The 144,179-nt window shown below is 39.0% G+C and overlaps 1 protein-coding gene across 2 annotated transcripts; it reads right to left on the bottom strand.

Moving 5' to 3' along the window:
* Window positions 1-60,511: 60,511 nt before the first annotated feature.
* On the bottom strand, window positions 60,512-129,614 carry GPBP1 (GC-rich promoter binding protein 1). Of its 2 annotated transcripts, XM_027605147.2 has the most exons (13): window positions 129,300-129,495; window positions 127,083-128,046; window positions 99,451-99,570; window positions 87,074-87,197; window positions 86,724-86,947; window positions 84,202-84,268; window positions 83,101-83,160; window positions 75,310-75,494; window positions 74,579-74,719; window positions 73,109-73,276; window positions 72,480-72,667; window positions 65,687-65,789; window positions 60,512-61,471 (listed from the first exon to the last, which is right to left on the bottom strand). In XM_027605147.2, exons 3-13 carry the CDS (start codon window positions 99,511-99,513, stop codon window positions 61,313-61,315), a joined length of 1,482 nt encoding a protein of 493 aa, XP_027460948.1. In that variant the 5' UTR covers window positions 99,514-99,570; window positions 127,083-128,046; window positions 129,300-129,495; the 3' UTR covers window positions 60,512-61,312. The 2 variants fall into 2 exon arrangements, with proteins under 2 accessions (XP_027460948.1, XP_027460949.1); XM_027605148.1 differs by lacking the exon at window positions 83,101-83,160 and having other exon boundaries at window positions 129,300-129,614.
* Window positions 129,615-144,179: the final 14,565 nt, after the last annotated feature.

Here is a 144,179-nt window from a genome sequence, read left to right as displayed (position 1 = left end):
GACCCATCCATATGCTGTCTACAAGAAACTAATTTCAAACCTAAAGATACATCCAGACCTAAAGTGAAGTGATGGAAATCCATCTTCCATGCCAACAGACCTCAAAAGAAAGTTGGGGTAGCAATTCTTATATCAGACAAATCAGATTTTAAGCTAAAGACTGTAGTTAGAGGACGCCTGGGTGGCTCAGTTGGTTAAGCGACTGCCTTCGGCTCAGGTCATGATCCTGGAGTCCCGGGATCAAGTCCCACGTCGGGCTCCCTGCTCAGCAGGGAGTCTGCTTCTCCCTCTGACCCGCCCCCCCTCATGCTCTCTCTCTCTCTCTCTCAAAAAAATAAATAAATAAAATTTTTTTTAAAAAAGACTGTAGTTAGAGACAAAGAAGGACACTATATCATTCTTAAAGGGTCTATCCAACAAGAAGATCCAAAAATTGTAAATATCTATGCCCCCAACATGGAAGCAGCCAACTACATAAGCCAATTGTTATCCAAAATAAAGAGTCATATTGATAATAATATGTTAATTGTAGGAGACCTCAATACTCCACTCTCAGCAATAGACAGATCATCTAAGCAGAAAATCAACAAAGAAACAAGAGCTTTGAATGACACACTGGATCAGATGGACCTCATAGATATATATACAGAACATTCCACCCTAAAAGAACAGAATACTCATTCTTCTCGAGCACACATGGAACTTTCTCCAGAATAGACCACATAGTGGGTCACAAATCAGGTCTCAACTGATACCAAAAGATTGAGACTATTCCCTGCAGGTTCTCAGACCATAATGCTTTAAAACTGGAACTCAATCACAAGAAAAAATCTGGAAGAAATTCAAACACTTGGAAGCTAAAGACCACTCTGCTCAAGAATGTTTGGGTCAACCAGGAAATCAAAGAAGAACTTAAACAATTCATGAAAACCAAAGAGAAAGAAAACACATCAGTCCAAAACCTATGGGATACAGCAAAGTTGGTCCTAAGGGGGAAATACATAGCCATCCAAGCCTCACTCAAAAAAATAGAAAAATCCCAAATTAACCAACTAACTCTACACCTTAAAGAACTAGAGGGAAAAAAACAAACGATGCCTAGGCCATGCATTAGAAGAGAAATAATTAAGATTAGAGCAGAGATCAATGAATTAGAAACCAGAAACACGGTAGATCTGATCAACAAAACTAGAAGCTTGTTCTTTGAAAGAATTAATAAAATCGATAAACCACTGGCCAGACTTACCCAAAAGAAAAGACAAAAGACACAAATTAACAAAATTATCAATGAAAGGGGAAAGATCACGACTAACACCAAGGAAATAGAAACAATTACTAGAAATTATTATCAACAACAATATGCCAATAAATTAAGCAACCTGGAAGAAATGGATGCCTTCCTGGAAACCTATAAACTCCCAAGACTGAAACAGGAAGAAATTGACAACCTGAACAGGCCAATAATCAGTAATGAGATTGAAGCAGTGAGCAAAAAACAAAGAGTCCAGGGCCTGATGGGTTCCCTGGGGAATTCTACCGAACATTCAAAGAAGAAATAATACCTAGTCTCCTGAAGCTGTTTCAAAAAATAGAAACAGAGGAAAGCTTCCAGACTCGTTCTATGAGGCCAGCATTACCTTAATCCCCAAACCAGGCAAAGACACCATCAAAGAGAATTTCAGTCCGATATCCCTGATGAATATGGATTCCAAAATTCTCAACAAAACCCTAGCTAATAGGATCCAACAATACATTAAAAGGATCATCCACCACGACCAAGTTGGATTTATCCCGGGATGCAAGGGTGGTTCAAATCAATCAATGTGCTAGAACACATTAATAAGAGGAGGGAGAAGAACCATATGGTCCTCTCAATTGATGCAGAAAAAGCATTTGACAAAATACAGCCTCCTTTCCTGATTAAAACTCTTCAGAGTATAGGGATAGAGGGAACATTCCTCAATTTCATAAAATCCATCTATGAAAAACCCACAGCAAATATCATCCTCAATGGGAAAAGCTGAGAGCCTTTCCCTTAAGATCAGGAACACGACAAGGATGCCCACTCTCACCACTATTGTTCAACATAGTACTAGAAGTCCTAGCGACAGCAATCAGACAACAAAAAGAAATAAAACATATTCAAATTGGCAGAGAAGAACTCAAATTCTCTCTCTTCAGAGATGACATGATACTTTATGTGGAAAACCCAAAAGACTCCACCCCCAAATTACTAGAACTCATACAGCAATTCAGTAATGTGGCAGGATATAAAATCAATGCACAGAAATTAGTTGCTTTCTTATATACTAACAATGCAACCTAGAAAGAGAAATGATTCCATTTATAGCACCAAAAACCATAAGATACCGTGGAATAAACCTAACCAAAGAGGTAAAGGATCTATACTCCAGGAACTACAGAACACTCATGAAAGAAATTGAAGAGGACAGAAAAAGAGGGGAAAACATTTCATGATCATGGATCAGAAGAATAAATATTGTTAAAATATCTATGCTGCCCAGAGCAATCTATACCTTCAACACCATCCTGATCAAAATTCCAGTGACATTGTTCAAAGTGCTGGAACAAACAACCCTAAAATTTGTATGGAATCAGAAAAGACCCTGAATTGACAAGGAAATGTTGAAAAAGAAAAAAAGCTGGAGGCATCATGTTGCCTGATTACAAGCTATATTACAAAGCAGTGATCACCAAGACAGCATGGCACTGGCACAAAAACAGACATATAGACCAATGGAACAGAATAGAGAGCCCAGATGTGGACCTCAACTCTATGGCCAAATAATCTTTGACAAAGCAGGAAAAAATATGCAATGGAAAAAAGGCAGTCTCTTCAATAAATGGTGCTGGGAAATTTGGGCAACTATATACAGAAGAATTAAACTCAACCATTCTCTAACACCATACACAAAAATAAACTCAAAATGGATGAAAGACCTCAATGTGGGACAGGAATCCATCAAAATCCTAGAGGAGAACACAGGCAGTAACCTCTTTGACATCGGCCACAGCAACTTCTTTCAAGATACATCTCCAAAGGCTAGTGAAACAAAAGCAAAAATGAACTTTTGGGACTTCATCAAGATTAAAAGCTTCTCCACAGCAAAGGACACAGTCAACAAAACAAAGAGGCAACCCACAGAATGGGAGAAGATATTTGCAAATGACACTACAGATAAAGGGCTGCTATCCAAGATCTATAAAGAACTTCTCAAACTTAATACCCAAGAAACAAATAATCAAGTCAAAAAATGGACAAAAGACATGAACAGACACTTCTCCAAAGAAGACATACAAATGGCTAACAGACACATGAAAAATGTTCATCATCATTAGCCATCAGGGAAATTCAAATCAAAACCACATTGAGATACCACCTTACACCAGTTAGAATGGCAAAAATTGACAAGGCAAGAAACAACAAATGTTGGAGAGGTTGTGGAGGAAGGGGAACCCTCTTATACTGTTGGTGGGAATGCAAGTTGGTACAGCCACTTTGGAAAAGAGTGTGGAGGTGCCTCAAAAAATTAAAAATAGAGCTACCCTATGACCCAGCAAATGCACTCCTGGGTATTTACCCCAAAGACACAGATGTAGTGAAAAGAAGTGCCATATGCACCCCAATGTTCATAGCAGCAATGTCTGCAATAGCCAAACTGTGGAAAGAGCCGAGATGCCCTTCAACAGATGAATGGATAAAAAAGATGTAGTCCATGTATACAATGAAATATTATTCAGCCATCAGAAAGGATGAAAACCCAACTTTTACATCAACATGGATGGGACTGGGGGGGCGGAGCAAGATGGCGGAGGAGTAGGAAACCTGGATTTCGTCTGGTCTCAGGAATTCAGCTGAATAGGGATCAAACCATTCTGAACACCTACGAACTCAACAGGAGATCGAAGAAGAGAGTAGCAACAACTCTCTGAACAGAGAAGCGACCACTTACTGGAAGGTAGGACGTGTGTAGAAGTGAATCCGAGGTGATATTCGGGAGGATAGACGGCGGGGAAGGGGGCCTCCGTCGGCCTTCTGGCAAGTGATGGAGCCGCGGAGCACAAAATCGGAACTTTTAGAAGTCGGTTCCACAGAGGGACGTCGCTCCAGTGGCTAAGCGGGGGGTGGAACCCTCGAGGGACAGTGTGGTCTCAGGACCCTCAGGATCACAGAAAGACCAGGGGTGCTGAGTGCTGCAGAGCTCCCAGGTATCAGAGCGGGGAAGCCGGCTGCAGAGACAGAGCCGAGGCGCAGGCTCTCAGCTCAGGGTTGCCATAAACTGTGATCCGCGGCCCAGTCGGGCCACTGCTCCTCCAGCAGGGACCCAACAAGTGACAAATCCAGGGAGACTCCCCTTCCTCCCCCAGAAGGAGAGGTGCAGGAGCGCACTGCAGGGATCTGCTGGGTTTGGAGACTCCACACGGGGTCGGGTGCCAGAGATAGAAATGCTTGGTCACAGGCTGGGTGAGCACGGAGTGCGGCCGAGACTGGGGAGATGGGAGTGACTGCTTTTCTCTGGGGGCACACTGAGGAGCAGGGCCCCAAGTTCTCAGCTCCTCTGGGCAGAGATTGGGAGGCCTCCATTTTCACCCTGATCCTCCAAAGCTGTACCGAGAGCTTGCAGGGAACAAAAGCTCCTGAGAGCAAACCCGAGCAGCTTGCTTAGCCCTGACCGACAAGGGAGGGGCAATTCAGCCTCGGCAAAGACATTTGGGAACCACGGGAACAGTCCCCTCCCCCAGAAGATCAGCACGAACAGCCAGCCAAGACCAAGTTTACCGATCAAGGAGAACGGCAGAACTCCAGCGCTAGGGGAATACTGCACATAGAATTCATGGCTTTTTTACCATGATTCATTAGTTTTTCAAAGTTAATTTTTTTAACTGCTTTTTTTGAATTTTTCTTTTTCCCTTTTTCAACCAACATCTTATCAATCCCTTTTTAAAAAAAAAACATTTTTTATTTTTCATTTTTAGAGTCATATTTTATCCCTTCATAGTAGTTACCCTTATTTTTGGCATATATATATATATAAGTTGTTCTCTCTTTAAAATTTTGAGATACAGTTTCTTCTAACAGATCAAAATATACCCTAAATCACTAGTGTATGGCTTTGTTCTAGTCTCCTGCATGATCACATTCTCTCCCTTTTTTTTTCTTTTCTTTTCTTTTTTCTTTTTTTTTAATCTTCTTCTTTCTTTTTTCAAACAACTTATCTTATCAATTCCTTTTATAAAATCTTTTATAATTTTCATCTTTACAGTCATCTTCCATCCCTTCATTGTAACATGGATGGGACTGGAGGAGATTATGCTAAGTGAAATAAGTCAAGCAGAAACAGTCAATTATCATATGGTTTCACTTATTTGTGGAACATAACGAATAGCATGTAGCAAGATGGCAGAGGAGTAGGAGACCTAAATTTCATCTGGTCCCAGGAATTCAGCTAGATAGGGATCAAACCATTCTGAACACCTAGGAGCTCACCAGGAGATCGAAGAAAAGAATATCAGCAACTCTCTGAACAGAAAAGTGACCACTTTCTGGAAGGTAGGATGTGCGGAGAAGTGAATCCAAGGCGATATTTGGGAAAATAGACGGCAGGGGAGGGGGCCTCCATCAGCTGCTTCTGGCAAGTGATAGAGCAGTGGAGCACAAAATTGGAACTTTTAGAAGTCGGCTCCGAAGAGGGACGTCGCTCCAGTGGCTAAGCTGGGTGTGGAACGCTCACGGGACAGTGTGGTCTCAGGACCCTCGGGGTCACAGAAAGACCAGGGGTGCCTGAGTGTGGCAGAGCAACCAGGTATCGGAGCAGGGAAGCGGGCTGCAGAGACAGAGCCGAGGCGCGGGCTCTCAGCTCAGGGTTGCCATAAACCATGATCAGTGGCACAGTCAGGCCACTGCTCCTCCAGCAGGGACCCAAAAAGTGGCAGATCCGGGGAGACTCTCCTTCCTCCCCCAGGAAGGGCAGTGCAGGAGCCCACTGTAGGGATCTGCTGGGTTTGGAGACTCCACACGGGGTCATGTGCCAGAGATAGAAATGCTCGGTCACAGGCCAGGTGAACACAGAGTGCAGCCAGATACCGGGGAGATGGGAGTGATTGACTGCTTTTCTCTGGGGGAGCACTGAGGAGCAGGACCCTGAGTTCTCGACTCCTCCAGGGTGGAAATTCGGAGGCCGCCATTTTCACTCTCGTCCTCCAAAGCTGTACAGAAAGCTTTCAAGGAACAAAAGCTCCTGAGAGCAAACCCGAGCAGATGACATAGCCCGGACCCGGCAAGGGTGGGGCAATTCCGCCTCCGGCAAAGACATTTGGGAAACATGGCAACAGGCCCCTCCCCCAGATCAGCAAGAACAGTCAGCCAAGACCAAGTTTACCAATCAATGAGAATGGCAGAACTCCAGCGGTAGGGGAATACTGCACATAGAATTCATGGCTTTTTTCACTCTGATTCTTTAGTCTTTCAGAGTTAATTTTTTTAATTTTCTTTTTTTTCTTTTTCTTTTTTTTTTTGAATTTTCCTTGTTCCCTTTTTCAACCAACGTCTTATCAATCCCTTTTTTTAAATATTTTTTATTTTTCATTTTTAGAGTCATATTCTATCCCTTCATAGTAGTTAACCTTATTTTTGGTGTGTGTGTGTGTGTGTGTGTGTGTGTGTGTGTGTGTGTGTGTGTGTGTATAAATATATATATACACATATGTTGTTCTCTCTTTAAAATTTTGGGATACAGTTTCTTCTAACAGACCAAAATATACCCTAAATCTCTAGTGTATGGCTTTGTTCTAGTCTCCCTGATCACATCTTCTCCATTTTATTTTTTAATTTCTCTTCTTTCTTTTTCCAACCAACTTCTTATCTTATCAATTCCTTTTACAAAATCTTTTATAATTTTCATCTTTACAGTCACATTCCATGCCTTCATCATATTAACCCTTATTTTTGTAAATATGTAAGTTTTTCTTTCTTTAAAATTTTGGGAGGCACTTTCTTCTAACAGACCAAAATACACCCAAAATCTAGGGTGTGGCACCGAACTATGCACCAGCCTGATCATATTTGATCATATTCTGTTGTTTTGTTTTGTTTTTATTTGTTTTTATCTTTTTCTTTTTCTTTTTTTTTTTTCTTTTTCTTTTTTCTTTCTTTCCCTTTCTTTTCCCTGTTTCAGGTCTTTTCTGATTTGTTTAGTGTATATTTTCTGGGGACATTGTTACCCTGTTAGCATTTTGTTCTCTCATTCATTTATTCTCCTCTGGACAAAATGACAAGATGGAAAAAATCACCTCAAAAAAAAGAACAAGAGGCAGTACCGACTGCCAGGGACCTAATCAATATGGACATTAGTAACATGTTGGACCTAGGGTTCAAAATGCCGATTATAAAGATACTAGCTGGGCTTGAAAAAAGCATGGAAGTTATTAGAGAAACCTTTTCTAGAAAAATAAAAGAATTAAAATCTAACCAAGTCAAAATCAAAAAGGCTATTAATGAGGTGTAATAAAAAATGGACGCTCTGCTAGGATAAATGAGGCAGAAGAGAGACTTAGTGATATAGAAGACCAAATGATGTAAAATAAAGAAGCTGATAAAAAGAGAGATAAACAAGTACTCGATCACGAGGGCAGAATTTGAGAGATAAGTGATACATGAGACGAAACAACATTAGAATAATTGGGATCCCAGAAGAAGAAGAAAGAGAGAGAGGGGCAGAAGGTATATTGGAGCAAATTATACCACAGAACTTCCCTAATTTGGGGAAGGAAACAGGCATCAAAATCCAGGAGGCACAGAGAACCCCCCACAAAATCAGTAAAAATAGGTCAACACCCCAACATCTAATAGTAAAACATACAAGTCTCAGAGACAAAGAGAAAATCCTGATCGCAGCTCGGGAAAAGAAATTTGTAACCTACAGTGGTAGAAACATGAGACTGGGAACAGACCTATCCACAGAGACCTGGCAGGCCAGAAAGGACTGCCATGATATATTCAGAACACTAAACGAGAAAAATATGCAGCCAAGAATACTATATCCAGTTAGGCTGTCATTGAAAATTGAAGGAGAGATAAAAAGCTTTCAGGACAAACAAAAACTAAAGGAATTTGCATACACGAAACCAGCCCTATGAGAAATATTGAAAGGGGTCCTCTAAGCAATGAGAGAGCCTAAAAGTAACATAGACCAGAAAGGAATACAGACAATATACAGTAACAGTCACCTTACAGGCAATACAATGACACTAAATTCATATCTTTCCATAGTTACCTTGAATGTAAATGCGCTAAATGCCCCAATCAAAAGACACAGGCTATCAGATTGAATAAAAAAACAAGACCCATCGATATGCTGTCTGCAAGAGACTCATTTTAGACCCAAAAACACCCCCAGATTGAAAGTGAGGGGGTGGAAAACCATTTACCATGCTAATGGACACCAAAAGAAAGCTGGGGTGGCAATCCTCATATCAGTCAAATTGGATTTTAAATCAAAGACTATAATAAGAGATGAGGAAGGACACTATATCCTACTTAAAGGGTCTATCCAACAAGAAGATTTAACATTGTAAATATCTATGCCCCTAACATGGGAGCAGCCAATTATATAAGCCAATTAATAACAAAAGCAAAGAAACACATCGACAACAATACAATAGTAGTGGGGGACTTTAACACCCCCCTCACTGAAATGGACAGATCATCTAAGCAAACAATCAACAAGGAAATAAAGACTTTAAATGACACACTGGACCAAATGGACTTCACAGATATATTCAGAACATTCCATCCCAAAGCAACAGAATACACATTCTTCTCTAGTGCCCATGGAACATTCTCCAGAATAGATCATACCCTAGGTCACAAGTCAGGTCTCAACCGGTACCAAAAGATAGGGATCATTCCCTGCATATTTTCAGACCACAATGCTTTGAAACTAGAACTCAGTCACAAGAGGAGAGTCAGAAAGAACTCAAAAACATGGAGGCTAAAGAGCATCCTACTAAAGAATGAATGGGTCAACCAGGAAATTAATGAAGAATTTAAAAAATTCATGGAAACAAATGAAAATGAAAACACAACTGTTCAAAGTCTTTGGGATACAGCAAAGGCAGTCCTGAGAGGAAAGTATATAGCAACACAAGCCTTTCTCAAGAAACAAGAGAGGTCTCAAATACACAACCTAACCCTACACCTAATGGAGCTGGAGAAAGAACAGCAACTAAAGCCTAAACCCAGCAGGAGAAGAGAAATAATAAAGATCAGAGCAGAAATCAATGAAACGGAAACCAAAAGAACAGTAGAACAGATCAACGAAACTAGGAGCTGTTTCTTTGAAAGAATTAACAAGATTGATAAACCCCTGGCCAGACTGATCAAAAAGAAAAGAGAAATGACCCAAATCAACAAAATCATGAATGAAAGAGGAGAGATCACAACCAACACCAAAGAAATACAAACAATTATAAGAACATATTATGAGCAACTATATGCTAGCAAATAGGATAACATGGAAGAAATGGATGCATTCCTAGAGATGTATCAACTACCAAAACTGAACCAGGAAGAAATAGAAAACTTGAGCAGACCTATAACCACTAAGGAAATTGAAGCAGTCATCAAAAATCTCCCAACAAAAAAAAGCCCAGGGCCAGATGGCTTCCCAGGGGAAGTCTACCAACATTTAAAGAAGAATTAGTACCTATTCTTCTGAAACTGTTCCAAAAAATAGAAATAGAATGAAAACCCCAAACTCATTTTATGAGGCCACCATTACCTTGATCCCAAAACCAGGCAAAGACCGCATCAAAAAGGAGAATTACAGACCAATATCCTTGATGAACATGGATGCAAAAATTCTCACCAAAATCCTAGCCAATAGGATCCCAGAGTACATTCAAAGGATTATTCACCACGAACAAGTGGGATTTATCCCTGGGTTGCAAGGTTGGTTCAACATCTGCAAATCAATCAATGTGTTACAATACATCAATAAAAGAAAGAACAAGAATCATATGATCCTCTCAATAGATGCAGAAAAAGCATTTGACAAAGTACAGCATCCTTTCTTGATCAAAACTCTTCAGAGTATAGGGATGGAGGGTACATACCTCAATATCATAAAAGTCATCTATGAAAAACCCACAGCGACTATCATTCTCAGTGGGGAAAAACTGAGAGCTTTCACCCTAAGGTCAAGAACATGGCAGGAATGTCCACTATCACCACTGCTATTCAACATAGTACTAGAAGTCCTAGCCACAGCAATCAGACAACAAAAAGAAATAAAAGCCATCCAAATTGGCAAACAAGTCAAACCCTCTTTTGCAGATGATATGATACTTTATGTGGAAAACCCAAAAGACTCCACCCCAAACTGCTAGAATTCATACAGGAATTCAGTAAATTGGCAGGATATAAAATCAATGCACAGAAATCAGTGGCATTCCTATACACCAACAAAACAGAAGAAAGAGAAATTAAGGAGTCAGTCCCATTTACAATTGCACCCAAAACCATAAGATACCTAGAAATAAATCTAACCAAAGAGGCAAAGAATCTGTACTCAGAAAACTATAAAGTACTCATGAAAGAAATTGAGGAAGACATAAAGAAATGGAAAAACGTTCCATGGTCCTGGATTGGAAGAACAAATATTGTGAAGATGTCAATGCTACCTAGAGCAATCTACACATTCAATGCAATCCCCATCAAAATACCATCCACTTTTTTCAAAGAAATGGAACAAATAATCCTAAAATTTGCATGGAACAAGAAAAGACCTCGAATAGCCAGAGGAATGCTGAAAAAGAAGTGGCATCACAATTCCAGACTTCAAGCTCTATTACAAAGCTAAGACAGTATGGTACTGGCAGAAAAACAGACACACAGATCAATGGAACAGAATAGAGAGCCCAGAAATGGACCCTCAACTCTATGGTCAATTAATCTTCGACAAAGCAGGAACGAATGTCCAATGGAAAAATGACAGTCTCTTCAACAAATGGTGTTGGGAAAATTGGATAGCCACATGCAGAAGAATGAAACTGGACCATTTCTTTACACCACACACAAAAATAGACTCCAAATGGTTGAAAGACCTAAATGTGAGACAGGAGTCCATCAAAATCCTAAAGGAGAACACAGGTAGCAACCTCTTCGACCTCAACTGCAGCAACCTCTTCCTAGAAACATCACCAAAGACAAGAGAAGCAAGGGCAAAAATGAACTTTTGGGACTTCATCAAGATAAAAAGCTTTTGCACAGCAAAAGAAACAGTCCACAAAACCAAAAGACAACCAACAGAATGGGAGAAGATATTTGCAAATGACATATCAGATAAAGGGCTAGTATCCAAAATCTATAAAGAACTTCTTAAACTCAACACCCAAATAACAAGTGATCCAATCAAGAAATGGGCAGAAGACATGAGCAGACATTTTTCCAAAGAAGATATCCAAATGGCCAACAGACACATGAAAAAGTGCTCAACATCGCTTGGCATCAGGGAAATCCAAATCAAAACCTCAATGAGATACCACCTCACACCCGTCAGAATGGCTAAAATTAACAAGTCAGGAAACGACAGATGTTGGCGGGGATGCAGAGAAAGGGGAACCCTCCTACACTGTTGGTGGGAATGCAAGCTGGTGCAGCCCCTCTGGAGAACAGTATGGAGGTTCCTCAAACAGTTGAAAATAGAGCTACCATACGACCCAGCAATTGCACTGCTGGGTATTTACCTCAAAGATACAAATGTAGAGATCTGAAGGGGTATGTGCACTCCGATGTTTATAGCAGCAATGTCCACAATAGTCAAACTATGGAAAGTACCAAGATGTCCATTGACAGAGGAATGGATAAAGAAGATGTGGTATATATATATATATATATATACACAAATATATATACATATATATATACACAATGGAATATTATGCAGCCATCAAAAGGAATGAAATCTTGCCATTTGCAAGAACGTGGATGGAACTGGAGGGTATTATGCTGAGTGAAATAAGTCAGTCAGAGAAAGACATGTATCATATGACCTCACTGATATGAAGAATTCTTACTCAGGAAACAAACTGAGGGTTGCTGGAGTGGTGGGGGGTGGGAGGGATGGAGTGGCTGGGTGATAGACATTGGGGAGGTATGTGCTATGGTGAGCTCTGTGAATTGTGTAAGACTGTTGAATCACAGATCTGTACCTCTGAAACAAATAATGCAATATATGTTAAAAAAAAAAAAGAAGATAGTAGGAAGGGGAAAATGAAGGGGGATATCAGAGGGGGAGACGAACCATGAGAAACTATGGACTCTGAGAAACAAACTGAGGGTTCTAGAGGGGAGGGGGGAGGGGGGATGGGTTAGCCTGGTGATGGGTATTAAAGAGGGCACGTACTGCATGGAGCACTAGGTGTTATATGCAAACAATGAATCATGGAACACTACATCAAAAACTAATGATGTACTGTATGGTGACTAAAAAACAAAATCAAATCAAATCAAATTAAAAAAAAAAAAAAGAAAAGAAAGAAATACCCTCAAGAGGAAAGTGCTTTAACAACAGCTACTGGCCCAGAAGACTTTTGTCTCTATAACCGGAGCTGGGGAAACGTACAGATCAACCATCCTAGTGACTGTCACCATAGACAGCAGAGCTACCATGAAACCCTCAGTACACTTTAGAAAACTCCAACATACACAACAACACCTGAATGTATTTAGTCAATGAGTATTACATTAGCAGGTTCTACGGGTCCTAGCACTGAGCCAGGTGGAGAGAGACCAAGGAGGAGTTACAGCCTGCATCACTAAAATTTATAATCTAGTTAAAGAATAGAGTAAACTGGGGATTCTCAAAGTGCCGTTCCAAAACCAGCAGCACCAGATGGAAACCTGTGAGAAGACAAATTCCCATGCTCCAGCCCTACTGAATCAGAAACTCTGGGAGGGCAGGTGGCGGCAGCAACCTGTATGGTAATAAGCTCTCTGATAATTCTCATGCATGTTAAAGTTTGAAAGCCATGCAAGAAGTTAAAAATAATCCTACAAGTGCACAGTCCCTAGTAGAAGCCAGGGTCGGGGTCGGTACTTGCCTTATGTGCACTCTAGCTCAGGTCTCAAGAGGCAGTTCTCTGGCCTTCCCTCAGCCACCGGGCCCTTCCCTCACATTTCACAGGCTCAGGATTTTGCCACCTTAAGAGTACTACTTAAGCTTAAGAGTACTACTCAGAGTGTTTGGTATTTGTGCAAGTTTTATTTTTGCCACCTGCTACATCCTCAAGCCAGCCCTGGGTATATGACACAGGATGGCAGGACCAGAGGTCCCCAGGCAAGGTTCTTCCTTTATTGTTGTGGAGGGTGCCCATGACCACACACCTGACTTCTGACAGCACAGGAGCAGAGAACAAGCAGCTGGAAGTTCTCTCCTTGGTGACAGACACTAGCCAGCCTTTACAAAACTGTTCCCAACTTCTATTTCCATTAATGACAGACTGGACCATTCAAACCAACTCTTCTGCTAAGGACAACTTTTAAAAAGCTAGATGAATTATACAAGAATATTTTCATAAAAGAATCAAATAGCTAACAAGAGAGTGAAGAATTACATGGCCAGAGTCTAGTTAAAAAATGGAAATTCAGAGAAATGGGCCCCACCTCTGGCCCTGCCTTTGTCCTGAAGAGATAAAGAGCAAAGCAGTTACTCTCAACAGCTCATGAGGATAGAAGAGCGAAAGACAGAGTCCAGACCCTGCCACAAGGGAGCTCCAGTGAGCCACTCAGTGCTGGGGTTGGTATTCGGAGAGCGGCACTCTAGAATAAGGGCAAACTGCAATTAAACTTGCTCTGGGGGCTGGGGGTGCCTGGGTGGCTCACTCCGTTGAGCATCCAACCCTTGATTTCAGCTCAGGTCATGATCTCAGGGTCATGAGATCAAGTCCCGTGTCAGGGTCTGCACTCAGCAGGGAGTCCGCTTGAGATTCTCTCCCTCTCCCTCTGTCCTTCCCCCCACTTGAACACGTGCATGCTCTCTCTCTCTAAAATAAATAAATAAACATTAAAGAAAAAAAAACAACTTGCGCTCAGTTGCAGCCAGATTGAAAGTTGTTTGAGTGGCCCAAAAGTCTCAAACCCTGCAATTACCATAATCCTGGACTGCACTTGCAGTTACCACCTAGCAGAAGCAAAAGAAAATCCTCTCTGGGGAAAGATATCATTCTAGGACTCAAATTATTTCTGTAAGTAATGTTTTCAAATATAAAGTCTAACACACAATCAAATATAACCAGGCATCAAGGAGACAGGGCAATATGAACAATAACAGCACAATAACAATAGGAATGAACACACAGGTAGTCCAAATAATAAATTACCAGATAAAAACTATAAAACTACTATGATCAACGTGACCAAAGAGAAAAAAACAAAACCGAACAATTTTGGCAGGAAATTGGAGAAGAGAAAATGTAACATTGCAGATTTGAAAAGGACATCAGCTGAAATTCAAAACTTAAAAATACAGTAACTGAAACTTAAACTAATGTACTAGTTTACCAGCAGATTAGAGAAAGCTGAATAAGGAATTAATGAGCTGGAAGTTATGTCAGAAGAAACCATGAAACAGATTAAAGGAATGGAATATAGAAAAGAGTGGAGAAAAGATATAAAAGCCACAGCGAGAAGATCAAACTTGTTTAGTTGGAGACACAGAAGAAGAGAGAGAATGGCCCAGAAACAGATATGATGCGGGTGACTGCTATTCTTCAGACAGAGAGGTCCCTATCATGGGCTCCTGGAAGTGATCTTCTAGTCTACCACTTAGGGACAGACAGGGTGCCTTTGTGGGGGCAGAGTGTTTATAGAGGGACCATCACATTTATCCATTTCAAATAAATGCTTTTCAACAAATACAATTGAAATGCTTTCCAATTCTGAGCCAATCAGTGGCTCAGATGGTTAAGCATCTGCCTTTGGCTCGGGCCATGATCCCAGGGTTCTGGGATTGAGCCCCATGTCTGGCTCCTGGCTCAGCGGGGAGCCTGCTTCTCCCTCTGCCTCTCCCCCTGCTCGTGCTCTCTCTCTCTCTCTCTCTCTCTCTCTCTCTCTCTCTCTCTCCCCCTGTGTGTGTCTCGAATGAATAAATAAAATATTTTTAAAAAATTAAAAAAAAAAGAAATGCTTTTCAACCAATACAATCGAAACACTTCAAATATTTAAATCATTCCCTCACGCATGCTTACTTCAAAGAACAAATTCAGTTTTGTTGGTGGTGAGTTACATCGTCCAAAAAGAAACACTCTAGTTTGGGAGAAAGGTTCTGAGGTGTTGATGAGAATGGAGGTTGGCAGCTGAGGGGGTATATCCGAGGTAGTTAGGCAGGCGTGCCTGAGGGGAAAGAAGCCAACAACACAGCCCATCTACTGTGCCCTGAGCGAGACACCCGGGACTCACTGCTGGACCCGGTCAGGGAGGGCCCTGCAGCAGAATCTGAAAGAACTGCTTTCAGGAAGGGAACAGCAGGTGCTCTGGTGCACCTGGGATGGCGGATAGCTCAGAACTGTCAGCGTGCAAGCTCAAGCTGAGCAGGGAACATAACTTGGCATTTGCTCAGTCAGGTCTTCAGGGCATAGAGAGCAGCTGGTAACTTGGGAACAGCAAACAAAGAGCCCCAGACACAGCCGTCCAGGGGCAGCAGGGTGGTGACTGATGTGAATAAGTGCCCTCCTGCATCTGCCTCCGTCATGCAACCCTGAGAACTGCATTAGCGCCATTCCCTTTGTTCCTTTAGAACTCGAGAGCTGATGAGGCTACAGTACGCAGGTAAAGTACTTTGGAATCACCACCAAAAAAAAAAAAAAGGAGATCCGAGTGAATTATCTCAGTGTTGTTTATTCACTGTGGTTTCCTACTCTGTAGGTGTACAGGGAGCCAAACATCGGTTGTTCGTCTGACCGATTTTCCCCCGAGGATTGAGTGGGATCTTTCAACACAGAAATACCACACAGCCTTTGTTTTGTGCTCAAATCAAAACACTTGCTGTGAAAAAGCAACTCCTAAACAAAACAGAATCCAGTGGAGAAACAGGACTCGCAATGTAAACAAATTTCTCACCCCAGTTTTTCATTGTATCTTAGAGAAAATACAATGTAAACACGAGGCCAAGTTCTGATGAAATATAGTAAAATGGCCATTTTCAGAGTGTTAACGCTAAAGATGTCAGCTTTCGGCTGATGACTCGATAAGAATGATTCAGTTGTTTACAACATCTTACTATACTAATATGTTCCTCTTGGAGAACATGTCACAACCTAAAATGTCACCAGGAATAAGATGATCTACATAAATTAAAAGGAATGGTGTCCTTGGTCTGAGAGAAAATTTAGGATCTCTAAAGGAAAAGGTGCATGTACTGAATGCATCCTTTTTGTTTCTTAGTTTTGACAAAAGAGTTTATTTTAGATCTAAATATACCCCTGACGTACTGTGAGCTTAAAATTTTCTGTATATTTTAACTAGAAAGAGAAACTAACCAGAAATAAAGAAGATAAACACATTGACCCAGTAGATTCTCATTTTCTAAGCAAAACTACAGGTAAACTGTAAAAAGGCAGAAAAAGCAAAAAGCATGCAATGTTTGCAGTTCCAACTCGCCTAAATAAGTACTGGTGAGAGAAGGAAAGTCTTGCCATCTACTGAGATGAGCAGGGGCATGGTGGCTTAAAGTCCTGCCCTTATTTCCGGCTTGGCTACCATACCAGGGACATAAACAACCTTCGACAGAAAGAGCTGACCGTCAATTGGGACTGATGGCCTTTGGCTCGCACTTTAATAAGAGCGAAGTTTTGTTCTAAGAGGTCAATGTGTACTAATGCATTTCATCTTCCCGATGATTCTATGAAGTAGGCACTGTCACTGGCCTATTCCATCTGCAGGGGAGGGGACTGAGGCATGGAGATTGCACCCTGCCACAGCCACGCAGTGGTGGGCCCAGGACTGGAGAGTGCCGGCTTTCAAAGTCCTCCAGAGCGGTGCTTCCCAAGGTACCCGCCATACAGCTGTCCCCGGGAGGGGAGGGGGGCGAACTGCTGCAGAACCCATTCAGGTAGCAAGAGAAAGTAAGTCTTCTGAAATGTGTAGAGAAATTTGACAGAGTAATGTCATATCCGTTAAAATTGTGAGGGACTAGGAATTTTTTTAAAAGCTGGTCCTCCCCCCACTCCAGAGGGTATGAGGAATACTGATCTGTAGCTCAGAAGGCACCCCAAGTCCAGTGCTGATGAGAAGGAGCCCAACTCCCCATCTGTCTTCCTCTGGGAATCATCACTGTTAGTGACACAGCAGGTGTCCTGGGAAGGAGCCACCTGCCCGCTGAGAGTGACCACAGAGAAGACAGGGCCAGGGGAGCTGGGAGTGCATGGGTACCGAGCTGGCCATCTCCGGAGTTCTCTTTGGTGAGCCCAGACCTTTCCCCCTGCAGCGTGTAAAATTAGCAAGAAACTGTGCTGCCTTCAGGACCTTGCAGAGACTTCATTAGAAATGTAGCATTACGAGTGATCCTGAATAAAGTCATCTAATGCCTCCCCTTTCTCTTGGGGAAAGAACTATAAGGGGACAGGGTACCATGTTCCCTAGGAACAATAACGCTGTGGCACCTCCACACCCGTTTCTTTGGTCCATCTGATCCCAAAACCCCTCTCCCAGTAAACTGTGTACTCCTTCCCCCTTGTAAAACAGGACACAAATGCACCAACCCCTCTCCTCACTCTAGAAATAAAGAAGAAGCATGGGAAAGGACCCTCAATATCTGAAGCAAGACAGGCTTAACTTGAAGCCCAAGATGGGGGTGGGAAAGGCCCATGTCCCTCAAGGGAGGGATGAAGAAGACAGGGCAGGACATGCTGGTCAGCTCTTCACAGGTCACTCCGCTCCGATTTCTTTGGGGCGCCTGAGTGGCTCAGTTGTTAAGCGTCTGCCTTCGGCTTAGGTCATGATCCCAGGGTCCTGGGATCGAGCCCCGCATCAGGCTCCCTGCTCAGCGGGAAGCCTGCTTCTCCCTCCCCCACTCCCCCTGCTTGTGTTCCCGCTCTCGCTGTGTCTCTCTCTGTCAAATAAATAAAATCTTAAAAAAAAAAAAAAGAAAAGAAAAGAAAGCTCCGATTTCTTGGAAAGCCTATCCCAAACAAACTAAAATGGAGCTTTTGTATCTCCGAAGCCACAGTTGACCACAAAACCTAACATTTACAAAGAAACTAAATGATACAGTGGAGGAGGCTTCAGCTGAACTACTCTGGACCACAGGGCACATCTTTCTGGTGGAGGAGATGGATGCTGTGTGAAGGGAGTTTTGGGGAGGAGTTGTCTGAGGCCGAGTACGTGAAGAAGTGGGTTGTTGTGGTTCACGGAAAGCAAAAGAGAGAAAACCCAGGGAGGTCGCTCACCATGTACAAACTAAAAACTCACTGAGTCTACTGCTGTCTTTAAGAGATGTGGGTTGAGAGGAAAATTCCCACCACTCCTGCTTGATAGAAGAGGCGATGGCAATATTATCATTAAGGCTTAGGGCTTTTATGGTTTACAAAGTATGTTCGCACATGTGATTTCATTTAATCCTGGTCCTTATCCCAGGTATTAAACAGTAGTTTTTATAATCCCCTTTGGAAAGTAATAATTAATAAAGATGAAGCAATTCAAGATATTTTGCCCAGATCACACCACCATGCATCAGCTACTTAATACCGTGCCACTCATTTCTTGGTTCATATGTCCTAGGGGGTTTCATTTTATCAGCTACTATCAGGTCACGGAGATTTAGACAACAAATAATGATATTAATGTTACCTAACCAAGTGCCCATTACTATACTTACTGGAACAGTGCGTGTGCGTGTGTGTGTGTGGCATATAATCTTCCTGGCAATTTTTTAGTGGATCTGAATTCCAGATAGACTCATGAAGACCTTTACATCAGCATATTTGTGCTGAAGTTTTGGTGAATAAATGAATGAGTGAATGAATGACAGTCAGTTAGAAGGAATACTTGCAACGTTCTAGCCAATGTTTCTCCCCTGGGGAGCTAACCAGAACCACTTGGAGTAGATTGAATTCCCGCTCTCCCTGTCCCCGCCAGCCACACACATGCCAGGGGCCTACCTCTGGAGACTGTGATTCTGTGGGAGAGGATGTGGCCTGAGGATCTACATGCTTCAAACCAGACCCAGAAGTGCACACTCCTGATGAAGAAACACCTTCTAGGCTAACTCCTTCCTTTACAAATGAGGAAATCGAGGTTATGTGACCTGTTCAAGGTCACACAGCTCATGGAACAGAACATCATAACCCAACACTCCTGGCTCTGGTGGAGCCTCCACTAGGAGTACTTATCAGAAAACATCATATGGTACCCAGGCCCCTATGAGTGCTAACAGAAAACCTCCACCCTTTCACCAAAAATAACCAAATTAAGGCCACTTAAACAATCAAAATGCAGCACATCTTTTTTTCTCCTGCTTGGATGGACTATGGAGAGTTCTAGTTAAGAAGATAACCTGGGTAACAACTCCCAGAGTTAGCAGAGGAAACAGACTTAGATGATACAGAATAAAATACCTAGCCATATACCATTTAGCTTTTGGCTCTACAGAATGTCCCTCAGCATGGTGCAAGCTGTCAGGGTCATCCCTGAGCATGGGCACACCTGACCTGATCTCCCCGAGTCCTGTGTGAGGGCCTAAGTTGACTCTGTACTGAGAGGCCTCCACTTCCTCATTCCTCACGAGGCAGGCAATGAACGACTCCAACAGCTTCTCTCTGGGAGAAGTGGTGTGTCCTTGGAGGGTCAGTGTGAGGAGCCTCTGGGAAAGGAACTAGGCGGGTTCCCTGGGAGGGCCCCAGTGTGTGGAAACACTACAGGTGTCAACTATCATGTGGGACCGTGCTTGTGGAAAGCATATGGGGTTAGTGGGATAATGCGGAGGGAAACATTGAAAAGATTGAAACTATCATTCAGGGAAGAGTGGTTCTGACATCAGGGCCACCTTTTTTAGAAGATATTTAACAAACACATCACATTTCTAAGAAAACAATCTTTTTTGCAGACCCTCCTCCGAACGGTGGTTTGCTGCCCCCTCGTGTTCATTTTCTTTTATTAAAAATGTTGAACAAATCCTTATAATAATCCTTATTAACTTTTCATTTTCCTTTCCTTCCCAGTCTTTCCAAAGAAAATTATCCCTTGAATGTCACTGAAATATCCAAATTAAATCAAAACTAAGTTAAATTAAAGAAAAGGGTATTCTTACCACATACATGACAGTTGCTTAGAACAGAAACCTGATTTCTGCTTCTCCTCCCGTTGTCACTCACCAACCAGTGCCGTCAACAGGTTAGGAAGGACTCCAAAGGACCACATGCCAAAGCTAGAGCCACAAAAGTCACCACCATGTTCCTTCCACATCGTCTCTTTAAGGAGAGGTTAATTCTCTGCCTGAGAAAAGCCATGAGCTACCCCAGCACTTCCCAAATCAGGCCAAGCGTCTGCGGAGCAGTGTTTAGACTCTTGGGCCTCATCCCCCGGACTTCTGAGTAAGTAGAGATGGGACGTTGGGTTTTTTGAAAGCTCCCCCAACTAATTCCACTATGCTTTCAGATTTGAGAACCACTGAACTGCTACATGAGCGAGGACCGACGTGTATAAAGACCTAAAGGACAGGGTTTTAAAAAAAAAAAAAAAAAAAAAAAAAAAAAGGTTTTCTTCGCTAACAGAGAAGGTGTGTGCAAGGACACACACGGGAGTTTAGGAGTTTGTCTGGGGCCAAGAAGGGGCCCCACCAGGGTGATACTGGGATCTGGGAACGGGCACCCGAGGTGAAAGGAGCCCCATTACTCGTCCACCCCATTCCCTCTGTGTTCTTCTGCTCCACGGTCAGGCAGGCTGCACGTCCCGCTCCTTCTTCCTTGCTAAGCTCTCCAAAATGCACCCTTCCCTGTCTACAGTTCCCACTTTAATTCTGGTAACAAGGAAGGGGCAAGGGCAAAAGAGAAGGGGGCCTTTTCTAAAACATTCCCCTTATAAAACCATTTACTTAAAGATATCCTGCTGGTTCTGTGTTTCGTGTTTCCTGGGATGCTTTCCACAGATTCACACCGGGCCCCTCACACCAGGCCCCTCTTTCAGGAATCCTCTAAAAAGTAAAGGGACAGAAACACTTGGTTTACTGTGACCAACTTAGCACCCGTGTTATCTCCTCAATCTTTTCGGAACTTCACTAAACTAATAGGAAATGCATATGAGACCTGTAAGACCACAGGAACAAATTTACAGGGGTAGATACAACAGCAGATGGCCTGTTGGAAGGAAGAAAGTAAAGAGATATAGGAAAAGTTCCAAGAATTGAAAAGGCCTCCTCAATGCCTAGAAGAATAAATGAAGGAAGACCTACACAAACTAGTATCTTCACAAAATGCCATGAACCTAGAAATAAACAAAGATAAAAGCAGATCACATACAAAGAATCAGGAATCGGAATGACTTCAGACTTCTCAACCAGAGACACTGAAAAGCAATGGAGAAATTCTGCAAGGAAAAGATCACTAACCTGGAAATACATATTGGGCCAAAGTATAGATCAAGAAGTAAGATATATTCAGACTTGCAAGGAATTCAAAATATTTTTTTAAAGATTTTATTTATTGGGGCGGAGCAAGATGGCGGAGGAGTAGGAGACCTAGATTTCGTCTGGTCTCAGGAATTCAGCTGAATAGGGATCAAACCATTCTGAACACCTACGAACTCAACAGGAGATCGAACAGGAGAGTAGCAACAACTCTCTGAACAGAGAAGCGACCACTTACTGGAAGGTAGGGCTTGCGGAGAAGTGAATCCGAGGCGATATTCGGGAGGATAGACGGCGGGGGAGGGGCCTCCGCCGGCCGCTTCTGGCAAGTGATAGAACCGCGGAGCACAAAATCGGACCTTTTAGAAGTTGGCTCGGCGGAGGGAAGTCGCTGCAGTGGCTAAGCGGGGGGTGGAATCCTCCCGGGACAGTGTGGTCTCAGGACCCTTGGGGTCACAGAGAGACCGGGGTGCCTGAGTGCGCCAGAGCTCCCAGGTATCAGAGCAGGGAAGCCGGCTGCAGATACGGAGCAGAGTCGCGGGCTCTTAGCTCGGGGTTGCCATAAACTGTGATCTGCGGCCCAGTCGGGGCACGGCTCCCCCAGCAGGGACCCAACAAGCAGCAGATCCGGGGAGACTCCCCTTCCTTCCCGGGGAGGGGCGGTGCGGGAACGCACTGCAGGGATCTGCTGGGTTTGGAGACTCCGCGCAGGGTCGGGTGCCAGAGATAGCAGCGCTCGATCACAGGCCGGGTGAGCACGGAGTGCGGCCGGAGACCGGGGACACGGAAGTGACTGCTTTTCTCTGGGGGCACACTGAGGAGAGGGGCCCCGAGTTCTCAGCTCCTCCAAGTGGAGATTGGGAGGCCACCATTTCTGCCCTGGGCCTCCAAAGCTGTGCCGAGAGCTTGCAGGGAACAAAAGCTCCTGAGAGCAAACCGGAGCAGCTTCCTTAGCCCGGACCGACAAGGGCGGGGCAATTCCGCCTCCGGCAAAGACATTTGGAAACCACAGCAACAGGCCCCTCCCCCAGAAGATCAGCACAAACAGCCAGCAAGCCAAGACCAAGTTGATCGATCAAGGAGAATAGGAGAACTCCAGCGCTAAGGGAATACTGCACATAGATTCATGGCTTTTTTTTTTTTTTTTTTTAACCATGATTCATTATTTCATCAAAGTTAATTTTTGTTGACTGTTTTTTTTATTTTTCTTTTTCCCTTTTTCAACCAACATCTTATAAATCCCTTTTTAAAAAAAAAAAAAAACATTTTTTATTTTTCATTTTTAGAGTCATATTTTATCCCTTCATAGTAGTTACCCTTATTTTTGGCATATATATATAAGTTGTTCTCTCTTTAAAATTTTGAGGTACAGTTTCTTCTAACAGATCAAAATATACCCTAAATCACTAGTGTATGGCTTTGTTCTAGTCTCCTGCCTGATCACAATCTCTCCCTTTTTCCTTTTTTTTTTTCTTAAATCTTCTTTCTTTTTTCAAACAACTTATCTTACCAAGTCCTTTTATAAAATCTTTTATAATTTTCATCTTTACAGTCATCTTCCATCCCTTCATTGTATCAACCCTTATTTTGTACATATATGTCTTTCTTCCTTTAAAATTTTAGGAGGCACTTTTTTCTAACAGACCAAAATACGCCCAAAATCTAGTGTGTGGCACTGATCTATGCACTAGCCTGACCATATTTGATCATATTCTGCCTTTTTTGTATTGTTTTGTTTTAGTTTTTTTCTTTTTTTTTCTTTTTTTTTTTTTCTTTTTCTCTTTCTTTTTTCTTTCTTTCCCTTTCTTTTCCCCTGGTGTCAGGTCTTTTCTGATTTGTATACAGTATATTTGCTGGGGACGTTGTAAACCTGTTAGCATTTTGTTCTCTCATTCATCTATTCTCCTCTGGACAAAATGACAAGACGAAAGAAATCACCTCAGCAAAAAGAACAAGAGGTAGTACCCTCAGCCAGGGACCTACTCAATACGGATATTAGTACGATGTCGGACCTAGAGTTCAGAATCATGATTTTAAAGATACTAGCTGGGCTTGAAAAAAGCGTGGAAGTTATTAGAGAAACCCTTTCTGGAGAAATAAAAGAACTAAAATCTAACCAAATCGAAATCAAAAAGGCTATTGATGAGGTGCAATCAAAAATGGGGGCACTAAATGCTAGGATAAATGAGGCAGAAGAGAGAATCAGCGATATAGAAGACCAAAGGATGGAAAATAAAGAGGCTGAGAAAAAGAGAGAGAAACAACTACAGGATCACGAGGGCAGAATTCGAGAGATAAGTGATATGATAAGACGAAACAACATTAGAATAATTGGGATCCCAGAAGAAGAAAAGAGAGAGAGGGGGGCAGAAGGTATATTGGAGCAAATTATAGCAGAGAACTTCCCTAATGTGAGGAAGGAAACAGGCATTAAAATCCAGGAGGCACAGAGAACCCCTCTCAAAATCAATAATAATAGGTCAACACCCCGACATCTAATAGTAAAACTTACGAGTCTCAGAGACAAAGAGAAAATCCTGAAAGCAGCTCGGGAGAAGAGATATGTAACCTACAATGGTAGAAACATTAGATTGGCAACAGACCTATCCACAGAGACCTGGCAGGCCAGAAAGGACTGGCAAGATATCTTCAGAGCACTAAACGAGAAAAATATGCAGCCAAGAATACTATATCCAGCTAGGCTATCATTGAAAATAGAAGGAGAGATAAAAAGCTTCCAGAACAAACAAAAACTAAAGGAATTTGCAAACATGAAACCAGCCCTCCAAGAAATACTGAGAGGGGTCCTCTAAGCAAAGAAAGAACCTAAAAGCAGCAAAGAGCAGAAACGAACACAGACAACAGACAGTTAACAGTCACCTTACAGGTAATACAATGACACTAAATTCATACCTTTCAATAGTTACCCTGAATGTAAATGGGCTAAATGCCCCAATCAAAAGACACAGGCTATCAGATTGGATTAAAAAACAAGACCCATCAATATGCTGTCTGCAAGAGACTCATTTTAGACCCAAAGACACCCCCAGATTGAAAGTGAGGGGGTGGAAAACCATTTACCATGCTAATGGACACCAAAAGAAAGCTGGGGTGGCAATCCTTATATCAGACAAACTAGATTTTAAAACAAAGACTGTAATAAGAGATGAGGAAGGACACTATATCCTACTTAAAGGGTCTATCCAACAAGAAGATCTAACAATTGTAAATATCTATGCCCCGAACATGGGAGCAGCCAATTATATAAGGCAATTAATAACAAAAGCAAAGAAACACATTGATAACAATACAATAATAGTGGGGGACTTTAACACCCCCCTGACTGAAATGGACAGATCATCTAAGCAAAAGATCAACAAGGAAATAAAGACTTTAAATGACACACTGGACCAAATGGACTTCACAGACATATTCAGAACATTCCATCCCAAAACAAAGGAATACACATTCTTCTCTAGTGCCCATGGAACATTCTCCAGAATAGATCACATCCTAGGTCACAAATCAGGTCTCAATCGGTACCAAAAGATTGGGATCATTCCCTGCATATTTTCAGACCACAATGCTTTGAAACTAGAACTCAACCACAAGAGGAAAGTCGGAAAGAACTCAAATACATGGAGGCTAAAGAGCATCCTACTAAAGAATGAATGGGTCAACCAAGAAATCAAAGAAGAATTAAAAAAATTCCTGGAAACCAATGAAAATGAAAACACAACTGTTCAAAATCTTTGGGATACAGCAAAGGCAGTCCTGAGAGGAAAGTATATAGCAATACAAGCCTTTCTCAAGAAACAAGAGAGGTCTCAAATACACAACCTAACCCTACACCTAAAGGAGCTGGAGAAAGAACAGCAAATAAAGCCTAAACCCAGCAGGAGAAGAGAAATCATAAAGATCAGAGCAGAAATCAATGAACTAGAAACCAAAAGAACAGTAGAACAGATCAATGAAACTAGGAGCTGGTTCTTTGAAAGAATTAACAAGATTGATAAACCCCTGGCCAGACTTATCAAAAAGAAAAGAGAAATGACCCAAATCAACAAAATCATGAATGAAAGAGGAGAGATCACAACCAACACCAAAGAAATACAAACAATTATAAGAACATATTATGAGCAACTCTATGCCAGCAAATTAGATAACCTGGAAGAAATGGGTGCATTCCTAGAGATGTATCAACTACCAAAATTGAACCAGGAAGAAATAGAAAACCTGAACAGACCTATAACCACTAAGGAAATTGAAACAGTCATCAAAAATCTCCCAAGAAACAAAAGCCCAGGGCCAGATGGCTTCCCAGGGGAATTCTATCAGACATTTCAAGAAGAATTAATACCTATTCTCCTGAAACTGTTCCAAAAAATAGAAATGGAAGGAAAACTTCCAAACTCATTCTATGAGGCCAGCATTACCTTGATCCCAAAACCAGACAAAGACCCCATCAAAAAAGAGAATTACAGACCAATATCCTTGATGAACATGGATGCAAAAATTCTCACCAAAATACTAGCCAATAGGATCCAACAGTACATTAAAAGGATTATTCACCAGGACCAAGTGGGATTTATTCCTGGGCTGCAAGGCTGGTTCAACATCCGCAAATCAATCAATGTGATACAATACATTAACAAAAGAAAGAACAAGAATCATATGATCCTCTCAATAGATGCAGAAAAAGCATTTGACAAAGTACAGCATCCTTTCTTGATCAAAACTCTTCAGAGTATAGGGATAGAGGGTACATACCTCAATATCATAAAAGCCATCTATGAAAAACCTACAGCGAATATCATTCTCAATGGGGAAAGGCTGAGAGCTTTTCCCCTAAGGTCAGGAACGCAGCAGGGATGTCCACTATCACCACTGCTATTCAACGTAGTATTAGAAGTCCTAGCCACAGCAATCAGACAACAAAAAGAAATCAAAGGCATCCAAATCGGCAAAGAGGAAGTCAAACTCTCACTCTTTGCAGATGATATGATACTGTATGTGGAAAACCCAAAAGACTCCACCCCAAAACTGCTAGAACTCATACAGGAATTCAGTCAAGTAGCAGGCTATAAAATCAATGCACAGAAATCAGTGGCATTCCTATACACCAACAACAAGACAGAAGAGAGACAAATCAAGGAGTCGATCCCATTTACAATTGCACCCAAAACCATTAGATACCTAGGAATAAATCTAACCAAAGAGGCAAAGGATCTGTACTCAGAAAACTATAAAATACTCATGAAAGAAATTGAAGAAGACACAAAGAAATGGAAAAACGTTCCATGCTCATGGATTGGGAGAATCAACATTGTGAAGATGTCAATGCTACCTAGAGCAATCTACACATTCAATGCAATCCCCATCAAAATACCATCCACTTTTTTCAAAGAAATGGAACAAATAATCCTAAAATTTGTATGGAACCAGAAGAGACCCCGAATAGCCAGAGGAATATTGAAAAAGAAAAGCAAAGCTGGCGGCATCACAATTCCGGACTTCCAGCTCTATTACAAAGCTGTCATCATCAAGACAGTATGGTACTGGCACAAAAACAGACACATAGATCAATGGAACAGAATCGAGAGCCCAGAAATGGACCCTCAACTCTATGGTCAACTTATCTTTGACAAAGCAGGAAAGAATGTGCAATGGCAAAAAGACAGTCTCTTCAACAAATGGTGTTGGGAAAATTGGACAGCCACATGCAGAAGAATGAAACTGGACCATTTCCTTACACCACACACAAAAATAGACTCCAAATGGTTGAAAGACCTAAACGTGAGACAGGAGTCCATCAAAATCCTAAAGGAGAACACAGGTAGCAACCTTTTTGACCTTAGCTGCAGCAACTTCTTCCTAGAAATATCGCCAAAAGCACGGGAAGCCAGGGCAAAAATGAACTATTGGGATTTCATCAAGATAAAAAGCTTTTGCACAGCAAAAGAAACAGTCCACAAAACCAAAAGACAACCGACAGAATGGGAGAAAATATTTGCAAATGACATATCAGATAAAGGGCTAGTATCCAAAATCTATAAAGAACTTATCAAACTCAACACCCAAAGAACAAATAATCCAATCAAGAAATGGGCAGAAGACATGAACAGACATTTCTCCAAAGAAGACATCCAAATGGCCAACAGGCACATGAAAAAGTGCTCAACATCGCTCGGCATCAGGGAAATCCAAATCAAAACCTCAATGAGATACCACCTCACACCCGTCAGAATGGCTAAAATTAACAAGTCAGGGAACGACAGATGTTGGCGGGGATGTGGAGAAAGGGGAACCCTCCTACACTGTTGGTGGGAATGCAAGCTGGTGCAACCACTCTGGAAAACAGTATGGAGGTTCCTCAAACAGTTGAAATTAGAGCTACCGTTCGATCCAGCAATTGCACTACTGGGTATTTACCACAAAGACACAAATGTAGGGACCCGAAGGGGTACGTGTACCCCAATGTTTATAGCGGCAATGTCCACCATAGCCAAACTGTGGAAAGAGCCAAGATGCCCATCAACAGATGAATGGATAAAGAAGATGTGGTATATATACACAATGGAATATTATGCAGCCATCAAAAGGAATGAGATCTTGCCATTTGCAACGACGTGGATGGAACTGGAGGGTGTTATGCTGAGTGAAATAAGTCAATCAGAGAAAGACATGTATCACATGACCTCACTGATATGAGGAATTCTTAATCTCAGGAAACAAACTGAGTGTTACTGGAGTGGTTGGGGGTGGGAGGGATGGGGTGGCTGGGTGATAGACATTGGGGAGGGTATGTGCTACGGTGAGCGCTGTGAATTGTGCAAGACTGTTGAATCACAGTTCTGTATTTCTGAAACAAATAACGCAACATATTTTAAGAAAAAAGAAAAAGAAGAAGATAACAGGAGAGGAAGAAAAGGGGAGTATGTCAGAGGGGGAGACGAACCATGAGAGATGATGGACTCTGAAAAACAAACTGAGGATTCTAGAGGGGAGGGGGGTAGGGGGATGGGTTAGCCTGGTGATGGGTATTGAGGAGGGCACGTTCTGCATGGAGCACTGGGTGTTATGAACAAACAATGAATCATGGAACACTGCACCAAAAACTAATGATGTAATATATGGTGATTAACATAACAATAAAAAAATTAAAAAAAAAAAAGATTTTATTTATTTACTTACTTATTTGAGAGAGCGAGAATGAGAAAGAGAGAGAGAGCACATGAGAGGGGGAAGGGTCAGAGGGAGAAGCAGACTCCCCGCTGAGCAGGGAGCCCGATGTGTGACTCAATCCCGGGACTCCAGGATCATGACCTGAGCTGAAGGCAGTCGCTTAACCGACTGAGTCACCCAGGCGCCCCAGGAATTCAAAATATTAAATGTGTACCCTCTCTTGGGAAGAAGGTTCTGGAAGATGTGTTCCAGAAAATGAGGGAATAAGCCCAGAAAAGGGGAATGTGTTAAACGATAAACTGAGGCACATGAAAATTTTTGAGAGCTAGAGCCAAAAATTAATCTGATCAGTCAGCGTCAAACCAGAGGTGGTTAGAAGTGCTCACCCAACAGGAGCAAGAGAAAGACTTAGAGATGGTGTGGAAGCAAAGAAAGGAAATTATATACCCAGCTATAGCTTAAAGGCTAGTTGGCTATCCATGAGTGGTTGTCTCTAGTGTTTCCATTTTTAAGCTTGAGGCATTTCCAGGCTTAGATTTCGGTTTGCTTGCATAGGCCACCACAGCATTAGAACCTCATCAGTCTAGAGGACTTCCTGTTTAATGAATTTAACACATGGGACCCAGGCAAAAGGAGCTCCAACAGAGTTAAGGGGTAAAGGCAAGTTGGAGGACGGGAGTTCTGCACAGGCTCAGAGCACAAGCAGTTCAGCTCAGAAGAGCAAGAAGACAGAGAATGGAGAAAAGATAATGTTTGGTAATTGGGAAAATATCATTGGCATTTGACAAATCTGATGACATGCATGCAAAATCAGTACCAAAAGCATAAAAAAGCTAAACCAATGAAAAAGTAAGACAATTAAAGCCAGGCTAATTGGCCAAATATTACATAAGAAAGGAAAAATTACTCCAATATTAAGCTCAGCAATGAAGGATATGGTCTACAAAATGCCCATTGTTTTGTTCACATCGGGAGGTTGAAGATGGAAATAGGGAGTACAAGCAACAAACCATCTACTGTAATATAAAGCCAGTAGCTAATGTCTCAGATTGATGAATTCAGAAATATGACTTAATTTATTGCCTCTGAGAGACAGAGGTGAGAGGGAGACTGTTCTCTGAATTCCTGTTAGAAGCTTTTAAATTTTGAGCCATATGGATATATTGCTTCTCTGGAATTATTCTGTTAAAGACGCATCAAATGGATTTCTTCTGGAAGGATAGTCAATGAACTGCTCACGGTGGTTGCCACTAGTGAAGGGAAATTGGGATCTGGGGAAGCAAGAGGGAAATAAAAATATTTTTCACTAAGCACCCTTCTGTACTTTTTTACTTTGAGGTTGTATTATTAAAAAGATACATGATTTTTTTCCAAGGCAAAAGAAACAGGAATTGAAAATGGTTGTCCCTGGGCAGTAGAATTGGCAACAATGAAGGGGTGGAGAGAGCAGGGATATTTTGTATCATTTTCTATTTTTATATACAAAAAGATTTCTTGTGTTAATGTTTTAGTGTTACATTTTTAACAATATGCATATGTTATTCTATGTATAAATTTTTAATAACGTTAATGAAAGCTGTGGTGTTGCTTCTTGGACACCAAAGTTTAAAAACACTATATAGGCTGCTCCATTAGGCAGGCGAAGGTGATCCTGACCGGCATTCTGTAGCCAGGGAGTTTCCCAATCATGGAAAGTTCTTTGGCCCCCTCTGCTGGTAAGTGATACCCTTGTCAACGAGTATGAAAGTACTTGCATGTCTTTTCTGAGAACCTCCTATAAGCTAACGAATTCATTAGCTGAGTAGTTTCATTTCTATTAAAAATCCCATTAAATTATCCAAGTATGTTCTACATTCACTGGTGATGTCACAGAAGGAAACATTCCCATTTCACACTTTTCTGTGAATTCCAAAGAACTTTTTTCCCTCAGCCATTATTTTCACATACTCACATAAAATCTCGGGGTGCCTGGCTGCTCAGTTAGTAGAGCATATGACTCTTGATCTCAGGATCATGAGTTTGAGTCCCACGTTAGGGGTAGAATTTACTTAAAAAAATTTAAAATAAATAAAATCTTTTCTGGTGCTCAAAGATGCTTTTTTCTCATGCTAGATCTGCAAGAGAAGACCAAATCATAAATTTAAAGATTTTTTTCATCCTTGCAGCTAAGTTCCAGATGCCATATGGACAGAAACAAGTTCTCTAAAGACTCATTAGTCTTTGCTGTCTGAGGGGACTTCCTCCTCCTCCTGCCTCAGATGGGAGGAATCCCTGGAGAGAGCCCAGACATGTAAAAGTCCACCTAACCTCATCCGTATATCAAGAGAGAGTTAGCAAATACTTTTATGGATTTTCTTTATTTTTGATTACCTAAGTAATATATGCTGGCTTTAAAAATTAGGCCTTTTTTTTAATTGTCACAGCATCTTTTAAAGGAAATTCCACAAATCTATTTTGAAACTTTTTTTTAATTGCATACCCTGTGACCCAGCAATTTCACTACTTAGTGACTCTCCCAGAAAAACAGGAACATGTATACAAGGCCACAAGAGTGGGGACTGTGGCACTGTCTGTAATATCTAAAAAAGGAGAACAATCTAACTACCCATCAGCAGGGGAATAGCTAAGTAGATGGTTGATTATCTGCACTATGGTTGATTCCTTAAGCTACTCAGCATTTTAAAAGAATAAGGTAGTTTACACGTGCTAACGTGTGGGTATATATATCCAAAAATAGTGAAGGGAAAAAAGTATATTGCAGAATGATCCAAAGGGCATGGTGTCACGTGTTTTTTCAAATACTATAAATTCTCTCCATGTACATATATAACCATGTAAATACACAGAAAGTACCGGGAAGGCCACATACTAAACAGATAACAAGGGAGAGGGAAGGGGTGAGAACCAAGAGTGGAATTCAAAGGCACCAGTTTACAAACATAAGGATTCGTTAATTACTTGAGTAATTAAAAATTGATGCAAAGGTAATCTTCTCTGCATCCAATCCCACCTCCTCAGAAGTAATCAACCTTAAGAATCCTTCCATAACGTTCCCTGTGTTCATACAGAAATATACAAATAGGCAGACACATGCATCTTCTTTTTTTAATTTTCCAAAATAGGATCAGGCTACACATAATATTCTATAATTTCCTTTTTTCACTTAATAATATTTCAAAGATAAGGGGCGCCTGGGTGGCTCAGTTAGTTAAGCGTCTGACTTCAGCTCAGGTCATGATCACAGAGTCCTGGGATGGAGCCCCGCATCGGGCTCCTTGCTTCTCCCTCTGCCTGCCCCTCCCCCTGCTTGTGATCTCTCTCTCTCTCTCTCTCTGACAAATAAATAAAATCTTTAAAAAAGAAAAGTGCAATTCAAATGCCCCCCAATTGCAGTCTTAATTCTGTTTTGCTATGTGAGGTAACACAGTCACAGCTTCGTGGGATTAGGACGTGGACATCTTTGGAAGCTATTCTGCTGCTACCACAGAGGGTGTAAGCCTGGACCAGCCTGCACCAGGCTTCACCACATCCATACCCACACCCACTTCCAAAGGAGGAAGTTATAAACAAACAGGACAATAAGGGTAAACCTCAGTAGATAAGGCAGCGTGTGTATGGGAGAGAAAGGGAAGGAGGGGAGGTAGGGGAAGAGAGAGATGTCATTGTCCTGATGACAATGAGTTACTGACTACTCCGGTTCTTCCTACTGATCACATTCCTTTTCTGCTTGACAAGCTTGAGTTCAGTTTCTGTCACTTGCCACTAGCAGAATCCTGATTAATGAAACAACCATTTATTGAGAGTCTACTGTATGGCAAGGCACCGTGTGAAACACTTGCATTTTTCTATTCCTCATAACAATGCTGCAAAATATTAGTTTTTGCATTTTAAAAATGAAGAGCCTGGGTGGCTCATTTGGCTAAGCTTCCTACTCTTGGTTTTGGCTCAGGTTGTGCTCTCAGGGTCCTGGGATCAAGCCCCCACTCGGGGGATTTCCCACCACTTTCTGGAAGGTAGGACGTGAGGAGAAGTGAATCCGAGGCGATATTCAGGAAGATAGACGGCGGGGGAGGGGGCCTCCGTCAGCCGCTTCTGGCAAGTGATAGAGCCGCGGAGCACAAAATCAGAACTTTTAGAAGCCGGCTCCACATAGGGACGTCGCTCCAGTGGCTAAGCGGGGGGGTGGAACCCTCGCGGGACAGTATGGTCTCAGGACCCTGGGGGTCACAGAAAGACCGCGGGTGCCTGAGTGCGGCAGAGCTCCCAGGTATCGGAGCGGGAAGCCGACTGCAGAGATGGAGCCGAGGCGCGGGCTCTCAGCTCGGGGTTGCCATAGACCATGATCCGCAGCACAGTCAGGCCACTGATCCCCCAGCAGGGACCCAACAAGCGGCAGATCTGGGGAGACTCCCCTTCCTCCCCCGGGAGGAGCGGCGCGGGAGCGCACCGCAGGGATCTGCTAGGTTTGCAGATGCCACCCAGGGTCGTGTGCCAGAGATAGAAACACTCAGTCACAGGCCGGGTGAGCACGGAGTGCCGCCGGAGACCTGGGAGACGGGAGTGACTGACTGCTTTTCTCTGGGGGCGCACTGAGGAGCGGGGCCCCGAGTTCTTGGATCCTCCCGGGCAGAGATTGGGAGGCCACGATTTTCACTGTCGTCCTCCAACGCTGTACAGAAAGCTTGCAGGGAACAAAAACTCCTGAAAGCAAACCCGAGCAGATTATTTAGCCTGGACCCGGCAAGGGCGGGGCAATTCCGCCTCTGGCAAAGACATTTGGGAACCACGGCAACAGGCCCCTCCCCCAGAAGATCAGCAATTGCAGCCATCCAACACCAAGTTTACCGATCAATGAGAACAGGAGAACTCCAGAGCTAGGAGAATACTGCACATAGAATTCATGGCTTTTTTTTACCATGATTCTTTAGTCATTCAAAGTTAATTTTTTTAGCTGTCTTTTTTTTTAATTTTTCTTTTTCCCTTTTTCAACCAACATCTTATCAATCCCTTTTTAAAAAAAAAACATTTTTATTTTTCATTTTTAGAGTCATATTCTATCCCTTCATAGTAGTTACCCTTATTTTTGGTATATATATATAAGTTGTTATCTCTTTAAAATTTTGAGATACAGTTTCTTCTAACAGACCAAAATATACCCTAAATCTCTCCTGTATGGCTTTGTTCTAGTCTCCTGCCTGATCACATTCTCTCCCTTTTTTTTCTTTTTTTTTAACTCCTCTTCTTTCTTTTTCCAACCAACTTCTTATGAATTCCTTTTATAAAATTTTTAATAACTTTCATCTTTACAATCATATTCCATCCCTTCATCGTATTAACCCTTATTTTTGTAAATATGTAAGCTTTCTTTCTTTAGAATTTTGGGAGGCACTTTCTTCTAACAGACAGAAATACACCCAAAATCTAGTGTGTGGCACCAATCTATGCACCAGCTTGATCATATTTGATCATATTCTGTTTTTTTGTTTTGTTTTGTTTTTGTTTGTTTTTATCTTTTTTTTTTTCTTTTTTCTTTCCCTTTTTCTTCCCCCGGTTTCAGGTCTTTTCTGATTTGTTTAGAGTATATTTTCTTCGGATATTGTTACCCTGTTAGCATTCTGTTCTCTCATTCATCTATTCTCTTCTGGACAAAATGACAAGATGGAAAAAATCACCTAAAAAAAAAGAACAAGAGGCAGTACCAACTGCCAGGGACCTAATCAATACAGACATTAGTACGATGTCAGACCTAGAGTTCAGAAGGATGATTTTAAAGATACTAGCTGGGCTTGAAAAAAGCATGGAAGTTATTAGAGAAACCCTTTCTGGAGAAATAAAAGAACTAAAATCTAACCAAGTTGAAATCAAAAAGGCTATTAATGAGGTGCAATCAAAAATGGAGGCTCTAACTGCTAGGATAAATGAGGCAGAAGAGAGAATGAGTGATATAGAAGACCAAATGATATAAAATAAAGAAGCAGAGAAAAAGAGAGATAAACAACTACTGGATCACAAGGGCAGAATTTGAGAGATAAGTGATACCATGAGACGAAACAACATTAGAATAATTGGGATCCCAGAAGAAGAAGAAAGAGAGAGAGGGACAGAAGGTATATTGGAGCAAACTATAGCAGAGAAATTCCCTAATTTGGGGAAGGAAACAGGCATCAAATTCCAGGACGCACAGAGAATCCCTCTCAAAATCAGTAAAAATAGGCCAACACCCCGACATCTAATAGTAAAACTTACGAGCCTCAGAGACAAAGAGAAAATCCTGAAAGCAGCTCGGAAAAGAGATATGTAACCTACAATGGTAGAAACATTAGACTGGCAACAGACCTCTCCACAGAGACCTGGCAAGCCAGAAAGGACTGGCATGATATATTCAGAGCACTAAACGAGAAAAATATGCAGCCAAGAATACTATATCCAGCTAGGCTGTCACTGAAAATAAAAGGAGAGATAAAAAGCTTCCAGGACAAACAAAAACTAAAGGACTTTGCAAACACGAAACCAGCCCTATGAGAAATATTGAAAGGGGTCCTCTAAGCAATGAGAGAGCATAAAAGCAACATAGACCAGAAAGGAACATCTTACAGGCAATACAATGGCATTAAATTCATATTTTTCAATAGTTATCCTGAATGTAAATGGGCTAAATGCCCCAATCAAAAGACACAGGCTATCAGACTGGGTAAAAAAACAAGACCCATCAATATGTTGTCTGTAAAAGACTCATTTTAGACACTCCCAGATTGAAAGTGAGGGGGTGGAAAACCATTTACCATGCTAATGGACACCAAAAGAAAGCTGGGGTGGCAATCCTTATATCAGATAAATTAGATTTTAACCAAAGACTATAATAAGAGATGAGGAAGGACACTATATCCTACTTAAGGAGTATATCCAACAAGATCTAAAAATTGTAAATATCTATGCCCCTAACATGGGAGCAGCCAATTATATAAGCCAATTAATAACAAAAGCAAAGAAACACATCGACAACAATACAATAATAGTGGGGAACTTTAACACCCCCCCTCACTGAAACGGACAGATCATCTAAGCAAACGATCAACAAGGAAATAAAGACTTTAAATGACACACTGGACCAAATGGGCTTCACAGAAATATTCAGAACATTCCATCCCAAAGCAACAGAATACACATTCTTCTCTAGTGCCCATGGAACATTCTCCAGAATAGATCACATCCGAGGTCTCAACCGGTACCAAAAGATAGGGAACATTCCCTGCATATTTTCAGACCACAATGCTTTGAAACTAGAACTCAATCACAAGAGGAGAGTCAGAAAGAACTCAAATACATGGAGGCTAAAGAGCATCCTACTAAAGAATGAATGGGTCAACCAGGAAATTAAAGAAGAATTTAAAAAATTCATGGAAACAAATGAAAATGAAAACACAACTGTTCAAAGTCTTTGGGATACAGCAAAGGCAGTCCTAAGAGGAAAGTATATAGCAACACAAGCCTTTCTCAAGAAACAAGAGATACACAACTTAACCCTACACTTAATGGAGCTGGAGAAAGAACAGCAAATAAAGCCTAAACCCAGCAGGAGAAGAGAAATAATAAAGATCAGAGCAGAAATCAATGAAACGGAAACCAAAAGAACAGTAGAACAGATCAACGAAACTAGGAGCTGTTTCTTTGAAAGAATTAACAAGATTAATAAACCCCTGGCCAGACTGATCAAAAAGAAAAGAGAAATGACCCAAATCAACAAAATCATAAATGAAAGAGGAGAGATCACAACCAACACCAAAGAGATACAAACAATTATAAGAACATACTATAAGCAACTGTATGCCAGCAAATTAGATAACGTGGAAGAAATGGATGCATTCCTAGAGATGTATCAACTACCAAAACTGAACAAGGAAGAAATAGAAAACCTGAACAGACCTATAACTACTAAAGAAATTGAAACAGTCATCAAAAATCTCCCAACAAAAAAAAAACCCAGGGCCGGATGGCTTCCCAGGGGAAGTCTACCAACATTTAAAGAAGAATTAGTACCTATTCTTCTGAAACTGTTCCAAAAAGTAGAAATGGAAGGAAAACTTCCAAACTCGTTTTATGAGGACACCATTACCTTGATCCCAAAACCAAAGACCCCATCAAAAAAGAGAATTACAGACCAATATCCTTGATGAACATGGATGTAAAAATTGTCACCAAAATACTAGGCAATAGGATCCCAGAGTACATTCAAAGGATTATTCACCACGACCAAGTGGGATTTATCCTTGGGTTGCAAGGTTGGTTCAACATCTGCAAATCAATCAACGTGATACAATACATTAACAAAAGAAAGAACAAGAATCATATGATCCTCTCAATAGATGCAGAAAAAGCATTTGACAAAGTACAGCATCCTTTCTTGATCAAAACTCTTCAGAGTATAGGGATAGAGGATACATACCTCATTATCATAAAAGCCATCTATGAAAAACCCACAGCGAATATCATTCTCAATGGAGAAAAACTGAGAGCTTTCGCCCTAAGGTCAGGAATGCGGCAGGAATGTCCACTATCACCACTGCTATTCAACACAGTGTTAGAAGTCCTAGCCATAGCAATCAGACAACAAAAAGAAATAAAAGGCATCCAAATTGGCAAAGAAGAAGTGAAACTCTCACTCTTTGCAGATGATATGATACTTTATGTGGAAAACCCAAAAGACTCCACCCCAAATCTGCTAGAATTCATACAGGAATTCAGTAAATTGGCAGGATATAAAATCAATGCACAGAAATCAGTGGCATTCCTATACACCAACAATAAGACAGAAGAGAGAGAAATTAAGGAGTCGATTCCATTTACAATTGCACCCCAAACCATAAGATACCTAGGAATGAATCTAACCAAAGAGGCAAAGGATCTGTACTCAGAAAACTATAAAATATTCATGAAAGAAATTGAGGAAGACACAAAGAAATGGAAAAATGTTCCATGCTCATGGATTGCAAGAACAAATATTGTGAAGATGTCAATGCTACCTAGGGCAGTCTACACATTCAATGCAATCCCCATCAAAATACCATCCGCTTTTTTCAAAGAAATGGAACAAATAATCCTAAAATTTGTATGGAACCAGAGGAGACCCCGAATAGCCAGAAGAATGTTGAAAAAGAAAAGCAAAGCTGGCCACATCACAATGCCAGACTTCAAGCTCTATTACAAAGCTGTCATCATCAAGACAGTATGGTACTGGCACAAAAACAGACACAGAGATCAATGGGACTGAATAGAGAGCCCAGAAATGGACCCTCAACTCTTTGGTCAACTAATCTTCGACAAAGCAGGAAAGAATGTCCAATGGAAAAAGTCTCTTCAACAAATAGTGTTGGGAAAATTGGATAGCCACATGCAGAAGAATGAAACTGGACCATTTCTTTACACCACACACAAAAATAGACTCCAAATGGTTGAAAGACCTAAATGTGAGACAGGAGTCCATCAAAATCCTAAAGGAGAACACAGGCAGCAACCTCTTCGACCTCAGCCGCAGCAATTTCTTCCTAGAAACATTGCCAAAGGCAAGGGAAGCAAGGGCAAAAATGAACTTTTGGGACTTCATCAAGATAAAAAGCTTTTGCACAGCAAAAGAAACAGTCCACAAAACCAAAAGACAACCGATAGAATGGGAGAAGATATTTGCAAATGACATATCAGATAAAGGGCTAGTATCCAAAATCTATAAAGAACTTCTTTAACTCAACACCCAAAGAACAAATGATCCAATCAAGAAATGGGCAGAAGACATGAGCAGACATTTTTCCAAAGAGGACATCCAAATGGCCAACAGACGCATGAAAAAGTGTTCAAGATCGCTCAGCATTAGGGAAATCCAAATCAAAACCTCAATGAGATATCACCTCACACCAGTCAGAATGGCTAAAATTAACAAGTCGGGAAACGACAGATGTTGGCGGGCATGCGGAGAAAGGGGAACCCTCTTACACTGTTGGTGGGAATGCAAGCTGGTGCAGCCACTCTGGAAAACAGTATGGAGGTTCCTCAAACAGCTGAAAATAGAGCTACCATACGATCCAGTAATTGCACTACTATTTACCTCAACAATACAAATGTAGGGATCCAAAGGGGTACATGCACCCCAATGTTTATAGCAGCAATGTCCACAATAGCTAAACTGTGGAAAGAGCTAAGATGTCCATTGACAGATGAATGGATAAAGAAGAGGTGGTATACACACACACACACACACACACACACACACACACTATGGAATATTATGCAGCCATCAAAAGGAATGAGATCTTGCCATCTGCAATGACGTGAATGGAACTGGAGGGTATTATGCTGAGCGAAATAAATCAGTCAGAGAAAGACATGTATCATATGACCTCACTGATATGAGGAATTCCTAATCTCAGGAAACAAACTGAGGGTTGCTGGAGTGGTGGGGGGGTGGGAGGGATGGGGTGGCTGGGTGATAGACATTGGGGAGGGTATGTGCTATGGTGAGCGCTGTGAATTGTGCAAGACTGTTGAATCACAGATCTGTACCTCCGAAACAAATAATACAATATATGTTAAATAAAAAAAAAGAAGATAGGAGGGGAAGAAGGAAGGGGGGGAAATCGGAGGGGGAGACAAACCATGAGAGACGATGGACTCTGAAAAACAAACTGAGGGTTCTAGAGGGGAGGGGGTGGGGGGATGGGTTAGCCTGGTGATGGGTATTAAAGAGGCCATGTTCTGCATGGAGCACTGGGTGTTATACACAAACAATGAATCATGGAACACTACATCAAAAACTAATGATGTAATGTGTGGTGATTAACATAACAATAACATTTAAATAAATATATAAATAAATAAATATACAACTCACCCCTCATCAAACAACTAACTGCAACAATGTGAACCACTCAATTTTTCTTGGCCACAGGAGAGTAAAAAGTGATGGGGTATGGTAGATTTGTCAGCTGGATAGCTAGTGAGAAACTATTCAGTAATGAATATTGACATTTCAAACTGTATCAACATGAAATGGGAGGTGTGGATGGAATATATCCAAATAATTATTTGACTTATGCAAGATAATTTGGAATGCAAGAAAAGACTTATTAATACATAGAAGTAGCAACCTAAACTCAAACTGGGCTCAAGATTAAAAAATACTACTACCACTGCTAATAATAATAATACATGCAGTTATTTTTCTAAATTGCTTTGCAATATTGTACCACCTGAGGGCACCAAAGACTTAAAAATATTTTCACCATGTTGTTTGCTGAAATAAAAAGTTCCTCAAATTTTTTCAATGAACATTCATTGAGCATTGTTCATTTTTTAAGAAGAGACGTAATAAGGACCCAAATACAAATCAAATATGATCAGTAGCCTTGGTGAATGAGTGGGAGTGGCCTTAGAGCTGGCTGCAGAGGAGAATGTCATGTTTCACATTAATTACTGTCATTTGGCGTGCTGGGCCCATAATTATTGTCATTTGGTATAAGCGTATTCAGTCTATCCTTGACATTGCTTCTCTAACTAGGGCCCAGATTCCTGAGAGTCTCTGAGACTCTTTCAGGGTTTGTTCAGTTCACACTATTTTCATTATAATACCAACATGTTTTTGCTTTTGTCGCTTTCATTTTCTCATGCATCTGTAGTGTTTTCCAGACTTCATGACGTGATAATGTTATTGCTCTGCTGACTAATGAAATGTATTTGTAGATCTTGTTTTTTAAGAAATTTCTAAGGTAGTGAGGTGATTCGAACTTAGGATCTGCAGCATCCCTGAACCCATGTGCAAGCGAGAAGATTCTCTGCATCCCTAGGGACCTCTGCTCACCCCATGGTGCCTTCTGAGTGCCTCTCGGCTCCCACAGCTACCCCCCAGCTACCCCCTCCTCCTGCACCAGCTTTTCGTGCACCCGAAAGGGAATTCTCCTGTTTGCTAAGATTACATCTTGGCTGGTGATTCTGATCTGCTCCCGTACCTCCACACCAGGATCTTCCTCCCTGCCAGTGGTTGAGATGATCCTTGCTGCTATCTTTTTTGCCATCTACATGTGTGACCTGCATACCAAGATACAGCTCATCAACTGGCCTTGGAGTGATTTCTTCTGAACCCTCATAGTGGCCATCCTCATCTGATCACTTCCTCTGTTGTCCTTGCTGAGAGAGGAAGCCACTCCAAAATCGCAGGGGTACTGGGCTTCATTGCTGCGTGCCTCTTTGGCTATGATGCCCATACATCATCTTCCCCTAGAGGCAGTAAAGGTGTACAGCAGCCCCCACTGATGCCGCAGATGGCCCAGTGTAGGTGAGCTCCCTTCATTTCTCTCTGTAGCCTGCAAAAAACTCCTTCCCGCCCCTACAACACTCCCAGTCAACTCCCAGCCCCTTATTGAAGTAAAAGTGCCTTTATTGTGAGACTCTGTCTTCCGATCTGCCTCCTGCTGTGGCCATCTTTATGTATGGGTGTGCCTATGTCCCCTTCCCCACCTTCCTTCTTCAGTATCCAAAAGGAGACACCTGTTCTGCCTGGACTATGCACCCAGTTAAGCCACAAAATTACGGAGGAGGGAGCCTCAGATTTCAGATTCTAGGCCCCAGGTTGTGGTTCTGTGGAGGGATAAATAAATAGATTGTTAGAACATATATGATAATGAACAAATTAGTCCTTTGGTCAAAAAAAAAACTCTAAGGTAGCTGCTTTAGACTATGTTTGTGCATTTTCAGAGATTAACTCTGTTCTCTGTACTCTTACTGGGCTCTTTCTGGCTATCTTCAGTTATACTTGCTATGGTCTCTGCTCAGTATGCAGTAAATCACGATTTTGGAGCCCACAAGGTTTTCTTACACCTCTGTGGAAACAACACTATTAAATATACTCTGATATCTTATTTCACAATATTTTTTTAAAGATTTTATTTATTTATTTGAGAGAGAGAATGGGAGCATGAGGGGGGGAGGGTCAGAGGGAGAAGCAGACTCCCCGCTGAGCAGGGAGCCCGACGCAGGACTCAATCCAGGGACTCCAGGATCATGACCCGAGCCGAAGGCAGTCACCTAACCAACTGAGACACCCAGGCGCCCCTTATTTCACAATATTTTTAAATTCTTGAAGACTTTTCCTAGACTTTTTATATCTAAAATATCATTTTGTAACTTAATATTTCATCCTAAAATTAACTATGTATTTTTCTTATGTTTAAGGATAATTGGCTTAATATAGGGAGATTAAAAGACTGGTTTTCACAGTCCACAGCTGCACCATCTACACATAAAGATGTTGAAAGTATGATGAAAACATCCTCACCTTTGCTTTAAGGATATTTTTAACTTATTGTGCCTTATGCAGCAGAACACTTTCAAATAGTTTTATGGTGTTACTTAAATGGCAGCATCAGTTTGAGACCCAAGTTTAAAGAAAGAGTTTAAAGAAAAAGGAATGGAATACTGTACTGGGTTGAATTGTGTGCCCAAGAATTCATGACCAGGGGTGCCTGGGTGGCTCAGTTGTTAAGCATCTGCCTTCAGCTCAGGTCATGATTCCCACGGTCCTGGGATTGAGCCCCACATTGGGCTCCCTGCTCACTGGGAAACCTGCTTCTCCCTCTCCCGCTCCCCCTGCTTGTGTTCCCTTTCTCGCTGTGTCTCTCTGTCAAATAAATAAAAATCTTAAAAAAAAAAAAAAAAGAATTTATGATCATCCTGAACCTGAGGATGTCACTTTATGGAAACAGAGTCTTTGCAAACACAATCAGCTAAAATGGGTCATACCAGATTTGGTCCTAACCCAATGACTAGTATCCTCAGAAGAGAAAGCAAAGACATACAGACACACACAGGGAAAGGAGCCATGTGAAGATTGAGGCAGGAATTAGAGTTTTGTTGCCACAAACCAAGGGATGCTAAGGATTGTTAGAAACCACCCAAATATAGGAAAAATGAAGGAAGGATCCTCCCCTAGAGACTTCAGAGAGGGCATGGCCCTGCCATCCCATTGATTTCACACTCCTAGTAGGCTCCAGAACTGTGAGATAACAAAATTTCTGTTGTTTAAAGCATAGTTTGTGGTATTTTGTTAGGCAGCCCTATGAAACTCATACACATATTTTAAACATAGAAGTCATGAGCTCTTTAAAAGCCAAAATTTGTTTGTACCCGGCTTTCCCAAACCAGAAATATAGAAGCCACTGAAGCATCATACAGATCTTTCATATTGCACTGCCTGGAGAATACCACTGACTGGCTGAGAGGCTAACTTAAAGCCCTGGTACAATGGACATTGCCGAATACCTGAAAATTCAGTATAGAAGTCACAGGAGTGCCATTTTCCAATGATATAGTAATTCATCAAGTTAAAAAAAATTTTTAAGATTTTATTTATTCATTTGACAGAGGCAGGCAGAGGGAGAGGAAGAAGCAGGCTCCCTGCTGAGCCTGCTCAAGTTAAAGACTCCCCTCAAGTTAAAAATTTAATTGTAACATGAAGACTGAGTTAATAGCTCATCTTCCAAACTGTACTTGCCTGGGGCGCCTGGGTGGCTCAGTTGGTTAAGCGTCTGCCTTCGGCTCAGGTCATGATCCCATGATCCCAGGATCCTGGGATGGAGCCCTGCATCAAGCTCCCTGCTCAGTGGGGAGTCTGCTTCTCCCTCTGACCCTCCCCCTGCTCCTGCTCTCTCTCTCTCATAAATAAAATCTTTAGAAAAAAAAAAACTGTACTTGCCTTACAAATGGATGAATCTATAGATGTGCTGAACTTACTGTTTTGCTTATATTCATCTGGTAACTAGCACCAATTAATTATCAAAGAATATCTTCTTTTATGTGAATACTTGCCAACAAACACAAGTGATGCTGAAGCAAAGTACTGAATAAATTTTTGAATCACAGAGTTTATACGGCAACAATTTGTTGAACATTTGCACTGATGGTACAAAAGAAGTGGGTAAACTGCTGGTACTTCACTATGAACCAAGGTGGTGACACCAAACAGTATTAGTAATTATTCTATTTTTTAACTCCTAGGTATGTAACAGTAAGGGGGGGGGGGTATAAGATTCACTTAAGAATGTTCCACTAAGGGCGCCTGGGTGGCTCAGTTGGTTAAGCCACTGCCTTCGGCTCAGGTCATGATCCTGGAGTCCCGGGATCGAGTCCCGCATCGGGCTCCCTGCTCGGCAGGGAGTCTGCTTCTCCCTCTGACCCTCTCCCCTCTCATGTGCTCTCTCTCTCTCATTCTTTCTCTCAAATAAATAAATAAAATCTTTAAAAAAAAAAAAGAATGTTCCACTAAAGGGGTGCCTGGGTGGCTCAGTTGGTTAAGTGGCTGCCTTCGGCTCAAGTCATGATCCCAGGGTCCTGGGATCGAGCCCCACGTTGGGCTCCCTGCTCAGTGGGGAGCCTGCTTCTCCCTCTCCCTCTGCCTGCCTCTCTGCCTACTTGTGCTCTCTCTCTCTCTGTCAAATAAATAAATAAAATCTTGGGAAAAAAAAGAATGTTCTGCTAAAACAGTAAAAGTTACTGATTCTACTAGATTTCAACCCTTGAGTATATGTCTTTTTAATAGATATGCAATGTCTGTGATGCACATATCTAAGGCTAAATATACCAGGTCATGTTACTCACATTTTGCCATCAGAAAGTATAAGGCAGGGGGGCGGAGCAAGATGGCGGAGGAGTAGGAGACCTAGATTTCGTCTGGTCTCAGGAATTCAGCTGAATAGGGATCAAACTATTCTGAACACCTACGAACTCAACAGGAGATCAAAGAGGAGAGTAGCAACAACTCTCTGAACAGAGAAGCAACCACGTTCTGGAAGGTAGGACGTGCGGAGAAGTGAATCCGAGGCGATATTCGGGAGGATAGACGGCGGGGGAGGGGCCTCCGCCGGCCGCTTCTGGCAAGTGATAGAGCCGCGGAGCACAAAATCGGACCTTTTAGAAGTCGGCTCCTCTGAGGGACGTCGCTCCAGTGGCTAAGCGGGGGTGGAACCCTCGCTGGACAGTGGGGTCTCAGGACCCTCGGGGTCACAGGAAGACCGGCGGAGCCTGAGTGCGCCAGAGCTCCCAGGTATCGGAGCAGGGAAGCCAGCTGCAGAGATGGAGCTGAGGCGCGGGATCTCAGCTTGGGGTTGCCATAAACTGTGATCCGCGGCCCAGTCAGGCCACTGTTCCTCCAGCAGGGACCCAACAAGCGGCAGATCCGGGGAGACTCCCCTTCCTTCCCGGGGAGGAGCAGCACGGGAGCGCACCGCAGGGATCTGCTGGGTTTGGAGACTCCACACGGGGTCGGGTGCCACAGATACAAACGCTCGGTCACAGCCCGGGTGAGCACGGAGTGCGGCCGGAGACCAGGGACAAGGGAGTGACTGCTTTTCTCTGGGGGCGCACTGAGGAGCGGGGCCCCGAGTTCTCAGCTCCTCCGGGTGGAGAATGGGAGGCCACCATTTTTGCCCTGGTACTCCAAGCCTGTACGGAGAGCTTGCAGGGAACAAAATCTCCTGAGATCAAACCCAAGGAACTTGCTTAGCCCGGACCGACAAGGGCGGGGCAATTCAGCCTCCAGCAAAGACATTTGGAAACCACAGCAACAGTCCCCTCCCCCAGAAGATCAGCACGAACAGCCAGCAAGCCAAGACCAAGTTTACTGATCAAGGAGAACGGGAGAACTCCAGCGCTAGGGGAATACTGCACATAGAATTCATGGCTTTTTTTTTACCATGATTCATTAGTTCATCAAAGTTAATTTTTGTTAACTGTTTTTTTTTCTTTTTCTTTTTCCCTTTTACAACCAACATCTTATCAATCTCTTTTTAAAAAAAAAAAAACATTTTTTTTTTCATTTTTAGAGTCATATTTTATCCCTTCATAGTAGTTACCCTTATTTTTGGCATATATATATAAATTGTTCTCTCTTTAAAATTTTGAGATACAGTTTCTTCTAACAGATAAAAATATACCCTAAATCACTAGTGTATGGCTCTGTTCTAGTCTCCTGCCTGATCACATTCTCTCCCTTTTTTCTTTCTTTTTTTTTTTTAAATCTTCTTTCTTTTTTCAAACAACTTCTTATCTTATCAAGTCCTTTTATAAAATCTTTTATAATTTTCATCTTTACAGTCATCTTCTATCCCTTCATTGTATCAACCCTTATTTTGTACATATATGTCTTTCTTCCTTTAAAATTTTAGGAGGCACTTTTTTCTAACAGACCAAAATACGCCCAAAATCTAGTGTGTGGCACTGATCTATGCACTAGCCTGATCATATTTGATCACATTCTGCTTTTTTTGTATTGTTCTGTTTTTGTTTTTATCTTTTTATTTCTTTTTTTTTTCTTTTCTCTTTCTTGTTTCTTTCTTTCCCTCTCTTTTCCCCTGGTTTCAGGTCTTTTCGGATTGGTATACAGTATATTTGCTGGGGACGTTGTAAACCTGTTAGCATTTTGTTCTCTCATTCATCTATTCTCCTCTGGACAAAATGACAAGACGAAAAAAATCACCTCAGCAAAAAGAACAAGAGGTAGTACCGTCAGCCAGGGACCTACTCAATACGGACATTAGTACGATGTCGGACCTAGAGTTCAGAATCATGACTTTAAAGATACTAGCTGGGCTTGAAAAAAGCGTGGAAGTTATTAGAGAAACCCTTTCTGGAGAAATAAAAGAACTAAAATCTAACCAAGTCGAAATCAAAAAGGCTATTGATGAGGTGCGATCAAAAATGGGGGCACTAACTGCTAGGATAAATGAGGCAGAAGAGAGAATCAGTGATATAGAAGACCAAATGATGGAAAGTAAAGAGGCTGAGAAAAAGAGGGAGAAACAACTACAGGATCACGAGGGCAGAATTCGAGAGATAAGTGATTCGATAAGACGAAACAACATTAGAATAATTGGGATCCCAGAAGAAGAAGAAAGAGAGAGAGGGGCAGAAGGTATATTGGAGCAAATAATAGCAGAGAACTTCCCTAATGTGAGGAAGGAAACAGGCATCAAAATCCAGGAGGCACAGAGAACCCCTCTCAAAATCAATAAAAATAGGTCAACACCCCGACATCTAATAGTAAAACTTACGAGTCTCAGAGACAAAGAGAAAATCCTGAAAGCAGCTCGGGAGAAGAGATATGTAACCTACAATGGTAAAAATATTAGATTGGCAACAGACCTATCCACAGAGACCTGGCAGGCCAGAAAGGACTGGCAAGATATCTTCAGAGCACTAAACGAGAAAAATATGCAGCCAAGAATACTATATCCAGCTAGGCTGTCATTGAAAATAGAAGGAGAGATAAAAAGCTTCCAGAACAAACAAAAACTAAAGGAATTTGCAAACATGAAACCAGCCCTCCAAGAAATATTGAAAGGGGTCCTCTAAGCAAAGAGAGAGCCTAAAAGCAGAAAAGATCAGAAAGGAACACAGACAACATACAGTAACAGTCACCTTACAGGCAATACAATGGCACTAAATTCATACCTTTCAATAGTTACCCTGAATGTAAATGGGCTAAATGCCCCAATCAAAAGACACAGGCTATCAGATTGGATTAAAAAACAAGACCCATCAATATGCTGTCTGCAAGAGACTCATTTTAGACCCAAAGACACCCCCAGATTGAAAGTGAGGGGGTGGAAAACCATTTATCATGCTAATGGACACCAAAAGAAAGCTGGGGTGGCAATCCTTATATCAGACAAACTAGATTTTAAAACAAAGACTGTAATAAGAGATGAGGAAGGACACTATATCCTACTTAAAGGTTCTATCCAACAAGAAGATCTAACAATTGTAAATATCTATGCCCCAAACATGGGAGCAGCCAATTATATAAGGCAATTAATAACAAAAGCAAAGAAACACATTGACAATAATACAATAATAGTGGGGGACTTTAACACCCCCCTGACTGAAATGGACAGATCATCTAAGCAAAAGATCAACAAGGAAATAAAGACTTTAAATGACACACTGGACCAAATGGACTTCACAGACATATTCAGAACATTCCATCCCAAAGCAACGGAATACACATTCTTCTCTAGTGCCCATGGAACATTCTCCAGAATTGATCACATCCTAGGTCACAAATCAGGTCTCAACCGGTACCAAAAGATTGGGATCATTCCCTGCATATTTTCAGACCACAATGCTTTGAAACTAGAACTCAATCACAAGAGGAAAGTCGGAAAGAACTCAAATACATGGAGGCTAAAGAGCATCCTACTAAAGAATGAATGGGTCAACCAGGAAATTAAAGAAGAATTAAAAAAATTCATGGAAACAAATGAAAATGAAAACACAACTGTCCAAAATCTTTGGGATACAGCAAAGGCAGTCCTGAGAGGAAAGTATATAGCAACACAAGCCTTTCTCAAGAAACAAGAAAGGTCTCAAATTAACAATCTAACCCTACACCTAAAGGAGCTGGAGAAAGAACAGCAAATAAAGCCTAAACCCAGCAGGAGAAGAGAAATAATAAAGATCAGAGCAGAAATCAATGAAATAGAAACCAAAAGAACAGTAGAACAGATCAACGAAACTAGGAGCTGGTTCTTTGAAAGAATTAACAAGATTGATAAACCCCTGGCCAGACTGATCAAAAAGAAAAGAGAAATGACCCAAATCAACAAAATCATGAATGAAAGAGGAGAGATCACAACCAACACCAAAGAGATACAAACAATTATAAGAACATATTAAGAGCAACTCTATGCCAGCAAATTAGATAACCTGGAAGAAATGGGTGCATTCCTAGAGATGTATCAACTACCAAAACTGAACCAGGAAGAAATAGAAAACCTGAACAGACCTATAACCACGAAGGAAATTGAAGCAGTCATCAAAAATCTCCCAACAAACAAAAGCCCAGGGCAAGATGGCTTCCCAGGGGAATTCTATCAGACATTTAAAGAAGAATTAGTACCTATTCTCCTGAAACTGTTCCAAAAAATAGAAATGGAAGGAAAACTTCCAAATTCATTTTATGAGGCCACCATTACCTTGATCCCAAAACCAGACAAAGACCCCATCAAAAAGGAGAATTACAGACCAATATCCTTGATGAACATGGATGCAAAAATTCTCACCAAAATACTAGCCAATAGGATCCAACAGTACATTAAAAGGATTATTCACCACGACCAAGTGGGATTTATCCCTGGGCTGCAAGGCTGGTTCAACATCCGCAAATCAATCAACGTGATACAATACATTAACAAAAGAAAGAACAAGAATCATATGATCCTCTCAATAGATGCAGAAAAAGCATTTGACAAAGTACAGCATCAACTCTTCAGAGTATAGGGATAGAGGGTACATACCTCAATATCATAAAAGCCATCTATGAAAAACCTACAGCGAATATCATTCTCAATGGGGAAAAGCTGAGAGCTTTTCCCCTAAGGTCAGGAACGAGGCAGGGATGTCCACTCTCACCACTGCTATTCAACATAGTATTAGAAGTCCTAGCCACAGCAATCAGACAACAAAAAGAAATCAAAGGCATCCAAATCGGCAAAGAGGAAGTCAAACTCTCACTCTTTGCAGATGATATGATACTTTATGTGGAAAACCCAAAAGACTCCACCCCAAAACTGCTAGAGCTCATACAGGAATTCAGTCAAGTAGCAGGCTATAAAATCAATGCACAGAAATCAGTGGCATTCCTATACACCAACAACAAGACAGAAGAGAGACAAATCAAGGAGTCGATCCCATTCACAATTGCACCCAAAACCATTAGATACCTAGGAATAAATTTAACCAAAGAGGCAAAGGATCTGTACTCAGAAAACTATAAAATACTCAGAAAAGAAATTGAAGAAGACACAGAAATGGAAAAACGTTCCATGCTCATGGATTGGAAGAACCAACATTGTGAAGATGTCAATGCTACCTAGAGCAATCTACACATGCAATGCAATCCCCATCAAAATACCATCCACCTTTTTCAAAGAAATGGAACAAATAATCCTAAAATTTGTATGGAACCAGAAGAGACCCCGAATAGCCAGAGGAATATTGAAAAAGAAAAGCAAAGCTGGCGGCATCACAATTCCGGACTTCCAGCTCTATTACAAAGCTGTCATCATCAAGACAGTATGGTACTGGCACAAAAACAGACACATAGATCAATGGAACAGAATCGAGAGCCCAGAAATGGACCCTCAACTCTATGGTCAACTTATCTTTGACAAAGCAGGAAAGAATGTCCAGTGGAAAAAAGACAGTCTCTTCAACAAATGGTGTTGGGAAAATTGGACAGCCACATGCAGAAGAATGAAACTGGACCATTTCCTTACACCACACACAAAAATAGACTCCAAATGGTTGAAAGACCTAAACGTGAGACAGGAGTCCATCCAAATCCTAAAGGAGAACACAGGTAGCAACCTCTTCGACCTCAGCCGCAGCAACTTCTTCCTAGAAACATCACCAAAGGCACAGGAAGCCAGGGCAAAAATGAACTATTGAGATTTCATCAAGATAAAAGCTTTTGCACAGCAAAAGAAACAGTCCACAAAACCAAAAGACAACCGACAGAATGGGAGAAAATATTTGCAAATGACATATCAGATAAAGGGCTAGTATCCAAAATCTATAAAGAACTTATCAAACTCAACACCCAAAGAACAAATAATCCAATCAAGAAATGGGCAGAAGACATGAACAGACATTTTTCCAAAGAAGACATCCAAATGGCCAACAGGCACATGAAAAAGTGCTCAACATCGCTTGGCATCAGGGAAATCCAAATCAAAACCTCAATGAGATACCACCTCACACCCGTCAGAATGGCTAAAATTAACAAGTCAGGGAACGACAGATGTTGGCGGGGATGTGGAGAAAGGGGAACCCTCCTACACTGTTGGGAATGCAAGCTGGTGCAACCCCTCTGGAAAACAGTATGGAGGTTCCTCAAACAGTTGAAATTAGAGCTACCATTCGATCCAGCAATTGCACTTCTGGGTATTTACCCCAAAGATACAAATGTAGGGACCCGAAGGGGTATGTGCACCCCAATGTTTATAGCAGCAATGTCCACCATAGCCAAACTGTGGAAAGAGCCAAGATGTCCATCGACAGATGAATGGATAAAGAAGATGTGGTATATATACACAATGGAATATTATGCAGCCATCAAAAGGAATGAGATCTTGCCATTTGCAACGACGTGGATGGAACTGGAGGGTGCTATGCTGAGTGAAATAAGTCAATCAGAGAAAGACATGTATCATATGACCTCACTGATATGAGGAATTCTTAATCTCAGGAACAAACTGAGGGTTGCTGGAGTGGTCGGGGGTGGGAGGGATGGGGTGGCTGGGTGATGGACATTGGGGAAGATATGTGCTACGGTGAGCGCTGTGAATTGTGTAAGACTGTTGAATCACAGATCTGTACTTCTGAAACAAATAACACAACATATTTTAAGAGAAAAGTAAAAGAAGAAGATAGCAGGAGAGGAAGAATGAAGGGGAGTAAGTCAGAGGGGGAGACGAACCAGGAGAGATGATGGACTCTGAAAAACAAACTGAGGTTTCTGGAGGGGAGGAGGGTGGGGGGATGGGTTAGCCTGGTGATGGGTATTGAGGAGGGCACGTTCTGCATGGAGCACTGGGTGTTATGAACAAACAATGAATCATGGAACAGTACACCAAAACAAATTATGTAATATATGGTGATTAACATAACAATAAAAAATCTAATAAAAAAAAGAAAAAAAAGAAAGTATAAGGCAAATAAATTACACAAAACATCTAAGAGCAGCTTACATTATTTATGACTTTGAGATGAGTCACAACGAAAAATAATGAAAATTTTAAAAGTACAACCTAACAAATTTAAGACCACACATTCTAAGTCAAAAAGGACCATTACAGTCATCTAGGGCAAGATTTTCCCAAATGCAAGAAGTCCTTCAGAGTATCTATGAAAACTGGTCACCAAGCTCTTGTTTGAATACTGCTACTGCTCACTCCCACTTACAAACAATTTTGTAAGAACTCTAGTAAAAGATTTTTCATTCAGTGACTGGACTCTGCATCCTCCAACATCCTTGGATTGGCCCTAGTTTCTTTATTAAGGTAGCCTGATAGAGTATAAAGCACATTGACTTAGGAAGTTAGAAGACCTCATTCAAGTACCAGTGCATTCACATACTCACAGGAAGACTTTGGGCAGATTACTAACCTTCTTGAGTTTCAGCTTGTACAAATGGGAGTACTCATGCTTTCCACTTCACTCCAGCAAATGGTCTAAGGTTCTATAAAAACATGTTTAAAACTTCTTGGTAAACACATGTTTATCCATGAAATACACATTTAGAAAATTATCTTGCTAGAGTTCTTTCCACTGAGATACACAGAAAAAAAATAAAAATAACAAAAGCTAATATTGCTGAGTGGACTGTGTGCCAAACTCCCATAAAGGCTTTACATGTATTTTTTTTGAGATCGCTCCAAATACTATCCCATTTTACACTTAAGGAAATTGAAGCACATACAAGTTAGGTAATTCAACCAACATCACACAAAAACTACCCAATTAATCTCTTTTCCTAATACTTTAAATACTTGAAGACAGCTTTCTTACCTGCTCTCTACTTACCTCTTGCAAAAAAAAAAAAAAAAAATCTCTTGCTCAGAACAGCCTGGCCAGAAAGCTGGCCCAGAATCCTGGAGTCAAAGCAATTGATCAGTGGACCTTCTGAGACCCAAGAATGCCTATGCTAATCAGGTACAGCAAGACAAATACCCCTGAGCAGCCACCCAGCCAGCAATGAGAGACATTCCAGAAGAATCTAACCTCTCTTCATAATTACCTCCAAGTCAAAAAGAACAGCTTGAAAATTTGTTAGCAACTGCAATTTCAGTAGAACTCTTGTCTAACCAAATCAACAGCTAGAACTCAAGGCAAACAACAAATATTACTCTCAAATTTTTTCACTAAAGTCACATCTTAGAAAATAAATAAATGTGATTTTTATTTTTTAGCAGACAGACACATTTAAACTGGACCATCCAAAAAACTAATGTTCCCTTCAGAGCAGTGACATTGGTAGGCTCTGCACTCACAAACATACGGGACAGTGCTAGGCACTGAGAAGGCAGGCGCTCAATGTGTGAATGATTTTGGTGATGCTGCCATTGCTTAAAGCATTTTTAGAATACTTTTGGTTAAGTTCTCCAAAGTCAAGACATATGTTTAATTATCTTTGACAGTAGCTCTTCTTAGCCTTAGAGGTCACTGTTTGACAAATTGTAGAATTCCTTCGTCCTCTCAATTGTGAGATAAACCATAGAAAAGTGCATAAACCATGAAGAATTTGAATACATTTTAAATGTAAATTCAGTGTATTTTAGAAGTACCTATTCAAAGAGAAGTTTTTGAAAAATAAATGTTTTTCAGGTATTCTGAAATGTGCCTAGCTATCTATACAAAGAATCCAAGACTTAGCTTCCCTAGACTTAGTTGTATGGATACACATATATGGGTTAAATAATCATGTTTCTTGAGGCAGGGCCACACCTTTTTATTTTAGGGTTTCCTCATTCACTAACACTACATTATATTTATGGTAATTCCCCAAAATTATTCAATTATTGTTTTTTAGTAAACTTTCAGATTTACTTTGGACAAAGAAGAGAGAAAAGGCTTACTTATTAAGAGAGAAAAAGTATCTTCTAAGAAGTATCTTAGAACCTCATTTTTCTTAAGTCATTATAGAAGGTATTACTGATGGACTGCCTTGGGAAATCTCTAATGCAGGCCAGATCCTTGTTCAACTTTCCCCCAACATGCCAGGAATCATTTGCCTCTTTCATTGCTAACACACACGCCTCTACACAGACAATTCTTCACCTAAAGTCACACCTGGAATGAGGCATTAAGTTAACCCTTCCACCTGTCCCTGCAGGGGTTTTTTGGCTTTGTTTTTTGTTTTGTTGGGTTTTTTTTTTCTTTTTTTAGTAATCTCTATACCCAGTGTGGAGCTCGAACTCATGACCCCAAGATCAAGAGTTGCATGCTCCTCCAACTGAGCCAGCCAGATGCCCCCATGTCCCTGCAGTTTTAAGCAATTATGTTAATGGATTTTTAAAGCTAAACAGAAGGAACACTGAGTCTGGCGGTCCAATTTTAATGTCTTTGATAGTTCCCCACTGCTTGCAGAGTAAAATCAAAGTTTGGTCAACATGGTTGACCTGGTGATCTGGTCCCTGCAGCCTCACCTCCATCTCCTGCTCCTATACTTATACTGAACTCCGTAAGCTTTCCTGAACCTCTATGGCTGTAGCATGCCCTTGCACAGGCCAATTCCTTCGCCTAAAATTTCCTTCTGCCCTCTGTGCCTTAGTAAATTGTTATTCATTAAAACCAAGCTATGATACCCTCTGGAAAGCCTTCCCTGAACCCTCTGACCCTGCCCTATGCTAACCCTATACACTACACATACTTGAAAACTCATTTGCAATGTTTTTCCTACCAGGCTGTGATCAATTTCAGCACAGGGGTTATCTTTTTTTTTTAATTTTTTTATTGTTATGTTAATCACCATATATTACATAATTTGTTTTGGTGTACTGTTCCATGATTCATTGTTTGTTCATAACACCCAGTGCTCCATGCAGAACGTGCCCTCCTCAATACCCATCACCAGGCTAACCCATCCCCCCACCCTCCTCCCCTCCAGAAACCTCAGTTTGTTTTTCAGAGTCCATCATCTCTCCTGGTTCGTCTCCCCCTCTGACTTACTCCCCTTCATTCTTCCTCTCCTGTTATCTTCTTCTTTTTCTTTTTTCTTAACATATGTTGCGTTATTTGTTTCAGAAGTACAGATCTGCAGCACAGGGGTTATCTTTATTCTTTGTACTTTCAGCAGAGAGCCTGGCCTAGCAGGCCCTCATTTTAGTCAATTTATGATTTAACTTGAGAATTTGCAGATTCAAGAAATATTCACTATTAGTCATTGATCATATTTAAAATGTCAACTAGTGTAGGCTTCATATGTATACTTACTCTCCATCTTCAATCAGATGCCTTCTTACCCAGGTTGGCTAAAGCAGGCGATTTGAACTTCAGATCCAGTTAGCAGCTGTTTAGCCCTCATTAGTTATGGTCACATTCAGTCCTTAAACTGCAGCAACTTGTTCCTTATTCTGTGGATTTGCAGCCTATGTGGCACCTCTGGCATGGCTTAACTGCATTATCACCTTGCAGCCTCACTAGCTGAGGAAGGGGTTTCTGAGATCTAGCTCCTGGGTTCAGATTCAATACACTGATTCTACCTCTTTCCCCTATTCAGACATGCGACCTTTCCCTCACCTCCACTCCAGAATTTCAGCACTGGCCTCTTCTCTGTGCCTAGTTGTTAGCCTGATGCACGCACTACTGAGAGACTTAACTTCACCACTTGTCACTTTCGGTCACCTGAGCTATCATCTGGGTATTGTCTCACTGGCACCCGCCGGACTTCAAATGCAAGGACCAAAACTCGGACGGGAACCTGATGCCTTGGAATAGCAACTTGCAATACCAAACCTTGGACCCGCACTTATTTCAAAGCTTTTGTTCCATTTTATGTCCTATTAAGAGATGCTTTTGGTTCTCACTGAATTCATGTTCAGAGCAGAGATGACATACTCTTTCCAAATACCTCTCCATCACTTCAGAGAAAAGCTCTACTTTTGACCACAGTCTCTTTCTTTAGAATAAATGGCCCCTATTCTTGTTGGCACAAGCCAAATGAGAAAAAGTCAAAACTTCTAACTTTATAAAAATGCAAAGTAGAGAACGCTGGCAGAGTAACAAGTCAGGAAAGAAATTACTTTTAGAGGAGAAAGGGAAACCAGGGCTGCCCTTTCAAAAGCGTCCCCATGATTTACTAAGATTTTCCCATTTTCTCCCTAAAATACTATTGTATTGCACCGATAAATGTGCACTTTCCAGTGTGATTCAGGATGCAATATATATGATCCTGTGTGGACACAATACTACAACCATGTTTACCAAAAGGGGCAAAATTAATCTTTTAAAAGCTAGGCAATTTCTAAGACTGAAAGATCATCCTGGTAATGGTGTAAAGATTAAATACCACAGCTCTTTCACTTTAAAAAGTTTACAAAGAAAGAATCGGTCCATAATATTTAGAATCATCAGCAAACTACCGCCCCGAGCTGGCCAGTTTATTGCAGAAGACATAATCCATCCATTTATGTATTGTCTATAGCAGGTTTCATGCTACAGAGTGGTTGCATGAGATTATATGGTCTAAAATATTTATCTACCCTTTACAGATTTACAGATACCCTTTACTAAAATATTTAGTATCTACCCTTTACCCTTGCCAACACCCAACTCAGAAAAAACCTCCCAAAATGAAATGCCACACATCTTAATAGGTGCCATGAAACTTCTATGCCTCTATTTGGGCATGAGACATGGTCTCTATTCTCCTTACTTCTCAACACATAGGTTTTATCTATTCTGCAAAATGACTAACTCTACAACTCATTTCACCAAAATAGTAAAAATTGCTTAACAATGTCAGGACATTACATCCAGATTTAAGGGGAAAAAACTCCAAATAAATTTTTCACCTCTGGGGATTAAGGAGTGCATTGTTGTGAGGAGCACTGAGTAATGTACAGAATTGTTGAATCACTATATTGTACACCTTAAACTAATGTAACACTGTATGTTAACCATGTTCTAATTAAAATTAAAAATTTCACCTAACCAAATGAACTCCTTGTAAAGCAACATCTACTTGTTAACAGTATTCAGACTAACTGAAGGGAAATTTCACTGAGTTAATCAATTGCTAGTTTGCCCTTCTCTCAGTCGTTAAAGAAAGCCATATTAAAATGGAATTAAGGCTATGACAGCAAAGTATATTCCCTACTGAAAAAAGCACTCATATCTAAATAAAAATGCCATTACAGGATCATAAACTTCTTATGCTAAAGCTGACACGTATAAGCCTCAAATCAATGTCCTCTAGACTCACTGAGCTTGTTCTCATGATAGTGCCCATTTAAGGGTAAGAAGCCAAAGAAAGGTTATTTCCCTCTCATCACAATTCAGCAGCCCATTATCTGGTCATCTTTAGCATCCCAGAAAAATGAAAAACACATTGAAAGCAATGGAGTCAAACTCCAGCTTAGAACTGTTGAATAGCATGAAATGATGGAACTGTTGGAGGCAACTCTAAAGATTTGAAAGCACTGAAGGCCATCTTTGTAATTAGTTCACAAGGACATGATTTACCATTAAAGTGCAATGATTACATTTCAGAAAACTGGTAAACCTCTAAAGATTAAATCAAATTATCAAGCTTAGTTCATAGCTCAACATAACACCAAAAAAATGAAGCAAACAGCTTAGTCTTAATTCATGGAGAACTCAACCAGATGCTTCTCATCATATACAACCATTTGGAATAGGATCCACCTGTTTAATCTAACATGTAATTTTAAAAACAGCACTACAGGGGCACCTGGGTGGCTCAGTTGGTTAAGCGACTGCCTTCGGCTCAGGTCATGATCCTGGAGTCCCGGGATCGAGTCCCACATCGGGCTCCCTGCTCAGCAGAGTCTGCTTCTCCCTCTCACCCTCCTCCCTCTCATGCGCTCTCTCAAATAAATACTTAAAAAAAAATAAAAATAAAAACAGCACTACATGCTCCTTGAAGCTTTCTTGAGTTAACATGGTGTTAAGCAGTGAAAAAACAGCTAAAATTTATGCAGCAGCTGCTACTGTGTGCCCAAGATTTACACCAGGTGCTCTTAATGATTTTCATCCTCAAACTCTTTAGGATATGAACATCTAGCAGTGTTAAGTATCTGGATTAAGGTCACAGCTCATAAGAGGCAAAGCCAGTTCTCAAATCACTTTTTTTTTTTTTTTGGATTTTTTGAAGCTTTCCGGCGACACCAATGTGCAGACAAGTTTGGGAACCACTACTCTATGGGTTCTTACGCACACCAAGAGTTAGGACACTGTTGCACTGAACATGAAGCAGAAGTGTTCTTCCAGAAGACCTTGTGATTTAACATACTATAAACTTCAATCACTGTCCCAGATTAAGTTTCTACAAAACAAATACTACATTAAGGGTAGGTGGAGTGAACTTACAGGATTAACTGCACAATTTGTCTCAACAAGAAAAACTCAATTACAAAACCTTTTAAAGTAGGTAATTACTGAATTACACATTTCCAAACTCTTAACTACAAACTTTTCAGGTCCATGTGTCCCAAAGTGTCCATATTCTATATCTTTTGTTGGAGCATCAAACCTTTTTAAGTTCTAGCATGCAGCCCTTAGCAAGGAAATAACATTAAGTAGCAAAATAGTATAACCGAAGCTTCTCTGCAGTACTTTGGAAGGCTCTGGGGGATTTTTCTATTTCTGCCCCCCTAACCCCACCATGGCCAGGTGGCCATTATAACCTCCAGAAACATAACTGTTCAAAAGACAGTCATAATATCTAGCTCTCAATTAGTGATATCCTATTACTTAAAAGCCCTAGCAATGTATCCCTAAGTTTATCATGTAACTGAAAAATAAAAATTAAAATCCCACTTGAAAGAAAAACTTCGAAAGGGTGTGCCTTTTCCAAATCCAGGTACTTAGATTCAAATAAAAGCACTTAATAAAACATCTTTTATAAAGTTATGAGTAGGAGATTATGGAGTATCCAAGTAGAATGTGATGTCAAGTTAACGACAGTTTTTTTGAGTCAAAAACAAGTCGTTTATGACATATTCCTAAGTTTAAAGTATGTTCATATAACCATATTCTAACAGTACATAATAAACATTAGCAAAAGGAATTTAAAGTATTTGTTTATAGGAACCAGGCCCTTCAAGACACTAATTTTTAATAGTTAATATAAATCTGATTGATTCAATCTGATTTATTTTTAGGTTAACACTTCTACATTTATTTCAACTTTAATAGAAATAGATTTATGGAAATATAAATAATTCTAATCCTTAATATAAAGCAAATAAGATACAATTTTTGAAATACTATTTTAAACCCATTACCATAAGAATTTTGCTCATTAATTACATTTCATACCAAAAAGGGGGGGGGGGGAGTGCTGAGAGAAGGGAGGTAGTAATGAGGGAAGGATTACAAAAAGGAGGGGACACCAAAGAACTTCTGGGGGTGACAGGTATTGTTCACTCCCTTGATTGCAGTGATGGTTTCACAAGTCAAAGCTTATCAAATTATATTCAAGTGTGTAGTTTACATCAATTTATAGTTTAATAAAGTCGATTGTAAAAAATAATCTGCTGCCGAGAAACTGAGTATGAAGCAGCCCAAAGTACTTTTTTTTTCAGATCCTTTTGTCTTTCTTCAGACCTTCACGGCCTATTCTGAGTTCAACAATTCCACACTAGATGTGCAATTTAATTAGTTTCTGTACTTATGAGCTCCCTTTCAAACAATATGGTCCAAACTCTTTACCAGCTACCCATTATTCAGAGAGCAAGTTAAAATTACACTAAGCTTTATTTCTATTGAAATACTTTGTATGGATCCACCCACTCAGTAACCAAACTTGTTGCTATCATTTAATAAGAATAACCACACCACTGCACCTTACCATGCTTACTAAACACATTCGATATCAATGCCATGAATGCACAATAAACATTACTTAACTGCTGATGAGAATTAAGGCCAAAAAAAAAAAAAATTATCTGAATATAAAGCAGAAGATGCCAGAAAATTTTTCTTAAGAAATCTCTTCTGAAAGCTATTCAGTGGAAACAGTTAAGGTAGATTTTTAATGTAAACCACATTTCTCAGGTCCCTCCCTTCTAGCTTATGGTTAGCAAATACATTTCCCATCTGATAGATTTCATTAATCTGTTAAACAAACTGTGCAATCTAAGAGTCCCCCAAACATTCATTATGTGATACTGACAAAGCTTTGTCAAAGCATACTTGTAGATGTAATAGTACATTTAACGCTAGGTGACTGGACTGCATTGTGGTATATTATAGAGTAAGAATCTATTTTAAAAGGTAACTTTAAGACCTACTTAATACTTTGTTACCACTCTAACTCATCCTCTTAGTTTTGTGGGGATGAAACTGTGCTTTTGTTTTAATTTCCCCATCACCACCAGTCTCAGTGTGAACAAAAAAATCTGGCTTCTCTTGAAAGCTGGGGAGTTTGGGCAGGATCTTGAGGTAGAAAAGCAAAAACACTGCAGCCTTCTGAGAAAATACAATTTAAAACAAGAAAAAACTCTGATGATTAGCTTAATCTAACGGAAAACCTACATTCTTGCTCTGAGATTACACCCTTTACAAAATCAGCATATAATTTAAACATGGATGCAAATGGAATGAGGAAAGCTATAAGCAAATGCAGGTAAACAAAACCAGAAAAATCGAAATACAAACATACAGAGCCAAATTACTCTTCCAGTCAGCAATGAACAGTAATGATTCTAAAATATGCAAGTGAAAAATAAAGTGACTATTTAACAACATTCATTTAATAAACTTGTTAAGCATTTGATAATAAAAAGGATTTTTTTCATAACTTTCTTTTTGTAAAGAAAGTAATCAGTATAACTTTGTTTTAGTAAGTTAATAAAGCATATTGTGTTTAGAAACCAAAACCTCGAACAGTACTAGAGAGAACAACAATATTCTGAAAATCCAGTTTATTTTCCATGTGCGGACAGATCCAGTCAGTGTGATCAGTTTTTCTGCATGTGTAATAATTTATCAAAATAAGTTTTCCCACAAGACTCTTCCATCAACTCTGAAAGTCCTGGTCTGACAACATATCCAAATAAAGTTCTTGAAAATCACCTCTTAAAATTTGGAAGAAAGTGTGTCAAGTCTTTCCTGTAACGTTTACCGAACTACAAATGGCTAAAGAGCAATTTATGTTTTAAAAGGTGACTAGTACAACACTTGAGTTCAGGAAATTAATGTTTTAGTGCACTCTGCTCCAGTTTTAGCCAACATGCTACATTGTCCTTTTGGGGGCGGGGAGCACAAAGTGGACTTGAAGATTTCCATTGTACGAAAAAGATAGAGGACTCTGCAAGCAAAACAGTGTAAGCTGCCTTTTTTCTTAAGACCTGTTCGACATTTTAAGACAGAAGCTTTGCAAAACATTACACAATTTTTTATTATTAAATGAGAAAATCTCATTTGTTACATCGTCACATTGCTAGTCAGAGAAATGCTGCAGTGATGAAGAAAGTCAATGTTGGATCAACCAAAGTCCTCATTTCTACAACATTCATTTACAAAGAAATAATGTTCAACACAGCCCAACACAACATTCTTGGTTTTCTTCATAGTGAAGTCCCTCAAAAAAAATCATCTTCTAATGGGGTATTTTACTACATAAATTATAGTTCTTCATTTTTACAATTCACCCCAAACTGTATGAGAGATGTATCACACTAAAATTTCTAAAGCTGTTAGGAAATCCTTCACACATCGTCATCATCTGATGTGTCACTGCTACTTGTCTCTGTGTCATCATTCTCAATAGTGGGTTTGAAAGTGCTGTTTTTCCAGGGTCCAAACTTGAAGTCACAGATGAGGCCATTTTTCAAAATACCATTTTTCCTCAGACCATTCTTCTGTAACTAAAATATCAAAAATAAATATATTAAATAATCTACCCTCCAAGGGTTACTTATAAATTAAGAATACTGTAATAATTCAATGTTACCATGAATACATTAATAAAATTGTATTCTACCCTGTATCATTTCTGGAAAACTAGTTTAATACAGTTAATTGATCCAACTGTTCTAACGAAGTATTTCCGAGGACTAAATCCTTACCTTTTAGAGAACCACAATTAACATCTACCAAACCAAAAAGTAAGTAAGTAAAATTAGTGTTTATTATTAGCATAGTGGAAAGAGCACAGATTGTCAATCCAGACTGAGTAGGTGTGGACAAACCCTACCACTTGTTAAGGTACCAAATAACCCTTTTCCAAATTTTCATTTTCTTAAGTGAAAGTTGTACTAAATACCTTCAAATGTAACCAGAATAAAATCAGCAGCCATTATGCTTTAGCTGTTATTTTTATTATTCTGACCAAACTGGACTTTATTAACACACCCCACAAACTGCTTTATTCACACTTTGCAGAATAAGTAGAATACAAACTATTCCAGTAGGTAAGTATTCAAATGAGGTGCACAAAATAACAAAATCAAATACAGCCCTTTGCTTAACCAGAGAGATTCTAATACTGAAGAAAAAAAAATAGTCTTCCATTTTCGAAAATGAGAAATCAGAACTAAACGTGTTAGATGGTAATAAGTAAGAACTGGGCCCAAAGATCACAAATTGGGGGGGGGTGGGGAGGGGGGTGGTTAATCCAAATTAGAAACAATTTAAAGAAACAAAATTAAGTTACATTAATAATGGTAACACTATACTCTCTAATAACTCTGGTCTTCTAAATTTCTTTCATGAAAAATCAGTCTCTGGTAATTTACACCAAAATCTCTAAATACAACCTTCTAAGACCAAATCCACCTCTATATTATTATTTCGGCCTGTCTAGAAGTTTCACATTCTAGAGGGTGTTTTTTTTTTTTTTAATCATTAAATCTTGAGTATTAGGTTAGGATCCAAATGAAAAGAGATGCTTACATCACAGCTAATTTTGTTATAGACTTTGACAAACAAGAAATAACAGTCTAGAGTCTTAGCCCTCAATTGTCCTTTTGCCCTATTTAATTCTCTATTTTCCATAGCAGATTTCCTTTCTACCTAAATTATACAATTTAAGCTACCTCCCCTTCACTTTGAACAAATGACTTTATACCACCTTTACGGAGAACCAAAGCCCATGTATGTATCCCCTGGTGTTCTCAGCCACTGTGATTACAAATACACCTTGACCCTTTCTTAAAGGTACACCTTTACCATCCCCCAAAGTTCTATCCTTGCTTTTCAAATACTTATCATCAGTGCTGCCTCATTTTTCCACAGCCTGAAATCAGCTGGAGAACTTTGATTTTTAAAATAGGGGGAGAAAATCTTTTAAAAAAAGAAAAAACCCAAATCTTTTTTCTATTTTCTCTAAATGTCTGCACTGTTCCCACAAACATCTAACTTAGCATGTTCTTTTTAAAAGCCTCCTAAAAAACCAGCTCCTCCTTTACTCCTGTTTATAATGATACAATTATCAGCTCATAGGTTAACAAACTGGTAAATCCATACAAAGGACTACTACTCACCAAACACGGGTCCGTTTCAAAAGCATAAAAGCAGCCAAATCTAAAACTATACAGTACTTGGTTCAATTACTGAAACATTCCAGAGGCAAATTATGGTGACAGAACACAAGTCAATGTCTGCCAGGGACTGCAGCTGGGAGTAGAATTGAATACCAAGGGGGATGATGGTTATACATCTGTCATCTGTCAAAACTCATCCCACTCTGCACTTAAAGTCAACGTTTTTATGTAAAATACACAGTATTAAAAAAAAGACCAAAAAATCCCTTAAAACTGTTACCCATCATTAGCTTCACAACCATGTTACGAAAAATAACATGGTTCACTAAGAACTTCTGAATAAAAAATTTAAAGTGGAAGAAATATGATATTGGAAAAGAAGTAAAATTATCTGTTCACAGATAACATGACCTTATATGTAGAACACCCTAAAGATTCCACACAAGAACTGAGAATATAGCAAAGCTGCACAATGAAGATCAACACACACGTCAGTTATGCTTCTGTAACAATGAATAATCCGAAAAGGAAATAAGAAAATTCTATTTACCATAGTATTAAAAAGAATAAACACTTAGAAATAAATAAGGAATAAACAACCAAAAGGGGCCAAAAATTTCTACAATGCAACTATAAGTCACTGCTGAAAAAATTTAAAAAACACCAATATATGTAAAGACAGTCCATACTCCTGGATTAAAAGCCTTATTATTAGGATGTGAATATTACATCCAAAGCAATCTACAGATGAAATGCAATCCCTATCAAAATCCCAAAGGTTATTTTCTGCATAAGTAGAAAAACCCATCCTAAAATTCATATGGAATCTCAAAGGATTCCAAATAGCCAAAACAGCTTTTAAAAACAACTAAGTTGGAAGTTTCATGCTTCCTGGTCTCTAAACATTTCAGAGTTGAAGTCATCAAGACAATGTGGTACTGGCAAAAAATCAAACAGAAAAGACCAGTGGATAGAAAGCCCAGAAATAAACCCTTGCATATACAGGTGATCCCTGAACAATACAAGGGTTAGAGGCACCAACCCGCCTCCTCCACCCCATGGAGTCGAAAATCCATGCATTTCTTTTGACTTCCCCAAAACTTAATTACTAACAGTCTACTGTTGACTAGGAAGCCTTACAGATAACAGAAAGGCAATTAATATATATTTTGTATGTTATATATATTATATACAGTATTCTTACAATACAGGTAAAAAAATGAAAATGTTAAGACAATCATGAGAAAATACAGGTACAGTACTACAATCATAAGAGAAAATACAGGCACAGTACTGTAAAAAAATCTGTATCTAAGTAGACTCATGCAGTTGAGATCTGTGTTCTTCAAGGAGCAACTGCATACTCAAATGATTTTTGACAAAGTTTTGACAGATTATATCCAAAGGAATGAAGGCAGGTCCTTACAACACAAAAACTCAAATGGATCAAAGACTTAAACGTAAGAACCAAAACTATGGAACACCGAGAAGAAAACACAGGGGAAAGCTTCATGACATTCAGTTTGGCAACATTTCTGGAATATGACAGTAATAGTAGGGGGACCTAAGAAAAAAAAAATAGGTAAACACGACCTCATCAAAAATTTGAAACTTTCATGTATCAAAGAATATAATCAAAAGAGTAAAAAGGCTATCTATGGAATGTGAGAAAGTATTTGTAAATCATGTAGGAGTTAAAATCCACAATACATAAAGAAGTACAACCACCGGATTAAAAATGGGCGAAGTACTTGAATACAACGTTTCTCCAAAGAGGATACACAAATGGCCATGCTCAATATCACTAACCAATACTGAAGTGCAAATTAAAACGACAATGAGATAACCACTTGGGAACCATTAGAATAGCTACTATCGAAAAATTAATGAATTCTTGAGCACCACTGGTGAGAATGTAAAATGGTGCAGCTACTGTGGAAAAATGGTATGGTGGTTCCTCAAAAAGTTTAACACAGATAACCGTATGATCCATCAATTCTAATTCTATCAAACATTTCCTACTACTCTTTCAAAAAAGAAACTATGGAGACAAAAAACAAGATGTTTCAGAACTTGAAATATTCTTATGCAAGGAAAAGGATAAAAGGTGAAGTTATTTGGGAAGCTACTGATGTTTTTTACTTATCCCCATACTATTTAAAAAAAAAAAAAAAAAAAAAGTCAGGGCGCCTGGGTGGCTCAGTCGTTAAGCGTCTGCCTTTGGCTCAGGTCATGATCCCAGGGTCCTGGGATCGAGCCCCGCATCGGGCTCCCTGCTCAGTGGGAAGCCTGCTTCTTCCTCTTCCACTCCCCCTGCTTATGTTCCCTCTCTCGCTGTGTCTCTGTCAAATAAAATCTTTAAAAAAAAAAAAAAAAGTCTGGAACATGATAAATTATAGACATATTATTATACTAATTCCTAAGCACTGCAGACTAGTTTAAAACAAAGCCAATTCTGACATATACTGTGATGTCTAATAAATTCCTAAAGAGAAAGGTATAAAAACCTCCCTTCCCTTAAAAAATGCTTAGTGTAATATGTTGTTCTGATTAAGGAAGGCAATTTAAGGTGAACCTGTATGATCCAGGTCTTCTCACCTGTTCACTAATAACTTGGAATTCTCTCATTTCATCCTCAGTTAAGGGAGCACATGTTTCATCATTCTCACTGTCTTCTTGCCAGCCCATCTCCTTTAACAATCTGAAAAGAAGGTAGGTAATAGGAAATAGGTAAATTCAGAGCTTCACCCAAGTAGGATAATACCATTTACATCGTGTGCAAGAAAACACCATCCAGATCCATTATACAAAGTCCTCGAGACAAAAGAACTTGTTGGGGCGCCTGGGTGGCTCAGTCGTTAAGCGTCTGCCATCGGCTCAGGTCATGGTCCCAGGGTCCCCACATGTGCTCCCTGCTCGGCAGGAAGCCTGCTTCTCCCTCTCCCATTCCCCTGCTTGTGTTCCCTCCCTCACTGTGTCTCTCTCTGTCAAATAAATAAATAAAATCTTTAAAAAAAAATTGTTTACTCTAATGCTTTCAATCTTTCTGAAAATGAAAAGTTAGTTAGATAAGATTAAGAATGAACCATGCAATTGCTTTAACTTTGTTGTCAGAGGTTCTCCAGGCTGGAAATTTGCAAAAGGGTCTCTAGCTCAGAAACTGGAAAAAAAAAAATTGTTAAAAACTTAAACTAAAAGTAAAAGCAATAGTCCTCCTGGTGTTCTTTAATATCATCACAATCTATCATATTCTTAGCTACTCATTAGGTTTTTTACTTTGAAAAGGCTGAGCTATCTTACCCGCTACCTTGCATTTTATAGTGTATTTACCTGTTGATATCACCTCCTACGTGTATGCCAGTCATCAACCTCAACACATATTTCAATGTGAAAGGAGCATTGTGTTCTACAGTAACAGAAAGACCACTTTTTTAAAAGCTCTTAACTAGGATCTAAGTAAGTAAAATAAATGTGGTTATTCTGTTTTCCTTCCATCCTAGGCAAAGAGAGCTTAAAAAAAAAAAAAAAAAATCAGCAGGGAACCAATGACTTTTCTCCAGTCAAGCAAATATGAAAATCAGTCATAGCTGATACATTTGACAACTATTTCAAGGTTTGTTTCTTATACAGCCACATATATTATACTGGTCTGTCTGTATTGGTTTTTTAATAATTATCTCTCTTAAGTATTTGTTATTTTATTTATACCTACTCATCTTTCAACTTGAGCCTGCCACAAAGGTCTTGTACCTTTTCAAATAATCTCACAGAGTATCAGTGCTCAGAGAATCTGAATAAAATTTAACACAACACCCATATTTTACATATAAAGAATCAAGATGATGTAAGTAAAATAACTTGCCTACTTGATGGCAAAGAAGCAAAGAGAATTCTGTTTTCTCCTTCTGAATTAGTTTATATTGCAACAAACCCTTTAGATCAAAATGTCACAAATCGTTGTCAATTACTATTTCTCTCATTCCTTTTAATCATTTAACACTTCTTTTCCAACACACTGTCTTCACTCTTTTAACCTAGACAGCTTCTTATGGAATGGCATTTCCATTCCCAATGCCACCTAGTTCAGAGTCTAGAGACCTAGACTGATAAAACAATCTTATTTTTGCTAGATCCTTTCTTGTTTCACTATTAAAAACTGAATGTTAACTAAACAATAATGCAAATGAAACAAATTATTTCAAACTGTATAGAAGACAAGCATTTCTAAATGTCCAATCTCATACCTTTCCCTTTCCTTCCAGTAGGTGTAACAGTTAACTGTTTCTGGAATAGCTTTCAAAACAAGTACTTTGCCCCACAGTTAGTAATATCACTGTGACAGTGATCTGTATCTTTGTTTTTTTCATTAGCATTTCTCCTCATTCTCTCAAACTATTACCAAGTCACCCATACACCTTACACTTTCACAATACCCTCTAAGTGTTTCCAATTGCTTCCCACTTCCTAAAGAACTCATTAACTTTAACACCATGACCACAAATTCAAATTTCTTACATTAGAAAAAGCATAAGTTTAGAAGCAGAGGACTTCCTACTCTATCACACACAGGTATATAAGCCAAAGGCAAATTCCTTCACTTCCCTGAGCTATTTCTTCAAATGAAGAAGCTTGAATAGATCTCGAAGGCCCTGCCTCTTCAATGTCATCTCTAATTCTATTAAGGACTACATACTCCCTCAAGACACCTCACTCACTGCCCCTAAAACAAACTAGGTATGTATTCAACCCTAAATATCCCTTTCACACCCCCTTCTTGTCCTATTAATGTCTCACCTTTAAAGATTTAATTTAGCTCTGAATTACTCCTTCTGACTGGTACTCAAGCCATGAGATCTATCCCAAACTCCCTTGAATTTCTCTGGCACTCATTTGATGCTTTCAACAACTACCCCCCCGCCCCACCTGCTTAACGTTCAGGCTATCCTCACTATCATGGTAATACACTGAAACTTGACAACAAAACTAAGAATATATGTTTTTAATATTTTATATGTTTCATTATTTTTCATTTTAAATTTGTTTACACATGTGAACTAAGAACTGTCATCCTTGAGAACTGTATCACTGACACCTGATTTGTTAAATTCAACCTATGCAAGTACTTAATATGCACGTAACTTAAGAATCACAAAGTTTACAAGAAATCTGAAGCCAGGGAAAAGAAATATCACTCCATTTTCAGAGAAATAAAACCTAAAATGTAAAAGACGACATTAACTTTGTTACCTCAAAAAAAAAAAGTATTAATATGTATCTGTAGAACACCTAGAAACATACACTATACAAAGCAGAAAGAAAACTCAAGCTAAGAAATTTAAATTAAAATGGTTCCCAAGTAGTAACACATTTACTTCCTCTTTTTATTGACTTGGGATCCTTTTTAGCAAATGCAACATTTCCACAAAATAATATACAGTCTTTAAAACAGAACAAAACAAAGACATATATAATGAAATATTCATTCAGGTAGTCATCACTGATAATCTCTTTATGCAGCATGGGTTCCCCACCAACCATCCTAGAGTTTATTCCAATTCTGGATCTCCTCTTCTTGCTCTATTTGGCTTAGTTCCTAAATCCTATTCTCTCAATTTTCTCATGTTACTCGTCAGCAGAGGACCAAACTCTGTCAAGGTATGGAAAGTCAAGTCTCTCTTCCCTGCATCTTCATGAACCAAAGAAGAAACCACCAAAATGCTTTCTACACTATGTCTGCAGATGAAGAAATAATAACATTAAATCATTCATTGTAGGTACTGGGGTTATAAGAATATTTTCTAAGTAACTGTGGCTCAACCTTCTTTTGCCACAAAATATTGAAGGCAAATAAAAAAAAAGGTACTGAAGTTTTGACTCTACTATTAAGTTTCAACTTTTACTACAGCCTTAACAGTTTCTACAAGTAAATAATTATCTTTATTCTTTTATTGCCTATGCTGTATCTCCCTAAAAAAGAATTCATCTTTTACTATCATTAGAACACATGCTTTGTACACTTTCTCTGCACAAGACTTGTTCTCTTGTATCAACTGCCTGACTAGAAATATGTAAATGACTACTGGTGAGAATGGGAACTGGAAAAACATCTTTGGGTACTAACGTGGCAGAATCTGATTAATCATGTGTGCGATTTGACCAATCAACTTCATTCCCAGTAGTCTGTTTTATACACACTTACACAAATGTTTAAGGATATAAATACAAGGATATTCACATGGGCACTTTTAAGATTTTATTTATTTACTTTGAAAGAGAAAAAGAGTGAAAGCAGGGGGAGGGGCAGGGGGAGAGAAAGAATCTCGAGCAAACTCCATGCTGACCACAGAATGCGACAAGTGGCTTGATCTCACGACCCTGAGATCATGATCTGAGCCAAAATCAAGAGTCAGACACTGAACTAACTGAGGTACCCAGATGCCTCACATGAACACTACTTGTAAAAAAGAAACACAGGGAAGGAGATCCCTGATCAGTAGGTAAATAGTTTCATGAATTATATCCATACTACAGAATAGTAGCTTCAAAGGAGGTATACAATATTTCTACTAGAATGGGAAAAAATACTGAAATGTCTACTTACACCTATCTTTTCAAATAGGAGTTTCTGCACGTATGACATTGCAACCATTACTTGGCCTATGATCAGAGTCACAAGTCATAAACTGTATCATGAGGTAAAGGGAATCCTACCCTTTGGGTGGGAATAAAGTGTGGTTACTGATCCATTCATACTAAATGCATAGTAACAAAAATACAGTTTGCCCAAACAAGTAAATTTAAAGATATTACCTAGTTAAGTTAGCTTAAAATTAATTTAGTTAAATTAACTCTCATTAAATGGGCATTCACATTTATCATCCACCCAATAAATTATTTTAGGTAAAAGGAAGTCCAAGTTGGTATAGGAGGATTACAAAATTAAAACAAATGCCTATATTCTCATATACAATAGTTATAGCCACATCTAAAAAGAGCAAGACATGATCTGGTAAAGAGCAACAAAAACCATCATGGAGATAAAGAATAATGTATGAATTGGGTCAGAAAGACAAAGACTTAAAGGGGTCTTTAATATAAATTTTTAAAAGTTATTCCCCAGTGGGTATAAGCCTATGTCCCCACTGTCTTAGAATTAAATGAAGTTCTAAGAGAAATGGCATGAAACTAAACAGAAAGTCAAGTCAACCACCCAGGCTGTTAAAAAGTATCACTCCACACTGAGCATGGTCCTAAAGGATGTTTAAAAAAATTTTTTTTTAAGATTTTATTTATTTATCAGAGAGAGAGAACACAAACAGGGGGAGCGGCAGGCAGAGGGAGAAGCAGGCTCCCTCCCCCCTGAGCAAGGAGCCCTGACATGGGACTCGATCCCAGGGCCCTGGGATCATGACCCGAGGCGAAGGTGGATGCTAAATAGGACTCAACGACCCAGGCATCTCAGGAGGTAAAAATTTTTAATGGAAAAACAATTCAGTTTACACAAAGCAATTACAGGGTAATGTATGACAATATAACTGTATATTTTATTGCTTTAGTAGTTACACTGAAAAACTGCATAAATATGTATGGAATAAAGCCTATAAAAATGAAAACTATAAGGGCATCTAGGTGGCTCAGTCGGTTAAGCATCCACCTTCAGCTCAGGTCAGGATCTTAGGATCCTGGGATTAAGCCCCCACATAGGGCTCCCTGCTTAAAGGGGAGTCTGCTTCTCTCTCTCCCTCTGCCCCTCTTCCAGCTCATGCTCTCTCTCCCCCTCTCAAATAAATAAGATCTTCAATAGAAAAAAAGAAAATTAATACTAGTATATATGGTAGAGAGCGTAAGTTTTGGTGCCGTAATTTCTCCCTTCATGGTGTTTGAGTTAAATCAGCTTAAGTGTATCTCTGTACCACAATTTAAGCTTCAATAAAAGTCTGCTTAATTAAAACAACAACAACAAAATCAAAAGGAATTAAGCAGAAGTCCTTAAGTCCTTCATTTACTAATGCTGAACCCTGTGGTTTATTTTAAGATCACATGAAGGGTTATTTCTACAAAATACCTGCTCTTACCTCTACAATCCTAGAAGAAAACATAAAAGTTCACTCTAGACTTCAATACTCTTCAATTCTTAAACTTAAGAGTTCCCTATTTAAAAACTGTTTAAAGACTGTAATAATGGAAGCACAAAGCGCTCTTCAAAGTTTGCAAAAAAAAAAAAAAAATCACATATTGAGACAATTGTATATCCACATGGAAGAGGATTAATTTCGACCCCTATACCTCACACCATGAACAAAACGTGCAAAAAGGAATAAAGGGGAAAAAAACTGATAAAATGACTTCACCAAATTTAAAGTTTTTATATTTCAAAGGGCACCACTGAAAAAATGAAAAAACAACTCAGAATGGGAAAAAATATCTGCAAATTATATGATTATGGACTTATATTAAAAAAATATATACAGAACTCTTATACAATTCAGTAAGACAAATAATACAATTTAATAATGGGCAATGAATTTCAACAGGTATTTCTCCACAGAAGACATACAAATGGCTAACAAGTACTTGAAAAGATACTCAACACGGTCAACACTGATTTTTAAGTGAAATGCATTATTAAAAACCACAAAAAGATACTTTATATCCATTAGAATGGCTAAATCAAAGACAGATGGTAAAAGGTGTTGGTGAAAATATGCAGAAACTGGAAGCTTCATATATTGTTGATGAGAATGTAAAATGGTACTGTCATTTTGGAAAATAGTTTGGCAGTCTCAAACTGTTAAGCTTATATGTCCTAGCAATTCCACTCCTGATATCCACCCACCAAAAGAACGAAAAACATGTCCATACAAAAAGTTAGACATGAATGTTCCTACAGTAGCATTATCCAGAATACTCACCAAATACAAACTCAATACCCATCAAAACTGATGAACAAAATGTGAAAGAGCCATACAGTGTACTGTTAATAACAATACACAAGGTAGTGACACACTCTACAACATGAATCTTGAAAGCATTATGCTAAGTGAAAGAAGCCAGACATAAAACACCAATATATGATTCTATGTATATAAAATATCCAGCAAAGGCAAGTCTATAAAGAAAACAGATTAGTAGTTACCTAAGACATAGAGGAAAATGGAGAAATAAATGCAAATGAGCACAAGGTTTCTTTTAAGGGAGATAGAAATGTAAAATCAGAATGTGAAGACAGTTGCACAGCTCTCAATATACCAAAAATCATTAACTGAACACTTAAAATAGGGGAAATTTGTGGTAAACAGCTCAATAAAACTGTTAAATCACATTTCTATACTAATATTAAAATCCTGGATGTAAAACATGCAGAGAAAAAAATGTAAAAATAAATACTAACCTGTGTTCTGCCTCAAGTGAACTGGAAAGAACATCGGTTTGTGGGAAGGTTGAAGACCGAATGATCTGCTGAGAAATTACAGAGGCATTGCCATTCTCCTGTGGAATTTCATTTTCATCAAAGTTTCGGTTTATATCCCTTTCTTGGTGAGTACTATTGCTGTTATGCAAATTAAATGAATCCTCATCCTGATTTTTAGGGAGTTAAAAAAAAAAAAGAATGAGTTAGAGAATATAGCTGTTGAAAACTTTAAATAGATTCTGGTTAGATTTCCACATAGTAACTAAGTATTATAATCATTAAATTCAGGAGACCTTCTCAGAAGGTATAAAATTAAGCTGTGAAGGATACCCACGGCTTTCCGACTCTATGTCTTCACATTTATTCAACAAACGCCATCAAAAGGATGAAAGTAGGCAAGACGGGACAACAGAGAAGAAAACATCATTTTGCATAGAACAACAGAATGATAAAAATTTATACAAAGAGTAAACTAGCCTTGCTTTCAGGGAGATGACTTTTTTTTTTTTTTAACAGAGATGACTATTTTGATTAAAGTTTATTCAAAGGTCTTAAATGGTATCTGCCCAAATATTTCAATGATATGTTAATGTCAAACCAAGAGTTACCTTCTCTGAGCCAGCATGACTTTCATCTTCATGTTCCTCTTCTACTCTGTCCCTTTTCAATGCTTTCAAAAATTCACTCTTCTTATCAGTGCGCATACGTGTCAGTTTGGTTAGACGAGGCTGCTGATTAAGTTTGTCAACAGGTGAAGAGGAATTTGAGCGATTACACTAAGAAAAAAATTCAGAAATATTAATAAATACGTAGACAGAATCAATATAAAGTTAACTACCACAACTTCCTATTTCACCCTATTCACAATACAAAATTGATTTTAAAGTCTTATTTTCCTCTCCTTGTTTTATTTATCCCACTGAATGAGTAAAATTCTTTTTCTTATCCCATAAAACAATTAAGGTCTGACACTACTAACAACTACTGTTCTAAATTGAGAGCTTAAATATAATTTCATAAAACAGATCGTAAACCTATTTAAATATGCCTATAATACATATAGGACAGAGTTCTAAGGCTCTAATTTAAACAACTCCAATAAAATCTTTTTATAATTATTTACAAACAGATACACAGGGAGTTTATCAGGTAGGATTTCACCAAGGAAAATGTTTGTGGCAGAGCAGGAGGGAGATGGGGAGGGAAATGTACTAGAGTCCCTTTGTTTTTGGTGCTTTGACAGTGGAATACAACAGAAAACAGAATGTTAAAACTCTGTGTCACAGGATTTTTAGCCAAGGAAAACTACCATAATGCCAAACTGTTGGCAATAATGTCTACAGACCATAAGGAATCTAAGCCACTATTACCAGCTGAGAATGCTGGTCCTCTGATCCCAGTTCTAAATTTCTAAATTTACTGGTTTACTAAAAAACAGTAAATGAGGGGCTATGATGTTCCAGTACAGTACACAGGGCAATTTCAAGTGTAGCAACATAGAAACAAATGTCTTTTGACCCTGAAGTAATCAGGGAACTCCCTGGTCCAGAACCTTCAGAAACTTGGTCAAATGACAGAGAGATACTTAAGCTACCAGGCATTCAAAGTCCATAAAATGACAATATTCATCTTTCTCTTCCTCCTCTCCTCTCTGGCCCCTTGAGTGTTAACACTGATAAAATGTCTATCATCCCCAAAAGATTATATGATACAAATCCTCATTTTTAGTCAAGGTTCAATCTTACAGCATAACATAACTATCACAAATGTCAAAATTGCAATTGTCATAATTCTTTTAAAAATTTGTACTTGTGGCTGATTGTTACGTGGGCATTTCATTGTATTATTTTCTCTACATTTTAGGATACTTGGGAATTTTGTTTAAAAATATTTAAATTATTCCTACTTAAAAGTGCAAAAATGATTAGCAAAGATCAAAGTATCTCAAGCAAGTCTTCCGAAAGAACGGAAATACCTCATTTTAATATATTCATTTAATGAATCTATGCCTTCAGCCTGTTAATTAAATTATGATTAAAATATGCTGCATTCCTCAGGAATAATTCCAGATGACATACCTCTTTCACTGAAGTTGTTGATGGACTAAAATTCTTGGCAGTTGATTTAAAAGCATTGAAGTTGCCAACACCATATGTAGACTCATGAGGGAAAGAAGTCCCAACTTTATTTTCTTTAGTTTGGCTTTTCCATTGTGTAGGCTAAAGAAAAACATACAAACATTAATGTGTTTCAAAAACAGATTATACGGAGAATAACAAAGTGAACCCTATAAAATAAAAATGACTACATGCAACTCATAATGCAATTATTTTTGTATTACATCTTAATCATTCCTACATATTTCTCTTTTATCTTTTCCTACAAATAAAATCAAAGGCTGGCATTCAGATAAAAACATCTGGCTGCAATGCTATTTTTTCAAAGTTTTATCAACCTAAAGTTAGGTTTGCTTTATCAAAAAACACAAGCAGGAGCTCCAAAAACAAAACTGAACACCAAGGAAACGACACTATATATTATTAAGCATATATATCATAGATTCATCTGGCAAAACGAAATTTTAGATTCCATTTACTACTAGTGAAACAAGAAAACATATACATGGACAAACACACCATTTAAAAGGTAACTAAAATTAATGACACACAATGAGCCAACTCTTCCCACTTAAAAGTCAGTGCCCCACCAACAACGCTCTCACTTTGGTGTAAAATTTTTAACATTCTTTTCCTAAGTAACTCAAATTAGTACCAACTTAAAACTTGCATTTTAACAATTTAGAACTTACTTTTGTAGGTGGAGCAGCAGGTTTAGGGACTAAGCCTTTATAAACACTTGGACCAGTCCCGTTCTTAACTGGTTGTGATTGAAGATTTCCTACCATTGGGAATCCAGATAGCTGTAAGTCTTTTGTATTACCTTTCTTAATGACCAGCATCCTTGGAGCTCTAGATTTAGGATTCGGAGGATATTCTGCATAAATAAAGCACAAGCAAGAGTTACACACAGCTTAAATTTTAGCATAAAATTAAATCACCCAAAATACAGCATATTCCAAACCTTGATTATATTTAAAAATAATAGCTGCTTCCTGGGTAAAATAATTAAGCTAAATAAGTATGAGCTATATTCCTGCTTCAGAAATAAAAGCTACAACATAATCAAACAGAATATAGCAAGAACCGAGCAATGTCAAGTAATACAGATGATTTCAGCTCAACAGTGGCCTAGAATATTAACTATGACCAAATCAAGATTAATCTACACTCTAACATATTTTTATTTTTGAAATGCAAATTTCACCCTAGTCGTGCCTAAGACTTGGAAGATAAAAGTACATTATATTTTTGCCTTTTCCATTTTAAAAAGACATTTTCCCTAATTCCTTCTCATTCTTATCTCACTTATATAGTTATTACCAATAAACAAGAAACTACAGTCCCTCTATTTCTAAATTTCTACTAAAGTTATGACTAACAGAAAATAGAATTCTATTTTCACAATACCAAGTCATTCAAATATTTATTGGCCATCTAACTACAATGAAGGCATTATGCAAAAGTTACGGGGCAACGAATTCAATCCTTCTCAAGATAGTACTTTGAATAGCTGCTAACTCAAAGCGTTTTTCTCAAGAAAACTGCAGTTGTTAAAATATGAAAAACTGCCCACAGTTTAGTTTATGTATACCCCTAGAGTTTAGTTAGTGTAGGTGTTACACGTGAGCATGTTCACAATTACTGTGGTGAAGTGTTTCCTCCCTTACAAAAATTCTCAAAGTATCAGTTTCATAGTTGGAGAGCTTAGAGTAAAAGAAATGAACTTAAGGGGAGAAAGCTTAGAAAATCTAAATCAAAATTAGCATAATGAGTTGCCTACATGTTTGTGAGGATGCCCAACCTCAAAAAACTAAACAAACTTTCTACTAAATCATCTCAAAAACTAAACTACACAAGGATTTGGAGGGACATGAAGGTAGTCTCAAAGTTTATCGGAGACTTCAAACTCCTCAAAATATACAGCTGGTACGATGCTTCATTTATTTTAATGGTGAAGTACAAAAGAACAAGGACCTAGAGCAAACAGCAATCTTTGCACAGGTTAAACATATGGCTCACCTACTAAGGCAAACATTCCAACTTCTTGGAGGCCTTAAAAGACCTAAGAAATAAAGGCTAAGAAAGAAATCTTCAGGCACACAACACAGAAATTAAATAAGCAATATACAGCTTTTCTAAAGAACATACAAATTAAGTCAACAAAACAAAAATTAAGGATAAAGATCTCAAACACAGGTGAAAGAAGAATGCTAGAAATAGCACTAAACAATTTAAGTTTTGCAATTATTACTTCTGGTAAACAGATGATGACAGCGTGAATAAAATTGTAAAAAAAAAAGATAAATTAGCAATTCTTAAAATTCAAATTTAAGAGAAATTCTTAACAGCCTGGTATCCAAATTCTAAATGAAAGTCAGGAATCTGGAATGAACGGTGCTGGGAAATGCAAACGGTATTAAGTTTGCAAGGTCTCAGAGAAATTCAAGTATTGAAGCAGAGGACATTTCTATCAGTACACCACAATTAAAGAAATTCAAACATGACTGATAAGCACTTCCAGTTCAATATGGCCCATTAAGCACACATTTATCTTCTTTACCTTATAGTAGGTCCTTATGTTAAAATTACTATAATGAGGGAAGAAAACAAATACAACAGGAAAAGGGTCATCTGCAAGAGATGGTATCAACCCCACACTTCTAGAGAAAGAAAGAAAGAAAAAAACTTTAGCGTATCCACAAAGGAACCTAACAGCTGAGGATGGGACTAATCAACCTTACAAAATCTTGGATTATAAACAGGACTTGAAAAAAACCATACATGGCAGAGGGAAGAAGTGAAACTTTTGTTCAAAGACCAACCACTAAGAAAAGATCCCTACTAAAGGAAATCCTAAACAATGTACCACAGGCAGAAGGAAAATGATCCCACATGGAAGGCTGAAGGTTTGAGGAAAAAAAAAATATTTTGTGCATAAACAATCAAAATTAAAAGTGAAAGAGAATAGATAAGCAAAACAGGTATATTATCTTTAAGCCTCAACATAGTTCCTGACTACAAAATTCATTTTCCTAAATTTGGATTCTTAGACATCTAGAGCAAGAAATATTCTGGCTTCTTCCTCAAAAAGGCCTTCAGTGCAAAGATAGAACACTCTATAAAAAAAGAACGTGAAGGGACGCCTGACTGGCTCAGTCAGTAGAGCATGCAACTCTTGATCTCAGAGTCATGAGTTCAAGCCCCACGTTAGGTGTGAAGTGTACTTAAAAAAAAAAAAAAAAGAAGAAAGGTGAAGCATAAGAAATAAATCATAGAAGACTAAGCAGCAAAGTAAAAGATGATAAAGGTACCTAAAGGAAGATGATAGGGTTTGAGAGGGAAAAGCAGCAGACATGGTGCTAATGCATTGATCAGGCATTCATATTCAAATATTAGAGTACAGGTTAAGAACATGTACTGTGTACCAAATTTATAGAATCTTGCTCCAATCTTATGAACTCTCTCATCTATAAAGTGAAAAACAAAAGTTCCTGTCACAGAGTTACTGTGAAAAGTTTTTAAAAAAAAATACTAAAAAAAATGTCCAAAAAAGTCAAATACTATCCCCAATACGCTTCCAATTATATTTCAATATTGTATCAAATTTTAGGTTGATTTAACATTATGGAAAATGAGAAAAATTGTGACAGACTAACTTATGTCCTGTGCAACTGTCCTGAATAAAATGAGCCTGACCATTTAAAAATAAGAAAGTGGGGGTGGCCTGGGTGGCTCAGTCAGTTAAGCATCCAACTCTTGATTTCAGTTCAAGTCATGATCTCAGGCTCCCGGGACAGAGGCCCTCCTCAGGCTCTGAGCTCAGGAGTCGGCTTAGATTGTCTCCCTCTCCCCACTTGCACGCTCCCTCTCTCAAAATAAATAAAAATAAAAACGAGAACGTGTTCTTAACAGCAATCATTACATAAATGTAAAGGGTGATGGCAGCACTAATTGCCAAACTTAATTTGAGTCTTTTATATTTACATTCACTTTATATTACGGTTGACCCTTGAATAACAAGGTTTGAACTGCACCAGTCCACCTATATGCAGGTTTTTTTCCCGATAAATAAAAGTACAATTTTCTATTCCTTATGGTTTTCTTACTGTTTTCTTTTCTCTAGCTTACTTTAAGAATATATAACACATGTCATATACAAAATATGTGTTAATCGCCTGTGCTAACAGTAAGGCTTCCAAACAACAATAACTATTAGAAGTTTTTTTTGGGGGGGGTCAAAAGTTATACATGGATTTTCGACTGAAGGGACATTAAGGCCCCCAACTCCTGCATTGTCCAAAGGTCAACTGTTCTTACAAACGTGTTCATTTGTAAGAGAATCTGTTCAGATTCTCTCTCCAAATTCTCCTGACCTAAATCTTCCAAGTACTGAAGCTGTTGGATTCAAACAGTATCCAATGTCTCCTTCTCTACTTTCGCCATTTACTTTGTCAACTAGTAAACTATATGAAAAAACCCAAACTGCTTATTATTTAAAAGAGAAAATTTACGTACTGGCGAAAGACTTTAACACTTAAATAAAACTAGAAAGTAAGTGCTTCCTTCTGTAAATTACATGACCTTATTATCTCATAAGCAGGTATTCTTTTAAATGTAAGTTTAAAACATCTGGAGGCAGAGTGCCTGGGTGGCTCAGTTGGTTAACCATCTGCCTCCGGTTCAGGTCAGGATGCAGACTCCCTGCTGAGCAGAAAGTCTGCTTCTCCCTCTGTCCCTTACCCTGCTCAGGATCTCTCTCTCTCCTCCCCTCTTTCTCAAATAAAATCTGAAAAAAAAGAAAACACCTGAAGGCAAATATTGGTTTAAGATTTTCATACCATCATTTTCCACTATCCTCACAAACTGTAATCTAACAGAAACTGACTTTAAATATCCCTTTATTATCTTGTTATTTATGATCTCCCAAGATTTATGAATAGTCTTTTTCCTTAAACACAAAGTCAATGGTGGGAGGAGGATGAGCTCAATTCTTTGGAGAAAAAGTTATAATTAAAATAGTGCCATCTGTAGCACAAAGTAATTTGGTAACATGTATAGTTAAGAGCGGACATCTCAATTTTTCATCCTGTCTTCCACTACTCTTCATGTAGGTATCGTGAATATATTTTCGGATTCAGTCCCTTATTATTTTATTCTGATCTCTCACTTAGAAATTCCTTTTGCTTTTTAATAAGTCTACTAGAATATGCACTGCTTACTAGATTTGAATATAACTTAGCTAACATTCATTACACACCTATAACGTGATCAAGGATTTTATACAACAGATTGATTTTATAGTTAAATATTTTATACAATTTAATATTAACCATGCTTTTCTCATTAAAATTGTGATCATCCTCAGGACACCTGGGTGGCTCACTCAGTTAAGCATCTGCCTATGACTCAGGTCATGATCCTGGGGTCCTGGGATCCAGTCCCACATCGGGCTCCTTGCTCAGCGGGATGTCTGCTTCTCTCTCTGCCTGCTCTGCCTACCACTCCCCCTGCTTGTGCTCGCTGACAAATAAATAAATAAAACCTTAAAAAAAAAAATTTGCGATCCTCATCTCACAGAAAATTCACTCAGATTAAGTCATCTGCCCAAAGTCTAAATAACCATTACGTAAGTAAAAGACCTAATGTCTGGACCCAGGTCTATCGGTTTCCAAAGCAAATACCCTTAACCACTATACTATACTAGTGGAGAAAACGGAAATTAAAGTATTGCTAGGCCATATACTTCAAAATGTTTACCATCCCCAACTAAAAATACTACTAATAGGCCTATAACTAAATGTTCAGAATGAGAAGCCTGTTAAGTGCATACTACCAAGTGAGGTCAAAGTCCACTGTTTTCTGATGCCAAGTTACTGATTTAGGTTCCTTATTATCTTGATCTAAGAAAAGAGGCCATGTGAATGTGTGAACAAAAGCATATAGCCAAATGAAGGGTGAAATACATGTGAATTAAATTTTCACACTAACTTGAAGAGGAAATTTAGTCACATAAGACACAGTAATACACAAATATCAAACTCAATCTGTACCACAGCAATTAAGACAATTTCCTATTGTGAACACTAATTTTAATGCAGAAAATTAAAAGTTTCTGATTTATATAAATTGATGCTGTTTTAGGGGCGCCTGGGTGGCTCAGCTGGTTAAGCGACCGCCTTCGGCTCAGGTCATGATCCTGGAGTCCTGAGATCGAGTCCCACATCGGGCTCCCTGCTCAGCAGGGAGTCTGCTTCTCCCTCTGACCCTCCCCCATCTCATGTGCTCTCTCTCTCTCTCAAATAAATAAAATCTTAAAAAAAAATTTTTGATGCTGTTTTAATCTTTTTGGTCTTCAATTTTTTTAAATTTTATGTACAGGGCGCCTAGGTGGCTCAGTTGGTTAAGCGACTGCCTTAGGCTCAGGTCATGATCCTGGAGTCCTGGGATCGAGTCCCACATCGGGCTCCTTGCTCAGCAGGGAGTCTGCTTCTCCCTCTGACCCTCTTCCCTCTCATGCTCTCTCTCTCTCTCTCTCTCTCTAATAAAATTTTAAAAATAAACTTTATGTACAAATCTGTTTAGATTTATAGTAATGTGAGCCTCAAACAAATGAGATTCACTAACTTATAATTTATGCCAACAGTAGGGGTATGGTGTTTTTCTTTAACAAGATCCCCTACATTACTCACACTTCTCAAAGAATAACAACTTACATGACAAATAAATAATACTTCTAACTCCGACCCACTGAAATTCAACTTGTCAAATTATCTAATAAAATCTTATTAATTTTCCCTTTTCAACCTTGAACATATGTTGGAACACATTTTTCTTCTCGTTGTAAGTTTAACAACTATTTTCATAAAAAATATTAAAGGAAAGTGGAGCCATTTCCACATATAAACTATCAAAAGAATGCTTTTACAAAGACATTCAAGAAGGATTACTCCTTTCTCTTAATTCTGTATAGAAAGTTCATTTAAAAAAAACAACTTATTACTGGTTTTCATCATAATCTAACTCAATATAACATGTCACTCAATCTGTATGCTTTAGGCTACTATATTGGAATTCTCTAGAAAATAACCCATCTTTAAGAAATAGTCACTAATGTGCTTTTAGAAAGCTAAACAAATGAAAATTCTTCATTATCAAATATGAGCAAAAATCAGGAAAGATCAAGTTATCAAGGAATAGACACAAAAATAAAAGCTGAACTGAAGACTATGCTTAAGTTAATTACTAGTGAATGAAATTTTTCATTATTTAGTATCTTAAGTACTAAATGTTAGCTTCTGCCAGTAATATATTGCTGACATAATCATCAACACAAAAATAGCCAGTAGGACTTCTGAAAACACACAAATCAACAGTCACTAATTATGTCTCAAATAGCATACAAACACATACACATCATTTTTTCTCTTTCTCACCTCCCAAATAAATCAGTCACACAACTTTAATATTTTTAAATTGTCACAGGCACACTCAAGTACCTTTTTCTTTTAGTTTTAAATTATTAAGGACGTAGAGATAAATTTAGTAAGCATTAATCTTAGGCACTCAACAACGGTGATCCTAATTAAGATCAAAATAATAAAGAAGTCACAGATAAAAGCTACATGAAGGTGTTTCCGAAAAAGCTAATTAAGTTCTAAGTAAAATTAAACTTATGTAACTGTATTTTAAGCAGGTTAACTACTTTCCCTCAGGTATTTTTTTTTTTTTTGCTGATATATTATTGCTTAGACTCTTGCAATTTCTGATCTACAAAAGGACAGTTTCAGGGACAAACTGGTTTGTTTTTTTAATATTTATTACATTTCTGTTATTAAATTTTTACTTACCTGGAAGGAAGTAGCACTAGAAAAGTTCTACTGAAGTCTTTCCTAAAATTCTCTCATGTCTTCCTCAGGAACATTGCTATTTTAAATGTTGCAATGGGGAAACAGTATTTGGGAACCCAGGGGGGAAGTGAGAAAGGAATAGTGAAGTGTAATACAATGAAAACTTCATTGTATTCCTATGGGAAGTACTGGGAATTTAACAGTTAATCAAGCCACAATTAACCATTTTTTTTTCTAATGCAGACACACTTCTTAGTTTACCTAAGGCACAGAAAGAGTACATCTTCCTTTTAAACATCTTTTCAACTAGTGCTCAAAATCCTTAGACCAACCCTGAAACAGCAGAACCAAAATCTTTATATTAATACATTTTATTCTCAATATTTTCAAAGATGTATTTGCCTTTAAATCATTTCTAAAATTATTAAATTAAGCAAGGATCAGTACCAATAGTATCTATAGGTAGTTTTATATGACAAATGCTAACTGACATTGATTTTTAATTTACTTTCATTCTAATCAAATCCAAATTATTCCTAATTTCTTAGAGATTCTATTTAACACCTTCCAGGTGGTTCTATATTCTTAAGCAATCAGCTGTTCCCAGAAAAACTGAATAATAAGGAAACATACCTAAGAGAGGAGCTTGGGAGATTTTTTTGGTTGGGTATGTGTGTGTCTGGGCGTGTAGGCCTGGGGAGAGTGGTAGAAATACTAATTTGCAATACAGAAAAAACAATGCCATTCACATGGTTCTAACAAAAGTGTCTGACCACCCCCACCCCCACCCTCAAAAAGCCCTTAAATAAATCGGGAGATTAAAAGAAAACAAGGTAATTCCCCAGAGTATCACCCCATAAATACAAGAACAGCAGAGGAAGTGGCAAAGTTTAAAATAATGCCTTTGTCATTAGGACTAGTATGCTGTCACAAGCCACAATCCTTTTGTTTTGGTAAGTTGATAATTTTCAATAGGAAAATACAAATGAACATGTGTAGAAGTTCCAAAGTGGATTCATCAGCTTTGAATTTGGCATCAAATAATTTTTCAGATATCAAATCTTCATATTAAAATTTTTCCATTATTTTAAACTTCACTTGAATCTTTAAAAAGCTGTCTGATTTGTACTATGAGTGCAGTTTAATCTGCTGTAAGATGCTATCAAATTAAACTCAGCAGTTTTAATGAAAAGGGAGTCATTACCCAAAAAATGTCATTAAGTTTTGACAATCAAAAAGGCAAATAATTTCAAACATAGATTAGTTCCACAGACAAATTTATACAATTATTTAATACTCTCTATGTATAACCATTTTTGTAAGTAAAAAGATTAATTTTATGTCACAGGATGATTAGAAGTACTTATCTTTCCAGTTAAGTAAGTTTTCAACTGTGAAAAACTAAAAATTAATTTAAACTAAGTTTTTTGTTTCCTTAGATTATCAGGCTGCTCTTGAAATGACATTGATTCATTACATTAACTTACAACCCTTAAAAAAAAACTGAATTCATGACTATACTTAATGGTACTAATACGTGCAAATCAAGTCTTTCCAATCAAACTTTCTATCCCCAATATCCTGTTTTTAAAAGTGCTACCTTTTTATGTAGCTGAGCACTCAAAAACATATTTAAGAGTAAGTTTAATTCTAGCCTATTTATTTTTAAAAACACAAAGAAGTGAAACCTATGAACATTTTATACCCCTCAAAGATAGATTAAAAATTACTTACCCCATACACCTGCAGCTAAAGATTTATTCTGATTTGGTTCTCTCTCATACTCAGGATTTAAAGACGGCTGAAAGAAATTGGAATAAAAAGAATAAAACAAATGTTCACACTGCGCACATATTTTAAAAATAAACCTTTTAGGGGCGCCTGGGTGGCTCAGTTGGTTAAACATCTGCCTTGGGCTCTCAGGTCATGATCTGAGGATCCTGGGATCCAGCCCTATGTCAGGCTCCCTGCCCATGAGCACGCTCTGTCAAATAAATAAATAAAATCTTAAGAAAAAAAAAAAATAAGTAAACCTTTTAAAAGTAATCTCAAAACCATAACGAAGGGGCACACCCAGGCAGCTCAGTTGGTTGAGCATCCGACTAAGTTTCGGCTTAGGTCATGATCTCATGGGTCCGGGGATAGAGCCCCACGTGGGCCTTGGCACTCAGTGGGCAGTCTGCTTGAGATTCTCTCCCCCTCTACCTACCCCTACCACCCCCCACCAGGCGCATACTTGGGCACGCTCTCTCACATAAATTAAAAAAAAAAAAAAAAGCATACTGGGGTGCCTGGGTGGCTCAGTCAGTTAAGTGTCTGCCTTCAGCTCAGGTCATGATCCCAGGGTCCTGGGATCGAGTCCTTGTATCAGGCTCCCAGCACAGCGGGAAGCCTGCTTCTCCCTCTCCCACTCCCTCTGCTTGTGTTCCCTCTCTCACTCTCTGTCAAATAAAATCTTAAAAAAAAAAAGACTAATTATTCATAAACCTTACTTTCAGCTTATTCTGCTAACCATACAAATGGTTACTATCTATTCTCACTTCCCGAGGGAAAACAAAGAAATAATCTTTAAATATTATTATCCTCAGGGTGCCTGGGTGGCTCAGTTGGTTAAGCGTCTGCCTTCAGCTTGGGTCATGATCCCAGGGTCCTGAGATAGAGCCCCACATCGGGCTCCCTGCTCAGCGCTCCCAACCTTAGTTAGCCCTTCACACTAATTCTTCCCCTCTTCCTTCCAGTTTTAACAAAGATTACTCCTTACCAAGTAGGTCACAGGTTAAATGTCACTTCCCTAGAGAAACCTCTCCTGACCTCCCAAAGTAGCCACCCAGTCACTTGTCTAAATTCTCTGCAAAATACTTTTTCATGTCATGAATGCATCTAATAGAATAGAAATTAAGTGAGAGTAAGCACCTTGCTATCTTGTTCCACGTATCAACAGATAGACTCATATAGCCACTCAAGAAGATACGGAATGAAAAATGAGCATATACAGAAAAAAAAATTACCAGGGATGAATCACAAAAAATACTAAAGATGGTACACTAGATCAATTTTTTATGCAACTGAGGAGGAAAGTGTTTAGATAGCCACACAGTGAGATTTAAGAATAAGGAAAAATTAAGAAAATTCTTTCTGATTAGTTCGTACTTTTTTTTTTCCTTTTTAAAGATTTGATTTATTTATGTGACAGAGAGAGACACAGCGAGAGAAGGAACACAAGCAGGGGGAGTGGGAGAGGAAGAAGCAGCCTTCCCGCTGAGCAGGGAGCCCGATGTGGGGCTCGATCCCAGGACCCTGGGACCATGATCTGAGCTGAAGGCAGACACTCAACCGACTGAGCCACCCAGGCGCCCCAAGAGTGGAGGTTAACATTTCTAATTATATCTAACCCAGGCTAACAATTAGTTTGCTTTCCCTGACCACTAAGAAACTTTTGAATAAAGTACTTGAAAGAGAAGGAGAATTATCCTGGAATTAGCTTAAGAGTAATATATGAATAATCAAATGTTATTTAAAAGAGACAGTCTAAACAAGACATACTGGTAAAATATTCTTTCCAAAAGCTTAAAAGCTTTTTAGAGATGAAAGTTTTTAAAAGATTATATCATGGGTGCCTGGGTGGCTCAGTCGGTTAAGCGTCTGCCTTCGGCTCAAGTCACGTTGCCAGGGTCCTGGGATCAAGCCCTACTTCAGGCTCCCAGCTCAGTGGGAGCCTGCTTCTCCCTCTCCTCCCTGCTTGTGATCTCTCTTGCTATCTTGGTCACTATCTCTCTCAAATAAATAAAAGATCATAAGACACAGGAGTAAGTAGGAGGAGGGAAGGGAATTGGAAAGGGAGAATTATATAAACAAAGAGCCTCACAAAAGGAAGGATTAAAAATAACTGAACCTGGTGGAGGGGTAGGCTAAGGGGCTCAGTCAGTTGAGTATCTGACTCTTGATTTCAGCTCAGGTACTTTATCCCAGGGTCATGAGATTGAGCCCCGCGTCGGGCTCCATAGTCGGCAGGGAATCCTCTTGAGATTCTCTCCCCCCTCCCTCCCCCTGCTCCCACTCACACACGTGCACGCGCCCACTCTCTAAAATAAATAAATTATAAAAAATAAAAATTTAAAAATAAAAGAATAATTGAACCTGTCTGGTGTGATTTCTACAGAAAATGAACCGTACTGATTAAAACCTCATGAGAAAGCCTTGACATTAAAATGACACTTGCGGAAACCTCGTTTGTATTTAAACTACAAGAAACTTACAAAATCCTCAGCCTCAAACTGTTTGCGTTCTCTCTTGTCTTCTTTCCTCCCCGTTTCATTGTCAGGTATGCTGTTTTCATGTAGTCCTTGGCTTTTTCCAGAATGGAAAATATTGCTACGAGAACGGGAACTTCCACCATGGTATCCCCCTCGATGATTTATGTTTTCAGTACCATTTCTTCCATGCATCCGCCATCCATTTTTTTCTTTCCTTCCAAAATTACCTTTATTTGATAATGGTAAAGTATTATAAACTCAAAAATGGTTATGCCTAAATATTAATCACTGTCTACATTCTTAAAAGCATGAAGAAAATTATCCTTAAGCTTTTATTTCTTAGCAAATTTTACCTCCATTAGGACGTCCAATACCAGAATCAAAGCCATCTGAGGAGTTGTGTCGTCGACGATTCACATCAAAACGATTTTCTGTCCATGAAAAGTTTTCAGAATGCTTCTCAAAATTTATTGACGACTGAAACAAAATAAGCCCATAGGTAAACATACATATAAAACCTGGCTTAATTTATTTCCAAGATTCTAAATGGTTAAGAACATTCTGTAGTTACTTTCAGTGTATTTGATACTGGTAACTTATTACAGATTCCGCTGTTGGTCTATTTTGTCTAATAGAAATCATTCTGAAAGAGGTTAACGACATCTGCTTACCCAAAAACTTTAAAAGTAAAATGCCACCATAAGAAAAACAAGGCAAAACATAGTGTACTTCTCTTACATATCAAAATGTAAAACTCCGTATCATACATTACTTGATTTAAAATAGCTCAAGGTTTTCTTTAGTATCAGAAAAGTTATGGCAAATGAAGTTAAAATTCTAAGTTCTTCAGGTTTATTTCCAAACTCTTCCCCAAAACAAATGTTTTTTAAAAATTCTCGAAATAATATATAGAGGCACCTAGCTGGCTCAGTCAGTGGAGCATGCGACTCTTGATCTCAGTGTTTTGAGTTCAAGCCCCACGTTGGGTGGAGGGATTACTTATGAATAAAATCTTAAAAAAAAAAATGTACAAGAATTATTTTTAGGGGCGCCTGGGTGGCTTGGTCGGTTAAGTGTCTGCCTCCAGCTCAGGTCATGATCTCAGGGTCCTGGGATCAAGCTCCCTGCTCAGCAGGGTGTCTGCTTCTCCCTCTGCCTCTCCCCAGGCCCCCTGCTTGTGCTCACTCACTCTCTCTCAATAAATAAAATCTTTAAGATTTTATGTATTTATTTGTGAGAGAGAGAGAGAGAGTGTGTGTGTGTGTGTGTGTGTGCACGCACACACCAGCTGGGGGAAGAGCAGGCAGAGGGAAAGGGAGAAGCAGGATCTCTGATGAGCAGGGAGCCCAACCACACAGAGCTTGATCCCAGAACCCCGGGATCATGGCCTGAGCCGAAGGCAGACGCTTAACCAACTGAGCCACCCAAGTGCCCCTAAATAAAATCTTAAAAAAAAAAAAAACCCAAAAACTATTTTTAAAAATTAGGAATCTATAGGGACGCCTGGGTGGCTCAGTAAGTTAAGCGTCTGCCTTCGGCTCAGGTCATTATCCCAGGGTCCTGGGATCAAGTCCCATGTTGGGGTCCCTGCTTGGTGGGAAACCTGCTTCTCCCTCTGCCTGCCGCTCCCACTGCTTGTGCTCTCTCTGACAAATAAAATCTTTTAAAAATAATAAAAATTAGGAATCTATAAAAATCATGAATGTCACAACTGTTTATAAACGTCGCTGTTCTTTCCCAGTATTAACCCATTAATCTGATAAGATCATAATCAAAACTTCCAATCTTTTCTTAAAATGCCCTGACCACTTCTCTGGGCTGGATTTATCTTACAACCACCTCCAGGACAATGAGCAGAGTCTCTCAGTTGCAATGTAAACCCACTGCACATACCCATGTCATCCACTGGGCCCCTCCACATTGTCACTGTGGGACTTATTGGTGCTGCTCCCCGGAGCAGCCTCATCCTCATTTTGCTTATTGTGCCATGAAAGATAAAGTCCCCTTGATTTTCTCATATCTTCAGCCAGCATCCATGCAACAGTAGTAACAGGTCACCATGGTAGGCCCCCAAGCAGGGTAAAAACGCAAACCATTCACAGACCGCTAACAGTTTGGGTGGTGAGGATGTACACTAACAGAGCTTAAATTTTGTAGAAAAAATAAATACAAGGGTCTCTAGGCCACATTAGGGCCTAAGCGAAGACTCTCACGATTCTGGCAGCAACAGCTGTCATCCAAGTGACAGGTGGAAGTTAAGGGTCCCTCAATGTTTAGCGGTCAACTGGCAAAGAGTAGAATTGAAACCAGGTGTCCAAACAGTGCTTTAGGTTTGGTAACTCTACCAAGCAGAACGAGGGGATTTTTTATTATGACAATGGAGTCCCACCTGAAAGGCAAACACTGCTGTGGCTGCTGAACCAAGACAACTCCAAAGATGAAATAGAGGTCAGCAATGAGGATACAGAGTTTTGGGAAGATTAAAAAGTCATTAGAAGAAAATCTGTTAAAGCTACAGTCTACTTGGAAACAAAATAAATGCAGAACCTAGCTTCCTGGAGGGGAAGTGTTCTGTGCCCTCTATACTCCCTGATCCCTCCCTTCCCTACTAACATCAACCTCAGCAGCCTTTATGAGAATGTCAAGTATACTAGTATTTAAGGAAAGGGACAAACTTTTATAGCTCTGCTAGACACACATGCTCAAGTCACCATCTACCCACTCCCAAGAGGAGTGAGACAGTACTAAGCATAGGGATGGCTGAAAATACTGAGGAATGTGGGAAAGGACATGTCAGTGTGGTGCATGGGGGCAGGAAAGGCCCCATCCTGTGAGTCTGCTGAAGCCAGAAGGTACACAGGAGAAGAAGCAACAACAACCCTGGATTGAGGAAATCAGAAGAGAAACAGTAAGCCTACAAGCCACGCATGCAATCCCCAAAAGGGTTATCTTCTCCTCTACCGTGTACTTTCCCACATTCACAGATGAAGAAATCATGTAATCTCCCAAAAGCCTGGATTGTAACCCTGAAGTGCATGTACAAAACTTCTTAGTCTGTGCCACTGTAGTGAGAAAAGGTGCCCCAAAGACCCAATTTGACTGACTCTGAAGACTGAGGAAAATTCAGCAGTAGGAAAGAAAAATTAAAGTGATCTTGCAGGTGAGGCTTTTAGAGCAATTCAATGTACTATTGTTGTTGTGTTTGAACTTGGTACTAATTGTTACTGAAAATGCTCAAGATTTTTCCATTCAGGGAATACCACAGGATGACAGATGATTCCTGTCCCCTTCCAGGTAGTCTAGCAAAAAACACTATATGATCCCAGAAGGAAAGAAAGAAAAGAGAGATATAGTTGGAAAATTTGATGGGCAGTGGAATACTCAGAGGCTATTTCCCAGTAGCAGTGCCATGTGCCTGCCATGTACACCCCCTTTTTAAAGGGTATATGGCTCTTGCCCTACTGCTGAGCTCTTAAATGAAAGTGAACCAGAAAAGGGGGCCCATTAAGGCTCCTGATCAAATGCAAAGTATTTGAGCATGCAGCTGACCTGGCCACTGGGACATTTGTTTTGCACGAAGAAGTGGCAACTACCCTCTGGGGTAAACCTTATTCCCCTCCCTGAGACCGTAACAAGATCCTGGTTCAATAAGGCTCTCAAATCATAGTCCCCTAAATGCCTAGGTCTGGTTCACTGCTGATTCAACTCCGTTAAAAGAGGACAGTGTCCACTGGGTGGCAGCAGCCATCCGCCCCAACAACTCTGGAAGACCAAGTGGCTAAGTATTATTTGGCACAATGGGCTAAAATAAAAACTACAACATTGGACTTCAGTATTAAGGACTAGACATTTTATGTTTTTCTGCCTCTTGGACTGCTGCCAATGCCCTAGTCATCTCGTAGATCACCTGAAAAACTAGACACTAGCATATTAAAGGTAATTCTTTGGGGTTATAAACTGTGAAGCTGCTACTGCTGCTGAGACAATCCGAATCACTCAGATGCTTACCAGAAGATATGCTGGCATAAAGAACAACTAAAATCAGAATACTGCTTAAGTCTGTAGCACGCTATCTAGATCCATCATCACACCAGACATCTAACTGTCCACTACCGTAGACTGGTCACAAAATAAACCACTTTTTCTTTCTGATGCAGAAGCCCCCTCTGCATGCTAACCTGTGAGCCTGCCAAAAGTTGGTCCATTTGTCCCACTGTGAAGGAGGCCACATTACACATTACACATCAAACCTGTGATCATTTCTTGGAGTTATCAAGAGTGTTTCATCACTGTTGAAATTTTTTCAGGTTACAGTGTTACTGTTGCAATCTGACTGGCTAACTCTGGTCACTCGATTGTGACCCTTGAAATTAATCCATGTCATTTTTTGGACCATCAATATTCCAGTATTAGTGCATCTTTTGTCATGAAGGTCAACCTGCAATGGGTCAATATTTAAGTAGTATACTCAAGACATTATACACACCCTACTATCCACAGGCATCCAGTCTATCAAAAAACAGAAATGGTTTCCTCAAAATTCAACTCAGAACAATCTGCAACTCTACATTCCTCAACTCTTCACACACTTTAATGAGACACTTTGGTCAATGAATGCAGCACGCCCAAAAAGAGATCATCTCTTCCTAGCCACTTCCTAGGCAGTAATTAGGATAAAAAAAAAAAAAAAAAAGTAAGAGTTATGAAATTATACAGACCTATTTTTTTTTAAAGATTTTTAATTTATTTGAGAGAGAGAGACACAGTGAGAGAGGGAGCAGAAGCAGGGGGAATGGGAGAGGGAGAAGCAGGCTTCCCGCTGAGCAGGTAGCCTGCGGGGCTCGATCCCAGGACTCTGGGATCATGACCTGAGCCAAAGGCAGTCGCTCAACAACTGAGCCACCCAGGCGCCTCAATATACAGACCTATTTTTATCTCTTCACATGATGCTTCTTTCCCCTAAGAGAAACTGCAGGCCAAGCTACCTCTCAAGGTAATGTCTGGTCAAAAAGAAACCTAATGAATTCAAAAAATCTGGTTTGGCCACCTGGATTCTCTTTTTGGTGCGACATGGTCCTATATCTGAAAACAGTGACCATTTCCTTCAGTATACTTCTCACCAAGTACTCCGTACAGTGTCCAATGTGGACTAGGGTGAGCATAATGGGTCTCTGCAATTATGTAAAAATGTTCTTAACCCACTTACATCCAACTCTTCCAGATAAAAAATCTGGGTGCGAGTAGGAAATTTTTAAGTGACATCAGCTATCCAAATAAGACACACCAATTTCATGAGTATAGAAAGAAAAAACCCCTAGCATCTGTAGAGGGAACATCTTTGACTCCAGAAGGTGCAGGAAGGAAAAACAATTATTGCTCTATCTCCTAGAACCAGCACCACTGCCTGAATCATACAGAAGCTGGAGAAAACATTGATCACTGCTAGATGTGTCATCCTCATATACTTTGAAATCAGAAACACTCATGTGACCATAAACAGTCCCTAACTATTCTCCAGTGCTTGATGTCAAGAGCCGTTCCTGAATGTGAATGTGTGAAAACACTTAAACCAGCACAACCTGGGGGTGCTTGGGTGGCTCAGTCGGTGAAGCGTCTGCCTTCGGCTCAGGTCATGATCCCAGGGACCTGGGATCAAGCCCGCATCAGGCTCCCTGCTCAGTGGAGAGCCTGTGTCTCCCTCTCCCTCTGCCTCTGCCTGCCACTCCCCCTGCTTGTACTGTCAAATAAATAAATAAAAATCTTAAAAAAGCAGAAACAAACAACAACCCAAAAAACCCAACTGATAAAAATTCATGATTCTCCGAACACCTGACTGGTCTCAGGTTATGCCATATATGGCAAATGATGCTCCAAGTAATGGTAACAATGTCCATGATTCTTAACCAAACTAATTTAATAGTAATCCAAATCATGTTTAACAACAAATCCCTAACTAAAGTGATCTGTGCCCCTTCAGGTGGAATGTCTTTATGTGAGGGAAAATAAGCCACAGGCTAGCTTCAGTGAAGGATGAGAGTTGTTTTTTGGCCCATCTACTGTCCTTATAATTGTAGGTTAAGGACACCAAAAATCAGGTCAGTTTAAACTCTCCTGAGTGGATTTCAATGGATAACAGAGAAGCCTCAGACCACATACTGGCTGGCTGGGGGGCGGGGGGGAGATCACCTACCGGTCCTCTCTAGGATTTGCTCACAACCAGCTAGATCCTGGCCTTACCCTGCTGTTCAGAATGTTAACAGAAGCCTTAATTAAAAATGCTGTATAAAACAATTAAATGGATTTGGTTTTAGCCTTGCTTAGAATAATCAAAGTGGCTGACAGAGTGGTATAATCATATGAAAATTCAAGTTTGGCCAAGAACATGTAGGGCTGATGGGTTGATTGTTGGGACAGGAAACCCATCAGGGGCCCTGAGCACTTCCTTTCATTCTTTTTGTATGCCAAGAATGCAAGAATGCAAGGCCTTCACTGCTCTTTGTATGGCCCATTTCTCAAGTTTATGTCTGCAGTGAGCATCGTTTGAGGGATGACAGGTAGCATCCTTCTCTGGGACAAAAAGCAAGATTATAAATGCGGCAGACTCCCCCACTCAGCACCAAGGGTAGCATCCACCTGGACCCATCCATGTCAACTACAAAGGTTTTAGTGGGCATGAAGAACCAGTGCCAACATCATGCTTATTCTGCTTGTCATGCTACTAATAAGTTCTTGGCCCTTGATCCAGGAGTCTCATGTCTCCTGCCAGCACCTATGTTAGCTTGCTAGCAGGATAAAACCCAGACCCTTCACAGATTGACACATACACAATAACATAATAATAAGAAATACAAGTAATAAGGCTAAAAAGGTAGATAGGAAACTTATTATTAGTGAATGTATGATTGCCCATTATTTAAAAAACCAAAATTTAACAGAGTAAGAACTAAAGCTGCTAGATACAACACTAACACAAGATGTAACAGATCTGTAGCAAAGACTTAATAATAAAGCTTTTTATTCTTTTTTTAAGTAAACTCTATGCCCAAGGTGGGCCTGAACTCACAATCCCAAGATTTAGAGTTCCATGCTCTACCAACTGAGCCAGCCACACACCCCAATAATAAAGCTTTTTTAAAAAATATCATTTAGGGGCACCTGGTGGAGCTTAAGCCCCATGTAGGACATACAGTTTACTTAATAAATGTAACTCCACGTCCAAGAAAGAGTGAAAATGCAGTTTATGACAATGGCAAAAAAGTTAACTGTAATAATCTAACAAAGTCTGACAAGCATTTAAAGTAAAGAGAATAGTTATGCTCAGTACACCATGTAGAAGAGGAATTTGGCAATATCTAACCAAGTCCCAGCAATTTTTTCCTAAATCTACACTGAAGCCTTCTATTCAAACTGTGGTCCACAAACAAGCAGGATCAACATCACTTTGAAGACTGTTATAACTCGGGCCCTGTCGAAGACCTACTGAAATGAGAATCTGCATTTTAACAAAATCCCCAGGTTATTTCTTTTTAAGATTTTATCTATTTATTCATGAGAGACAGAGACAGAGAGAGAAAGAGAGAAAGGCAGAGGGAGAAGCAAGCTCCCCACCCTGGAGCAGGGAGCCTGATGCAGGACTCGATCCCAAGACCCTGGGATCGGGACCTGAGCTGAAGGCAGACGCTTAACCGACTGAGCTCCCCCAGGAGTCCCCCAGGTTATTTTCTTATCCATTCAAGTGTGAGGAGCAGTGGCCTAAAATTTCTTACCCATGTGTACAAGGAGATACCATAAAAACATTCAATGCAGTATTTCTCTAGAGTAGCCAAAAGTTATGTTATAAACAATCTAAACTTTAACGAACAAATAAAATGTAGTATAGATAAACAAAATAGGATACCACACAGAGTTTTAAGATACTTACACTACATTTGTGGATATCAACATGGGGGGAGAAGATCTCAAAGATACAATGAATGTAAAAGTAAGATGCAGACATACACATGAAAATCACTGATAAAAATTTTTAAACATACATAACAATACCACTTGACATTCACATATGTAGTTATAGGAACATATGCTGAGAATACCTCTGGGGAAAAATGAAGAGAAAGGACTGTGAAGAAATAGGACAGTGAACTTCAACTGCATACATAATGCTTTACTTCCAGAAGCAATAAAACCTAATATAGAAGAATGTTAAGATACGACTATCTTGATATTTAATAAGTACTCATTTAATTATTATCTATCATTCTCTTGTACGTTTCATTAAAACCTTCAATGAGGTTTTTTAAAGAATTATCAAAACATGTAAAGAATTGCTGAATCACTATATTGTACACCTAAAACTAATATAACACTGTATGTTAACTATACTGGAATAAAAATTACAAACTTAAAAAAAAATTACCAAAACAAATAAGCAAATTACAAATTATCAAAGCAAATATATCTGCAATGGCAAACAAATTCCCCAATTTAAGGGCGCCTGGGTGGCTCAGTCGTTAAGCATCTGCCTTCGGCTCCGGTCATCATTCCAGGGTCCTGGTATCGAGTCCCTCATCCGGCTCCCTGCTCAGCAGGAAGCCTGCTTCTCCCTCTCCCACTTCCCCTGCTTCTGTCCCCTCTCTCGCTGTCTCTGTCAAATAAATAAAAATCTTAAAAAAAAAAAATTCCTCAATGTGAAAAGAGCTATTACAAAATCACTAAGAAACACATTACATGAACAAGCAGTTAAGAAACCATAACACCAAAATATACTCAACCATAATTTTAAAATGCAAAATAATAAAGTACCATTTTTCATCTAATTGCAGATTAAAAAATGTGAAAACATCCAGTGTTGCCAAAACTGAGAACACTTAGACCCCTCATAAAATTCTGATGGGATTATAAATAAGTATAACCTTTTTTTTTTTTTTAAGTAGGCTCCACACCCAGCATGTAGCCCAACACAAAGCTTGAACTCAGGACCCTGAGATCACGACCTGAACTGAAATCAAGAGTAGGACACTTAACCGACTAAACCACCCAGGCACCCCAATACAACCTTTTTGAGAGCTATTAGACATTACCTACCAAAATGTACAAACCCTCTGATCCACTGATTCTACTAAGAATTTACCCTACAAATGTATTCAAGAGATGCCTAGACAATCCTGCAGCTTAGTCCATTAATTGGTAAACTAATTAAATAATATATATAGATCCACTCAAAGATTTCATAGACACTGAAAAGTTAGATCCGTAAGCAGTGATGATAGATATTGGAGATGCCATCTCTAAAGTGAAAAAATTTTTTTTTATCCAAACCAGGATAAAAATACATTCTAGTGTATGCATAAAAGCATCCTAATATTCACTTTTGAAAATCAATCTACTACCTAACAGTCAAGAAAAGAAATTTATTAACTTGATAAACATTAAAGTCAGGCAAACATGGATTCATAACTTAGCTCCAGCACTTTGGGGCACATTACTTACCTCTCTCAACCTCAGTTCCCTCCTTTGTATATGGGAGAAAGAAAACAGAGAATTTACCTCTTACGTTTTTGGTTGGTATTCACATGAACTGTTTTATACAATCATTGGTACTCCTTTGTATACGGTAGAAAGAAAACAGAGAATTTACCTCATGTTTTTTTGTTGGTATTCACATGAACTATTTTATACAATCATTGGTACGTACTCAAAAAAAAAAAAAGATACTACCATGAGCAAGAAAGAGACCCTCTCTATCCCTTTACCGTCTTTATCCCTTTACATACTTAAAACCTTTTTCTGCATTCCTTTAAAAAATAATTTAGCAATTTTTTCTTGGACGCCCGAAGTATGAGTCACTAGTTAACAAAAACTCTACATAGTAAATAAGAAGTTTCAATGAACTCCACTACCAGTCTGACTGAATTTTCTGATCTTCTCTTAGCCTGAACTTTAAATACACATTTTCAACGCAAGCCAAGTTTACGCATTATTCAAATAAATTTTGGTAAAATATTAATGACTATTTTTTAGATGCTGCAGTAAAAGAATCCATAACGCGCTAATGCTAACACTCTAGCCATAGAAGTAATTACAAAATATTGAATATGAATTTACTGTAGTGGAATGTCATCAAACAGGTCTGTATTATTTTGTACTTAAAAAGAATAAAAATTCCTGTATTTTCTATTTTGTACCACATATCTGCTCTTTCAGTATCACATCCCCGCCATCAACCACCTTCTCCCCCACCTTTTTTAAGTAGGCTCCACACAACCAACATGGGGCTTAAGTTCACCACCCCGAGACCAAGAGTTACACGCTTTTCCAAATAAGCCAGGCAGGTGCCCCAGGAATCTTCCTCCTTCTAACAATACTATGAAAGGATACCCCAACCTGATTACAGGGATTGATTTATCACCCTTCCTACGGTAAGATGGCCAGAAGCAGCATCTAAAACAAAGAGATATCTAAACTTTTCCAGTATCTACAACCATTTCAGTTCAGTATTGCTTGAATAATAAAAATATTACCCAAAATTTAACTCAGAAACTATTAAAGGATGGTAGTATCAGTAGAAATTTACATTTTCTAATAAAGAAAACAGAAAACCACAAGAGAAAACATTAGTGCACCACAGATGTATGACTATTATTTTAGTTATACCTATGTGTATACAAAACATTACGTAAAATTTACTTTTTATTGGGTCCCAATCAACAGCTCAAACGTCAATGCCCTATGCCACATATAACTCAACCACATGCAGTTTAAAATTTCACCACATGATGGGGCTAAAATTCTACACACCTCAGAAAACTACTGAAGTCCACTTCTAAAAATATCTTTTTATTTCAAGTCCTCATGCCTTTGAACAATAAATAAAGACTTCCATTACACTGAAATAGAGAACCCCACAGTAAATTAGTCTGTTCCATTTATTCAGGGTAAGATTAAAAGGGCTCTGGCAGAAATAAGAGGTTAATTATAAACGAGAACCCATGAATAGTGATTTGGGAGACATGAAAGGATAAGATGGAAGGTGTAAGAAGTCATTACTAAAAGGTCTGTATTTGTCAAAACCACACTGGGTAACGTCTAAAGAAATAATTTCAAGTACTGCTAGTTAAGAGTTCAAATAAATACCATTTTCTGTAGGTAATCTAGAATAGGTTAGAATAAGTGAGATTTAGAGGTGGCAATCCCAATTCTCAAAATCATCATTCATGAAGACCTATATCCAAATTAAGGGTCAGGTTCTGCAAACTGAAAAGCAGTAAGGATTTCACCACCTAAAGCAACAGTTAACCAACAGTCAATCTTAATCAATCTGATTTACATCTGAATGAAGACAAAAATTATTCTCAATCTTATTGTTTTGTAACTAACTTTCCAGGTGCTAATTTTTTATCAATTTTATCAATTCCCTTGAAAATGAAAACAAGTCTTATACTTATTTCAGATAAAGTAAACAATAGAAAAAAGAAGTAAAGGTGGGTGGCAGGAAACTATGTAGTCAAGCTCTTAGGCAGGCCTGAAAAAAAATAAGCCTGCTAGAGGGCTACATTAGAGAAGCTGGGTTTACAAGGAAGTGGGGAGGGGAGTAAACTACACAGACCTACACCTAAGAGGAAAGGGGACAATCAGAGAATCTCTAAGAAGTGATCTCAGCAGCTTAATCAATATAAGTCTCCATTTCCTAACAATTTCAAATCCCACTGCACAGGCTATGAAATGAAATATTTAATCATTTGACAGCATTCCAAAATGAGACCTATGTAATGAGTACAGAATAGGAAATGCATCCTGGATTCTAGTCTAGGCTCACAGTATTTGAAAAATATGAAAAACAGGCAAGTCAATTAACCTTCCAGAGAATCCATCTGTACAAAATTACGGGCCAAAATTTGGGCCAATCTATTATGATCTGACAAGTCCTTACTGGGGAAGGACTTTCCAAATTATAAAAATTGTTCCCACAAGAGTTGCTTTTAATAAACTTGTTTTTTTTTTAAGAACTGTCTGTACCCCAAAAGTTCCTAGATGAACGCCTTAGCATGGTAGAGCATGATTAATAGGCAAACAGATGATCAAGACTCTCCCTTGATTCCTTTGCACTATGGAAAAAACAAAGTCAAAGACAGCTATTAAGCCAGTTAGACTGATTCTAACCAATTCCAAGGTCTCTCTTACCAAGTCTTTTAAGTGGAAGACAACTGCAATGCCTAGCAAGTCTTACACAAACTCTTGTTCTGATTTTTAAGTAAAATGAACATTTCTTAGATTACGGAGGCCTGATATGTAACAATGTTGCAAAGTTTTCATCGCTCCTGAAATTTTAGTGATGTGCCATTCAAAGTCTTATTTGTCTGAGAAAGAAATCTTCTGGGTATAAGCAAAGACCTCAAAAGCCTCAGATTTTTCTTTTAATGTATTACCTACAGTAAGTAAAGCAAGTTATTATCTAAGGAATAGTACAGATAAAGGTAATAAGATACAATGTATCTAATGGGTTTGAGTTAAAATGTGTGGACCCCTGATTAGTACAAAAGACAACTGAAGTAAATGGTACAGTATGGTGATGGAAAACTGACTTTTTAAATAATAAAAACTAACAGATTCCCTATGAAATAGATAGTAATACAAGAAAATTTTCTCCACAAAATTAAGGCTTCACGTTCCAACTACATTTGCATACAAGAAGAAATGAGAAGCAGACACAAAGACAGAAAGAAATGCAGAGTACCTTTGTTGATGATGGTGGAGTAGGAAAATTAAGCCAGGCTGGAGCAAAGTCATGCTGCGCCATTTAGGTCCAGTCTCTCCAACTCAGTGAAACAAGGCTTCAACACCTCATGGCAAGTCCCTGTCATATAAAAATGGAAGGAAATTAGACCTGGAGCTCCTTGCCAAAATTATCTTCTTATGCTCTATCTCCTCTAAGCGACAATGATTTTACTACTCTAAGATTCCAATTATGATGAAATTCTAAAATAGGCAAAAATATAACAGAAACTAGATCACTGGAGTGGATGGGGGGAGAGGGCCTGTGGGGGAGGGGTATGACTGCAAAGGGAAGGTTATTCTTGAGGTAATGGGGGTTTTATCTTGATTGTGGTTATACAAATGTACAAATCTGTCAAAAATCAAATTGAATACTTAATACTGGCCAATTTTGCTATAAATAATCCCAGGAAACCTTTTTTTTTTTAAATTACAATGGTCTAATCACAGACATCAAGTGTCTCTAGATGTGACAAACTAGGATGCACATTATACCATCTATAATATATTTTCACCCCTAACCCAGATGGAATCTGAAATCTGACCTACTAACTTTCACGAAGTTCAACACAGAGGAACAAATTAAAGGAAATCTGAGGGAAGTAATCCAGCAAATCCAGATCACAGGATACTCGACAGGTGAAATGATCGTTTTTTTCCCCCCAACAAATACATGGCTTTCAACATGCAGATCAAACACATGTGGGCCTTACACAGATCCTTACTCAAACCAACCTTTAAAAAATGAAAATTAGGAAACAATCAAAAATTTAAACATGAACAGAACACTAAATAACATTAAGAAATTATTACTCATTTTAGATGTGACAATGATAGTGTGATGGTGGTAAATAAAAGACTGAAGTCTTTACAATTACACTGACGTATCTGGAATCTGTTTTAAAAACCAGATAATGCTAAATGGGGCTAACTGAAAATAGGTTGCACATATGTTTATAAATAATAGTACAAGGGGGTGTGTAAATACTCTTTTCTCTTATATATGTTTGAAAATTTTCACAATGAACAGGTTTGTTGTTTTTTAGTTACAATCATCACAATGAGTACCAAATATTTTAGACACTAGTGCTTTTCTGCATTCTGAATTAACTTTTTGGGAGCCTCTATCAACTGCATCAATAAAAATTTCAAGTTGCCAGCCCAATCTAAACACCAAATTCAGTTTTTCTTTTTTTTTTTTTCAAATAAGGCAGAAGCCAATTGGGCAACTGTACTCATTTCAATACAAAGCTTAAGACTATCACACAATGAAGAAATCAAACTTTCTGTGCACCACAATGTCTGAGTTTACTCATAACAAATGTTTTATATTTACAACTGCAGAATCTCGAAAGTGAAATTTTAAAAAACAAAATCAATACCACTGTTAATCTTCCCTTTTCCAAATTCTTTCAAATATTGTTTCTACGTTTCTATGAGACTACCAACTTGCTAAAATACTTTAAGAAAAATTCTCAAATATTATAAAATATTCTATTTTTACTACCCCAAACCGTAACAAAAGGTTAAGAGTAGGGACGTCTGGGTGGCTCGGTCCGTGAAGTGGCCGCCTTCAGCTCAGGTCATGATCCCAGAGTCCTGGGATTAAGTCCCGCATGGGGCTCCTTGCTCGGCGAGGAGCCTGCTTCTCCCTCTGCCTGTGCTCTCTGTCTCTCTCTGATAAATAAATAAATAAAATCTTTTTAAAGAAAAAAAAAAAAAAAAAGGTTAAGTAAGAGTGGCCAGACACAAGAAATGGATACAAATGGTAACTCACCAGGGTAATGAAAATGTTTAAATGGTATAAGCTTATATGAGCCATGAGCTGAAGGTGGAAAAACCCTGATACAATCTGAGTAACCTGAGACAATCAATGCCAGTAATACATTTATGAAACAAATGTAAGAGTGTACCTACTCAAAATAAACTACAGAAAAATTCAGGCACTCTAAGTTCTAATTCTATTACCATCGTATACTACATTTTGAAGTCTTCAGAAATCAAAATGGAAACTAAAGTGTTTCTGGATGAGTAAAGGATTTTCATTACCTATTCTTACATGAAGCCTCATACTAAGCTGCTTTGTGATGTATATAATAGGATGTTACTTTCCAGTAAGCTTTTGTTGAAAAGTCCTAAAATTACAGTTTCAACTAAATGGGAATGAAAAACTGCTTTTATAGTGTGTACAAAAAAAAAAAATTGCAGAGAATCTGAAATAAATAAAGCTTATCATTTTAAACAATCGTCAAGTGATAACTTATATACTAAAAACAATCCCTAGGAGACAAACCAATTAATATTACCTATTCATTTTTGCAATGTCTTTAGAATTTTTAATTTAAATTTAGTTTTAAAAAATAAAGTATGAATAGTTAATGGCAAAAGTTTTCACGTTCTGAAAAAAGGTAAAGAACACTATCAGCTAATATTAAGGCATTTACACAAGTGAGAAGGAATCATGATAGGGCACCCCAAAATATGCTACTTTAACATAAGAATAGTTTTGAGCTGAAGGCATTTTAATTCTTGCAACTCCTTATCTTTCTAAAAGCAGAGCCTCCAAAAAGAATTTATCAGTCCCCTCCCCTGGAGCAACTCTTCCCTACAGACACACACACAAAATCAGCACCACACCCAGACATTGCCACAAACTTATCATTTCTCCCATCAATTCTCCTAAGGGCCCATTTACCTATCTTTCCAAAAAGTTATCTGTTTTTCCATAAGTGCCCTTCCCCCGCTCTCCATGGAATTAGGTAGAGTTGGCAAATTCTAACCACCCCCGAGTTACTCGGAGGTAGGAGCACACTCTAAATTAAACTTGTTTGTTTTCTCTTGTTAATCTTTCTTTTGTCAGTCTAATTTACAAGGCCCCAAGCCAGGGAACCTAGAAGGATAGAAGAAATTTTACCCCCTTACCTGTATAAAGCCAAATTAAACTTTCAAAAGTGCCACCCTATCAATTTCTTTTAACTACACTTAGTGCCATCCAAATTAATTCTATCTTCCTTTCCCTGTGTAATATTAGGAGCTGAATTGTGCCCCTCCCACATATGTCCAAGTTGCAAGCCCCCCCACGTCTGAATAGAACCATTAACTGGAGATAAAGGCTTAATGAGATTAACTTAAATGAGGTTGTTAGGGTGGGCCCCATTCCAATCCTTTGTCCTTGTAAGGGGAGGAAATTGGGACACATTGAGACACCAAGGCTGCACAGAAAGCGACCATGTGAAGAGGCAGCAAGAGGGTGGCCATATGCAAGCCAAGGAGAGAGGTCTCAGAGGAAACCAACCATGCTGACAACTTGATCTTGGAAGCTGAGCTTCCAAAACTATGACAAAATCAATTTATTTAACCCACTCAGTTTGCAGTATTTTGTTATGGCTTCCCTAGCAAATGTTAAAAGAAATAAAAGGCCCAAAACTGACCTCTCCTAAGCCCTGCATTAACAAACCGAAAGACTTTATACCTAACCTGATTACACTTTAAGACCCTCCCAGAAAAAGGGGCACGTGGGTGGCTCATACGGTTAAGCATCTGCCTTAGGCTCAGGTCATGATCCCAGGGTCCTCCGATCCAGCCCCCTGTCCAGTCTGCTGCTTCTCCTCCTCCCTCTCTGCACCACCCCCCCGCCCCCCTACCATGCACTGTCTCTCTCTCTCAGATAAATACATAAAATATTTTTTTAAAAAATACCCTCGGGGCGCCTGGGTGGCTCAGTTAAGCGTCTGCTTTCGGCTCAGGTCATGATCCCAGGGTCCTGGGATCAAGCCTCGCATCAGGCTCCTCACTCTGCGGGAGGCCTGCTTCTCCCTCTCCCACTCCCACTTCCCCTGCTTGTGTTCCCTCTCTCACTGTGTCTATCTCTGTCAAATGAATAAATAAAATCTTTCAAAAAAATAAATAAAATAAAAATAATAATACCCTCCCAGAAATGAAATCTTAACTGGTCAGTCTGGAATTTCCTGGTCAGCAGTAGTGAGGTAATCACCTGACAGACCCCTTCCACCATTTCCTAATGAAAGATGAGGTAATCCACTTTTTCCTTGTCCCTGGCCCTTTCTGCCTTTAAAAGTCGCCATTTTGTACAGCTCCTTAGAGCTCCTTTCTATTTGACAGAAAGGATGCTGCCCCCATTCATGAAATGTTAAATAAAATCAATTTGATCTTTAAATTTACTCTGATGAATTGTTTTTTAACACAGACTAATACAAACAAGAATATCAGAAATACACTAATCAAAAATGTTTGTATGTATCAAGTGGTATTTACAGGAGACTGGGGGATGCAAATTAGCAGTCCTATTAACGGTAATTCCAGGTTATTAGGAATCTTCCACCAGATTCCATTATACTGTCCGATGGTCCCATATGGACATAAACAATATTTTTAAATGCTGATGGCATGAAAATCCTAACCTATTTACAACCAGTTAATGAACAAATACCTGAAGTCTAAAAACATCAACTGTAAGAAAATTTCTACAGGAAAAACTGATTCTGAAAAAATCCTTATGAAATATTGTACAATTTTAAGTGCATGTGCCTGACTTAAAAACCACTGAATAACTAAAAATCCAAAATAGAGTTCTTCAGATTGAAAAATGCACTCTGGCAAAAAGTACACAAATAGTAAGGTATTTCCTATTTCTTACAATGTTTTTAACTTCTGAACGCACCAAGTTTGTGCCAAATGTTTTCAATGAAAAACTCAAAACTGATTTCATCAGAATGAACACCAAACACTATCTTTATAATGGTTTACATTTCAGATACCAAAAACTTTAAAAATCACAAAGCCCGTCAAAAACATGGGGCGCCTGGGTGGCTCAGTTGGTTAAGCGACTGCCTTCCGCTCAGGTCGTGATCCTGGAGTCCTGGGATCGAGTCCCACATCGGGCTCCCTGATCAGCAGGGAGTCCTGCTTCTCCCTCTGACCCTCTTCCCTCTCGTGCTCTCTCATTCTCTCTCTCAAATAAATAAATAAAATCTTTTAAAAAAATGCAACATCAACAAATAGGTAAGGCATTTTAACTAATTAAGGCAGATTTTTATGAAAGAACAGGCTTCAGAGTCCAGTGGTCCTGGATTCAAATCAACTCAACCAGTTACTAGGCTGGATGACTTTGGCAAGGTAATATCAAACTGTTTCTTCTCTTCACTAAAATTTAGGTGACTACGACTTACCTTCAACTTGGAAACTATTAAAGTTCTAAAAAGACAACTACCCTTTCTTACCAGATTATCTACATACAACCCTTTTTAAAAGTTGGTTTTTCATTTAGCCAAACTGCTCATAATCCTTCATTAATAAGAACCAGAAAATGACTATTCAACTTTAGTTCTCTTGAAAATAAGCCTGTGAAATGCTCCTTTCATATAAGCTTAGTTTAATATATTAATAAACTTCATTTAAAAAGTGGGTCTTCCTCTTCCTGATTCAGGACTAAAGCCATTTATATGAGGAAACACAAGAGGGTTCCAGACTGTGAAAAGTCAGAGTAGGGATGAAAGAGTATCAACACCTGGGAGTGGCCCAGCACAGGATGTCAGTGTCAAAGCAGGGTGAGGAAGGGTCCATGCAGGGACAGCCAGGGATGAGGCACTGAACCCAAAAGAGTGGAGAAGGCATGGGGGGGGGGGGCGGTTAGTGAGAAGCTTCAAGATGCTAGGCCGGCAGAGGTGGGTGTCCACATGTGGGTGGTGGCAGTGGCTACAACAGATGATCAATTATACACAGGCAAAATGAGTAAGTACTGAGAATAAGGAAAGTTAAGTTTCATACTGTCAAAGAACGCAGTAGTAACGCAGAAAGGGTGAAAACTAGAGTGAATTTTGCAGTGTTATATTCTATCAGTACGATTAATGATTAATTCACAATCATATATTAATAACATTAAAATACTTACGTTCACATATACCAAAGTAACATTTGTTTATGTATATGTACCTCTCCCAACTCTGCACTGAGAGGGTGTGAGCACAGACTCTATAATAAATGAGCATACTTAACAGAGTTTTTTTTTTTTTTTTAAGAGTGTGCACACACACAAGCAGGGGGAGCGGCAGGCAGAGGGGGAGAGAGAAGCAGGCTCCCCGCTGAGCAGGGAGCCCGACAAGGGGCTCCACCCCAGGACCCCGGGATCATGACCTGAACCAAAGGCAGACGCTTAACTGACTGAGCCAACCAGGCGCCCTTAGGATCTTGGCTTCTAAAAACAGATTTCCACTAAACAAAAGCAGGGCTTTGAGAAATAGCTGATTCCCAGGGCTGGAGAAAGATGACAAAAATAAGCCTAGAATATTTTATCTTAGCACAAAGGAAATATCCAAATAATGATTATGAAATATCAAAAGGACATAGAAACCAGCTTGAATGGGTTCCCACTGGCCAAATCAGGACAATATGAGCATTAGAAACGAGAAAACACATGTTTAGGCCATTAACACAAAATGGTGAAAGAGGGAACTCCAAGAGCCTACCCACCCCTTCACAAAATCTCAAAGCAAAACTCAAAACAAAACTCAAAGCGGGCGCCTGGGTGGCTCAGATGGTTAAGCATCTGCCTTCGGCTCAGGTCATGATCCCAGGGTCCTGGGATCGAGTCCCGCATCGGGCCTCCTGCTCCTTGGGAGCCTGCTTCTCTCTCTCTCTCTCTCCCTCTCTCTCTCATGAATAAATAAAGAAAATCTTTAAAAAAAAAAAAAAAAAACAAAACTCAAAGCAAAATCTGTCAGAATCAGCTCTGTCAGAACTCTGAAACAAAGGCTTACAGCAATCAAGCACACTAAATCTAGAAAACAGAAACAGAAAACAGAAATGGTAGGAAAGCTTTGTAGCATTTTTACTTGCCCTTGACCCCCATCTCTCCGGGGCACAGTGGAGGTCCCAAAAAGGCAGTGTGGGACCCAGGTCTCTAGTTCTGGAGCCCTGTAGAACTTTTTCTCACAGCATTATGTTTGTCTAAACCTGTCTGGGGCTACCTAAGAAATGACAAGAGGTATTTATTTGCCTTTGTTTTACGTAACATGGAAAGAAAAGCTATTATTTAGCATTTCCTTCCAAATAGTAAGGTGCATGAACCTCCTCTTCCTTGGGACAAAGGTTTATAACTGAGTAAACAACAGCACACCTAAGGCATGGAAAGAAAGGGTGAGAGACAATTTTCTTTGGGAAATTATGACATTACAAAGAACTCCCTTGTAACAGGAGGCTTAGAAAACCACACAAATACCCAGGGCGAGACACATGCTTAAAAAAAAAAAAAACCTGAGAAGACCCTCTACTTTCACCTCAGATTATTCTTTAGAGTCAAAACAGGAAATGAAGACTAAGATAGTTATAAACACTGTGGCTAATCATTGAAGAAATGCCCTGACACAGACCTAATGGGCAAAAATTGGGGGAGTTACTTTTTAACTTTCCTTTATTTCTATTCCTTCTTGGCTCCAGACATGCATCTGCAAACTAGCTGAACACGGCAAAGGTAAAAGTGGCTCTTGTTTGAAGAGCTCTCAGAGCAGCACTATCCACGGACAACAGAAAAAAAACTGCTACTGTATTGCACTGAAATTACTTTAGTAATGAACCTTTAGTAATTCTTATTAAAAGGCTGCAACCTGTCTCAACAGTGCTGTGAGCACTAAGAGCTGGTTCCTTGTTTGACCCATGTGTGAAAAGATCTGTCATCTTTGGACAAGATAACATACTGATCCTAATGATAAACTTTTGTATTTTCTTTATCATGGATTTTTGCACTAATTTTTTAAATTTTACTAAAACATCTGAAAAACCAAAAACAAGAAACACTAAGCTAAGGGACCACAAGCTAAGGGACAGTGACTTCAGAGACTACCCAAAACAAAGAACACAGACTTTATAAAAATAGTCTCAAAAAGTCACTAAACAAACACCCAACTACAAACCCACAGTAAATAACCCTGAGGACTGGGGGGGGGAAACACATTCGGTTCCCATAGTCTCCAAATTACAATATTAAAAATGCTCTATTTTCTACAAAAAATTACAAAGCATTCAAAGAAATATGAAAGTATGGCCTACTAACGGGGGGGAGGGGGGAATGAAAATTACAAAACAGTCTCTCTGATGAAACACAGACATCAACTGTCCTAAATACAAAAAGCTAAAGGAAACAGAGAGCAAGGTCTCAAAAAAACAGAATATCCGTAAAGAGGTTAAGATTTACAGAAAGGAACCAAACATATTCTTGGACCAAAAAGTACAATAACTGAAATGAAAATTTCACTAGACAACTGCAAAGGAAGACCTGAGCCAACAGAAGGAAGAACCAGATTAAGTGTAAGATAGGTCAATTAAAATTATCAGTCTGGAACAGGAAGGAAAAAAAAGAAAACCACAGAGAGTCAAACCTCAATTTTGACCTCCAACTTTCTAGTTAGATTCTTCTTTTAAGCTTATTTTTTGGCTCAGTCGAAAGACCCTGAGGGCAAAGCATACCCAGAAGGGAAGAGAAGCTACCCTCTCAAGCAATAAGGATTATCGTCAGCCAGCAAGACACCTCTGTCAGTGAATGACTCCCAGACAGTGATCGATTTGACCTTCACTGCCTACCTGCATGAACCCAACTCATCTTTGCCACACATTTTCCTTATATAAACCTGGAAGTATTTTCAGCATTTTGGAGACAATCTTTGAGATACTAGTCCACTGTCTTCCTGGTGTTGGCCTCACTGAAATAAATTCCTTTCTTGTTTCACCACTACTCTTATCTCTGCCTTTGGATTCTGTCAGCAGCGAGTGGGCGAACCTAGTCTGTTTGGGACCCCCCGAGACAGGTGCTCTTGCACCTCTGCTCCCCAGCTACAAAAAGACCTGTGGGACACCATCAAGAATACCAACATACACATAGTGGAAGTATATAACATACACATACTACCTATTAAAATTCCAACATTCTTTTTTGCACAGAGAAGTCATTCTCAAAATCATTTGCAACTGCAAGGGATCTCCAACATCCAAAATAAAATTGAGAAGAATAGAGTTACAAGATTCACATTTCTGTGTTTCAAAACTTATTACAAGGCTACAAAAATAAAACCGCAATGGCCTAAGGACAGATACATAAACCAATGGGATGGAACTGAGAGTCCAGAAATAAAAGTCATACATGTATGGCGGCCAGTTAATTTTTTACCAAAGCACTAAGACCATTTAATGGGGGACAGAATGGTCTTTTCAACAAATGGTGCCAAGAAAGATGGATATTCGATGGACTCCAATTCACACAATATACAAAAATAAACTCAAAATGGATGAAAGACCTAACTATAAAAACTAAAACTACAAAGCTATCCGAAGAAAACATGGAGGTAAAGCTTCATGATCTTGGATTTGGCGATAGATTTTTATATAGACAAACAACAATAGAAAAAAAGGCATTCATAAAAATATGAAACTTCCGTGGCAAAGGGTATTATCTAGAAAGTGAAAAGACAGATAAATGAATGAATGAAAAGAATGTGATAAAGTATTTGCAAATCATATCCTGATAAGGGTCTAGAGCACTGTGAACTGTGTAAGACTGATGAATCACAGACCTGTACCTCTGAAACAAATAATACATTATAGTTTTAAAAAAAGACAGTAGGAAGGGAAAAATGAAGTGGGGGAAATCGGAGGGGGAGATGAACCATGAGAGACTATGGACTCTGAGAAACAAACTGAGGGTTCTAGAGGGGAGGGGGGTGGGGGATGGGTTAGCCTGGTGATGGGTATTAAAGAGGGCACGTACTGAATGGAGAACTGGGTGTTATACGCAAACAATGAATCATGGAACACTACATCAAAAACTAATGATGTTGGGCGCCTGGTTGGCTCAGTCGGTTAAGCGTCTGCCTTCAGCTCAAGTCATGATCCCAGCGTCCTGGGATCTAGTCCCACATCAGGCTCCCTGCTCAGCGGGGAGCCTGCTTCTCCCCCTGCCCATTCCCCTGCTTGTGCTTTCTCTCTCAAATAAAATCTTTAAAAAAAAAAACTAATGATGTAATGTATGGTGATTAACATAATAAAATTAAAAAAAAAAAGAATACATAAAGAACTCTTTCAACTCAACAACAAAGACAAAACATCCCAATTTTAAAATGGGCAAAGGACTTGAAAGACATCCCCCCATTAAAGAAAAAAAATAGTATCAAGTATTGATGAAAATATGGGAGTAACTGGTACCCTTGTATATTGTTACTGGGAAGGTAAATTGGTGCAAACACTGCAGAAAAGTTCAGTAACTCCTTAAAAAGTTAAATATATACCATATGACCCAGCAATACTATAAATATATATATTTATATATATATATGGATATGGATATACCCAGAAGTAAAAATGGGTATTCAAGTATTTGCACACCAGTGTTCAATACCAGATCTATTCACAGCAGCCAAGAGGAGGAAGTATCCCAAATGTCCATCAATACATCAATGAATAAAACAAAAATGTGGTGTATGTACACATATATTCATTATAAAGGAATGGTAAAGAATTAACCTCAAAAACATGCTAAGTGAAAGAAGGCAGACCAAAGGTCACATATTGCACAATTCCAGTTATATGAAATATCCATGAGTAAATCCAAAGAGATGAAAAGCAGACTGGTGGTTGCCAAGGATTGCAGGGAGGGAGGAATGAGGAATACTGCTAAATGGATACAGATTTTTCTTTTTGGGTGACAAAAATATTCTGGAATTTAATAAAGGTGGTTTTACACCAGTGTGAATGTACTAAATACCACTGAATTGTAGGCTTTAAAATGGTTAACTTCATGTAATGTGACTTTGATTTCAATAAGAGTGCTGTACTACAACCCCTTGAATAAAACACCATCAATCCAGATATAAATGCATACACTGAAAAATTAAAAAAGGTTATTTACACAATTTTAAGTACCTCTTACCCCCCCAAAATAAAAACAAAACCACTTATTACAATTTTGCAGTGAAATAGCCAGGTAAATAGCCTGGGAAATCTTTAATGAACAGATCAAAGTGAACATCATCAGTTATAGAACAAACTGAAATCGTGTGCCAAAACAGAATGCAATGACCGAAGATAGAACTGCTTTACTTCTGTAATATTCTAGTCAAAAATGCATAACCCAAAGAAGCACTGTCTGAACGTGAGAAATGCCAACTAGAGAGACATTATACCACAATAACTGGCCCATGATCTTCACGCATCAGGATATAAAAGGAAAATCATTTTTAAAAAATGGTAAGTCTGTGACACATGCTAATCCTAAATCTTCTGTGAGTCACATTTTAACTTTTAAAAACTATACTATGACATTTTGTTCCACTGAATTTTGTTTTCATTGCTGTAATACCATAATGAAACTCTATTAATATTTAGGAGACACCTATTAACAACTAGGTGATTTACAGACTTTCCTAATAAAAAGTAAAAGAGGCCCCTCCCCTCTAGATTCTGATTCCACAGGTCTTAAGTAGGACCTACAATTCCTTTTTTAAACCAGATTTAAAGTGATGATCATCAGGAAAGGATGGTAAATACTGCAATAAACATCAAGAATAAAACCCCTGGGCGCCTGGGTGGTTCAGTCGTTAAGCATCTGCCTTAGGCTCAGGTCATGATCCCAGGGTCCTGGGATCGAGTCCCACATCCGGCTCCCTGCTCAACAGGAAGTCTGCTTCTCCCTCTCCCACTCCCCCTGCTTGGGTTCCTGCTCTCACTGTCTCTGTCAAATAAATAAAATCTTTAAAAAAAAAATAAATAAATAAAACCCCTACCTAAGGAACATGGCCTCTAAAGGAAAATATTCTATAGCTTGACTATTTTTTACATTGGACCATGAAACAATGTCCAGTAGCTTGTTATCAATATACTTAAAATTATAGATTAGACAAATATAACAGAACATTAATAAATTTCACAAGAACAAGAAATCTAGAATATTACAAATCCATCCTTTAAAAAGTTTCATCTTAATGTTTCCTTTAACCTGGAATTTTCTTAGACCCTTTCCTCCTCAGTTTACCCTTTTGTTAAAATATTTAATTATTTAAGTGCAAGCGCAAACAGGGGGAAGGGCAGAGGGAGAGATTCAAAAGGGGACTCCCTGCGGAGCCTGAAGAGGGGCTTGATCCCAGGGCCCTAAGATCATGACCTGAACCAAAATCGAGTGGGATGCTTAACCGACTGAGTCACCCAGGCGCCCCCTCAGTTTACCTATTAAATTTGTTCAAAACCTGTCCATGCTTTGCTCACCAGAAAAAAAAAAATGTTAGAGAACTGTGACTGTTAAATTGTTACATACAAAAATTGCTGCTCCAAAAAGAATTTTAAGGAGAAAAAAAGCATTACTGGAAACAGGATGCTTCTAATTCTCAAGTTTCTAGACTACTAAAGGTAAAATATACAAGGTAAACTCAAGAGCTGTGAAACTTAAAATGAACTTCAAAAGACTTAATTTTCACTACTAAAAAATATAAACCCTACTCTATAAACAAATTTTTACGCATTGAGCTTTTCTTTCCTCATAAAACTGAAGTAGGTTAAGTCACCCTGAAATTTTGTCTAATTCAGCTATGAGACACTTTTTCTCATAAGGGTTGGTAACGGTACATTTTAATTAAGAATTATACTGCAAACAAGCTGGACTCAACTGGAATAAAACTGAATTCAAATAAACTCATTTACTCAATAGCCAATGTGGTCAAAGTGCTAAACAGCGGAAGATACTTAAAGGCTCAAGAGGGTAGTCCCCCTAGAACATTCTAATAGTTAACAAATAATTGTTTAAAAAAAAAAGTGCACCCTCAAAACCATTATCAGAAAAGTTGAAGTATAAGCAAATTATCTGAAGTATTTACCATGAGAAAAATACCAAAGTTATAAGGGTTCAAATGAGGTAAACAGATACACTTTTAAAAAAAAGAACAAAAGAGGGTGCGCCTGGGTGGCTCAGTTGGTTAAGCGACTGCCTTCAGCTCAGGTCATGATCCTGGAGTCCTGGGATCGAGTCCCACGTGGGGCTCCCTGCTCAGCGGGGAGTCTGCTTCTCCCTCTGACCCTCTTCCCTCTCGTGCTATCTCTCATTCTCTCTCTCTCAAATAAATAAAATCTTTAAAAAAAAAAAAAAAGAACAAAAGATATACCGGGATCAGCTTAAACATGTTCTCTGAAAAAGGGGCAGATTCACAAGAGATTAAGTAATTTACCCCTAACCTACACAGCCAGTAATGACAAGACCTGGACAGTAAGAACCCTAGATCCTTCTGCCTCAAAAGCCATGCTCTTTTGTTCACTATCAGTATCTCTCAAGTGATCCCACACAAATTACTGAAAGTTAACTCGTTCTCCTGCTCTGCCCTGCTCCCACCTCCAAACCCCACCACCACCCCAAATATATTTCACCCCAAATACATTTCAGAAAGTAACTTATCTTCAAGTTTCATTTTACTTTATAAACTTATGAAAATTCTCCTTCCCATAAAGAACCATTTCTGATATATTTGTTTGCCGAACGACATAATTCATCAATAAACATTTATGGAGCAGTTACTCTAAACCAGCACTTTAAACAATATTCTCCTCCATATTCTCCTCCACAGGAATGCATACTATTATGAAGGAACAGAGGGAAGAAGAAAGTGAAGAAGGCAGCAAGATTAGCTCATTTTTCCTGATACCAGAAGTGGCAATTACAGGTTTAAAAAAAAAAGTGCAATTAATGGTAAGGCTTATCCTCAAACTACCAAAATGTGAAATGCAGCAGACTAAATTATGATAATATCAAATTAATTCCATAATTGGTTACGTTGTGCTGAAACTCCACATTAGATTTACAAAGAACAGTAGAAATCCTGAATTTGAGGACCGAAAGGGATGGAAAATTACTGACAAAAGTTAACTGTGAGAAAGAGAAACTGTGGGAAAAATTTTTATAATCTTTATAAAGACCTTTGTAAGATCTTAGGAAGGTCTTTCTAAGTATGACACACAAAACAGAAATGATAAAAAAGTATTTACATATTCAATTATAAGCATAAACACAAAAAGCATTCTACATGACAAAATTCACGACCAAGATCAAAGAAAACAACATGGGGGAAATACTTGTCACAAATAGCACATACAAAGAGTTGACTTCCCTTCATACATCAAATGTTCCTACAAATCAAGAGAAAAAAGAACTTAAAAGATGAAGGAAAAATATAAAGAGCTGACAGAAAAGGGTCTTATCTATGAAATATTTTCATTCTAATTCAAAAGAAAAAGGCAAAATGCCCAAAAAAGTCTGATACCACATTAGTGCTGGAACTGTTAAGTTGGTATACCTCTATGGAGAGCAATTTAGCATAGCTCTCAAAATTACACTCAGAGATTCCACTTAGAAGAATGTACCCCAGGGATGCCTTCAGCTCAGGTCATGATCCCGTTAAGCACCTGCCTTCGGCTCAGGTCATGATCCCAGGGTCCTAGAATCGAGTCCCACATCAGACTCCTTGATCAGCGGGGAGCCTGCTTCTCCCTCTGCCTGCCACTCCCCCCTGTGTGTGCTAGCCTCTCTCTGACAAATAAGCAAACAAAATCTCTTTAAAAAAAATGTACAAATGTACCCCACATTTACAAGGATGCTAGCATTGTTCCTAACAGTAAAAAAAAAAAAAAAACAATGCACACAGCAAAAGAGATCTAGTTAAGTAGACATTAAGCCACCAATATAAAAATAGGGTAGCTTTACATATATAAATATGGAATAACCTTCCAAAATATTTCCTTAAGTAAAAAAGCTGTAGAGCAAGGTGGACCTCAAGTTACCACTTATATTAAAAAGAATATAATGTGCTTATATACACATAAGGTCTCTCCAGAAAAATACATAACTAAGAGTGGTTTCTTCAGATAAGAACTACAGCTGGGAAACAGGCATGAGGGGGTGACTATTTTCTAAAAACCCTTGTACTTTTTGTAATTTGCACTAGGTACATGTATTCAAAGTAATTTTAAATTCTCTTTACTCTGACTTAACTTTACCATTTCTTAAATCCTCTAACTTTAACATTACCCATCTTTTTCTGAAGTAAGCCTAAAAGGCAGCATCCAAAGAGCAGCAAACAAGCTTCAACAAATGAATTTAAAAATGAGCCTAACACTTTGAATTAGTCATTTCACAAACAGTTCAGAGACAGGATCCTTGATATGAAATGAAAGAATTGGAAATTCAAGTACCTTAACTTTTTCATTATGAAAACAATAGCCTAAAATATATACTGAATATATAAACATACAGACACACACACACACAATTAACTAGGCAATTTCTTTAGGGCTTTGACATAACCTTTTCTTCAAAAAAACAAAACAACAACAGGTTTTTATACAAGGGCACCTGGGTGGTTCAGTTGGTTAAGTGTTTTGACTTCGGCTCAGGTCATGATCTCAGGGTCCTAGGATGGAGCCCTGCATCAGGCTCCCAGCTCAGTGGGGGAGTCTGCTTCTCCCTCTCCCTCCGCCCCCTCCCCACCCCACCCCCACTCGTACACCTCTCTCCAATTTTTAAAAATCTTAAAGTAAAAAAAACAGGTTTTTATATAGATGTGAAACACATTTTAAAGTTCCCACTGTCAGAGTACTCATCAGTGGTAGGTACATACTGTAAATAACAGAATACGTTAGGTAGAAATCTTACCTTATACAAAATTTTAGTCTTAAGAACAGCTATTTAGGTAATTCTCTAAATTTGAGCGTTAAGTTTTAGTTTCACATGTCAGGCACTGCCTTGACCTATAGCTATAACAAACCTCATATAAAATACAAACCTTAATCTCCCAAACACATAGAAAAGGGACAGTGTGAACTACCACTGCAGTCCTAACTTGCTCTCTACCAACCTAAGCCAACTTTGGCCCCAACAGACTATGTCCTCTCATCAAACTGTCCTTGAAGGTCCTGATTTAAAGGACAAGTTGAGAACATTTTCGCTCCCATTTTCCCATTTCCACAATGTCCCTCCCTATAAGGACTCATTTTAATGGAAGAGACCAAAGAGTAATTCATGTGAAAAATCTGAAAACTACTGCTTGACTTAGAGGGAAAAATAAAGGCAACTAAGTTTGCATATGGAAAGTCCTTAAAGACATCGTGACTATCAGGAGAATGCATTTTTCAAGTTGTTTTCAACCTAGCTAATATTCCATGAAACAATTATTTTATCACTCACTGTAACAGCTTCAAGTTTAGCATCCTTGTAGAGCTTTGGTAACTAAGGAGCCTTGTAAGAAATTTTTAACATGCTCTTCTTAAAAGAACCAAATTGGGATCACACAGAAAATTTGTGGTATCAAAAATAACTGAAACACTGTGGACACAAACCTCCTTTTGTATCTTTGAGGAGTAAAGATTATGTCTCCTCCTCAAAAAAAAAATTAGTTAATACAAATTCTCATGGCCTTTCTAATTTCTGAAAATGAGCCAAAAATTCTGTTCGCTCACTTGTTTCAAAGTTACTTCCTTGAAACCTAAAGTGTGTTTTATATCTTTTTAAACTTGAGAGGACAATTTCACTAGGTTTTAATCCCTCCAACTCAACAGTTCAAACTAGGTAGCATTTTTATATTAAGATTTTATTTTTAAGTAATCTCCACATCCAACATGGGGCTCAATCTCACAACCCTAACTGAGATCAACAGTCAACACTCCCTATTGAGCCAGCCAGGTACCCCTAGGGAACATTTTTAAAGGCAAGGTCATAATGAATAAGCCCTTATCAGTCAGTCCTTTCAGGACGCTAACAGCAAATCCAAAGCCAGTCTCTTAATCTAGCAAGCACACTAGAAGCTCATATTAACTAAATCTAGGCAGAAAAAAACTGCTTCTAAATAATCGGACAACAAATCAACTAGGCTATTAATAATCCCCTAACAAATTTCTCCTAGTCCCCGAACAGTTAAACTGCAGTTCTATAATAAAAATACCAACTGCACATACTCAATTCTGGGGAAAAAGTAAGTTAACCTAAATTATCTAAGATGTTAATTCTTTTACTCTGCAAGTAAGTGCACTAAGGATATAACAAATGAGACAAGGTCCCCTGCCCTCAGAAGAGTAGGTGATAAATATGAGTGAAAGTAAGCCAGATAATTAGAGACTGTGCATTGAAAAAAACAAATAGGATTAACAGATAAGAGAAACCAAAGGGCATAGGAAGGGAGGTTACCCACTTTACACAGAATGGTTACAGTCACCTAGAATCTAACACATAAACCAAAAACTGAGCTAACAAAGGGAAAACAGAAGAATGAACAAGCATAAAGGCCCTAAGACAGGAAGGAAAATGGCTAGTGTTGAAGGAAGACAAAGAGGGCCTTTGAAGACAAATGGTCTAGGAAGACATTAAGGAAGGTTGCAGAGAAATAGAGGGAACAAACAATTCTTACAGGCTAGCGTCTGCATGTTATTCTTAAATCCAGTGGGCTATGAACAACAAACTACAGGGGTGCAAGAATGGCAGAGGAACGAAGTTATAAGGCTACAGCAATAGTTCAGGTTAGAGAAGATGGTGGCTTAGACAAGTCCAATGGCAGTGGAATAAAAAGGGACTTATTTCAAAAAGATTTGCTAAATGATTAGATGGGAGGAAAAGTAGAAATCAAAGGTGATTTCCAAGTTTTTTAGCTTGAACAGATGGACTGTATCCATTTACACTGAACTAGGAAAGAATGTCTGAGAAAGTATGGAGCTAAGAAAGACTCAAAGTGAGTGAAGTTTGGGATATATTAAATTTGTAAACTAAGTGGAGAGACCAAGAAGGCTGTTAAAATGCAATAGAATATGGGAAGCGCTCTGGACTGCAGATTTAAATTTGAGATCATTTACATACCATAAACTATGGTACCATTTCCCAGGTTACACAAATATTACCTCAGAAGAATGTAATGCATTGTGCTTTCATCAATTTTAAACATGTTATAAAATGCAATCTAAATATACCTAGTTTGGGGTGCCTGGGTGGCTCAGTTGGTTAACCATCTGCCTTCGGCTCAGGTCATGATCCCAGGGTCCTGGGACTGAGGCCCAGAGGCTCCCTGCTCAGCAGGGGAGTCTGCTTCTCCCTCTGCCCTTCCCGCCCCCCTTCATTCTCTCTCTTGCTCTCGCTCTCAAATAAAAAAACCTTTTAAAAAATAATAAATGCAACTGGTTTCTGTTTAGTTCTGTGCTTTCAATTTACATTTACCTATGCTCCCAATCCAGTCTTCTTCCTGATCATAATGGCCCTCAACCACTACTATCAACGTGATGCAGCCATAACAATACGCTAAATAAAGTCTGTATCATTTTACAATTTCAAAGCATTCAGCACTCATTATTTCACTTGAGTCTAATGATAACCTTGTGAAGCAGGAAAAGAACCAGTTTTATTAGGGCAGGAAATAGGAGTCTTATAAAGGCTGCCCTGGCCATCATCAAAAGGCCATTATTTACTAGAAGGGATGAAACCACAATTCAAATTTAAGGACTCTATTTACTCTGCATTCACAGAAAAGAGCAGACCAAGTAGAGTTCAGGAATCTTACATTTTTGCCTCATTTGCTACTAAATGCTCAGCACAAATGAAACAGCAGGCATATAGTAGGCACTAAAACATCTACTGAGGCAATGAACATCTTCTCTAGCAGACTAACACTCAAGAAATCCCAGAACCTCTGGCGAATCAATGTGTTAAAGTCAGTTGAGTTGACAGTTTGCATCCTCCTTTCTCATTTCCAACATAGAAATATTATCATTTATTTCAAAGTATGTTCAAGTATAAATTAGATTATACCTAACACTTGAAGCCACACAAAGATTGCTCCATCAATTCAAGATGGCATTATTTTGCAACAGGTCTTATTTCACAGGCCCATAAAAACAATTTTAGTCCACACTTCCTATAAAAGATTTTTAAAAAGACTTCATCAGGATTTTAAAATAAAGCAGAAAAATTCAAATGCTAGCATCCATATTTATGAACTATGGACTTAACATATATAGCAATAGTAAGTACACCAAGAGTTCCATACATACAGGCAACTGATTTTCAACAGAGGTATTTCAAAGTGATTCAAGCGGTAACAAAGCCTTCTCAACAAATGATACAGGGACAACTGGACGTCGTCTACAGTATTTAAAAAAATAGAAAGAAAAATAGCACCTCAAACCTTTGCTCACACCACACGCCAAAAAAAAAAAAAAACATTCAAAATGCATCAAAGACCCACAGTATAAGCTAAACTACAAAATTTCCATTGGAAAGGAGAAAATCCTGTGACCTTGGGTTAGGGAAAGATTTCTTAGGACACAAAAAAAACACAAACCAATCTTACTTCAAAATTTAGAGTACCTGTTCTTCAAAACACACTATTAAGAAAATGATGGCGGGGTGCCTGGGTGGTTCAGTCGGTTAAGCGGCTGCCTTCTGCTCAGGGCATGATCCTAGGGTCCTGGGATCCAGTCCCACAGGGCTCCCTGCTCAGCGGCAAGTCGGATGCTCCCTCTCCCTCTGACCTTCCCTGTGCTAGTGTGTGCACTCTCTCTCTTAAATAAAATCTTAAAAAAAAAAAAATGGCAAAACACAGACTAAGAGAAATTATGTGCAAAACATGTATCTCATATACATGTATCCAAAATACATAAATAATCCTTACAATTCAACAAGACAATCTCATCTTTTTTACATGGGCAAAATACCTGGACACCACCAAAAAACATTATTAGGGAAATACAAATTAAAACCACAGTGCAATCTCAAACTATACACCCACTCCACAGATAAAATTGAGACTGACATCAAATACTGGCAAGAATGCAGAACTATGTAACCTACATTTCTGGTGCAAATGCAAATGGTTCAGCATTCTGTAAGACACTGGCAAGTTTTTAGCAGAGTCAAATACACAAAACTTGTATGACCCTGCAATCCCACTGCTGGGTAATTTTCCCAAGAGAAATGAAAACCCTTCTCCTCACCAAATGCAGCATGCAAATGTTCATACAACCTCTATTCAGAATAGCCAAGCACTGGAAACAACCCAAATGTCTAGTAACCAGAGAATGGATAAACATTTGTTGTGTATCCAAACAAGAGAATACCACTTAGCCATAAAAAATATTGGGTTGCAATACATGCAATAACATGCATGAAAGAAGTCAGAAACAAAAGTGGACAGTGTTTGGTTCCCTCTTTATGAAATTCTGGAAAACAATACACAATACAAAAGACAAGAAAAACAGACTGGTGGTTTCCAGAGAATAGGGTGAGGGAAGACAACGGTCTGTAAAGGACAATAACGTAACTTTCTGGGTGATGTAAATGTTCTACATTCTCAGGTGGTGGGATTACACAACTGATTTGTAAAAAAAAAAAAATCTTCCAACTGTACAAAGAGTGAATTTATATATGTAAATTATACCTCAATACACCTAGTTTAAAAATGGGTTCACATTCCATTAAAAAAAATGACTAGGGACACATTCTTTCATAAAAAACCAACTCCCAAAATGTTATTATTATAAAAACATACAGTTAATAGTTTTTCCCTGTATTACTTTGACCCTAAATTTATATTCTCTACTCTGAGGAATTATAAAGTAATCCCACAATTTTCCCTCTACCTTCAGGACCAAGTCCACCAATCCAAACTGAACACTGATTTTTACCTTCAATTTGTAGTAGAGGAAAACTGAGAATTACTTTCCTTTTGGTCATTTCTACAAATACCAAATACCGTCACTGCACTGTATGACAGCTTTAATGTTGGCTAACTGCCCATTCAACTGAAATGGCAGTAAATATTGGAAAGATAAATGAACTTACTCTAATCAATATATTATTAATCCACCTGAGGGACTTTTCTTCCTAAAAGGACAAGAGTACTTAAGAACACTAGTCGCTTGTCTCTTTTAAGAAGGCCAAATAGAGTGTTTTGGAAATTTGTGAGAATGTTTTGGAAAAATCAGTCTTCTAGAACTGTCACATCCGTGCTACATATTAAAATTCATTATTATAACCATCTTATCTTTTTCACTTTAGGAGCATATTAATATGATCTTATGTGCATAAAATTTTATTTCAGGTTAATAAAGGGGACTTTAAAAAGTACTTGTTATGAAAGTTCTATGGATCTGATTGGATCCTGTACCACTGTCTCTAGAACTGTGCTGTCCAATACGGCAGCTAGGAGCTACATGCTTTTGTTTAAATTTACATTAACATTTCACTTAAAATTCATTTCCTCATCTGCACTAGCCACACTTCAAATAAGGACATATGCCTAGCAATTACCATACTGAACGGCGCAGACACAGAATGCTTCCCTCATTTCACAAAGTTCTATTGGACAGCACTACTCCAGAATAAGATCTACTTAGAACTAAGAAAATTAACTATAATAGAATACAGATAAGCAAAATTCAAATCCCTACTGTCACTTACTGATGACCTTAGGTAAATCAATCTCAAAGTTTCTTAAATCATTAAATGGAAATAGCACTTACTTCACATGGCAACTGGGAAAAGCAATTTCTAATCTAATCTAATCCTCATATTCTCACCTTAAAAACTTTAACTATGAGCCATCATAGGTGAAGTCTAGACTCTGGATATACAGAATGCGTAGGTTCAGAAGTATCACTTACTGATTGTGCGATCAGTGATTAAGTCACTGATTCGTGACTTAAATCTCTGTGCTTTCATCTTCTCATTTGTGAAATAAGAACAATAAGGCATTACCACCCACAAGAATCATGAGGATTAAAGAAGTTAATTCACTTAAAAGGCTTAATACAGCCTGCAATGTGGTAAGCATTGACAAATAGTAGTTATCAAAATCTAGTCATCGTGACAGGTACTGATTTCCAAAATATATCAAGAACTCCTACAACTCAAATTTAAAAATGGGCGGAGGGCTTGAATATACTTTTCTTCAAAAAGATAAAATGGCCAATAAGCAAATAAGAAGACCTCAGTAATCATTAGAGAAATGCAAATCAAAACCACAATGAGATACCACTTCACAACCACTAGGATGGCTATTATCAAAAACATCGAAAACAACGTTAGAAAGAATATGAAGAAAGTGGAACCCATGTGCACTGCTGGTAGGAATAAAAAATAGTGCAGCCTTGATAGCTAACGGTATGGTGGTTCCTCAAGGAATTAAAAATAGAATTACCATATGAACCAGCAAGTCCACTTCTGGTATATACCCAAAAGAATTAAAAGCAGGAATTAAAAAAAAAAAAAAGGCAGGGATTCAAATAAATATTTGTACACCCATGCTCACAGCAGCATTATTCATCATCTCAGAAAGGTAGAAATAACCAAAATGTCAATTTACAGATAAATGGATAATCAAAATGTGATACATACACACAATGGATTATTCTTTTGTCTTAAAAAGGAAGGAAATTGAGTCTACCACATGCTATAACATGGATGAACTTCCAGGACATTATGCAAGGTGAAATGAACCAGTTACAAAACAACAAATATTGCACAATTCCACTTACAGTAAGTGCCTACAACAGTCTAATTCATAGAAATACTAAAGTAGAATGGTGATGGCCAGGGCTAGGGAGGGGGGAAATGCAAAGTTAATGTTTAACGGGTACACAGAGTTTCAGTTTGGAATGATGAAAAAAGTTCTGGAGATGGCAGGTGGTGATGAACGCACAACAATGTGAATGTACTCAATGCCACTTAAATATACACTCAAAAATGGTGCTTTTTTTTTGCCATGATAAAAAAAAATTTCCCTCATTACAGTGATTTCAAGATTAGTATGAAAAGGGGGGGGGAAACCTTACCTCCAAAGCTCAGACTATAGCTATAAATGTAGAAAGATTTAAATCTCCTGAATCTATATAAATTTAGAATATACTTTCTTCTCTAAAGTTGTAACAGCCCAACCTACTAATTGTGGAGTGAAGACTGGCTAATTCCAATTATGCTGACAACTACTGGTTGGGAAAGATTACCTCCTACTGTGGTTTTTGTGAATATGTCCACAAATTCTTTAGAGAAAAGATGAAACCTAACTACGCTCCTTGGTTTCAGGCTAGATTTAATGACTTGCTTGGAACAAAAAGAATGTGGCAGAAATGACTTCTGGAATAGGTCATAAAAGATACCCTGGCTTCTACCTATCTCTGAGATCACTTGCTCCAGGAGCTACAGCTGCCACATTTTAAAGAAACTAAAGGAGGGGCACCTGGCTGACCTAGTGGATGCAACGCTTTTCCTTGGGGTTGTGAGTTCGAGTCCCAAGTTTAGTGTAGATTACTAAAAAAAAAACAAAACAAACAAAAAAACCCCAAGGAGTTGAAAGGAGATCCACGGGTGGTTAGGAACTGAGTCCTCCAGACAACAGCCAGCATCAACTGCTGCCAGGCCAATGAGTCCACCATCTTGGAAAAAGATCCTCCAGCCCCTGTCAAGCCTTCAAGTATCTGTAGCCCTGGTAACTGTATCTGAGACTTTATATTAAAGACCTAGAGGGAGCCAGAACCACTCAGGTAACAGCTGCCAAACTTCCCACCCACAGGTATCATGTGAGACAATTATTATTTTTTTTAAACTCACTGTATTTATACTCATTGAAAAGCAAACTAATTTCTTTAACTAGTATGCAAACGTAGAGGCAAAGACAATTTTTCAGTTTAAGAATTTTTTTTTCCAGTTTAAGAGGTTTTTTTTTCTTTTTGCTCCATGCCCAGCATGGAGCCCAACACAGGGCTTGAACTCACCACCCTGAGATCAAGACCTAAGCTGAGGGGTTCCTGAGTGCCTCATTCAGTTAAGCATCAGACTCATTTTGCCTCAGGTTATGATCTCAGGAGGGTTGTGAGATGGAGCCCAGTGTGGAGCCTACTTTAAAGTCTCTCTCCCTCTGCCCTTCCCTCTCCCCTCTTCTCACTCGCTCTTTTAAAAAAAAAAAAAAAAAAAAGACCAGAGGAGGAATTAAAAGTCAGACACACTGACTGAGCCATCCAGGAGCCCCTCAGTTTAAGAAATTCTTAAAAGTGTATGTCCAAGTTCTGAGTTTCAAAGGAAACACAACATATTTAACAATTTTAAAACTTTTTCTTGCTAAAAATAAGTACAGAAAAAACTTTTAAAAAAGGTTTCAAAAAAATATAAACTGAATTAAAGGGCAGAAAATGAAACACCAAAACATCACACTCACCAAGCTGTGAACAGAAAGATGACTCAAGAACAAGAAAATGAGTGGGATACCTTGTATAAAAAGACCTAGCAATTACTTGAAAGGATATAGAGCAAAAGCCTCTAACTATTCTGCTGGGTGTGGCAGCTAACAAAAAAGGGGAAAAGCAAAGCAGGTAAAACTGAAAAACATCCAACCACAAAAGGTTTATCAGTAATTCTAACATTTTGTTTTTCTTGGGTCTCCTGTTCAAAGTAATGGACCTGCTCCCCAGAAAAATACATAAGTGCTCCCAAAATGATCGATTTTAGAGAATTTTTAAACCACTGTCTCCCACACCCACCTATGTAGCCAGAAAATATTGACGTTAGGAAACCCTGACATATAAAACATTTCAAAAAGGGGAGAAAGGGACAGGGAATACATCTCTTTCCAACCTGCTCTCCCTAAATATGCCAAATCCACCACCCTAAGTGAGGGCTGCTGAACTAACGAAACCAAGAGCTATCCTTCTGGCCACGGAAGAGACTATGGGGAAAAAGAGAATGGAGCTAAAAGGCAAAGAGATTTAGTTCATTACTTTCTTGATCAAGGACCAAGCTAGGATAATAAATGAAACTGGAAATGGGGAGGGGCAGGGTAATGAATGGGTTTCCAGTAATGCCACTAACAGATACAAAAGAAGAAACAACTTCAGAGTAACAAATACTGATTTGACATGTATTTATCAGAATTTCAAAATACTGGAAATTAGAAAAAAAACATTACACATATATTACACTTCACAATTAACAAAAAGCCTTCATATAAATTATTTCCATCAGTTTTCTGGAAAAGCCAAGGCCAAAGAGCTTTGGTAAATACACAAGGTCACACAGGCCCCTTTCTAGATTTTCCAAACACTAGACCAAAAATCTCCTAACTCCCAGCCATTTCCCTTTTTCTACATTACTACCCTTACCTGGATCTAAATTGTTATTTTAAAATTTTTATCAAAAATTAAACAGAAAAAAGGTAGTTATGTCCAAGACAGATAATCTGGCCTGGGTTTAGGGTCTATCCTCACTTGCTAACTTTACTCTCATACTAGAGGTTCCCATCCTTATTCCCCTCTGTAACTCTACTTTTTTCTTTCTTCTTTTCCCATTTCTGATATTTCCTTACTATTCCTTCTTTCCTCCATTCTCAAGTGTTAGGAACTTTAAACAAAAAAAATCTATGGAATACATCAAAAACTAATGGTTGATGTATGATGATTAACATAATAATAAAAGTCTATGGACTAATCTCAGTTCAAAACCAGAGAAAAGGTAAAACAAAGCTAACATGCATTTAGCTTCACCCATGTGCGAAGAGAATGTGGGTGTATAAGATAGAAATATAACCTGAAAGTACATTTTAATTTTTAGCTAACTAAAGTTTTACCAGATAGTTACAAACAGCAACACTAACAGTACCTTCTCTTCTACCTTTTAGCTTAACTCCAAGTTCCACTAGTAATCAATATTAACCAAAAAGCAGTATATACAAGAAAAAACAAAAATATCAGGGATAATGCTCAAATAGGAGTTAATGAAGTACAATTCACAAGAAAGCAGTATAGCATAGTGATGAAGAGTACTGAGCCCTCCAGTAAGAGTTGGAGATTTGGTCAAAACTTCTATCTAACCCCCTGTTCCTAACCAAGTTACTTTCTCCCAGACTCAATTTCCTAAAATCTTAATTTTCTCACCTGTACAACTGTAACTATAATAGCACTTTCTTCATAGAATTATTCTGAGCTAAAGAATACTATGCAAAGTTCACAGCAAAATACGTGACACGATCATCATCTATAAATGTTAATTACTATGATTATTATTTTTAGACCTACAGTCTAGGCACAGGAGATTTAAAAAATGGAGTAGGGTAGACAGGAGGGGAAAAGGTGGGGGAGGGGGAGAAGCAGCCCAGCAATTGTCCAATTACTACTGCTATTTTAAAGCCAAGAACATAATAAAATATTTATCAAAACGTTCAAGTAAGTAAATCTGTCCATGAACAACTACTGTAAGCAAACTTCACGGATGTGAGACTATTCAAAGATTAAAGTTAATTCTTAAAAACCCTGTCTCTGGAATTATCTTTATCCTGGTAACATGGCTTTGGATAACATCAGTAGGAATAATTTAAAGGAAAATAATCATAAATAATGTTCTTTTCTATGAAAAAAGATCATTCATTTCCACTTCAACTTTTTAATCACATTTAAGAGGCATATTCCTGGACCAGTAACTTAAGAAATGCATCTAACAGCAGTCCCTTCCGAAGGGAAAAGGTGAATGGTCTCGCCATTTTTTTAATATAAATCAAGGTGAAAGCTCAATTAGAAGTACTACACAGCTCTGACAGACAAAACAAAAATAACTCAGTCTATTTTAACAGAGGGAATTACCTAATTCTAATCTCAATTTTAGATCAGAAAATAAATGCTTTATTTGGATACCTATGTTGTTCTGGACTCTACCACCTCTTCCGCTCTAAGTGAGATAAAAGGATTCAATCAAGAGCATAGGAAAAAAAAAGTTCTGTTTTGGAATAAAGGGAGCAACTGGCAAGTTATAAAGCCAACTTGGCAAAATGTTCAAAATTACATTCTTTTATCTAAGAAAGGTAATTAAACGAAATAAACTCTCATTTTAGCTACACTAATATATTCACTAAGTGTCTAAAAAATAAATTTTAGTAGGTTTTTTAGTAACATTCCTTCGCCTAGGAATCACTGAAAAAGCCTAATAACTAAGGGTAACTAAAAACAGTACTATTCAATACTGAAAAACTGATTAAAACATAATTCTCCTTTGTCAAAGGATCTATTACAGCAATACTTCCAACTTTTAAAAAAAGCTTTGTTTATAAACTTAAGTCAGCATAACCTTCCAAAAAGAAAATATATCAAGCTATTTAAAATTATGAATTATGATGAAAATCAGGTTTAAAAACCAAGTCACATGTTATAATTTAAACTACCTAAATTACAACACTGAAATCCCTTTAGAAAGCAGCCTAAAGAAAGTAATTGGCTAGCAAGACACATGAAATATTTGTTTTTTCCTACCTTTTTACCAATCTATGAATCCATAAAAATTAGGGTCAATACTCACCAAAGGGATTTTCTTTACTTCATAAACACAAAAATGTAAAAATATGGATTGTGTGTTCTGAAATATTCTTAAATGTTAACTCTTTCTGCATTCATTTTACTTAATGGTAGGTAGTCTTCAGACTGTCCAGGAACTTGAAGCCAAGCAGTATTATTCCAAGAAACTGAAAGGCTTCCAACATAGAATAAACTTGACTCTTACTACAGTTTACAAACGAACATATGATTTGCTCACCATACAATACTTACAAATTCCAACAGGACTGCACAGGAAGGTGTTGGGTTTTTCTCTGTAATCTTTATGTTTTCCAGTTTGTTTTTTTATTTTGTATCCTCTGAAATAATATCCAAGTTCTTTGAAGATACTTAACCTATGACTATTTGACATAGAGTTACTTCAAGTCAGCTACCCATACTTCTGTTTTAAAGTTTTCATATGGCTATCTCCAGAATTAGCCAAGTTCCTTGGATTTAAGATTTTAAAGTCTTCTTTATTATTCCATGTACTTGTTACTGTTGTACTTATCCACTCCAGATGAAATATCCAATTTATGAGCCAAAGAGCAAAAACAAAAAGAAAATTTCACATCTGAAGAGCATTCCTAAACATCAGCATATAGAGAGACACATAGCTATCTCAATACTACCATGCTGCTGGAAAACTGCAACATCTTAAATTTCCACGTAAATAAAAGATAAAAGGGAAAAAACTCTGTATTCTTTCAATGTCTTCATTTAGAAAAGCTGTCCCATTGTGACATGAAAAGGGCTGAGGTCAAAAATTCCTAAAACTTTTAATAAAGGTAAAAATAAACTGCCAAGAAACTTCAGCAATATTTAAACAGTAATTTGAAACTGCCGAAACTACTCAGTACACAAATCAACACATATCTTACAGTTTTGGCTTAAGAACAACTACAGGGGAGGGGTGGGGGGGGGAAGAGGCAAAAAAAATACCACCAGCTGAAATAATTTAACCAGTTATATAATCCGTTTGAACCAAAATACTGAAGAAATGCCTGGGTCCTTTTAGTAGCTTGTAGAATTGTTCACTACTATAAATTCACTTCAGAGATGATTCTTGCCACTTCTAATAAACTTCTGGGGCAAAATTATCCAAAAACATTGTAATCCCAAAATGGCCACTTCAAATATCCGGGGCCTTTTACACAAAACCTAGAAGATGATCTTCATATATGAGTAGTTCAATCACCTGTAAAAGTCATAAAAAAAAAAACTTAAATTACACACTGAATTTTAATTTTGAGCTAAAAATTAACCCCAATCTTGAAGAGTCAACTTCTGGAGAGAAATTCACTTCTACGTAATTCTACTGGGGTCTGAAAAAAGGCTCTGCCCAAGCAAGCGCCCCAAAACAGTCTACTGGATGAAAAAAGACTTTAGAATAAAAGAGGGAAAGGTGGGAGATGATGTTACGGAGGACAAGGAATGATTTCAACTGGGAAGGGGGTGCGGATATAATACGGGGGAATTATATAAAACTCCTATACTTTTCGAGTAAAAATTAAAACTATGAAACTGGCCCACAGCCTTATAAAAGATTTTCTATTTTCAATTCACTGGGCCCAAAGAAAAGGAACAGGCAGGTGTGGTGCCATGGAGCATTAGTAAATACAACTCACACACACACAAAAAAAGGATATAAAGAGAAAAACGCTCTCTCCAAATTAGAATGTCTAAAAGAGACATTTTCCCCACTAAGGGTAGAAAGTAGGGAGGTGAGAAATGGGGCAAGAACGTTCCTTAAATTCGCCTGAGGGTGAGACTTCCCCGGCTACTGAGAGCAGCTGTGGGATAAAGGTGTCGGTCCCCATTTCCTTGAATTAAGAAAACAGGTTTCTCCCAACACTGAGGGGGTGGAAGGTACCAAACCGTTCTCGTAAATCCCATTAAGAGTGGTTCTCTCCAAAACCAAAATAGGTTCCCTTCAAGCCCCACAGGACTCCGAGGGACATGGTAGCATTCCACTCAAAACACAGCTACGACCACGGACCCGGGAGAGGAGGAAAAGAGCGGGCGCGCTACTAAAGAAACAACCGAAGGCCACAACTCGGCCTCGACTCCGTCAGCCCTCTGAGAGGAGCAGTAGTGCCAAAGGAGGCGGGCATGTGTGAGAGGCCGGAGGAAGGAAGACCCAGCACGGAGGGCGTCGGATCCGTTCTCAGCCTCCGCCAAACATCCCCCAGCCACCAAGCCTAAGCCATCCACCCCCTCCCCACAACCGCCACCCCCACTCCACCCGGGCCAAGTAAATATCTAAGGGGGCCTCTCGCCGCCTTCCTTCCGTCTCTCTCCTTGCTCTCCGCCACCCCCCCCACCGCGTCCGAGGGCAGCCTCACACCTCGCGCCGCCAACGCCGCTCCCGACCCCTCAAACCCCAACGCCGACAGGGGCACCCTCCTTCCTCCCCCAGACTCCAGCTCGGAGCACAGAGGACGGTGTTACCTTCTGCTACACCAGAGGTGCCCCTGGCCTGGGGGTGCCGCTGCGCTCGATCCCGGGAGGAGGTTTTCGGTACTTTGAATAATCCCCTTTTGCCGCTTTTCCCTCCCCCACAACCAGTCTCGGTCCCAAAATGGCGCCGACCCGATCCGCAATGTTCTGGGTCAAGTCTCGCGAGATCGTGGAAGGTGGCGAGGCGGGGAAGGAACTAGAGGGGTTGAGGAGAAGGGAGGGGAAAGGCGGGGCGAGGAGAAGGAGGAGGGATAAAGGGTGTGGAAGAAGCGGTGCGAACGAACTTACTGGGCGGGGCAGCAGGAGGAGCGCCTCCACCAGAGAACCTTCTGGCCCAAGCAACCGCTCACGCCCTGGCCGAAAAAGCTCCGCCCCCTACGTCGGGCGGCTGGGGCGGGGGAGAGGAAATGGGGCGTGGTTACGTCTGGGGGCGGAGCGTCGAGGAAGCCCCGGAGGTAAAGGCGCGTCGGGGGCGGTGGCTCCGCGCAGTGACGTCAGGAGCAGCTGGAGTCGGGGATTACCCCCTGCTGCTGACGTGAGGACGGTGAACAATCGGGAACGTTCGGTGGAAGGGGGAATTCCCCGCCGCTCCCTGAGGAGCCCCTCCCCCCGCCCCTCCCCCGCCCAGGGCCGCCCGGGAGCCTGGGACGGTGGGGCCTCAGGGAGCGTGAGAGGGGAAGGCTGAGCCGGGAGGCAGCCGCGCGAGTTAGAGTGGCGCGCGCCGCGGCGTCTTCCCTGGCTGGACGCTCGGAGCGGCCGCTGCGCGCTTTACTTGCCGGGTACCGCGCTCGGGCCTGGGCGAAAGGGAGATCACATGCTCGCCAGTACATGGCCCTGCGCGGGCGGAGCGCTGGCCGTGCAGGCGCAGGGCTAATTGGGCGCCCAGCAGCAGTGGATCCACCATCGTATGCAAATACGAGTGTGTCGGCCGTAAATAATTCGTACGGGAGGCGGGTCGCTGAAGAGAGGAGACTAACTCGGTGGCAACTAAACTCAGATTCTCAAAGGGTAAAAATGGCTACTAGATGTAATCGGGCCAATCATTTTTCTTTCTGCTAAGTCTACGGGAGGTGAGAATTATTATTATGGCCCACACACCCCACAGTTTTGTGTGTTTTTTTTAATGAATTTCATGATATTCACAGTTTTCTATTTGAGATACTTTCTCGCTTTGTAACTGAAAGCTCACTTTGAAACCTGTGAAATTAGCTTTCTAAGAGGAAGAAAAGTAACTACATGTGCTTAGGGAAAAATGGGGGAGGTGTCTCAACGAGAGAAAATCCAGTAAATAAAAAGCCCGTGGCTCTCCGCACTCCCCCAAGCCACAAAGCTTCATACACAGAAACTTTATGGTCATTTAATATGCATTATGGGGTTTGTAGTTTAATGGACTGTTTTTAAAAGCTCCCTGATAGAATGTTTGAACGTAAACTCAACAAAAATTACACCTCCCAACCTTTTCAGTTTGCATCGAGGAGAGAGACACTTCTGGCAATTAATACCTCGCCGAGAGCAAAGAAAAGAGCATTAACACAAGCTGGATGCGTTGTCTGTGCTAGGCATGTTTGTCTTTATACCAACTTATGAAGTGGGTGTTATTTGTCGCGTTTTGCAGATGAGGAAACTGGTTCAGGTTAAGTAATGTACTTAAGGTGGCACGACATGGAAGCTGAGCGCCACCAACTTGGCTGTCCATCTTCAACGTGCTAGGGTCTTAATCCACGTTCTTTCCACCACACCACAGTGCTTCAGTATAAATAATTTATGTATTGGGACAGGACCTGCTTCTCCTCTATTTCTAAGTATGATGTGCATTCAAGAAACAAACCAGAAATAGGTAATTTGAGCACAGACACAAATTGCCTTTCCAATGGCACAAGACATAAAGTTAAAAAAATAAAATGGAAAAACAATTTAACATTCACACAAACTGCTTAATATTTAATTATACATACTCAGTTACTGCTCTTAATATCTAAAAATGTTCGATTTACATAATAAATATATCAAGAGCTCTTACAAATCATGAAGGAAAAGATAACCATACTATCTCTTAGAAAGTCAAAGGACAAAAACAAGCTAGTCATGTGTATGTCAGAAATTATATGAAAAGATGTTATACCTCAATAGAAATTTTTTAAAAAATGAAAATAAAACTAACGATGAGCTACTACTTTACACCTATTAGACTGGCAAAGATGTTAAAAGAACCTAGATGAGGGTAGAAGGAATAGGTATTTGCATAACCATATCAAGAATCAAAATCTGTGCAGCGCTTCTGGAAGATAGTTTGGCTTTCATAAAAAAAAATGTTCTTTAAGATAACCTTTGCGCAGCTATTCTACATCTTAGAATTAATTTTAATAAAATAGTGGAAAATGTGTCCAACAATTTTAAAGACATTCATTAATACATTGCTTATAACTACAAAAAAAATGGCAACAACCTAAATTCCTGTAAATGAAGAGACTGAGTAAATAAATTATGGTACAGCACATCCATGTATAAAATACAAAGCCATTAAAAATGATGATGTAGGGCCACCTGAACCACTCAGTTGGTAGAGCATGTGACTCGAGCTCAGAATGAGTTCAAGCCCCATGTTGGAAGTAGAGATTACTTATGAATAAATAAACAAATATCATGATGTACTTCTTTGTAAAAAGAAAATGGTTTGGAAGCCTGGGTGGCTCAGTTGGTTGAGTGTCTGCCTTCTGTTCTGGTCATAGTCCCAGGGGCCTGGGATGGAGTCCCTCATTGGGCTCCTTGCTCCTCAGGGAGCCTGCTTCTCCCCCTGCCTGCTGCTACCCCTGCTTGTGCTCTCTCCCTCTCTCTGACAAATAAATAAGATTAGAAAAAAATAGTCATATGAAATAAGTTTCACAGCATGCCAATAAGAAAAATAAAAGGTTATAAAAATACCTAATGTTCTATTTTTGGTTAAATGAAGTATGAATCAAAGGACAAAAACCTAACTGAATAGTTACAAAAATGTTAAACCATGCTAATTTCTAGGTGGCAGAATAATAGACGATCTTTATTTTATTCTTTATACTTCATAAGAAACTATGTTACTTTTCATTTTCTTTAAAGATTTTATTTATTTGAGAGAGTATGAGTAGGGGTAGAGGAGAGAGAGCAGAAGACTCGCCGCTGAGCAGGGAGCCCGATGTGGGGCTCAGTCCCAGGACCCTGAGATCATGACCTGAGCCAAAGGCAGACGCTTAACCAACTGAGCCACCCAGACACCCGACTTTGTTACATTCCTAATCATTTTTTAAAAAGTAAACTGAACAGGGGATGCCTGGGTGGCTCGGTTAAGCGTCTGCCTTCGGTTCAGGTCATGATCCCAGGATCCTGGGATAGAGCCCCGCATAGGGCCACTCCCCCTGCTTGTGCTGCTCCCCCAGCTTGTGCTTGCTCGCTTGCTCTTTCTCCCTCTGACAAATAAGTAAAATCTTAAAAGAATAAAAAATAAAAAGCAAACTGAACAATTAAATATAAGAACCTATCTCCAACCAGCAGGTTTTCTATTATTTTATTCTATTCACGTAGTGAAAACTAAAGAAAAGATTTATCACATAATTATTTTAATTTAATGAACATAACATTATAGTAGTTTAAGAGAACATTTCTTTAACCAATCTCTATGCAAGAAATTTTAATTAAGTAATTTAGTTTGATAATTCTCTCAATGATTTTGTAGATATCAGCCACAAAGAGATTAAGTAATTTGCTCCAAAGTAATGTTAGCCCAAGTGTACATGATGTATAAACAAAGGTATTCATTTCCAACATAATTGTAATAGAGAAAACTAGAGGGGTGCCTGGGTGGCTCAGTCGTTAAGTGTCTGCCTTCCACTCAGGTCATGATCCCAGGGTCCTGGGATTGAGCCCCACATCTGGCTCTCTGCTCCGCGGGGAGCCTGCTTCTCCCTCTCCCACTTCCCCTGCTTGTGTTCCTGCTCTCGCTGTGTCTCTCTCTATCAAATAAATAAATAAAATCTTTTAAAAAAAAGAAAACTAGAAAACCTAAATATCTATCAATGGAGTACTGGTTAAAAAACTAAGGTTTTTTATATAACAATATCATACAGCTCTTAAAAAAAGAATACAGTAGACTGATACATACTGATGTAGAAAAATGTTCAAAATATTTTGTTAAGAGATAAAAGCATAGTGGAGCGCCTGGGTGGCTCAGTTGCTTAAGTGTCCAACTCTTGATCTCAGCTCAGGTCTTGATCTCAGGGTCATGAGTTCAAGCTCCACACTGGGCTCCACACTGGGCATGGAGCCTACTTAAAAAAATATATTGAGAAAGGAAAGTGTAGCATATGTATATATATATATATATATATATATATACACACACATATATATGATGAACCCATATATATGTATGTATATATATGTATATGGGTTCATCATCATTATGTTGCTTAAAGAGTAACTCTTTAATGCTCTTTAAATCAGGATTTTTTGTTTTATTCACTGCTATACTATCTGAATATACTATTTTATAATAAGTTTATGTTTAAAACTTAATTACCCAAAAATCTGCAACACTTGAGGAAGATAATAAAATAATTTGTATTGGAAACCTTGAATCCTTTAGAACTATATCCAGTGTCCCTTTTCTGTGTTCCCATTGTACAATCCTATGCTTACCACTTTGATTAATCATCTACCCATTTCTACTTCTACCTTGATCCTGAAGAGGCGTCCAGGACCTTCCTTATCATTTCTCCTACACTTACTATACTAGATTGTAATTTTTGATTTTATTTCCTATTTCTACCACTGAACTCAAATATCCTTGAAAGCAGCAACCAAGCCTTTTTCTTATTCATAGCAACTAGCAAAGTTTCAGCCACAATGTAAATTCTCCAATTTTTGTTAAATGCATCGCTTCCCCACGTTTAGTCTTTGTTTTAGCCCCATACTAACTGCTGTTCTCAGAATTTCCCTCGTTCTTAAACATTTTATGCAAATATTATTCCCTTTAACTCGATTGCCTTTCTCCTCTCCACTCTGCTTTGCAAACTCTTATTTCTTGTCCCTGGAGACCCTGTTCAAATAACACTCAGGTAAAACACAATCAGGTAAAAAGCTCAGAACTTCCTTCTCTGGACTCTCAGATGGATTTACACTCACTTGGATCAGCATTCGTTCTCCTGTATGTCCCCCTTTCTAGCTGGTGTGACCCTTGTCAGGGACACTTCCATTCATCACCTTTCCCTGAAACAATGCTCAACCCATAGAAGGTCCTCAGTAAACAAAAGTGGCAGGATGGATGACTGAAGCATCCATAATCCACTCAGCTCCTGTTCCCATGCACCAGCACAGCCTTACCTGTTTTAGGTCACTGCCTAGGTGCAGAGGTCCTCTCTTGTTCTGTGTTGACTACCACTTGTGGTCCTGCTATCGCACTCTGGTGGTTCACAGAGTCTGAGTTGAGGCTCAACTACCTAAATTGGAAAAAATCAGAAACTCACAAAGGTGCTCTCTTTGGTATTAAGAAAAAAAATACTTTCATGTTCCTCTTTCTTCGTAGGAAGTTTCACAGTTTTATGCTGATCCATTTAATGGGTCTCTCTCCTCAGTGGGTTCCATAAAGCAAGAGCCCATGCCCATTTTGTTCTCTGCTGTTTCCCTAGCACCTGGCACAAGGTTGGGCACAAAGTAAATACTCCATAAATACTAGCTGGATGAAGGAAAGACTGGTTAATGAAAATAAAAACATTTTTTTTAAGATTTTATTTATTTACTTGACAGAGAGAGACACAGCGAGAGAGGGAACACAAGCAGGGGGAGAGAGAGAAGCAGACTTCCCGCAGAGCAGGGAGCCCCATGCGGGGCTCAATCCCAGGACCCTGGGATCACGACCTGAGCCAAAGGCAGACGTTTAACAACTGAGCCGCCCAGGCACCCAAAAATAAAAACATTTTTAAGAGGAATATTTCAGAAACAATCTGCTCTACAAGAAATAAAGTTTTTTAATTAAGTTATGTAACAAATGAAAAATGATAGACTATAATTTTAATTTTGAAATGATCTCATCCTTAATTATGATGACATGTAATGATAAATTGGATCAATAAATTTGGTGTTCATTCATTTCAGTTTTTTAAGTATAAAAATAGTATGTATTCTAGAAAGCTTGGCAGACACAGAAGAGTATAAATAAATTAAAATTGCCTATAATCCACCGCCCAGAAATAAGGAGCCTTAAATATTAATGTATTTCTATCAAGCATTTGTTCTTTGCATGTTATAGCTTTGTGTCATAGTGTATATACAGTTTTACATCCATTTATTATTTTGTATGTTCTAAAATTCCCCACATTTTAAAAAAGTCTTCATTTTGCCTGTGTTCCATTTTAAAGATCAACATAAGATTTGATTTCTTAATTTAAAACATTTTATACTAGTCCTATTATCTCTTTACTTGAACATAATAAGGATGATTACTATTTTTGAGCTTCTTTTCTAACCTCCTTTCCAGTAGAAAAGGTGCCTGATTATATTAAGGTTTCCTCAGTTTAGTCTATGATTATAAATTTAAATTTATCAAAATTTTCTCCTTTTGATCAGTTTTTAAATTTCATTTAGGATTTGGGCACATGGGTGTTGGGCGTAGGACTCTTAGTTTCATCTCAGGTCATGATCTCCCGAGATCCAGCCCCATGTCGGGCTCCCCTCTAAGCGGGGAGTCTGAGATTTTCTCTCTCCTCTCCCTCTGCCCCCCTCTCCTCTCCCCCCCCACCCCCTTTCATGCTCACAGGCTTACGCTCTTTCTCTCCCAAATAAATAAATCTTTTTAAAAAATAGATTTCATTTAGGACTAACACTGGAAAATTGACCACTTACTTCTTTTTTTTTTTTTTTTAAGATTTTATTTATTTACTTGAGAGAGAGAGAATGGGAGATAGCACGAGAGGGAAGAGGGTCAGAGGGAGAAGCAGACTCCCTGCCGAGCAGGGAGCCCGATGTGGGACTCGATCCCGGGACTCCAGGATCATGACCTGAGCCGAAGGCAGTCGCTTAACCAACTGAGCCACCCAGGCGCCCCTTGACCACTTACTTCTTTAAACAAAACAGATACATAGGTTGACAAATACTCCTCCAGGCTTCAGTTATGGATGGCCCAGTTTCCCTAATTGGCACGTCCACTCCTATACTCCTCCCTCTGTACTAGGAAGTATGGAGGAAATCCATTAGCATGAACACAAATGTGAAACACATTTTAAAGTTCCCAAATTATTGGCAAAAATGTTTAAATGTTCTCTCCCTATATGTGACTTCCAAACCACAGGCTCTCCTTACACAGGTTTTATAATTTTAAACCTACAGCCGGACTATAAGCATGTAAATTGTTGTAGATAAGGTGAAAAACACATTTTACAATATTTTAAAAAGATTTGTTGTCTATTTCAATATGTTGTATGCTTCATCATCTGTAGAAATGGAATACAATGAACCCTGGAGGTGTAATTGACTTTTAGTTTGTCCCCCTTTATCTGCAATTCCGCTTTCCAAGCTTTCTTTCTTTCTTTTTTTAAGATTTTATTTATTTATTTGACAGAGAGAGACACAGTGAGAAAGGGACACAAGCAGGTGGAGGGTCAGAGGGAGAAGCAAGCTTCCCTCCGAGCAGAGAGCCGGATGCGGGGCTCGATCCCAGGACCCTGGGACCATTACCTGAGCCGAAGGCAGACGCTTAATGACTGAGCCACCCAGTCGCCCCTCTTTTTTCTTTTTTTTTTTTTAAGATTTATTTATTCGTTTTGAGAGAGAGATCAAGCAGGGGAAGGGGCAGAGGAAAAGATAGAATCCCAAGCTGACTCCTAGTTAATCCCAACATGGGGCTTGATCTCAAGAACAATGAGAGCATGACCTGAGCCAAAATCAAGAGTGGGTTGCTTAACTGACTGTGCCACCCAGGCGCCTCTCCAAGGTTGCAGTTACCCACAGTAAACCAGGATCCAGAAGTACCAGGATCTGGAAGTAGACAATCCTCTGTACCATCCGAAGGTCAGTAGTAGCCTCACATCACAATGCCTTCATCATTCAGCTCACTTCATCTCATCACAGAGGCATTTTATCATCTCACAGTACAATAGGGTATTTTGAGAGAGAAACCAGTTTCATGTAACTTTTATTATAGTATACAGTTGACCCTTGAACAACACGGATTTGACCTGTGCAGGTCCACTTGTACGTGGGGTGGTTTTGGTAAATACAGCACTGTAAATGTATTTTCTCTTCCTTATGATTTTCTTAACATTTTCTCTTCTCTAGCTTACTTTATTGTAGGAATATGTTATGTAACACATATACAAAATATATGTTAATCGGCTGTTTATGTTCTCGGTAGGTAAGGTTCTGGTCAACAGTTAAATTTGGGAGGAGTCAAAAAGTTATATGCGGATTTTTGACTGCACATTCAGCAACCCTAATCCCCACGTTGTTCAAGGACTAACTATATTGTTATAATTGCTCCGTTTTATTACGAGTTATTGTTGTTAATTTCCTAGTGTAACTAATTTATAAGTTAATCATAAAGAAAATTAAACTTTATCGTGGGTATGGATGTATAGGAAAAAAACATAATATATATAGGGTTTGGTACTATCCGTGGTTTCAAGCATCCACTGGGTTGTTGGAACATATCCCCTCTGTGTAAGGAGAAACTAATGTATTTTAAGGAAGAGAGTCATGATTGGATTCACACTTTACAAAGAGCCTGCTTATGATCCTCTGAAAACAACATTAGGAAAATGAAACTCCAGGAAGAGAAAGAAGCTCAGAGGCTATTGCAGTAATCCAAATGAAAGATTTCAGTTTCTCCTACACATCGTCATCCCTGTCCATTTTTCTTCTAACACATGCAATCGTGTGAAGGGTCGTCATACAAACTGGTCTTTCTGGCTGGAACACATGTGGTCTCCCACTTTCTGCCACCAGTTCTTACAAGCTTTGAAGTTTCAGCCTGAATGTCACTTCCTTAGGCAGCCTTCTCTGACACCCTGCTCCCTCTGTACTCCCTTATAGCACTGAACATAGTTATAAATTAAACAGTTATTCACGTGGTTATTCGTTGGTTATATGCCTCACCCCCTGGACTCTAGATTTCATGAGGAATGCATGAGTAAGTGAATGGGCAGGGAAAGATGTGAACAGATTCAAGAGTGGATACAGAGATTGTTATGTTTAATGTTTGTGAAGATAAGGCAAGAAAAAAGTCAATGATGAAATGTGGTTTCTAATTTAGTCACTTGAGTTGATGCTGGTGGCATTCCCAGAGTTAGGAGACCAAGGCAGAGAAATAGGTTAGGTGGAAGATGGACATCACGAGTTCAGTTTGGGATATGTGGTGGGTACAAATCTCAAACCACAAACTCAACTGGGCAAGAAATAAAACTTGGCAAAATTTCCATAATGAGCTGTATTCCCAGTGTTAACCTCAGTCATCTCCAGCACTCACTCCAATGATAACTAAAGCTACTGATTATCTTAGAACCATGTTTCTTTACTCTTGGAGTTACTTTGCATCTATTTTATTTGTGCTTTGCCTTCTTGATTTTCTTTTCTTTTTCTTCCTAATTTTCTCTTTTTCCAAGCAATAAAGTTATTAAAGCAAAGTTTGTCACTGCTGTTTAACTTCTCTATCAAGATTATGACAAAAGTAAATGTGCTTATAAGTTAAGACATGAATGATTTTCATTAGAAATGAGATGATTTCTGAAAGGAAAAACGTATTAAATATTGGAATGGATAACAGAGAAGTGTAAGAAATTGCCATCTTTTAAATCCTCACACTTGGAGGGAGTTTAAAGAGGAGACCTTTTGTAAAAAAAACAAAACTAATATATATACATTTATATATACTTATATACACCCACATATATCAGCAAGGGAAATGTCTGGCAAGCAATTCTTTTCTTCTTCTTCTTCTGATAACAGAATGCCAGTTTTTTGAGGGAACCCATTTCGTGTAGTATGAGTGGGATTGACATCCCCTCACCCCTGAACTCAGTTCCAGGTGTGGACATGTGTCCTAGACCTGCCTAATTAGAATACTATCTCCATGGCCATAGTATTGATTTAGGGCACCTGACTCAAACTAATCACAACAAAACCTCTGAGAGTTTTCTACAGATGCTGTCAGGAAGCCATTCTCTTTCTATTGGGGTGACTAAAACTGAGAGGGTGTAAATCTGAAATTTCCAGTAAGAAAAATCTGGAATGTCCATCCTGCATACCAGGTAGTTCTCAGAGACAAACATAATCAGAGCTTTAACAACATCCTTTTAATCCTTGGATCTAGTCCTCCCCAAAGCAGTGATTGTCTCTGGACTTTGCAGTAATGTAAGCAAGTAAATTTCCTTTATTGCTTTACTAGTTTGTATTGGGTTTCTGTCCATGTCAGTCTAAGGAGTACCTATGAATTCAGAGTCTTTGTCCTGTAAGGTGACTGATACTATGCAATGTTTTCTTTCAGGCATGATATTCAAAGTCATTTGCGAAAGACTTTCTGTTCCTGCTAAAGAAACTGGCCATCTGAAACAACGAATAGGGTTAAGTGTAACAATTCTGGTGTTTTTCTCTCCTTTTGTATCAACACTATGACTAGCCCAAAGAAGAATCCAATCCACTTATTATATCTATAAATAAGTTTTCCTTTAAAGCAGGATCCCTTTTGTGGAAAATAAATTGAAAAGGAAACAAGTTATCCTATCCAGTTTTCCTCTATCATCCAGGGCAGATGCTCTTTTCACTTCAGCAGAATGAAAAGGGAATCTGAGAAAGACTCTGGGAAGTCTCCTTAGAGTGAGCCTTTTTTTTTTTTTTCCTACTGCAAAGGATGAGTTTACCCAAACTTTTAGAAGTGCAAAATGGATAGGCATTGAAGGAAGGAAATCACTTTTCAGGGAAAAAAGCTGGTGACTCAAAGAGTGAGAGAAAAGTAGAATTGCAATGAGAAAGTAAAACTGGTTAAGAAAGAAAACTAAAACAGGAAAATAACCTTACTCAGTATTTTCTTTGTTGTTCTTTCTTTTAACTTACATGGAGTGTACTCTCCAATGGCATAGTTGGTCATCCATTAAACAATTAGATACAGGGGCGCCTGGGTGGCTCAGTTGGTTAAGCGACTGTCTCCGGCTCAGGTCATGATCCTGGAGTCCTGGGATCGAGTCCCGCATCGGGCTCCCTGCTCAGCAGGGAGTCTGCTTCTCCCTCTGACCCTCCCCCCTCTCATGTGCTCTCTCTCTCCCTCTCTCTCATTGTCGCTCTCATAAATAAATAAATAAAATCTTTAAAAAAAAAAAAACAATTAGATACAAAGTCTAGTCTGACCTAGGCACCAGGTGAATGCTGAGGATGCAACAAAGAGTAAGATACCTATGAGTCCATCTATATTTGTAAGAGTCAAAATTTGATTCTAGGAAGGAAAGGAAATGAGTATTAAACACCGACTTTATTATTGTAATGATCTTCTCCAGGCTCCCCAAACACCCTGGGCAATGGGCAAAGGGAGGAGGGTGCTTAGTCTATCCTTAAGGCAATGAAGAAGGAAGATCGGAAGACATAGGACCCCTGACTCAGGCCTGAAAAGTCTCAAGACTGTGATGACCTGGCTTTTCTGACAACAGAGCTAAGCAAGGAGACTCTGTTGGGAAAGGGCTGCATCCAAAGTTTGGTGGGATAAAGGATGCATAAGTTATCCAGGAGCCAGATATGGACTCAGTGAAGGAGGCTGGTCTTACCCCATGAGACCACTTGAAAGATGTGGTGACTCCTGCAGAGAGGTGGGTTACTGGAAACTATCAAAGCCAGACAAAGCCAGACTCTGCTTCAGGTGGTAAGGACAAATTTTAATCAGTAATATACTATCGCAATAGGGAGAAGAGTCCAGTGTGAACTGAACTCAACCTCAGTTTGTACAGAAGGGACTGGGCATTTTAAAGGGAGGATAAAGGAATAGAGATGGGGCGAGCAGGGGCTCCGCAGAATCAGGGAAATGAAAACTCACAAAAAGCTTGTCTGTGTGAGACACATCTGAGTTCCTTAACTGGCCCTTATCAAAGTTAGAGTTCTACCTTTCCACAGGGGCAAATGCTTCCGGTGGCATCGAGTTTCCTCAGGCAGGTGCTTTAAGCACGGGGGCGGAGGGGAAGGGAGACCTATCATCATCCTAAGGATGTAGCTTTGGAATGTTAACAACTGTCAGTGTTTGTTCAAGTCTTTATAGACCAAGGTTGAAGCCTACTTTCTCCAGGCTCAGAGGCTCAGAGGAGCCTGGCCAGAGTTCGGTCAAGGAGAGACTCTTTGTCAAAACCAGGAGCTAAGGAAGGCTCACAGGTGGCCAGCTAGAGGAGCCAGCAGGAGTCCACAAATACAGTTTTTAAGGTTAGAAATTCTCAAAGTGGGAAGGGTTTACTAAGTGTCTGGAAAAGCACTCCGTGGGAGAGAATCAGCATTTGGAATATGTCCAATCTAGAGGGCACCAGTACCAGATTACAACTATGTGAGAGCTGTCTGCTCCTCATCCTTGGTTCCTCTCCCCATTGCCTATCTCAGTGCAACAGGAGGAGGCAATGAAATCCAGGGCACGGAAAGAGTAGGAAAAACACTGCTCACACTCCTACCGCAACCAAAGGTTTAAAACCTGAAAAGATTAAAGTTTGAGGGAAGGAAAAACATAAATTGGTGAGAGCCTGGAATATAGATGATCTGAAAGTGATGGTGAAAACCAGTATGGAATATGCCTGAGATTTTGTCCTGAGAAAGACAAGAACCATTCTAGAGAGAGGGTTTAAATCCAGAAACCTGAGCAGGGATAAAGTTGCTTTCTGTTTGTACCCTACCAAGTCTAGTTTATTTATTAAACTATTAAACACACCCTCCTCTATTACTTCACCTTCCAGATATTCCCCTAAGAGTGACTCTGTTTGCACAGGGTGCAAGAGTGCTAAAGCACCCTAAAGCACAGGGTGCTTATGCAAATGTTTATGCTTATGCATGGATGGGAGGTTTCCTGGTGTCCATCATATTCTGAAAGGGGTCTGTTGATTCCAAAATGAAAAGCTCTTACACTAGGCCCCTGGATCTCAGCTCCACATACCTATATCCTTCTCCTTTTGTTAATCACAAATACTCTGTGTTGCCCCCTTTACTGTAATAAACTGGAAGTAAGAATAAAACACACTTCAATGTATAAATGCGTAGTTCAGGGTTTCACTGGAATGCATAATGGGATATTCATATGTTGTACTCATGCGTTTGTACAAGAAAACAAAAACAACAGCAACAACAACAAAAACCAAGAAACAGGCCCCAGATGATATCCTAAGTCCCACCTCACCAGAGACTTAACTTGATTACATTTGACCCTCCCAGAAATGGAATCTTAAACCAGTCAATTGGGAGTTGCCTGATCAGCACTAGTTAGGTAATCTGCCTGATACACCCCTGCCATCACCTAAGGGCATGTAACCTTGCGATAACCAACCCCCTTTATTGTCTAGTATGACTTCCTTGTTCCTGCTACATTCTGCCTGTACAAGTTTTCATTTTCTACAGCTCCTTGGAGTGCCTTCTCTCTGCTTGATTGGAGGCTGCCCAGTTCCAATCAATTTTAGGTCAGATAACAATCTTAAAATTTTACTGTGCCTCAAGTTTATCTATTAACAGTCCCACATGTGGAAGCATTGGCTGCAAAAGCTCCAGATGCAATCTAAACCAAGTGTATTATATTGACTTAAATAATTTTAGCTGACATGTCATTAGTGGTATTATTTCTTAAAGTTCTGAATGTTTCTTGGTAAAGAGTTTCCATGAAAGGAAGTACAATTTTCTTTCAGTTTACTCAGTTGTATTCAGTGTACATTATAGTTGCATAGGAAAGGGCTAGTGTCAATCTTTGAAAAGGAAATTAGACCGAGGCACCTGGGTGGCTCAATCGGTTAAGCGTCTGCCTTCGGCTCAGGTCAGGGCAGGGTCTCAGGGTCCTGGGATAGAGCCCCGCATCGGGCTCCCTACTCAGCGGGGAGCCTGCTTCTCCTTTTCCCTCTGTACTTTCCCCCTCATCCTCTCTCTCTCTCAAATAAGTAAATAAAATCTTAAAAAAAGAAAAGTTGACAAAATTTGGGTTTACTAAGTGCTGTCTTTGTAACAAACACAGATTCCCAGGTCACCCTCAGGGGACAAGCCTGCCATTCAGTGTTCAGGAACTGAGCAGTTCCCTGAAGAACGTCATCCGCACTTCTCCCTCAGGCCTTCTCAGTTCTTCCCTATTCCACCCTCCTGTCTTTCCTCACTGAAGGGGAATTCGTGGACTAAACAGAAATCTCTTTACAGTATTTTTCTTTTAGAAATGCTAAGGAATTGAGGAAATCACTAGATCTGATTACTTAATAAAAGGAAATCTGTGTGTGTGTGTGTGTGTGTGTGTGTGTGTGTGTGTGTGTCCCTGGGTGGGCATAAACTAAAGAGAAATCTTGATTGAATTTTGGATGCTCTAATACTCCCCAAGTCACTTACTCACTCATCACTATAAATGAGTGTTCTCTACCATTCCTTTATATGGATTTTGTTTTCAGAGGATTATGTCTCTATACTCAGGGACTCACCTGTAGAACCATGCTGATTGGCCCTATTGCAAGTTTACAAGCATCCAATTTCAGTTCTCATGGATTAGTGTACTTGCCTGGGACCAGTTTCTCCCATTTCCCTAAGCACTGGTGCCTTGCTCCTTTCTTCAGACCTTCTAACCAATGCATCACTGTCCTGAAAAACTCAGATGCTTCTCTGACTTGCCAAAACAGCTTTCTGTATCAGCCTGCATCCTGGCGCCTCATTAAGGAG

This window comes from Zalophus californianus, chromosome 5 (assembly GCF_009762305.2).
Source record: "Zalophus californianus isolate mZalCal1 chromosome 5, mZalCal1.pri.v2, whole genome shotgun sequence".
Classification (NCBI taxonomy): Eukaryota; Metazoa; Chordata; class Mammalia; order Carnivora; family Otariidae; genus Zalophus; species Zalophus californianus.
The sequence above is the reverse complement of the archived record's forward strand: the minus strand, read 5'-3'. Positions and strand labels throughout refer to the sequence as shown.

Coding starts and splice junctions, on each gene's coding strand:
- GPBP1 (XM_027605147.2), bottom strand. CDS start 99,513: ATGGCGCAGCATGACTTTGCTCCAGCCTGGCTTAATTTTCCTACTCCA. Junction 83,161..84,201: donor TTTAGCTGCAGGTGTATGGG/GTAAGTAATTTT, acceptor CACTCTCCCCAG/GCCTACACGCCCAGACACAC. Junction 61,472..65,686: donor TCCAAGTTATTAGTGAACAG/GTGAGAAGACCT, acceptor TTGATATTTTAG/TTACAGAAGAATGGTCTGAG.